At 45.8% G+C, this 144179-nt stretch overlaps 2 protein-coding genes across 5 annotated transcripts; both read right to left on the reverse strand.

The window, feature by feature from the left end:
• Window positions 1–2038: 2038 nt before the first annotated feature.
• Window positions 2039–102772, reverse strand: sgms2a (sphingomyelin synthase 2a). 4 transcript variants are annotated; one of them, XM_070872575.1, is made up of 9 exons: window positions 102634–102772; window positions 101596–101726; window positions 62325–62469; window positions 59302–59382; window positions 42802–43569; window positions 20899–21016; window positions 16222–16375; window positions 7453–7619; window positions 2039–4918 (listed from the first exon to the last, which is right to left on the reverse strand). In XM_070872575.1, exons 5-9 carry the CDS (start codon window positions 43242–43244, stop codon window positions 4739–4741), a joined length of 1062 nt encoding a protein of 353 aa, XP_070728676.1. In that variant the 5' UTR covers window positions 43245–43569; window positions 59302–59382; window positions 62325–62469; window positions 101596–101726; window positions 102634–102772; the 3' UTR covers window positions 2039–4738. The 4 variants fall into 4 exon arrangements, with proteins under 4 accessions (XP_070728676.1, XP_070728674.1, XP_070728675.1 ...); XM_070872573.1 differs by having other exon boundaries at window positions 59222–59382; XM_070872574.1 differs by lacking the exon at window positions 62325–62469 and having other exon boundaries at window positions 59222–59382.
• A 36167-nt stretch (window positions 102773–138939) lies between these two features.
• LOC139231790 (histone H2B 1.2-like) lies at window positions 138940–139314 on the reverse strand. Its single transcript, XM_070862533.1, has one exon. The coding sequence runs from the start codon at window positions 139312–139314 to the stop codon at window positions 138940–138942; it is 375 nt and encodes a 124-aa protein (XP_070718634.1).
• Window positions 139315–144179: the final 4865 nt, after the last annotated feature.

The following is a 144179-nucleotide window of genomic DNA, read 5'->3' on the forward strand; positions in this document are numbered from 1 at the left end:
ACCCCGTGTACTTCAGCATCTGCCTCCTCTCTCTGACGCTCGAAATTGCTTTGAACCACCATGGACCGATCTTCCTCTGTCACGTGGTGGTTAGCAGGTTTTGCAGAGCTTGCAGATGTTCATTGGAGGTGCCCCATTGTTCCACAGCTCTTGCAAACATAGCCTTTGAAGTGACATGAATAGGCTGAATGGAAGCCTCCACAATGCCAACAAGGTGTGAATTGCCTTGCATTCATCCTTTGTTGGGGACTCAGTCATCTGGGTCACCTGAGGCCTGCTGGCAGTTGCACTCGTGGTTTCTGCCCTGTACATTTCTGCTCACAAACACAGTTCCAGTTAATTTATGAACATTGCTAGCACTTGTGTGCTGAGAGATTTGTTTGGGGTTATCACTGGGTGGACAAAAACGCCTGTGCTATCGTAATGGCCTTACTGAGGGTCGGTGTCTCCACAGTTAAAAGTTTTCGTAGGATGGTCTCGTGGCCAATACCCAGTACAAAAAAGTCTCTGAGCATCTGCTCCAGGTAGCCATCAAACTCACATTGTCCTGCAAGTCGCCTTAGCTCGGCGACGTAGCTCGCCACTTCCTGACCTTCAGATCACTGGCACGTGCAGAACTGATACCTCGCCATCAGCACGCTCTCCCTCGGGTTAAGATGCTCCCGAACTAGTGTACACAGCTCCTCATATGACTTATCTGTGGGTTTCACCGGAGCCAAAAGATTCTTCATCAGGCTGTAGGTCGGTGCCCCGCAGACCGTGAGGAGGACCACTCTCCTTTTTGCAGTGCTTCCTTCTCTGTCCAAATCGTTGGCTACAAAGTACTTGTCTAGCCGTTCGACATAGGCTTCCCAGTCCTCACCCTCCAAGAACTTCTCCAGGATGCCCACAGTTTGCTGCATCTTTGCTTTGGATTCGTATTCTCGTCGCCAGTTATTGTGTTCCTAACACAGATGAGACTGCACACAGGGAGGTTAAAGTAAGTGACCTCAGTCTTTATTAAGACACTCCAGAGTGAGGAACAGGCCTTAGGACCCGGTTTATATGCAGTGCTCCCAAGGGATGCTGGGATCCCTTAGGACTTCAGGGGATGCGCTCCCTGGTGGCAGAACATGGGAGTGCATGCTTTACAGATACACAACACATAGGTCAACTGATTATTACTGAAATGACATTTGATAAAGACCAGACTTTTACCTTTCCACCACCAAGTATCTTTGTTGTTAAGTATTGCAGTGTCCCAGTTTAAGCACAACTGCTGTAATAATGTGTTGTATTCTTACTCACTATCTTTTCTTCTCTTCAGGGCATAAGACTAGAGGGCAGATTTACCTTAAAATGTCAGTCTTGGCTCAGTTGGTCGATTCTTGCCTCCGAGTGAAAAGGTTATGGTTTCAAGTCCCACTCCCAGACTTGAGCACATAATCTAGTGGCGTACTGAAGGAGTGCTGCAATGGCCCTGAAATTCCAGTCGGAGGCTTCTTTCAGATGAACGCCTCCGACCAGAGAATTTTTACGAATTTACCAGAGGAGCCTGCGATTCCGGTGGGGAGGCCTTCTCTTCCTGCACTGTGAAGCACGCTCCCGTCTTCGAGGGTTCCCACAGCCAAATCAGGTACAGTTAATCATAGCCATGGTATCAAGCAGCCCTGAGCTAGTGAGTCCCAGGGTTCCACTTCCCAGTGACATTAGGAGGTGTGTGTATATGTTGGTGCTGGGCTGGGACAGCATGGTGATACACACCCCACAGAAAGTAGCCCGCCAACTCTCACTGTCTGAACTCGACACGAGGAAAAGCCAGGCCAGGTACTGGAGAATGACCAGCAAATCTAGTCCAGCAGAAGTCAAAGCCTTCTAGAGAGGAGGGGAGACAACCGAAAAATAAAACTAAGTTGTGATTTATAATGAAATAAATAGGCCACAACTAAAAATGCATTGAGATGAGACAAAATGATTCAATACATTTTTTCAATCAAATATTTTACTGTAAGTGTACACAATCATTACGACATTTTGAGAGACAAACTGTGCCCATAGAAATACATAATAAGTACATATACACAGATTAGGACTAAAATACAAGGTATGAAATTATTTTTAAAATTATTTAAAATATGAAATCAGCATTTTAGAATAATACAAATACCAATGATTGTATCCCCTAGTAAACCCTTGTGATTTTCTTCAACTCTTTCACCAATTTGAATTTAGATTTGAAAACACTTTCTGAACTAGGTAAAGTGATGGCAAGATGCAACCTTCAGGGAGCTCCAAATCAAGTCTTAAAGGCCTCCATAATTATCTGCATTCCTTGAAATGGAAAATATATTCTACTCAATTGTTCCATAATTTTAATTGTTCTGAAGATAGATGTCTGCACTGTTGTGTCTCTCTGTTATGATGTTTTATAGTTTAAACCGGTGAGTTAGAGGTTGCCTGGGAGCAACCGCTTTACATCACAGAGGTATCACAAATAGGAACAGTCAACTGACTCTCCCCTTTCCTGATGTCATGGCAACCGAATGACATGCCACATAAAAGGAAGTTCTATTCAAAACTCCAGCTCCCAGGCTACCTTTGACGAGCAGTTCAACTAAATAATGGTTGACTGAGTTAAGTGTATAGATACCTCCCTTTTCTAACACTGAGCAACTCTAGAGCTATTGAGTGGAACATACCTCCATGGAGGCTAAGTTTTAAGGAGTGACCTGAAGTGTGAGATTGTCTAGCAGGACGTCACCAGAAGTGGAGCAGGGAGGGGAGGTCATTATCAAATGCTGCTCCGATTACTCCTGAGCCAGATCATCATCGACCTGGTACTGGTGTGTGTGTGTGTGTGTGTGTGTGTGTGTGTCCGAGGGAAAGAGAGAGAGACAAGGAAGGACACAGAGTGGGCTCACCCATGTGCTATACTAGCTCCAGTTGCCAGGTGGAGAGTTTTAAACTTGTCTGCCTTTCTTCCTTAGTGCAAACCGACAGGCAGTACGCAGTCACTGAAGGTTTGGGCAGAGACCCAGATGCATTCCTGTTGAACAACCGCAGCCACTCCCTCTCCAGTAACAGGAAATAACCCCATTCACCAACTCCTCTTGCAAAAGACGTGGTGTTGCTCCTGTTCCTGGAGTTGGCAGCAAACTGCTTATTTTAAACTGTGCAAGAATTTGCCATGTAAGCAAGACTGAGAGATTTGGCACAATTGACTTGACATACATAAACTATCCCTTTAAGAAATAACTTTACCTACTCACATCTTGATAACGAGCTGCTTCAGGGAAAAAAAGTCCTATATTGATTCAATATATGTGCAATACTGATCTTTAGAATGCGTCATATCTACATGTTCCCAGATATTGAAAGTGACATGTACAATGGGACATATATATACACAATTTCACTCTGGGCAGTGTTTTGGGTAAAAACAAATTGTAACAAATTACATTTTAGTAAATAAAATAAAATGCACATCTTATTACTGGTGAAAGGAAAACAAAAATATTCAATCCAAATATCTAGTTTGCTCAATTGACTGGAGACATTAAATATTAAATTCTGCTACCAAACTGAATGCAACTGCCATCAGGATTAAACTATTGGGTTGAGCATTGCTGAACTTCGCCTTCATCAGAACACTGATTTGTGAGAAAGTACAGCTTTGAATCACTGCAGAAAATCAGATTTGAATGAGCTAACACTAACCTATCCCATCTTGTACTAGGAACCCTCCCTCCCTCTCGCCTTTCATTTTCTTTCCTCCTGAAAGCTGTGATTCCTTGCTGAGGTATCGTTCAATGGGCAGTCCTCCAGCAGCTCATCCAAGTGGCAACTTTTCCGCTCGAGAGCCCAGCCTGAGAGTGCTGGAAAGCTATCCGATCGCTAAAGGCATCACAATCCAACCCGATTGTGGCCTCACCCGATGTTCACCCATGAACACTTGTACCAGGAGTCACTGGATGGCAATCACTGGATGGGAATGCTGGCCGACATCTCCCCTTACTAGGATCTTTTTTTTACCCCCAGTTACGAGCAGCTCAGTTTTAGCTAATAATTTTCAAAATGACATTAATAATGAATGAGATGTGCCCAGAATGAGACCCTTTCTACTCTTTTTGGTTTGTTTTTTTTGGCATGTGCTACAAGGGTTGAAGCTACTAACCAGTCATCCCAGAATCCCAGTTTCTGTGGAGGCAGGACTCAGGAATGCTGGTTTTAAAAATTCAAAGTTCACAGTTTTAGTTGTAATCTCAAATAATGTGCAAAATAATTTGTTGCATAGATTTGTTAAAAGACACTCAACGAGATAGTTAGTCCTCCTATCTGTGCCTTCCAATTCTTCCTTCAAGTGGAATGTTCAACCATGGTAGGACTGCGTCCTCAGAGAATCTGAGCATATATCCTTGTTACCTTTATCACAGGTGAGACTTAGTCTGAGATCCTTGCTTCTGGTTTATATATTTAACCAACTTCTTCAGGAATGACTCAAGTATAATAGCCATGAGACCTGCATTTAAAATTTAAGATGAACTTAAATACACGTTAAAATTAACCATCTAGACCTGCAAAGCCTCGGTTTCCCACTGTCCCAGATTTCTTCAGCTTACGTTCAAGTCGGCGTCTGGAAAACTGCTTCATTCATTTATTAGACGGACGTGAATGTAAACCACATAAGATAAAAAAATCTTCTTTTGCTGGGCTGCTGCGTAGGAGAAGATGGAGGATCACTTGGGCTTGAGCGAGCTTTTCACAACTTTTGAACCCGAGAGTATCTCCAACACGGCGACTTCAGGCAGCTTGGAGGCCAAGAGAGCGGCCACACGTAGGAGCAGGGAACCGAAGTGTGCACGTTCTTCTCGAGGAAGAGGAAAACCTGGAACCACCAGGCCTGGGAAAATTGATTGGTCTGTGAGGGGGTTTTCAAGGACTGTTGAGAAAAACAAGAACTTATATTAAAAGGTATTATGTTACACATGTACTCGCTCATCAGGTGAAACATCCTACAGTGGCCCAGAGATTTGAAAATTATTTTAAAATAATTCTACTTAAACTACGAGGGATTAGGTCACTAAAAAACCCAAACAGCTAAATCCAAAGACACGGGGGCCGAAATTGACCCCCCCCCTTTAAGGTCCATTACCGCCTCTAATGGGGCGGTAAGGCCGTTCCGACTGTTTCCGCCCCACCCGTATTCCCGCCCTGTCAGGTACTCGCCAACCTCTTAAAGGGGCCACCCTTAAAGGGAAGGCGACTGCCGCAGCCTCCATTTTATTTCAATTGTCGGCTGATTCTGAAGTTAGCCCGACAATGGCGGCCACGGGTTCGGCTGGGCGGCCGACAGGCCAGGCCGAAGCCCTCTCTAATAGCCCAGTGGGTGACACTAAAGTGGCCGCAGAGCCCACAGCGGCCCTCCCCTTTAACTGACGGGGAAAGACATTGCTACTCAGCAGCGTGACACGTCCGCATCGCACGATATCATAAGCGTCGCGCTGACATGCTCAGCGCATGCTGATGATACCGTCCGCCTTCCGCCCAGTTACCGCGCACTACTGCCCCTCAGATGCTCCAAACACCATCCTGACGATTTCTTCATTAAAAAAAGGGAAATTTCGAGCGATTCTCCGCCCCATCGATTCAAGCGGAGAATCTTCACTTAATCCGAATTATCCGCCCCAACCGGGGCGGAGGGCAATTCTGATCCCACAACGTCCTTGTCTTAGCAAATTCTTAATAAATCTCACAGCTTTGCTCACTCATGGACAAATATCTGCTGACATTAATCTGGGCTCATACATGAAAAATGGTCACTTGGATGATAGTTGAATCAAGAAAGGAGATTTTGGGGGGAAAAAGGAAATAAAAGAGCTTTCATATTGGTTTCTTGTTGCACATAGAAACATAGAAAATAGGTGCAGGAGTAGGCCATTCGGCCCTTCGAGCCTGCACCACCATTCAATATGATCATGGCTGATTATGCAACTTCTGTATCCTACTCCTGCCTTCTCTCCATACCCCCTGATCCCTTTAGCCGTAAGGGCCACATCTAACTCACTTTTCAATATATCCAACGAACTGGACTCAACAACTTTTTATGGTAGAGAATTCCATAGGTTCACAATTCTCTGGGTGAAAAAGTTTCTCCTCATCTCGGTCCTAAATGGCTTACCCCTTATCCTTAGCCTGTGACCCCTGGTTCTGGACTTCCCCAACTTCGGGAACATTCTTCCTGCATCTAACCTGTCCAATCCCATCAGAATTTTATATGCTTCTATGAGATCCCCTCTCATTCTTCTAAATTCCAGTGAATATAAGCCTAGTCGATCCAGTCTTTCTTCATATGTCAGTCCTGCCATCCCCGGAATCAGTCTGGTGAACCTTCGCTGCACTCCCTCAATGGCAAGAATGTCCTTCCTCAGATTAGGAGACCAAAACTGCACACAATACACTCAAGGTGTGGTCTCACCAAGGCTCTGTACAAGTGCAGTAAGACCTCCCTGCTCCTATACTCAAATCTTCTCGCTATGAAGCCAACATGCCATTTGCTTTCTTCACTGCCTACTGTACCTGCATGCCAACTTTCAATGACTGATGAACCATGATACCCAGGTCTTGTTGCATCTCCCCTTTTCCTAATCTTTCACCATTCAGATAATATTCTGCCTTCCTGTTTTTGCCACCAAAGTGGATAACCTCACATTTATCTCCATTATACTGCATCTGCCATGCATTTGCCCACTCACCTAACCTGTCCAAGTCACCCTGCAGCCTCTTAGCATCCTCCTCACAGCTCTCACTGCCACCCAGCTTAGTGTCATCTGCAAACTTGGAAATATTACATTCAATTCCTTCGTCTAAATCATTAATATATATTGTAAATAGCTGGGGTCTTAGCACTGAACCTTGCGGTACCCCACTAGTCACTGCCTGCCATTCTGAAAAGGACTCATTTATTCCCACTCTTTGCTTCCTGTCTGCCAACCAGTTCTCTATCCACGTCAATACATTACCCCCAATCCCATGTGCCTTAATTTTGCACATCTGTGTGGGAACTTGTCAAAAGACTTTTGAAAGTCAAAATACACCACATCCACTGGTTCTCCCTTGTCCACTCTACTAGTTACATCCTCAAAAAATTCTAGAAGATTTGTCAAGCATGATTTCCCTTTCATAAATCCACGCTGACTTGGACCGATCCTGTCACTGCTTTCCAAATGCACTGCTGTTACATCTTTATTAACTGATTCCAACATTTTGCCCACTACTGATGTCAGGCTAACCGGTCTATAATTCCCTGTTTTCTCTCTCCCTCCTTTTTAAAAAAAAAAGAGAGGTTACATTAGCTACCCTCCAATCCATAGAAACTGAACCAGAGTCCATGGTCAAAAGTCGTGAAGTAGCTGGCTGTCCCCGAGCGTAACCTTCAAAATGTGTTTCCATCTCCATAATCCACCAAAAACTCACCGGAATATTGGCCATCGTATGGTACCACCAGAAGAGCCTCGTTGTAATGTAATAGGCCACTAAAACATCCACACTGTAATGCTCATGGGCTATGAGGATACACACTATTCCACCTGCACTGAGGAGCCAGCAGATCCAAGGATACCACCAGAACCGACGTGGCGAGTCTGTGGGGGAAAAAGCCACGGGTGTTAAATCCTGCACTGCTGTGCTCAAATGAAGAGAGGCTCATGGGGTTAAAGCTTCATCTTCACTATCTGTCCGGATATTCGCCCTTTATTTAACCCGCCTGATTTTTATGCCATTGTAATTGGGCGGGTCCGATAAATGGTGTGCAATCCAGTCCACCAGATTACCGCCTAGGCAGTGAAGATGAAAATCTACCCTGTGGCATCCTTACAAATGGCTGAAACAGAAATCCAAGAGACAATTGTTTAAAAGAAAACTACTGATATATCTATATTAAAAAGTGCAAGTCTGCACACACACTTCCTTTTGACTTCTGGACACATTGGGGGCAATTTTAACCTCACCCGCCCGTTGGGAAGCTGGTGAGATTGGGTGCAAAGCTGATTTTACATCCTGCCCGATTTTACTCTTTATTTGAAATCAACGGAGCGTAATACAGAGCAGGATGGAAAACCAGCAGTCCACCCAATCCCATGGGTTTCCTGCCGGGCGAGTTATGTTAAAATGAAACCCATTGTGTCAATTTTTCCCATTATTTTATTTCTTGTGTCCACATTTATAATGGGCTATGCCTGTACAAATTATATAGTAAAAATCTTACACATGCAAGCACTTCCTGTCAACACTATTGATAGGAGGGTGTAACTACAGCATGGCAAGTTTATATGGGCAGTTTTCATTGGACAGTAAATTGTGGCCTCCCGGTTGTCTACGATGTGCGCATGAGCCCGAAGAGGCCCCGCAGGTTTAGGAGTGCAAAGCGCTAGCGCCTAAACCCGGCACTTGCGATCTTTTGACAGATCGTGCGCCTCCCCGGGAGAAGGGCCTTCGCGGGAGGAGATTTGGGCTATTTGCCCAACTCCTGCCCAGCAAATGTCCTTTACACTCTTATGCCTGGTGTAAGGCCTGCTTTTATCAGCGTAAGAATGCTAAAAGATAGGCATCCGCCTCCAGCCGCAATTTTTGGCCCAACATATGTACACAGGAATTTATGATGGATGTAAAAATAAGGCCAGAATGCATGACATCATAAATTAGGACTGAACATCATCGGCACACCCTGCTCCAATTATACCTCACCCTCTAACCACCCTTCACCTAAACACTACGTTTGGGCTCTCCTCCCTTCGTGCAATACCACAGATCATCAACTAGTACTACATTAACATAAAAGTTAATCAAATGTAACACGCACAATGTTAACATTGAAAAATAAGCTTGAACATCTCCCTGTCCCTTTGCACGCCTAAGGATCTGCCCATTGTATCACACACCCCAGAGGATCCTAGGTTTGACTCACAGTCCTTACTGAGTGAGGTGATCTCAGCTAGGACAGCAGTTGGGAGTTCCACTGTTGGCCTCCGCTCCCTTGGGCTAGCAAAGAATTAATTTGGTCATGTGTTCTGCTTCCGACAGCTGGCTGGTATCTCCTGATGCAAAGTGCAAATGAATGGATGCCAGTTGAGAACAGGGTCAGGCTTCGCAGTGATACCGTCAGTGGTGGAATATTCTGCTTATCTCATGAATAATTGTCAATCGGGCCATGTATTCGAGCGATGTTGGCAACTGTGCAACCTTACCCCATGTGTCAGCATGTGCAGGGCAGGATGGGAAAATGTGGGAGGGAAGCAATGGGCTCGGAACCCAAGTGTGGTATACTTACTAAAATTAAAAGGTACTTATAACCAGGATCGAAGCCGCTCCAATTGCAATTAATTTTGTTTTTAATTGTGCAGAATCAGTGATAGTAAATAGCTGGAAACGCCTCCATGTATCAAGTCTATCCCAGGAGCAAAGCCAGATGATTTTAGTCATGGGATAAATTATAACATTAATACATGCTGTTTAAACACACACAGATCCAGCTCTTGCTCATCAAGTTAATCACAACTCAGCTGTCTCTGTACGACTGGGTGTGGTGAAATATATATCTTGTGTTTATCATCTGGAAAACATAACAGGCTCGAAAAATACAGCCTGGATAATTCATATAAAATGTCTTGGCATTGCACTGCAGGATTGAATGAAATCCTTTATGGTCACGTAACTGGCTGCAAAAACCCTTTTAACATACACAGCTATGAATTAAAGAAAAACACACACACAACATTGAAATGCCTGTATGCGATTGGATGTGGGAAAAGTCAGTGAAAAAAACAAAGCAGGATGTAGCTTGCTTGCCAGGATTTGGCCAATGCATTGATCCAATCATATCATTCGTTACCACATCTAGGTCACTGTTGTATTTAGGACTTCAGAGAAGAAGAGTAACGGTATGCATGGTCACTTGAACTGTAAGGAACCACCCAACAATATCGTCATGTACTGTTCTATCCTTTCAAATACGGGCGATGTCTAGGGAATCATTCTAAGCTGTATGTTGCATAGGATGGAAGGGTTTCAATTCCTGGCAGATTGCGACCAGCTCTGGAGCACGACTTGTCGATACATGAGCACGGCTGGGACCAATATCCTTGTGAGGAGGTTAACCAGAGCTGTCAAGGAGGCTTTAAACTAAAATGGCTGGGGCAGGGAGAAAGCAAGAGAATAGAGTAGACTGTTAAAAAGGTTTATACAAGTCATAAGGAGGTAAAGAGAGGGTATTAAAACAACATGGAAGTTAAAAAATGGAACTGGGCAGGTAATAAAGGGAATCCAAACTGAATATGTACAGCTATTAATGCACAGAGTACAAGAAACAAAATTGGACAGCCAGAGTCATTAATTAAAATGGAAATTTGTGATATAATAACAGTAACTAAAACATAACTGTAGCTGGGTCAGGATTGGCAATTAAATGTTCTGGGTTTTAAGACTTCCAGCCAGAATAGGGAAGGAAGAAAGAGAGGAGTGCTGCCAGAGACAACGGAGATCATTTTAACCACAAAAAAGATTGGGATCGGATGGGATGTTAAAATTTTAAAAATCTCAAACCCGACCCAATTCCGCCCACTTCCAGTTTTAATGGTGCCTGGACATGGTGGGCAACCAACCCGCTCCCAGGTGGTGAGTTGGCCATTTAAATATTATAATGAGGCTGCGTGCCTCATATTTTAACTTGTCTTCCAGGTTTAATCCTGGCTGGCCGGGTTTCCCAGGCCTCGGGAAACCTGGCAGCTGAAGGGAGGTGAGGACTGCTTCCTAGGAAATGTAAGTGCCTTTACAGCACTGCTTGTGGGCCAGGAGAGGCAGGAGTGCTTCCTCCAAGCCCGTCAAGCGTACCTTCTTCCCTCTGCACCATCCGACTCCCTCCTCCATCAGAACCTCCTCCCCCTCCCCCCCGCAATCTGAAACCCCCCCTCAATTGGAGATTGGATCCCCCTGGATCTGACCCCATTGGGATCGGGGACCTCTCTTTACCTCACCAAGCACCCAATAATGCAGCTGCAGGCTCCTTATTGGTCCTGGGACTGTGGCCTCCTCGAGTGCATTCCTCGCCCAAAAGGGAGCCAAGCCTGTCAATCAGGCTGGATTCCCAGCAGGGAACATGCTAGAGAAAAAATACGCATGCTATAGAGAGAGAAACATTGTTAAAGTTTCATGTTGATGACCTTTCATCGACCTAAAACGATAACTCTGCTATTCTCTCCACAGATGCATTCTGACCTGTTGAGTATTTTTGGTTTATATTTTAGGAGGCAATACTTGACCTGGTTCTGAAAGATTGCAGGAAGATATTGAGAACAAATGTGGGCAGTTCAGTGGCAGATGCAGTTCAATGTAGAAAAAATATAAGTGATATATTTTAGGAGAATTGGAAAAGAAATGGTAAGATACTGGGCTCAATTTTCCCCAGTGATTTGCGCCATTTTTTTGGAGCAGGCTGCTTTCTTTAGCCTAAGTTAAAAATCTACAGTTTTCCCAATCAATTTGCACCAGCGTAACTCAATTAGGTACGATTTTTTTTTTAGGTAAGTTTTTTTTTATCCAAAGGGGGTGTAACCTGCCACCCGCGTCAATTCAGGCCATTTAGAAACATAGAAAATAGGTGCAGGAGTAGGCCATTCGGCCCTTCGAGTATGCACCATCATTCAATGAGATCATGGCTGATCTTTCCTTCAGTATCCCTTTTCTGCTTTCTCTCCATACCCCTTGATCCCCTTAGCCGTAAGGGCCATATCTAACTCCGTCTTGAATATATCCAATGACCTGGCATGAACAACTCTCTGCGGCAGGGAATTCCACAGGTCAACAACTCTGAGTGAAGAAGTTTCTCCTCATCTCAGTCCTAAATGGCCTGCCCCTTATCCTAAGACTATGTCCCGTGGTTCTGGACTTCCCCAACATCGGGAACATTCTTCCCGCATCTAACCTGTCCAGTCCCGTCAGAATCTTATATGTTTCTATGAGATCCCCTCTCATCCTTCTAAACTCCAGTGTATAAAGGCCCAGTTGATCCAGTCTCTCCTCATATTTAGGCAAGTTTGGCCTGCTGAGAGTTACTCCAGTTCTGCTAAGGCCAGCGTATGTGGCCTCTGCAGAAAAACCTTTTGGAGAGTTAAAGAAATCGACGCAGGTAAGTGCAGCAGATGCCCGGACAGCAGCAGCAGGAAATGTAAAAGAGAGGGGGAGAGAGAGGTGGGGGAGGGCGGGGGGGGGGAGAGAGAGAGAGGAGGGGTAGAGAGGGGGTGGGGGGGAAGCCTTTTGGGTGTAGTTAGGTGCGGGGACTGGGAGGGAGGAGGCCATTCAGCCTGGGATAGGGGCGGGGGAGCGGAACGGCAAACCCTTCAGCCTGGGCTAGGAGCAGGGGACCAGGACCGGTCAGACACTCGGGGCCAGGGTTGGGTGGGGCAGCGGACCGGCAAGCCGTTTGGCCAGGGCTAGGAGCAGGGAGCGGGACGGGCAAGGCACTCGAGGCTTGGGAGGGGGGGCGGAGCTGGAGCTGGAGCTGGACCAGCACAGGCAAGGGACTCAGAACGGGCTAGGCAAGCAGATCGGCAAGCCCTTCGGTCAGGGTTAGGGGAGAGGAGCGGGACAGGCTTTCATATTTGGAGGTATATTGCTGCAATATATTTTAATGTGTTTTTAAAGTTGATGCAATGTGTTTTAATATGTTTTTAAGTTGATGCAATGTGTTTTAACGTTGATGTAATATGTTTTAATGTGTTTTTAAGTTGGTGCAATGTGTTTTAATGTGTTGCGAGCTGGCTGTATGTTTCACTTTGCAGCCTCAGCTTGCATTGTGTCCCTGGTTACCATGGCAACCTGATCTTTTTGGCGCAGATCAAAGCTCCACCCCCAAAATTAAAGGACAAGTTAGGCCACGCTAAAATGAAGAGCTCCAACGGGGAAACTTGGAACATTTTTTTTTGCCATACCTGGGCCCCCAAAAAATGGGCGTAACTCTTCAAGTATGCCAAAAAAAAAGCTTTAGGGAAAATTGAACCCATTAAATGGAGTAGAGGAGCAGAGGCACAGATCAACAAAAAAATGGGAAGTACCCCAATCTGCAAATAATGGCTGTGATAAGGTGAATGGCAATTGTATCCACTGGTTGATGTAACAGTAACGAGAGGGCACAAATTTAAAATAGTCACAAAAAGATGAAAGAGGAAGTTAGAAAATATTTCTTTATATAGAGGGTGGTTAGAATTAAGAATTCTCTGTTAGAAACTATTTTTGAAGGGAACTTTAAGAAATTCAGTAGTCGATTAAAAAAGGATATGGGAGTGAGCAGGAGAGTGCGATTAGACCAGGATGTGCATGTGATCGAAAAATACCAGCACAGACTTGTTTCTGTGCTATACGTTCTATGACTTCGAGTGAAATATTAATGGTCATAGTAATATGAGGTAATGAATTATATCAAAAACTACCTGGCAACAATGAGGGTCAACGAGATGAAAGGTTGAATCTAACAATTTCACATCGAGGGTACTGAATGTTTAGAATGGACTCTCCCAAGGAGACGATCAAGGCTGATAATATCAGTAATTTTTTTCAGGTGAGTCACTCACCGCAGAATAACAGAATAACCAGCCTAGAGCAGATCAGAAACTTGACTCCCCAAAGCCTCTCCACCACCTACACCTAGAAGGTGCAAGTCGGGAGTGTGATGGAATACTCTGCACTTTCCTGGATGGGTGTAGCTGTAACAAGCTTCACACCATTCAGGACAAAGCAGACTGCTTAATTGGCATTTAATTCACTGTCTTAAACATCAACCATCTATACCAGCATGACTTGGCTGCAATGTGTATTGTCTCTAGGATGCACTGCAGCATGTCACCACGGTTTCTTTGGCAGCATCTCCCAAACCCGCAACCTCCATCTACTTTTACTGGAGGTGATCCAAAACTCGACTGCCCGTGTCCTAACTCGCACCAAGTCCCGCTCACCCCTATGCTCGCTACATTGGCTTCCAGTTAAGCAATACCTCGATTTCAAAATTCTCATCCTGTCAAAATTCTCATCCTTATTTTTAAATCCCTCTATGGCCTCGCCCCTCCCTATCTCTGTAATCTCCTCCAGCCCCACAACCCCCCCCCCCCCCCGAGATGTCTGCACTCCTCTAATTCTGCCCTCTTGAGTATCCCTGATTATAATCGCTCAACCATTGGTGGCCGTGCCTTCTGTTGCCTCGGCCCCAAGCTCTGGAACTCCCTGACTAAACTTCTCCGCCTCTCTACCTCTCTTTCCTCCTTCAAGACACTCCTTGAAACATACCTCTTTGACCAAGCTTTTGGTCACCTGCCCTAATTTCGCCTTATGCGGCTCGGTGTCAAATTTTTTTAATCTCATAATACTCCTGTGAAGTGCCTTGGGTCGTTTCACTAGGTTAAAGGTGCTATATAGATACAAACTGTTGTTGTTGTAGAAGGACCAGGGTAGCAGGTGCATGGGAACACCATCACCTCCAACTTTCCCTCACACACCATCCTGACTGTTCCTTCACTGTCACTGGGTCAAAATCCTGGAATTGCTTGTGGACCAGCAGCTTTTAGGGTTTATGTTCACCTAACTGTAACCGTTCAAGAAGGCAGCCCACCACCAGCTTCTCGAGGGCAACTAGGGATAGGCAATAAAAGCTGGCCTTGACAGCGGTGTCCATATACAGAGAATGGAAAAAAAGATGAAGGGGGAGTTGGACAGGCATTTCGCGAGGAAGTCCATTGAGGGATGTAGGTAGTGAACTGTCTATTCTGCTTTTGAACTCTGGGGCCGATCAGATGAACCCAAATGGTCCTGTATGTCCCGATGTTCATATGAAGCGATCACAGAAGATAATAGATTATTAGCTTATGTATAATTTTTCCACAGCTTATTGGCATCAATACACTCCGGAGGCCCAGTGCAACATATGGCAGCCAAAGTCTGGATACCCATGCACTAATGGTACATACCAGTATAAATACATACAAGCTCACGTTGATTTTTATCACAAATAACTTCAAATTAAACATTTTCAAATTTAAATTTTGTCCCTAGCCATTTGATGCAAGGCCAGCCAAAATTGTCCAAATTATATAATCTTATTAACTTTCCATTGCATCTTCAATGTACATGAGGTAGACACATTTCTAAAATACCTCGATCACAAGATTGAAATGGATGAGAAAGACCATACAATCCATCCTACCTCACCCATCACAACAAACCTACTGATTGCCCATCACAGTGTTTCTTAAATGAGCCCAGGAGTTTTAGCACCATTACCCTTTCCAGAACATCATTCTTTTATTGATTCAGGATTGTTCTGAATGGATGAGCTAGAATGGGCCAATGATATTTCTTATCCAGATCCAGTTTATGATTGATGCATGTTGTGTAGGTATAGTACCCACCTCAAATATCAGATGCACTCGGTGAAAAGTCAGTCAGATGGCATAATTTCATTCCCTCTGTTGGATGTGCGAGGAACATCCGAACATCACTCCTAACTTTGACCTCCAGTGGCCCCTTGACCTCAAGTAACATTCCATTGCTGGATCCGAACAGAATTCGGAAATGTCCGATAGAGTGAAATGGTACACAAGCCAGCAAAAAGGAACAAATAATCATTTTTATTTTTTAAAGAAGGCTATTTATTTTCTGCCCCTGTAGTGCACACTGCACACTGAATAATCGGCTAGTTATCAGTAAAAGTGACCATGAAGCTGTCGGATCATTAAAACTCAACTGGTTCATTATTGACCTTTAGGGAAGAAAACCTGCAGTCCTGGCCTATAGGTGACTCCAGTCCCACACCAATATAGCTAACTCTTAACTGCTCTCTGAAGTGGATTAGAAAGCCATTAAGGGGCATCGCCTTCTCGGGGCAACTAGGGACGGGCAGTAAATGTCAGCCTTGCCACCGATGCCCACATCCTGAAAAAGAAATTTGAAAAAAAAAATAATGCTGGCAAGTAACCTGATCTCGACCCCTTTAACTGTCCAGGACCTGCAGTGACTCCCCTTTGACCACTACAGGGCAATGCTTGATTTCTGCTGTGACTGATGTCAGAAAGGACCCATGTGGGAAGCCATGCAACCAAAAGCATATCCCACTACACTGTGGCACAGCGTGACAAGAGCGCCAATGCACCTGCCCCCTGGCACCAGCTCGGGCTAAGGCCCTACTAACAGGTAGTAACCACTTACATTCTTTGATAAACAAGTAGGTGATCGTCAGCATGACAGTGTGGCCACTGTAGAGGAAATCTCCGCACATGATGTGTGAGCCAGTAATTGAAAGCCCTCCGCCAGATATCAGCTTTAAGATTCTTTGCAGCTTGGCCTGGGAATCCCCATACAGCTAGAAAAGAGTAAAACAATGATGAGAAATAGTAGGCTGTGTACATCCTGCTCAAATGATGTCAAGCCCAGACGTTCCCCCCGCCGAGGCCAAAAATCAATTTGGAATGTAACGGACTCCAGATATCCTCTCTGTGCCTTGGCCAGCATGCAAAAATAGAGCGTTTGTTTTTATTCAATACTTAAATATCCAAGTAATTTCTTTCAAAAGATCCAATTGAAAAACTGTATAACCAGCTTAAGCTATTATTCAAGACGATCCTTCCCCATGACTCCTTAACATGAACTGTAGAATTGCTTGACCTGTTTTTAAAAATAAACACAGACTTTAAATACATTTGTTATAATGGCTGGATAGATGATTTAATGGATTTAAGACTAGGTCAATGAAACTTTATGAAATATTAATACAAACAACAACTTTTATTTATATAGTGCCTTTAACGTAGTGAAACGTCCCAAGGCGCTTCACATGAGTATCATGCAATAAAAATTTGACATTAAGCCGCATAAAGCACATTTACTACACTTTATGAACACACCCAAGGGGCGTTCCCAGTGCCCTGTGCTCCCGGTCGGGAGTTGGCGTGTGGGGAATACAGGTTGGAGTTGGGCTACAACATGGTAGCTCCATTCCTCTCACCCACTATTTCGGTGAGCAAAACTGCACCCTCGAATGTAGAATCATGAGATTATCCTTCTAATTTGTTGTTCCAGGAATGATTCTGTATTTTTACTAGTGGATCTTCCACGGCATTTCTTGGACGATAGCTTAGACATTTGAGAGAGATGTGATGAGGCAATGAAATAATTGGATCGTGGCCAGGTTTTTTTTTTGTGGTTCAAGAAATCAATCAGGAAAGCGCAAGGCTTTGAGCTACAGCCACATTTTAAATAAGATGTGCACAAGACTTCATATTTATTGTCAAATTTATGTCTATATGTCAAAGCCATGAAGAGAATAATTTTTCATAATTTTATTCATTGATTCAATGTTTCAGTGTCAACCTTTCTTACAAGTTATCTTCTAATTTTATTATTCATGAATCATAACACCCAAAATCTTGGTCACCAATCACGTTCCAGTAAATTGTAATGGTCAATCACAGTCCAGTAAATTGTAATGGCCAATCACAGTCCAGTAAATTGTAATGGCCAATCATATTCCATTGAATCGTAACACCAAATCACAGTTCAGCAAATGGTAATACCAATCATATTCCAGCAAAACAAGTGTTAAATACAGCTGTCGTGACATAATAAACAGATGAAAAATATCAAACTTATCCATTCCATTTTCCAATCAGATTAACAACTCCCTCCTTCCCCCCCCCCCCCCATAGCTTGTCAAGCCTCAACATCCAACCCCGCCCCCGAATCATTCTCCCTCAATATTTCATGGCTCAACCTCCCTTCTAAAGTGAGTTCCACGTTCCAAGCCAAACAGCTGGACAACCCACTTGAGCCACCATGCAGCCCAGCATCCACCACAACACTTGTGTAAGGAGCACAACTGGATTGTGATGCTGATGTGATGCAATCAAATAACCAGATGACAACTCCAGGATTTCACGGTGCAGTTCCTGGACCTGCATTTCCCTCGTTCCTTTCTTCACCACTCCCTCCATTCTCAGCCTTGACATTGATGCTTATGTTTGGGAATGAGCCGTTATAGATGTTCCCTTAACATTAGTCAGTGTAAGTGTTTCAATCTGAATGAAAATTTATAGATGCTGTCTCAATGTTTCATTGACCACAATCAGTTAGAGCCAGACTGAAAACGTTAGTAGGTCTGTGTGATGGAGTTCTCAAAGTAGAAATTGCATTGGTGAACGTAAAGCTGTCTTCAACCATAATACACCTAGATGAAAACTTAAATTTGCCAATACCACCAAATTGGGGAGGTAGTCAACACTGAGGAGGACTGCAACAAATTAGAGGACATTAATAAACTTGCAGAATGGGCAAATAATTAGCAAATGAAGTTCAACATTAATAAATGTGAGGTAGTACATTTTGGTAGGAAGAATAGGGAGATCACTTACTACTTGGAAGGTGCGAGTCTAGATGGAGTAGAGGAACAAAGGGATCTCGGAGTACAAATACACAAATTACTAAAAGTTGCGACACAGGTTAGCAAGGCCATTTAAAAAAGCAAACCAAGCACTAGGGTTCATTTCTAGAGGGATAGAATTGAAAAGTAGGGAAGTTATGCTAAACCTGTATCGAACCTTGGTTAGACCACATTTGGAGCACTGCAAGCAGTTCTGGTCACATATTATAGACAGGATATAGAGGCACTTGAGAGGGTGCAGAGAAGATTTACAAGGATTATACCAGAAATCTGAGGGTAGACATATCAGGAAAGGATGAACAGGCTGGGTCTCTTTTCTCTTGAAAAAAGGCAGCTAAGGGGTGACCTAATAGAGGTCTTTATAATTATGAAAGGTTTTGATAGAGTGGATACAGAGAGAAAGCTTCCACTTGTGGAGAAGAACATAACTAGAGGCCATCAATATAAGATAGTCACCAAGAAATCCAATAGGGAAGTAAGAAACAACTTCTTTAGCCAGAGAGTGGTGAGAATGTGGAACTCGCTACAACAGGAAGTGGTTGAAGCGAATCGTATCGGTGCATTTAAGGGGAGGCTGGACAAGCATATGAGGGAGAAGGGAATCGAGGGTTATACTGATAAATTTAGATGAGGAAAGATGGGAGGGGGCTCGAGTGGAGCATAAACATGTGGGTTGGGCCGAATGGCCTGTTTCTGTACCGAAGATCCTTTGTAATTCTATGTATGTTATTTCTTTACAATTTGATAGTGGATTATTGGGAAACCCAACAACATTACAAGAACAATACAGAGGGTTCCCTTCACTAAGCCACTGGTGAAGACCAGGATAGAATTTCTTCGATGTATTATCAAATCAAAAGCCTTGCTGTGGTCGGGTCCTTTGACCAAGCTAGATTTCTGGAACAGTCTGCTCCAGGTGCAGCTGTGAACAACGCAGGCACTGAAAGAAGGTCAGACTGAAATTATCGCTGCTGCTGAGTGGCAGGTTTCACCTAAAGCTCTTTATTCTGCAATTTGCTCCCCTCTCCCACCCAAAGGTGACGATTCCTTCCTGCAATACAGTACCTCACTAAAACCTAGTCATTTGTCTGGAGTGCACCTCGACAGTATCAGCTTGCTAGTTGACTATGAGGGGCTTCACATCCAAGCCCGTGCCTGTCCTCACCTAATGTGCACATACATACTTCCAGAGGGATCGCAGGCAGGAGGGGGAACCCATGGCTGTTTTTCTCCAGGGATACCAAGGCCAAATTGTAGTCTTTCTATCAACACTTTGGCCAAGATTGGCTAATGTAGCACAGACCAAGAATTACACAGAATATACGGCACAGAAACAGGCCATTCGGCCCAACCAGTCCATGCCGGCATTTATGCCCCACTCGAGCCTCCTCCCATCCTTCCTCATCTATAAGCTTAACCCTCTCTTCCCTTCGCCCCCATATTCTTGCTTGGCCTCCCATTAAATACATCGATACTATTCACCTCAACTACTCCCTGTGGCAGCGAGTTCCACATTCTCGTCATTCCCTGGGTAAAGAATTTTCTGCTGAATTTTGAAAGAAGTAGGGCATTCCTGGTCTCAAGTTCCTCACCGAATCAACCCGGGGACTTCTTTGGTTTTAAATATTTGGTAAAAATGATGAAGAATTAGTTGGCCGCACGAGATGCAGCTGCTAAAGACTGCGTTAGAAAGAACAAGGATTAAATAACGCCACCTCCACCCTCAAATCAATCGGTGTTAAACTTTCAATTTGTTTTATCAGAAGTGTAGAGAAATTATTTTCAAATTTCTTCCTGTGTGGGAAACTTTGCAAATGACGACAGACTCCCGAGGACCTCCTCTCCCCCCTCACAAATATTGTTGTATTTCCTCCCCCCACCCCCATTCAGTATCGAATAACTCCACAAGGCTAAGTACGGTGAGCTAGTTCAGGCATGACCTTACTCCAGTTTATTTATTCTCAAAGTGAGAATTCAACATGGCTGCCAACATTACATACACGGCTTGCAAGTGTCCACCAGTGACCATTAGGACGCCGACAGTTGCGCCATCCGGTGGCAGGTAAAATCCAGTTAACATACATAACACCCCCCCCCCCCCGCCCCCATTCAAATGTCTAAAAGACAGCATCAGCTACCAGAAGGACAACAGTGCCATTATTGCTGTAAGTATTTTTGAATCCGTATACAGCAAGCAATAGAAATGACATCCCAGGGAGGTCACTGGATAGCGAGGAGTGGGAACCCTGATGTTCCTCTCACTGAGCCAGTACACTGAAACCAACTGGAACACAAACCAGGTATTTTGGGTCTGTTTTACCATTGAATTTATCTCTCACAATAAATGCTGGTCCCGCTGCAATATTGAAACCTCTCCAGGCAACTGGAAAACATAAAAGTGAATACAACTGAAAAATGCGGAGAAACTAATTTTGATGGGAGTGTCTTACCTTTGGTGCGCACTGAAAGTGCATGCCAGGCACAGGTAATGTTGTGATGTACATGGTGATACACCTGTACAGGTATAGAGTTCCCATTATGAAGAAAAACCTGCGTCCCACGATCGACCTACAGAAGAAAGAAAAAGTGTGAACTAAGCATTTAGCTGATTACCCACAGAGAACTCACTGCTGGATCTCGGAGGGATGATATTGTAAAAGTAAAACATGCACCGAGTGGTTGGGTCTGGGTTTCCAACTCCAGGAGCTTCTGAGTAAACACCAGTTTAGGGCAAAAGGCAAAGTCAAAATGAATCATCACCAAAACGCATTCTTCCTAATGCCCGCATCCCTGCTCCACCGACCCGCATTGCGGTACGATTCCCATGGCCATTTCCCACATGTGAGCTGAGGCGACAAGTGCCTACCGGCTATTCGAGTCTTGGGGGAAATCGGCAAAGCCGAGCCAAGACCTATTCTCAACCAACATCCACGGATATTCCAGCAGACACTGCTGGATAGCCATCAGGAGCAGTAGAGCTGGTGAAATTCTTCCCAAGCCCACCCTAGCCCAGGACTCTGATGCCAAGAGTACAGACCCACTCAGAGCAGTGACCAAACCTGGAGCCTTTGGAATAAATAGCTCCCACATTGCACAGTGCATGGAATGTTATTTTAAAACTTGCATTTATGGAGCGCCTTTCATGAGCTCAGGACATCCCAAAGTGCTTTTAAAAAAATTTGTTCCTGGGATGTGGGTGTCGTTGGCGAGGCCAGCATTTATTGCCCATCCCTAATTGCCCTTGAGAAGGTGGTGGTGAGCCGCCTTCTTGAACCGCTGCAGTCCGTGTGGTGAAGGTGCTCCCACAGTGCTGTTAGGGAGGGAGTTCCAGGATTTTGAGCCAGCGACGATGAAGGAACAGCGATATATTTCCAAGTTAGGATGGTTGTGTGACTTGAAGGTGGTGGTGTTCCCATGTGCCTGCTACTCTTGTCCTTCTCGGTGGTAGCGGTCGCGGGTTTGGGAGGTGCTGCCGAAGAAGCCTTGGCGAGTTGCTGCAGTGCATCTTGTAGATGGTACACACTGCAGCCACGGTGTGCCGGTGGTGGAGGGAGTGAATGTTGAAGGTGGTGGATGGGGTGCCAATCAAGTGGACTGCTTTGTCCTGGATGGTGTCGAGTATCTTGAGTGTTGGAGCTGCACTCATCCAGGCAAGTGGAGAGTATTCCATCACGCTCCTGATTTGTAGATGGTAGAAGGGGAGACACTCGCCGAGAATACCCATTTATAGCCAATGAAGTACTTTTGAAGTATAGGCACTATTGTAATGTAGGAAAGCTGGCAGGCAATTTGTGCACAGCAAGCTCCCACAAACAGCAATGTGATAATGACCAGATAGTCTGTTTTTTTGTTATGTTGATTGTGGGATAAATATTAGCCAGGACACCGGGGATAATTCCCCTGCTCTTCCTCGAATAGTCTATCTGAGAGGGCAGATGGAACCTTGGTTTAATATCTCATCTAACAAATAGGACTTCTGACAGTGCAGCACTCATTCAGTAGTGCATTGGTGTCAGCCCGGATTATGTGCTCAATTCTCTGGAGTGGGACTCCACTGTGGGTGTGGGTGAGTTTAACCCACAACCTTCTGACTCAGAGGCAAGAGTGGTACCCACTGAGCCAGAGCTGATACCAAGGCTAGTGGTAGAATCTTGTAGTGTGTATGGAAAGCATGGTCGCCTGTTGAAAAACCAGGAAATAATTTCATTTAGCAAATGATGAAAGACATTTAATTGGGGGGAAAAAAAATGATGTCAATTCTTATCTAGCTTTATTTCCCATATATTTACTCTAGCGAAAGATGCCCAGGCTGTACATTCTGGATTCCAATTGATGTAGTTTATAAGTGAATGCAGATAATCCCATTCATTCTGTGACCAACCATAATAACGTAAGAACATAAGAAATAGGAGCAGGAGTAGGCCATACGGCCCCTCGAGCCTGCTCCGCCATTTAATACGATCATGCCTGATCTGATCATGGACTCAGGTCCACTTCCCAGCCTACTCCCCATAACCCCTTATTCCCTTATCGGTTCAGAAACTGTCTATTTCTGCCTTAAATTTATTCAATGTCCCAGACGTGGCCCAGGATACAACCTGAGTTTTGTTTTTTCTTCCTTGCCCTGGGCACTTTGCATCTTGTCAGTAGGGTTGCCAATTCTGGTTGGACGTATTCCAGGAGGTTTCAACACATGACTGCCCACTGTCCTGCCTTCAGGTTCCCACCATTGGTCGGCAGACACACCCATCCTCTTGGTACACCGCCATCCCGCGCCCATTGACTCGTGAACAGACTCTTTGTTAACCGGTTGACTGACAGTTGAAGAATCATCCAAACAGCCTTTTTCCATCTCGGATATTTTTGTAACTACTAAAGAAAAGTGTTCACAGAGAAAGACTTCTGCCCAGAATTTGCGGTCAGCGGTGAAGCGAAGCCGCTCACTGCTGGCCCCAATGCACACTTTGCACAAGGATCGCACGATCCCCCTATGTAGAGAACTTTGGGTTTTCCAACCTTCAATTCAAATCCAAGGAAGTGGGGATTCCCTTATGCGAACTGCTGTAATGTCAACAGGATGTCTAAGCAGCCAATTAAAAGGCAGAATTCTCACAGACAGGAACAAGGCAGTGAGTAAGCTCTTAAAAGTCGAACTTTTTACAAAAAGTTAGAGAGCAAAACAAAGATTGGGGCTCTCACACAGGGAAATGGCAAACCTGAAATAAAGATGGATAAACTTTAAAAAAAATGTTTTTGAAAAGTTAAATTTTTTTTTTAAATGGACAAATTTCTCACTGCATAAAATTAAAATTCATTTTCCAGACCCTTAACATTTGTTCAGCAATAAAAGCATTGTAAAAACCCCAGTTTCACTTGATGCCTCTGGGTCTAACTTTTCATCATCATCATAAGCAGTCCCTCGGAATCGAGGAAGACTTGCTTCCACTCTAAAAATGAGTCCTTAGGTGGCTGAACAGTCCAGTACGAGAACCACAGTCCCTGTCACAGGTGGGACAGGTAGTCATTGAGGGAAAGGGTGGGTGGGATTGGCTTGCCGCATGCTCCTTCTGCTGCCTGCGCTTGATTTCTGCTTGCTCTCAGCGATGAGACTCGAGGTGCTCAGCGCCCTCCCGCATGCAATCCCTCCACTTAGGGTGGTCTTTGGCCAGGGACTCCCAGGTGTCAGTGGGGATGTTGCACTTTATCAGGGAGGCTTTGAGGGTGTCCTTCTAACGTTTCTTCTGCCTACTTTGGGCTCATTTGTCGTGAAGGAGTTCGCTCTAACTTTCAGTGGGGAATTTAACAGCGAAATTACTGCGGAAGGGACGAAGTTTCCGTCAGTTTCAACGATCTGAGTGATTTCACTGGTTGCCGACTGTGTGGGGGGTGGGGCAGGCACAACGCAGTCTATTTCGGAGCGGACAGACCCCAACTTCAGAATTTCCGCATGTGCCAAATCCCGAAGTTACGGTCAGTTTTAAAGGCGGAATGACGGAGAATGCTGCCAGTTTGGCATCATCTGGACCTCAAATTCCAGGCCAAGGTGTTTTTTCTCCTGAAGTTTGCTCGCAGCAGGGGACAAATCTCCAATCCCTGGACCCTTCAGGACAATCCAATAGGGTTTTGGCAACAGGCAACCCTACTCCTGAGTGCAGTACAACAGTCCCGAGTGTGGTACAGGCTCACCCTGGAAATACATCTTTGTTGGGCGAGGGGAGGGGGGCGACACTGGTTAGCTGAGGTTGGAATTAAACTTCGGGTATTCCAATCAGCAGCACAGTGCACGAACCAACATTTCTTAGAAACCAAAAGCCTCTTCCTCAAAACTGCACCTGGTTATATAAAAAAAAACGGTTTAAAATTAAACAAAAAAAAAAGAGGGAAGTGGCACCTTAACCTACTTTGGTCATTTTCACCATGACACATAACTCAAAGCAATAGCTTCAGAATTGGTCAATGTCGAAAAGCAGGCCTGTGCACAAGAAGCAGCCTCTGCAACACAACCCGATGTTTTAGTCTCGAATACTCGAGTCACGAGTGCCCTAAACAAGGTCTTTTGCAACTTTTCAGAGTTGAACCGATGCCAAACCGAATTCCCATGTTCTAAATTTGCTCCAGAACACTTGTAGCATAAAGAAAGCCAGTCATATTTTATCTGGGCCGACAACTCTTTACTGCATCAGCAGACAGCTGACCGGATGAACTCGCAGTCTGATGAAGCGGAGATTGCATCGTTCCAGCTCATTTATATCCGTGCTACTCACGAGATAATATCTTCTCTTGAAAAGCTACTTAACCCTTGTTCACATTGGAAGCTTTCCCCTCCACGCCTTGGGTCTCAACAGGCCATTGAGCTCTTTTCAAGGCGTGAACCTGGTTGTGAAGAGACACGCAACTGCAAGCTTGGGATGGCTCTTTGAATTTTTCTCTCCTCTCTGCAGCAGGGCGATTCCTGGCCTCTGCTTCGTACCTCTCCCCACAACAACACACAGCCGAGACCACCAGATCAACTCAGTGTGAGGGATCTAACCTCTTCCCACATACCATACTGCTGCACCGTGACCGTGGTTGCTCAATGCAACCCGAAGCTCACACTGAAACAGTTCCAAACATATAGCATTTTCCATTTGTTAAGCGATTCCGGAACTACCAGTTTTTAAAAAAACACCCTGGGGCTAGATTTTCAGATGTCTAATGCCTCAGTTAGTGGCCAGAGGGGGCGTTGATGAGAGCACAAGAGGTTACCGATCAGGAGCACAGCTTTTAGTGCCCCGACTGAAAATTCATCATAGGCTCACCAGCGGGTGCAAACCAGTAGCGCCTGGCTGTTGCCGATCAGTGTGATCCTGACGTCAGTCCTGGTGCAAGCCCACGCTTGCACCCCAGTCAGAAATTTAACTGCGGCCACCTCATTGAGCGCCCGCCAAGAACAACATCTGGAAAAACAGTCGGTCCAAGCTTGCAGAGTCATTAACTGGTGGCTACTTAAAGGGACGAGGAAGCGTTTTCCTCGGAGTTCACAGTCAGTGCATCGTTTACACACAGCACGGTGCGTGAAGCTCAGAGTTTACAGCTGCAGACAGACGTAACAGTGCAGCTTGAGAAAAAATGATTTTGAAAACGTTAATGAGCGCATCACTATGCTGTGCCTTTAAGCCTCGGCTTTTCCCGGGATCTGAATCGGAGTTCGGCGCATGCGCAGTGACTCGGTTAAATTTTACGCCGGCATTTTCATTAGCGGCCCCCCCAGCTGTAGTGTGCAACGGCTGATTTATCGCCCCCTGTCAGCTCTTCGACCGATTCGGATGAATTTCTGGGCGGAGAGCGCAAACTTTTTCAAGGCGCTAAAAATTACCGCTCTGTCTGGGTTACAGCCCCAAATGGGGCATGGCTGAATTTCTCCCCCATAGATTGCATGCTGCATTATAATGGACGGCGGACATGTGAACCATGGGTTACAGGCCAGTACGTGTTAAATACAGAACAATGTTTTTCATAGGAAAGGGCCCGTTCAGTCCATTTGCAAAACGTGCATTGAAATTCCAACCCGAGTACATGTGTGGAGACAGACCAGAGCCCCCCCCCCCGCCCCGGTACAATTCATCAGTGTGTGCTCACTTGGTTAATTGCAATTGGAACTGCGGAAGGGAGAGAGAGAAAAATCACACCTCTCGTTTACGATTGCTCGCCGGCGACATCTGTTGCGGGAGCGAGCCTTTGGCCTGGTGGTAGCATTCCTGCCTCGGAGATAAGTGGATCGGTTCGATCCCCACTCCGGACAATCCCGGTGAGCAGAGACCGAAGCTCTGTCTCAGAATTCTAGACTGACATCCAACGAGATACTCGTGTCCAGTGTCCAGTGGGTGGCGGTGAGGATGGTTCCCCCTGCCCCTCCCACTTCAGTGTATGAGTTGTGGGAGCACATTGTAAGGGGATAAAATACAGTCACGAGAGTGGAGACAGAGAGGTGGTCATGAAAGTGGATACTGAAGGTAGTGAACTGATCTGATAAATGGTCTAGATTTTAGGGCTTATCAGTATTAGGAGGTTCTGAGGAATCAGGAGTTCCTCTGTCTTATGGTAGGGATTGTAATATTGACTGAATATGTAAAGCACGCTTATACACTTGCTTACATTGGGTTAAGAAGAGGGAAACAGCAAAGCTTGATAGTTAATGAGCCATCCGTTGTGTTAACCTTAATACAGATTTACATTCTGAATAACATCCACCAAGGGCGGTGGAGAACCAACAGTCTGGAACATAGATTGTAACAGCATCTGAATCTCATGAGAAACTCTTGGGAACAGGATAAGAAAGTAGGTGTTTGGGAACAAGATAGCAAACCCTGGGAAGCAAGGTTACTTCACCGTCATGAGGAACGGAGGCAAAGTTGATACCATTCAATAATACATTCTGGGAGGGTGACGTGATGGGAAATGGACAGGTGAGGTGAACCACTCGCAGCCAGTCTGATGAGAGTCAACAAATCAATGTAACTTCGCTGATAGCAGTAGGCCAATCGGTGGTTTTGTAGGAGGGTCGCACACCTCGAAAAATGTATAACTGTCATTGCAAAGTGTTGTTCTGAACATGCTTTAATAAAAAACAGTTGAACCGAAGCTTTCGTCTGAGTGATTCCGTGGTCATTATACGAGAGGGCGGGTGTCAATTCCTTACATCAGGGAGTCCATCTTGAGGAAGAGAAGTCTTTTTTTACCCCAACAACATAAACCCTTCCCACCGGATAGGACTGCCCGCCCTAGCGGCTGGCCATGGAAGAAGTGGCCTGTCAGACTGTTAATCAAACTACAAATTTCCAAGGGTCTTATCTGTCTTGAATTCTATTTGCTGCCTCTCTGCCAATTGACCCAAAGGTGTCCAGCTCCTTTTGGATTATTGGTCATCTGCAAACTTAGACAATTGGATAGTCTTCTGCTTTCCAATGAGCTTTGAAAGATATTGATGTGGGCTAAGGAATCTCCTCTTCAAACTCCACCAGTATTCGTTGTTGGAAGTTACCGGAGCCCCGTTTATCTTAAACAACTTCAATCTAACTAATATGCCTTTCCTCATGATGCTAAAAGTTTTCCAGTTTGCACTCTTTCCACCCCCCCACCCCTCTAAATCCGGTCTCTCAACTCAGGCATTGCTCCCCCTCATTCAGTAAAAAGATGCAACACATTCCAATGCTTCCCGGTCTTCAGAAAGCACAGGGATTATTTTCAACATTGGCAGGGCCGCAGAATGGACGGTGACGGATTGGCCGCCCGTTATACACCCCGCCCAATTTTCTTTTCTTTTGAAGTCAATGGAACAGACAGTTGGGCAGCAGATGCACTGCAGTCGATTTCCTGACCCAGAAATTGTACATCTCCACTGGTACTGGCAAGCGGCTCATCATAGAAATTTACAGCACGGAAGGAGGCCATTTCGGGCCATCGTCCATGCCAGCCGACCAAGAGCTATCCAGCCTAATCCCACTTCCCAGCTCTTGGCCCGTAGCCCTGTAAGTTACGGCACTTTAAGTACACATCCAAGCACCTTTTAAATGTGGTGAGGGTTCCTGCCTCTACCACCCTTTTAGGCAGTGAATTCCAGACCCCCACAACCCTCCAGGCAAATAAATTTACCCCCATATCCCCTCTAAACCACCTCCAATCACCCTAAATCACCCCCGGCCGTCGACTCCCTCACCAAGGGAAACAGGTCCCACCCATCCATTCTATCCAGGACCCTCATAATCCTCAACCAGGCCTCCCCCCAGCCTCCTCTGCTCCCAAGATCTCTTTACACCCTTCGTACATCCCACATCACAACAGTGACGACACGCCAAGAATACATCATTGGCTGTAAAGCACTTTGAGACGTCCAGTGGTCGTGAAAGGTGCTATATAAATCCAAGTCTTTCTTTCTCTTGCTCCTATTATATTTAAAAGAACACATTTTATGTTTTCGGTGATATTCTACTGAAGCTTCCTCCATAGACCATTCTTTTGCTGCTTCTCTTGGACTCAAAACTTACTTTCCGTGGTCACATCATTTAGTCACACCTTTACTTTCCCCATCAGAAAGTTCATGTCCACATTTCCCATTCAATTTTCCAATATCACCGTTAGTTGATGAAACCAATCGATTCAACCAAAATATCTTTTCAAAACAATTTTAGTCTGCCATTCACCCCCTCAGTATGTGAAATCCGTAAAGGTTTTAAACAAAACAATTCAAAAATAAAATTATACATGTTTCAGAATAACAAGGTGAAATTTAAATCAATTGATATGTTTTTGTGGAGCGGATTTTCTTGACTATTTAATGCCCATTACCCCTAGAGAACACTCATTATTTTTTATTCGTTCATGGGATGTGGGTGTCACTGGCAAGGCCAGCATTTATTGCCCATCCCTCATTGCGCTGGAGAAGGTGCAGGTGAGCCACCTTCTTGAACCGCTGCAGTCCGTGTGCTGTTAGAGAGGGAGAGAGTTGCAGGATTTTGAGCCAGTGACGATGAAGGAATGGCGATAAACTTCCACGTCAGGATGGTGAGTAACTTGGAGGGGAACTTGCAGGTGATGGTGTTCCCATGCGTCTGTTAGCCTAGTCCTTCTAGGTGGGAGAGGTCACAGGTTTGGGAGGTGCTTCCAAAGAAGCCTTGGCAGTGCACAAAGCACAAAGGCCAGGAAGAAGGGGCAGAGACCAGATCCTCAGATTTCGGAAGGGGTGGGGTGGGGGGGGGGGGGGGCCAGAAGGGGGACGCTGGACCTGGGCATAAAGCTAAGATACAAATAGGATGGAACGACGTACTTCGGCCTCCCACCTGATTTTTCTGGGACTTTGCTTGCTGGGTGTTACAGTGCAGCGTCCCCAGTGGATGCCATGATGTCCCCATGATCGATGCAGCCCAGAGGATCTGCCAGAGACATGGAGGCCAGCTAGTGGTGCACTCTTTTTTTTTTTAAATTCACCCCCAACCCCGCCCCAGTAAATTTCTAGCACCTAGTGACTTCTGGTGGCTGATCTCTTCACTACCTCCTGTGAAGCCCGATTCTTTACAATCCTTCAAGAAGGCATTAGATGGATTTTGTGATCGTCACGTTATATAGAAACATAGAAACATAGAAAATAGGTGCAGGAGTAGGCCATTCGGCCCTTCGAGCCTGCACCACCATTCAATGAGTTCATGGCTGAACATGCAACTACAGTACCCCATTCCTGCTTTCTCGCCATACCCCTTGCTCCCCCTAGTAGTAAGGACTTCATCTAACTCCTTTTTGAATATATTTAGTGAATTGGCCGCATTATTCACGAGCCTGCAGCCTCTGGGATTTCGCCGATCATCCACGACACGTTGATAGAGGTGTACCGATGGATGTGGTGTATTTAGATTTCCAAAAGGCATTCGATAAGGTGCCACACAAAAGGTTACTGCAGAAGATAAAGGTACGCGGAGTCAGAGGAAATGTATTAGCATGGATCGAGAATTGGCTGGCTAACAGAAAGCAGAGAGTCGGGTTAAATGGGTCCTTTTCGAGTTGGAAATAGGTGATTAGTGGTGTGCCGCAGGGATCGGTGCTGGGACCACAACTGTTTACAATACACATAGATGACCTGGAAGAGGGGACAGAGTGTAGTGTAACAAAATTTGCAGATGACACAAAGATTAGTGGGAAAGCGGGTTGTGTAGAGGACAGACAGGCTGCAAAGAGATTTAGATAGGTTAAGCGAATGGGCTAAGGTTTGGCAGATGGAATACAATGTCGGAAAATGTGAGGTCATCTACCTTGGAAAAAAAAAACAGTAAAAGGGAATATTATTTGAATGGGGAAAAATTACAACATGCTGCAGTGCAGAGGGACCTGGGGGTCCTTGTGCATGAAACTCTTTTTGGATGCGTCTCACTGTATTGGCCAGGGTGCACTGCAGCATCTATTCACAGGTACGACCCAACTACTGACCAGCACGGGGGCTTTGACCTGCTCCGTTCCAGACTTGGGCCGGTTCACCCCTCTTCATCAGACCTGGTGATCCCAGGTTAACCGAGGACCACCATGTGGATACCGGTCTTAGTGTGGACACCCGATCGGCACAGGCGATAGCAGCCCAGAACTCCTGACCTCGAGCAATCCTGCAGCCTCAGCCTCCCAGCAGCGGGATCACAGGCGCGCGCCACTGCACCCGGCTCCTTGTGCATGAATCTCAAAAAGTTAGTTTGCAGGTGCTGCAGGTAATCAGGAAGGCGAATGGAATGTTGGCCTTCATTGCGAGAGGGATGGAGTACAAAAGCAGGGAGGTCCTTCTGCAACTGTACAGGGTATTGGTAAGGCTGCACCTGGAGTAATGCGTGCAGTTTTGGTCACCTTACTTAAGGAAGGATACACTAGCTTTGGAGGGGGTACAGAGACGATTCACTAGGCTGATTCCGGAGATGAGGGGGTTACTTTATGATGATAGATTGAGTAGACTGGGTCTTTACTCATTGGAGTTCAGAAGGATGAGGGGTGATCTTATAGAAACATTTAAAATAATGAAAGGGATAGACAAGATAGAGGAAGAGAGGTTGTTTCCACTGGTCGGGGAGACTAGAACTAGGGGGCACAGCCTCAAAATACGGGGGAGACAATTTAAAACTGAGTTGAGAAGGAATTTCTTCTCCCAGAAGGTTGTGAATCTGTGGAATTCTCTGCCCTGGGAAGCAGTTGAGGCTAGCTCATTGAATGTATTCAAATCACAGAAGATAGATTTTTAACCAATAAGGGAATTAAGGGTTATGGGGAGCGGGCGGGTAAGTGGAGCCGAGTCCACGGCCAGATCAGCCATGATCTTGTTGAGTGGCGGAGCAGGCTCGAGGGACTAGATGACCTACTCCTGTTCCTAATTCTTATGTTTTGTTCTTATGTTGGAGGGGAAGTTTTGCCAGAGGACTCCTGAATGGGCTACAGGTGCGTTTCTTTCAATGTCACCACACAGTGTCAAGCCGTAGCTCAGTGGGTAGCACACTTGCCTCTGAGTCAGAAGGTTGTGGGTTCAAGTCCCACTCCAGGAACTTAAGCACGTAAATCTAGGCTGACTCAGTGCAGTGCTGAGAGAGCGCTGCACCGTCGGAGGTGCTGTCTTTTGGACGAGACATTAAACCGAGGCCCCGTCTGCTCTCTCAGGTGGATGTAAAAGGTAAAAGATCCCATGGCACTATTTCGAAGAAGAGCAGGGGAATTATCCCTGGTGTCCTGGCCAATATTTATCCTTCAATCAACATAACAAAAACATTATCACATTGCTGTTTGTGGGAGCTTGCTGTGTGCAAATTGGCTGCTGCGTTTCATACATTACAACAGAGGCTACACTTCAAAAGTACTCCATTGGCTATAAAGCACTTTGAGATGTCCGGTAGTTGTGACAGGCGTTATATAAATGCAAGTCTTTCTTTTTTTCTCTCTCCCAGGAGGCTGGGTGGAGGGAGATTGGAATCAGCCAAAGGTAGCAGGGGGAATGTACGTTATGGGCCTGATGGCCGTTTCTCATCCTGGATACGAAAAGGTATATGTTATGTTCAGAATAACTCCACAAGACTGTATACTGTAAGCTCAAACTGTTGTGACCTTGGTCTCTTTAACATAACTCCAGAGTAAGGAAGCAGCAGGGTCGACTGCCTTTTATACCTGCTTGCCGGAGTGTGCAGGCGACCCTTGGATCTCCCACAGATGCGCCCCCTGGTGGCAAGTCTTACACACTAGTAAAGTTTACATACGTAACAGTATGCACACGCTTGCTCTCCAATGATCGTACTCACCAGCAGATGGTTTCAAAGATTCAATGAATTGTTTGGCCAGTTATTGGGGTCGTTGAACACCACTGTTCTCCAAATAATCCCTAAACTACCACAATAGTTTAAACAAGACCATGAAAGCAGTTTACATCAATAGGCATGTCTTTTTTTTGTCCCCTGTGTTCTATGAGCACAACATAATGGTAGACAATCTGTGGCATCACACCACAAAAAGAATATATTAACCATAGAGCAGTTGCAGTGCAGATTCATTAGAATGATCCGGCGCTTAAAGGGTTACTTTTTTTTTTTTTGAGGACACGTTGCATAAACTTGACTTGTATTCCCTTTATAGAATACATGGTATTGGGGGTAATATATTGACGTGGATAGAAAACTGGTTGGCAGACAGGAAACAGAGAGTCGGGATAAACAGGTCCTTTTCAGAATGGCAGGCAGTGACTAATGGGGTGCCGCAGGGCTCAGTGCTGGGACCCCAGCTATTTACAATATACATTAATGATTTAGATGAAGGAATTGAGTGTAATATCTCCAAGTTTGCAGATGACACTAAGCTGGGTGGCGGTGTGAGCTGCGAGGAGGATGCGAAGAGGCTGCAGGGGGACTTGGACAGGTTAGGTGAGTGGGCAAATGCATGGCAGATGCAGTACAATGTGGATAAATGTGAGGTTATCCACTTTGGTGCCAAAAACATGAGGGAAGATTATCATCTGAATGGCGGCAGATTAGGAAAAGGGGTGTCATGGTACATCAGTCATTGAAGATTGGCAGGTGCAGCAGGCAGTGAAGAAGGCAAATGGCATGTTGGCCTTCATAGTGAGAGGATTTGAGTATAGGAGCAGGGAGGTCTTACTGCAGTTGTACAAGGCCTTGGTGAGGCCTCACCTGGAATATTGTGTTCAGCTTTTGGTCTCCTAATCTGAGGAAGGACGTTCTTGCTAGTGAGGGAGTGCAGCAAAGGTACACCAGACTGATGCCTGGGATGGCAGGGCTGACATATGAGGAGAGACTGGATCGACTGGGCCTGTATTCGCTGGAGTTTAGAAGGAAGAGAAGGGATCTCATAGAAACATATAAAATTCTGACGGAACTGAACAGGTTAGATGCAGGAAGAATGTTCCCGATGTTGGGGGAGTCCAGAACCAGGGGTCACATACTAAGGATAAGGGGTAAGCCATTTAGGGCCAAGATAAGGAGAAACTTCTTCACTCAGAGTTGTTAACCTGTGGAATTCTCTTCCGCAGAGAGTTGTTAATGCCAGTTTGTTAGATATATTCAAGAGGGAGTTGGATATTGCCCTTACGGCTAAAGGGATCAAGGGGTATGGAGAGAAAGCAGGAAAGGGGTACTGAGGTGAATGATCAGCCATGATTTTATTGAATGGTGGTGCAGGCTCGACGGGCCAAAAGGCCTGCTCCTGCACCTATTTTCTATGTTTCTAATGTTCTTGTGTTAACATAGAAACAAAGAAATAGGAGCAGGAGTAGGTCTTTTGACCCCTCGAGCCTGCTCCGCCATTCAATAAGATCATGGCTGCTCTGAACATGGGCTCAGTTGCACTTCCCTGCCTGCTCACCATAACCCTTTAGTCCCTTATCGCTCAAAAATCTGTCCATCTCTGCCTTAAATATATTCAATGACCCTAGAAGACTGAGGGCTGATCTAATTGAGGTGTTTAAAATGATAAAGGGATTTGATCGGGTCAGTACAGAGAAAGTACTTCCTCTGGAGAATCCGGAACAAGAGGGCACGTTCTTAACATGAGAGCTAGGCCATTCATGAGTGAAATGAGAAAGCATTTTTTCACGCAAAGGATGATGGAAATCCGGAACTCTCTCCCCAAAAGGTTGTGGATTCTGGGTTAACTGAAATGTTTATGACGGAGATCGATCAATTCTTGCTAGGTTAGGGTATCGAGTGCTATGGAACAAAGGCGGGTAAATTGGAGTTGTGGTACAGATCAGCCGTGATCTTATAAAATGGTGGTTCAGGCTGAAGGGCTTGAATGGCTTAAACCTGTTCCTATAATTATCCAGCAGCTCTTTTCATTTAGGCACTTTACAGCCCTCTGGACTCTACATAGAGTTCAATAATTTCAGACCATAACCTGTGCCCAGATTTGATTTTTTACCTTTTCCTCCTTTTTTACAAAACCCCCCCATCCCTTGTTTCCCTCTTTCCCACGGCAGCTGGTGCTGATTCTGCCATTCCCACCCCATCTAGACTCATCTTTCATTTCCTAACTTGTTCCATTACCAGCTCATTTTTGCCCATCATCCCTTTGGTCTCTCTAATCTCTCCTGCCTTCCACCCTATCACAGACCTTCCCTCCCCTCCCCCTTTCAGTGCCCCTGCCCTTACTGAAGAATGTGCTGCATCTCGAACTTTTCCAGTTGTGTCGAAGGGTCACAGACCCGAAACATTGACTCTGTTTCTCTCCGCAGATGCTGCCTGAACAGCCGAGATATTTTTGTTTTGAATTAAAGCACTTTTCATTTGCTGCCTTTGTAAGTTCAAGCTTGCTGAAAAGTTTCTTAAAATGATTAAGCAGGTTAGGTAATCTCAGGGCTTTAGGACAAGTCAAGAATATAGATACATGCATGAGGCTTAGCTCAGTGGTAGCATTCTTGCCTCGGAGTTAGAAGGGCATGGAACCAGGCTCCAGAGACTTGAGCACCTAATCCAGGTTGCCACTTCAGTGCAGTACTGAGGGAGTATTGAACTATTAGAAGTACCATCCTTTGGATGAGATTTTATGTCCTCTCAGGTGGATGTAAAAGATCCCATCGCACTATTAGAGCAAGGGAGTTCTCACTGTGTCTTGGTCAACACTTATTTCTTTACCATCATCAAAACACAGATTATCTGGCCGGAGAGGAATTTTCCCAGATTTATTTCTACCTAAATTGGCCTGGGTTTTGCCTCTCCCAGATGATCACATGGCTCCGGTTGAGATGGCATGTAGAATGTTTCAGTATAAGGGGTGTCGCAGTTATGTGAGGCGGACTGGTTGGGTTGGGTGTTCTTTGCCTTTCCGCCATTGTTCGTAGGTTTATATGTAACCTTCAGGACTGCTGACCAAGGGCCATGCGGCTCTTTGTCCGCCGGCATGATGGGCCGAAATGGCCTCCTTCTGCGTTGTAAATTTCTATGTTTCTATGTTATCTGATTGCGGTTTGTGGGAGCTTGTTGTGCGCAAATTGGCTGTTCTGTTTTCTACATTGCAACAGTGACTACACTTCAAATGTACTTCATTGGCTGCATAGTGCTTCGGGTCATGAAAGGCGCTATATAAATGCAAGTTCTTCTTTCTGCAAGCTTAGTACTCCTATCCTTTGGCAGCTGACAGTCTGTCAAAAGTTGGTGTAGGATGTGCCAATATTGGCAAGCAGTCCCACGGCCAGTCAGCATTTCAGATATAGTGTCCGCTTGTTTGTATTTTCAGGCAAAAATGTGTGCCGCCCTCTCTTCTCCCCTGCCTGCGATCTGAAGATGCTGCACAGAGGGATCAGAACTCTCCTACACCCAATGGCCAGGAATTCCAAGTTTTGCTAAATCAGGAATTCCTGCCCACACAATCTATAGTATAGCTTCGAACTCCTGGAGCAACAACTTCAGGTGGGGTGGGGGGGGTTAAATAGAATGTGCGGGGCGAGGGGGGCAGATAAGTGCCACTGTGAATTGGGAAGAGATAGATGGTTGAACTGCGGTGGTAAAGAAGCCAACAATTTCTCTGCAAGAAACGAGGGAAAATCCCTCAAATTCTTTTGCCATCATCATCATAGGTAGTTCCTCGAAATCGAGGAAGACTTGCTTCCACTCAAAGTGAGTTCTCAGGTGGCTGTACAGTCCAATACGGGAATTACAGTCTCTGTCACAGGTGGGACAGACAGAGGTTGAAGGAAAGGGTGGGTGGGGAGTCTGGTTTGCCGCACGCTCCTTCCGCTGTCTGTGCTTGATTTCTGCATGCTCTCGGCGACGAGACTCGAGGTGCTCAGCGCCCTCCCCGATGCTCTTCCTCCACTTAGGGCGGTCTTTGGCCAGGGACTCCCAGGTGTTGGTGGGGATGCTGCACTTTATCAAGGAGACTTTGACAGCTCCTTGAAACGTTTCCTCTGCCCACCTCGGGCTCGCCATGTAGGAGTTCCGAGTAGAGCGCTTGCTTTGGGAATCTTGCGTCGGGCAAGTGGACAATGTGGCCCGCCCAACGGAGCTGGTCGAGTGTGGTCAGTGCTTCGATGCTGGGGCATCTTAAGCACTATCCAAATAAAGGATTGTTGGGAAAAATTACGGCTGACATTGCCACACGCCCACTTCAACGCACTCCGTATCATTTCAGGTCAAATGCTTCGGGCTTTTTGAATCATCCAGCCTTTACCAGTTTTTTCTAGCTTGGCAGCCTTTTAGTCCTACCCATCCAAGAGCACTTGACAAGGATGTCCTGGTTTCCCCGTTGCTTGGCGTTCCTGATCAAATTGTTAGCTATGTCGCCTCGAACCAAGACAATTGCAGACACCCAGGCTCACGAACAGTCACCTGGGACAAGTACCGACTGTGCATTCAAACCGTAGCTTCAGAAGGGGAGGGCTGCAGAGAGAGAAAGTTAAAAGGAGAACATTTCACTAAAATAAAAACAAATACTGGATATCTGGCAGAAGTTTCCAGGCAGCGATCAAGTCTCAACAGCCCAGCTAACAAACCACAAGAGGAATGATGCCAATGGTTCGTGCCTCGTCATCCTGACTGTTGGCCAATCAGTTCCTCTTTGCTTGCAGATGTCATCCGCAGATGTGTAGAGTCTGTTGGCTTCTTAACTGCTCCACTGGACGGCATCCAAGAGAATACCTCACACTGATTACAACGCAGGAAATGTCTGAGCTTTGGTCCAAAGCTCTCACTACTGCCTCTTACATCGTGGCACCTTAATGTATTGTAAATACAGAGGTTTTGCCTCTTTTACCCTGTCAATTTTTTTAAAATCTCATAACACTCCAGTGAAGTGCCTTGGGATGTTTCACTATGTTAAAGGCGCTATATAAATACAAGTCGTTGTTGTTGATGGTAAATTATTCCAAACAAGTAAAGAAGTTTTTTTTTTATTTTTCACTATGTCCTCTAGTCCTATATTCAAGTAGAAATTTGGGTTTTTAAATCCCATCTCAGCATTGGTTCAGTGGGCAGTGCTCTTGCCTTGTTGTCAGAAGGTTGTGGGTTCAAGGCCCATTAAATCCAGGCCGACAGTGCGTTGAAGCCGTGAGGGAGTGCTGCACGGTCAGAGGTGCTGTCCTTTGAATGAGATTTTAAACCGAGGCCACGGCCCTATTTGAAGAGGAGCAGAGTTCTCCCGGTGTCCTGGTCAATATTTAACCCTCAACATTTTGAAGGGAGAGCTCCTCAAAATGTTAGTACGTTCTTGGGACTGCGTGCAAATATAACAAATTTGAAAGTGCCAGCTACGCATAAGTGAGCACTAGTAAGGTTGCAACTCATCACCAAAACATTACTTGCTGTGCGCAAATTGGCTGCCATGTTTCCTACTTTACATCAGTGACTACACTTCATAAAGTACTTCACTGGCTGTAAAGGCCTTTGAGACATGAACGGCACTATATAAATGTAAGCTCTTTCTTTCCCAGTTTCTCTTTGGGGGGGGGGGGGGGGAGAGGGGAAAAGAGTTACTGACATTTTTTATATACTCCTGAGCGCCCCGGGGGTGGGGGGGGGAGGGGGGCGGCGGGAGGAGAGTGTTTATGCAGCATGTTTCATGACCTCAGGATGCCCCAAAGTGCTTTACAGCAAATAAAGTATGTTGGAAGTGTAGTCATGGTTTTAATGTAGGAAAACATAGCAGCCAATTTACAGAGCAACGGCCCTTAAACAGCAACAAAATAAATGATGTTTTATTAATAGATACAGGAATAGTGCGAGTACAAGAAAAACAGAAAGCCAGACAGAAAGTGACTTTCGAAAGCCCAGTTTAATGACGTGTACCATTTAAGATTTCATACCTAAATTAAGGCCTATTCCCTTAACCATCTCATTTCTCGACTGTAGATCTTGAACTTCTCACGCTGTCCTCATAATTCATGTTATTTATACTTGCTCTTTTATCCATACTTGTATCGGATCAACTTTGACAGGACTGTGTTTGCAGTGCTTCACCTATTCATTCCAACCCCCATGTGTGGGTCTTTTTCTTACAATAACTGGGATGAGACAGTACAGTTGTTGGACCAGACGTGCTGGTCTGAAGGGCACCAGTACCTGCATGAACTTTACACACCTGGCACCACACCGCCATATTCGGTTTGTTTTGGCAACTAGCATCTCACATTGTGAAGGAGTTCAACAGAATTGGCCACATCATCCCAAAACTGTCATCTAATAGGCTGACATGGGTCATGGGAGTCCTCCTCATAGAATCACAGAAATTTACAGCACGGAAGGAGGCCATGTCGACCCAGTGTGTCCGCGCCGGCCGACCAAGAGCTATCCAGCCTAATCCCACTTTCCAGCTCTTGGTCCATAGCCCTGTAGGTTACGGCACTTTAGGTGCACATCCAAGTATTTTTTTTAAAATGTGGTGAGGGTTTCTGCCTCTACCACCATTTCAGGCAGTGAGTTCCAGACTCCCATCACTCACTGGGTAAAGAAATTTCCCCCCATATCTCCTCTTTTCCTCCCCCCAATTACTTTAAATCTATGCCCCCGGTTGTTGACCCCTCTGCCAAGGGAAACAGGTCTTTCCTGTCCACTCTATCTGATATACAGTATACACTATACAGCACACGAGGCCCATACTTGAGAGAAGGTCACTCTGTGACCAGTTACCTTTATTACCAAGACCTCAAGTGATGAAGGTGGGTGGAGCTTCCCCTTTTATACCTGAAAGTCCAGGTTAGGAGTGTCTCCCACATGTTCACCCCCTTGTGGTCAATGTTCTCAAGGTGTACAACTTAGGTCAACTTATACATGTGTTACAATGATAGTTGAATACATGACACTATCCAGGCCCCCTCAATTTTATACACCTCAATCAAGTCTCCCCTCAGCCTCCTCTGTTCCAAAGAACACAGACCCAAAATCTCCAATCTTTCCTCATAGGCAAAATTCTCCAATCCAGGAATCATTTTTGTAAATCTCCTCTAGACCCTTTCCAGTGCAATCACATCTTTCCTGTAATGTGGTGACCAGAACTGCACGTAATACTCCTGGAAGAGAAGAGAAGTGCCTGGCTGAACTTGTTCACACATTGTACAACTTCTCTTTTAACTCCATTCACTTCCTCCAAATTAAAAGGTGTTGCTATGGGAAACCACATGGGTCCTATCTATACCTGCCTTTTCATAGGATATAGAAACATAGAAAATAGGAGCAGTAGCAGGCCATCCGGCCCTTCGAGTCTGCACCGCCATTCAATATGATCATGGCTGATCCTCTATCTCAGCACCATATTTCCGCTTTTCCCCATACCCCTTGATGCCTTTTGTGTCTAGAAATCTATCTATCCCCCTCTTAAATATATTCAGTGACTTGGCCTCCACAGCCTTCTATGGTAGAGAATTCCACAGGTTCACCACCCTCGGAGTGAAAACATTTCTCCTCATCTCGGTCCTAAATTTCCTACCCCGTATCCTGAGACTGTGACCCCTTGTTCTAGACTTCCCAGCCAGGGGAAACATCCTCCCCGCATCCAGTCTATCCAACCCAGTCAGAATTTTATACGTTTCATTGAAATCCCCTCTCATTCTTCTAAATTGTAGTGAATACAGGCTTAGTCGACCCAATCTCTCCTCATACGACGGGTCCCCTCCCTCACCTCTTTTTCCGGTACAGTGGTGACTATCGGTGCAGTTTCTTGCTCACGTCTGAACTTGAAAACTTCACTCACTTCGCACCCTTCCCTCACCTTCACATGGTCCATCTCCGTCTCCGGGGATAGGCTTTTGATTAGTATCCACTATAAGCCCACTGACTCCTACCTGGACTACACTTCCTCCCACCCCGCATCCTGTAAGGGCTCCATTCCATTCTCCCAGTTTCTCCGTCTCTGTTGCATCTGCTCTGACGACGCCACCTTTCACACTAGTGCCTCTGACATGTCTTCCTTTTTTCTCAACAGAGGATTCCCCTCCGCTGTGGTTAACATGGTCCTCGACCGTGTCCATTCTATTTCCCGCACCTCTGCTCTCACCCCTTCCCCTCCCTCTCAGAACCATGACGGGGTTCCCCTTGTCTTCACCTTTCACCCCACCAGCCTCCACATTCAACGGATCATCCTTCGCCATTTCTTCCACCTCCAGCGTGATCCCACCACCAATCACATCTTCCCCTCCCCTCTCAGCATTCTGAAGGGATCGCTCCCTCCGCGATACCCTGGTCCATTCCGCAGTCACCCCCAGCACCAACTCCCCTTCCCACGGTACCTTCCCGTGCAAGCGCAGGAGATGCAACACCTGCCCTTTTACCTCCTCCCTTCCCACTGTCCAGGGCCCCAACTACTCCTTCCAAGTGAAACAGCGATTTACTTGTACTTCTTTCAATTTAGTGTACAGTATTCGCTGCTCACGATGTGGTCTCCTCTACATTGGGGAGGCCAAGTGTAGATTGGGTGACAGCTTTGCGGAGCACCTCCGTTCAGCAAGTGTGACCCTGAGCTTCCGGTCGCCTGTCACTTTAATTCTCCATTCCCACTCCGACCTCTCTGTCCTCGGTCTCCTACACCGTTCCAACGAAGCTCAATGCAAGCCCCAGGAACAGCATCTCATCTTTTGTTTAGGCACTTCTGGACTCAACATCGAATGGACCACTTTTGCCAACAGCATCAAAAACTCAAGTTAGCTCATCATCATCATAGGCAGTCCCTCAGAATCGAGGAAGACTTGCTTCCACTCTTAAAATGAGTCCTTAGGTGGCTGAATAGTCCAATACGAGAGCGACAATCCCTGTCACATGTGGGACAGATAGTCGTTGAGGGTAAGGGAGGGCGAGACTAGTTTGCCGCACATTCTTTCCGCTGCCTGCGCTTGATTTCTGCATGCTCTCGGCGATGAGACTCGAGGTGCTCAGCTCCCTCCCGATGCACTTCCTCCACTTAGGGCGGTCTTTGGCCAGGGACTCCCAGGTGTCAGTGGGGATGTTGCACTTTATCAGGGAGGCTTTGAGGGTGTCCTCGTAATGTTTCCCCTGCCCACCTTTGGCTCATTTGCCATGAAGGAGTTCCGAATAGATCGCTTGCTTTGGGAGTCTCGTGTCAGGCATGCGAACAATGTGGCTTGCCCAGCGGAGCTGATCAAGTGTGGTCAGTGTTCAATGCTGGGGATGTTGGTCTGTTCGCGGACGCTAATGTTGGTGCGTCTGTCCTCCCAGGGGATTTGTAGGATCTTGCGGAGACATCATTGGTGGTATTTCTCCAGCGACTTGGTGTCTACTCTACATTGTCCATGTGTCTGCCGCCCTCCTGTATGGCTCAGAGACATGGACCAGGTACAGTAGACACCTCAAGTTAGCTACAGCACAGCTAGATGCAAAATTAAACTTTCTGCTCTGATGTACCTTCGGGTCGATTCCAGAGGCAAGCCGCTGGTCATACTCGTGCTCCTTTTTTCCAGTTTACACGCCAGACATCTGAGGCCTCAAAGTGAGATTCCTCAAATTTTTATCTTGGGCGTCTGTGTCAGCTAAAAAATGCATTAGATATCGCAAACACATTGCGCGGAATACCATAACTGTCAGCAAAGATGAGACACTTTTATTCACACAGTCTGGCCTAAATTTAAACTTGATGAAAGGCCAGTTACTAACCAATGCACCCATCACCCTCTAACCCCATCCATTTCCAATCAAATAATCACACTAAGCATTTAAATAGCGTAAATGAGAACTAACTTTCCAGACATTGCCATGAAACAGCTCTAGCTGGCCCTATATCAAAGAACTCTTTCGAACAACATATTTGGTTTCTATACTTGATGGGTCTCAGACTGCGGAAGTGCAAGCAGTTGGACACCTTCATGACTTCTGAAGACGACGCCAACCAGACGATGAAGTACATGCCAATGAGTCACTCACCGGTATCGAAGAAGCAGCCATTGAATTGTCCAGAGGCCAACAAGGATCAAACCATTGACTTCTGAAATTTTGAAAGCCCACTCAATACGGTCCACATAGTCGAAGAAGGTATCGGGCAGTGGAGGGTTCGTTTCTTTGGGAGGGACTCTTTCATGTACAACAGTGATCATAACACTAGTCATAATTAAGTTGAATAGTGCATAAACAAAGGCAATACCAGTCTTCCACCACTCCAGTGGAAATTTACAGCTCGCGTCCGGTAAGGAGATTTGAATATAGTCCTTTGGATTCTTTTGACCTTTTCTGATGCCATTTGGTAAACTACTAGATTCGGTGCCCTCGTTGATGACAGGGAGTAAGGTGGATCTGGCATGTCCACTGGAAGGCATACTCTGCTGACTGCTTGCGTGCTCTTCAAACTGTAATGTTTCAATTATTTCCATCAACAGCCGAACTTTGGCAGTCCAGTAAAAATGGAAGCCACGGAAAGTTACCCTCGCAATTGTTGCAAGCTCTTCAGTTTATTTTTGTTTAAAATGAAGAAAGGGAGAGAGAGAGAGAGATCAGCACAACATCGTAGTGCAGGCACAATTATTTACAGTTGACCAGTCCGTTGATGGGAGAGGATTGCGATGGAGTGCAGGAGTCAGTGTAATCCCCAAAATGGCCAACTGTTCACAAGCAGGATGAGTTCTCGAGTAGAGATTGTCGTTGGCGTATCCAAAGCGAAGCAACACCAGCCTCATTCCACCACCGTTAAAAGCTCACCTGTGGAAAGAAAGCCAGAAATAAGCATCCGTGTTTGAAACAGGATTGGAAAATATCACAGATGTACAGGTGAAAGCACAGGTAAAAACACCACATATATTCTCCCCTCCGCACTGGACACTGACTGATACTTGTAATGTATTTGCTTCATGGGGTCTTTGCTTAAGAATTCATAGCAACACATTGCTATTAAGAACTAGTGGGTTTATTAGCGAAGGTTTAACAATCACACGACATTACCAGTTCATCCACCAGGCTCACATCATGGAGCCCCTAAACACAACTGGCTGGGGTTTTATTGAGTCTTATGATCATCACATGACTGGCTAAGCCCCTAACAATTCAACAGTTCTGCAAACCCATGAGCCTACTCACCAGATACATACATTACAATACTGGAGTGCGGTTTCACGGATGGTGATCACCCTCCAGTAGTTGTCCAATTGAATGTTCTTCTTGTACAAGGCTGGGCAGTGCCCATCGACAGATTGTTGCATTGCGAAGGGGCATCACAACTGATAGCGATCCCCTCCTCCTCCAACACTAAAATTGGCTGTGTGGTTTATAATGGAGGAAAGTCATGGACTGCAGGAGGATATCAATCTACTGATCAGGTGGGCAGAGCAGTGGCAAATGGAATTTATTTCAGAGAAGTGTGAGGTAACGCACTTGGGGAGGGCCAATAAGGAAAGGGTATACACATTAAATGGTCGACCACTTCGAAGTGTAGATGAACAAAGGGACCTTGGAGTGCTTGTCCACGGATCCCTGAAAGTAGCAGGCCAGGTGGATAAGGTGGTTAAGAAGGCATACGGAATGCTTGCCTTTATTGGCCGAGGCATAGAATACAAGAGCAGGGAGGTTATGCTTAAATTGTATAATACTCTGGTTAGGCCACAGCTGGAATACTGCGTGCAGTTTTGGTCACTGTATTATAGGAAGGACGTGATTGCACTGGAGAGGCTGCAGAGGAGATTTACGAGAATGCTGCCTGGAATGGAGAATCTTAGCTATGAGGACAGATTGGATAGGCTGAGTTTTTTCTCCTTGGAACAGAGGAGGCTGAACGGAGACCTCATTGAGGTGTATAAAATTTTGAGGGGCCTGGATGGAGGGGTCAATTCCAAGGGGGCATAGGTTTAAGATGGTTGGTGGCAGGTTTAGAGGGGATTTGAGGGGAAGCAGAGGGTTGTGGGGGGTCTGGAACTCGCTGCCTGGAAGAATGGTGGAGACAGAAACCCTCACCACATTTAAAAGGTGCTTGGTTGTGCACTTGAAGTGCCGTGACCTGCAGGGTTTATGGACCTAGAGCTGGTAAGTGGGATTAGACTGGATAACCTCTTGTTGGCTGGCGCAGACAAGATGGTGAGTACATCATGAAATCTAATACGGCCAGAGTGATCTGGACTAGTTTCGATCACCTGGATGGGTCCAAGAGGAATTTTCCCAGATTTCTTCCCCCAATTGGCCTGGGTTTTTAATCTGGTTTTTGCCTCTCCCAGGAGATCGGATGGGGTGGAGTGTAAAATGTTGTGATACATGGAGTATTGCAGTTGTGTGGGGCGGACTGGTTGGGCTGCATGCTCTTTACCTTTCCGCCATTGTTCATAGGTCTATATGTAACCTTTAGGGCTGCTGACCGAGTGCTGTGCGGCTCTGTGTCGGTCGGCCGGCGCGGACACGATGGGCCGAAATGGCATCCTTCCGTACTGTAAATTTCTATGTTTCTAACACTTCAACAACAGCCACCAGATAGTGATCGCACGCAAGAATCCTAGCTGACCTTTCCCTTCCCAAATCTAGAGCCATTGGGGCCCACCCCACTTTCATTGCCCTGGGGATGAACTAACTTGGCAGTGTGCAGGAATTCAACTTTTCCTGATCTATTTGGCTCAGCCTCACGTTCAACAATACGTTGACTAACTTCACCCTCGTGGGAAGTTCTGTAGATTTGTTCTCAACTATAGTTATACAATTAGCTAGCCAGAAAGTTCATCAAAAAGTATTAGCAGTCAAATAATCAGCAGAATCTCAGCATATAAATGGACAAAAGTACATCAAATGTGTTTGCAATTTGTGCATCAAAGCTTTTACCCTCAATCTAAATCAAAATGTGATTTCTTTAGTATGTAAAACTAGGTTAGCTATTGATTACTATGAGGGTTAAAGAGGTACAGCAGCATGATGCTCTGCTTGCTGTCAGCTTGGCTGAGTGGATAGCACTCTCATGAGTCAGAAAGTTGTAGTTTCAAGCCCCACCCGAGGACTGGAGCACATAATCTAGACCGACACTTCAGTAAGGTACTATTGCAATGCTGCAGTGTTGGAGCTGCAGTCTTTCCGAGGAACAAAACATTGAACAGAGATCCCATTTGCCCTCTCAGATGCAAAAGATCCCACAGCACTATTCAAGGAGCAGGGGAGTTCTCCTGATGTCTTGGCCAACATTTCTCTCTCAACCAATAATAGCACAACTGATGGGTTATCTCATTGCTGTTTATGGAAGCTTGCAGTGTGCCTCATCATCATCATCATCGGCAGTCCCTCAAACGAGGATGACTTGCTTCCACACCAAAAGGGTTGGGTTGAGTTCATGGATGCTTCAATCAAGGACCCGATGTTCCAGCCCTGAACTCCTCCAATTGAGGGGGTGGAAGATGCCTGTGCGTGGATTTTTTTAACTATGTGATAAGTGACTGCACTTCAAAAGTAATTCATTTGATTTAGGATGTCTTGAGGTTGTGAAAAATGCTAGTTGAATGCATTTCTTTCTTCTCATATTTTTGGATCATTTCGGGTTGACCATTCTAATTTTCCCTTTAAAACATCTAGCAGCCGAAGGAAGGAACCACTTCATCTGTTTTTTGGGGGGTGTTGGTTAAATGCTGGCCAACACCCCTGGTGAATTCCCCTGTTCTTCTACAAATAGTGCCAAGGGACCTTTTATTTCCACACGAGACAGAGTCTCAGTCAAGAGTCTCGTCAGAAAGACAGTACCTCTAACAACCCGGCTCTCCCTTTAGTGCTGCACTGGAGGGTCAGCCTAGATTATATGCTCAAGTGCTAGTCAGGCTTGAACCCACAACTTTGTGATTCAAAGATATTTTTGTTTGTGGGACCAGGCACAAATTGGCTGCCGTGTTTCCTACATTACAACACTAACTACACTTCAAAAGTACTTCATTGGCTGTAAAGCGCTTTGAAAAATTGAGGGGGTGAAAGAGGCTATATAAATGCAAGTTCTTTCTTCCTCCTGTCTATAGAAGTCTTCGAGTATAGTTCAGAGAGTGGTCCAATAATTTTGATGGATTGAAGTTCTGCAAACTATAAACTAACCGTTAACTTAGTAACATAGGTTAGAAGAGGTACAAGTATAGTATAACAGTGCAGGTGCCCACATGAAGAACCAGGAATAAAGATAACTACACGCACAACTTGATGTGCACTGGATGTGGTTTCAAGAGCGACTGTTGGGATATAGCTGTTAAATTGCCTCTTGATCAAACTGCTCATATGTCTAAATATATATCATGGATGAAAAAGATAACAAGAACTGTAGAATTATTACCAGTTACATTCCTATCAACAGCAATGGGATCATTTTTGCCAAGGATGTACTGAAACCTCGTTAAAAAACCTTTCCGGTTTTACGTTAAGCTGAGCACAGTTAATGATGTTCGATGGAAGCAAGTGGAATTCAGAAATCAGATTACTGCTCTGGTTCATATGTTGACAGAATGCATTACCTTTGACTGTAGGAGCAATGAAGCAAAGCATTGTTGGTAATGCATCAAATTGTACTCCGTTCAGTCCTGGATATTTCTCGGTCAGAGGGAAGTTAAATGAAGAGAAAGACTTGGATTTATATAGCGCCTTTCATGACCACCGGATGTCTCGAAGCGCTTTACAGTCAATGAAGTACTTTTGGAGTGCAGTCACTGATGTTATGTGGGAAACGGAGCAGCAAATTTGCGCACAGCAAGCTCCCACAAACAGCAATGTGATAACGACCAGATAATCTGTTTTAGTGATGTTGATTGAGGGATAAATATTGGCCAAGACACCGAGGAAAACCCCCCTGCTCTTCTTCGAAATAGTGCCACGGGATCTTTTATTCCACCTGAGGGAGCAGACGGGACCTCGGTTTAACGTTTCATCCAAAAGATGGCACCTCCGACAGTGTGGCACTCCCTTAGCACTGCACTGAAATGTCAGCCTAGACTTATGGGTGCGGGGGCCCTGACTTGCAAGGACCATCAGCAGGTCGAGGCCTTCAAAGGAGCAGCGTGTGGCCCTACCTGGCACACCACTTCAAGGTACAGCGCGTGCTGGAGAGCGACGACTGTGAAGAGAGCGACTGGATTGGACGTCACCAATGTCCAGATCGCTGATTGGATCGTGAGCAGGTACAGCAGGAGCGGCGAGGTCGGGGCGCAGGAGTGGCGAGTGATCGTAGAGCGACGTGATCGGGGCTCAGGAGAGGCGTGAGTTCGTGGCCCAGGGGCAGCACGGGCCCAGCCCACACTGCGATATGTGAGCGCACTAGGTCCGTGCAGCAGAGCTGGTCTCCAGTCGTCTTGGGTAACCCTTGCCACTGGACCAAGACGGCCACCACTTGTTAAAAAAATCCAAGCACAGGCATCTTCCACCCTTCAGGATGTAGTTCGGGACCTGGAATATTAGGGCCCCTATTTTTGCCACAATTGTGCACCGTTTTATGGCGTCCAAACGATTTTTGGTGTGAAATACTTCCTTTCGCCAATGTTTGGACACTGGCGCCGACACTGTGCGAATGTTTTTTTTTAAAAACCAAGGCATTTTTTGGCATCGACCAGAATCAAAACAGGATCGGGCGCCGTTTTTGTGCACTTTAATCTATTTGTTTCAGTGTGGCACACACTGGCCAAAAAGCACCGCAAAAAAAACCATCTACGACTTTAAGGAATTGGCGCGGCACACAAGAGGACAGGAGCGAGGCAATAAGAATACAAAATAAAATACTTTCCCCCCACCCCCGCCATAGGGAAATCTTTTTAGAGCAAAGGAAGAAGATTTCTCAGCCGAAAGGACTGCTCACCCTGCTGCAATCCCGGGCCATGGGACTTTCTCCCCCCACCCCCCCTCCCCACCCGCCACTGGACCCACTGCAATCACAGGCCGAATGGCCCTCCCTCTCAGTCAGTCCCGCTCCCCGAGAGTTGAAGTTGGGAGCGGGAGGGCCGTTCGGCCTGGGATTACAGTAGGTCCAGCAAGGGGGGGGGGGGGGGGGTGGGGGCGGAGGAGGAGGGGAAAGGAGCAGTGGCCATGGATTCAGCAAGGGCAGGAGGGGTGGGGGGGGGGGGGAAAAGAGAGAGAGAGAGGTCCTTTGTGACCCTTTCAGCAATAGTGCGGTAGCAGTCCTTTCGGGGGAGCGGGCTTCAGCAACGCTAGTTGCCCTGGCAACTTCAGCTTTTCACGCATGCCCGGGAGAGTTTTTAAACACAGACTTGAAGCTCCACCCCCTCAGACTAACTGCGGAGAGCGATGTACCAAATTCAAATATTCTTTGGTGAAAGTCCCGATTTTTTTTCCTGGCGTGAACATACACAAAGAAATCGTGTGTTAACATGCGTGGGCGCCAAAAATCCAGCAAGTGGAAAATAGGGAAACACCCTGTGAACCCATCTCTTTTTGGTGTGGAAGCAAGTCATCCTCGACACGAGGGACGACCGATGATGATGTGCTTAAGTTCCTGGAGTAGGACTTGAACCCACAACCTTCTGACTCAGAGGCCTTTAAGTGTTTACTTAGTTTGTGCTGGTTGCCAAGCACTGCTTTATGGTTAAACAAAAAAAATGTCGGTTATGGATGATGACTCAAGGGCTAATGAGGCTTACACAAAACCTTCAGATCAAATCTCAATCCCAATCCATTATTCAGATTGTGCCATTTGTGCCGACCACTGTGATTGACTGCTCCCCCCATACTCCCAGAGATGACAAAAAATCTCACGCTTAAAACGCCTAAAAATCAATTATTAAAGATGTAATAGCAGTGAGGATCGGTCCAAGTCAGCATGGATTTATGAAAGGGAAATCATGCTTGACAAATCTTCACAAATTTTTTGAGGATGTAACGAGTAGAGTGGACAAGGGGGAGCCAGTGGATGAGGTGTATTTAGACTTTCAAAAGGCTTTTGACAATGTCCCACACAAGAGATTAGTGTGCAAAATTAAAGCACATGGTATTGGGGCGAATGTATCGATGTGAATAGAGAACTGGTTGGCAGACAGGAAGCAAAGAGTAGGAATAAACAGGTCCTTTTCAATATGGCAGGCAGTGACTAGCAAGGTTCAGTGTTGGGACCGCAGCTATTTACAATATACATTAATGATTTAGATGCAGGAATTGAATGTAATATCTCCAAGTTTGCAGATGACACTAAGCTGGGTGGCAGTGTGAGCTGTGAGGAGGATGCTAAGAGACTGCAGGAGGACTTGGACAGGTTAGGTGAGTGGGCAAATGCATGGCAGATGCAGTATAAATGTAAATAAATGTGAGGTTATCCACTTTGGTGGCAAAAACAGGAAGGCAGATTATCTGAAGGGTGACAGATTAGGAAAAGGGGAGGTGCAACAAGACCTGGGTGTCATGGTACATCAGTCATTGAAAGTTGGCACGAGGGTACAGCAGATGGTGAAGGCAGCAAATGGTATGTTGGCCTTCATAGCGAGAGGATTTGAGTATAGCAGCAGTTGTACAGGGTCTTGGTGAGGCCACACCTTGAATATTGTGTACAATTTTGGTCTCCTAATCTGAGGAAGGACATTTTTGCTATTGAGGGAGTGCAGCGAAGGCTCACCAGACTGATTCCCAGGATGGCAGGACTGACATATGAAGAAAGACTGGATCAACTAGGCTTATAGTCACTGGAATTTAGAAGAATGAGAGGGGATCTCATAGAAACATCTGATAGGATTGGACAGGTTAGGTGCTGGAAGAATGTTTCCGATGTTGGGGAAGTCCAGAACCAGGGGTCACAGTCTAAGGATAAGGGGTAAGCCATTTAGGACCGAGATGAGAAACTTCTTCACTCAGAGAATTGTAAACCTGTGGAATTCTCTTCCACAGAAAGTTGTTGAGGCCAGTTCGTTAGATATATTCAAAAGGGAGTTAGATGTGGCCCTTATGGCTAAAGGGATCAAGGGTATGGAGAGAAAGCAGAAATGGAGTACTAAAGTTGCATGATCAGCCATGATCATATTGAATGGTGGTGCAGGCTCAAAGGGCCGAATGGCCTACTCCTGCACCTATTTTCCATGTACAAAAATAAGCTGCTCTGCCAGAGGGAACAATGATCTAGGTCATAGGTGCAAGCCAACCCTCTAAACAACAAGTCGAATTTAACCTTCACGAAACGCAAAGTTCACGAGCAAAGCCAAAATACATATCCTCTAATTCTGGTAGAGTATGAACTTTGCAAAGTAACTGCTTTAGGGTTTGATTTTAAAATATACCCAGGTCTCAATAACATTAAACAGAACGATCAGTAGTTCTGGGATAAAAATGCATTTAAAAACGTCAGAATATCTAAGTTTCAAAAGTGTTTTTCAACGTGAAACTGACTTGATGCCAACCTCTGCAAAATGTACTCGGTTCTCATTAACAGTCCTCCTCTCCTGCTGGCACTATCTGTTCCAGCTCCTTAATAGTTAGCTTGTTAAGCCATTTAGTAGCCACACCTTCTCGCAAGATGAACAAACTGAAGGCGATTTAAACTCTGATGTAATTTACTTTTATTAACTCCAGATGCCAATGCAAGAGTGCCAAGTTAGCTAAAGGTTAGTGAAACCCTAGAGTCAAGCCACGATCCCACTTATCTCTGCTTTTCTTGCAAGTTAAATAGCTGATAATGGGAACTCCTTTAAACAAGAGAAAACAACACACCACATTTATATATTATATATATCTCCCAAAGTTGCTGTTAAAAGGGAACTCCAGCCTAAATGGAAATAGAATACTTCAGAAAAATCTATGGTTTGCTTAGGATTTCAAAAATGTGTCACCATTTCTAGGTGAAAGTTGATACGAGATGAGCTTTGTTTTGTGGTTAGTTCTGCACATACTGCCAGCCCGTGAAGTGTCTCGTTCAGTCATGACCATTGATGAGCAGGGCCAGCTGGCTATTCGACCTTGGAAAGCCTCCCCCCCCACCCCCCATCTTTACCAGACATCCATCCATGCAAGGCAGATTTCTGGTGGGAATCACTGGATAACGATCAGGAGCAAGATCCCTGGCTGATTTTCTCCTCACTAATCCACAGTCTGTTCCCCAGAGTTAAGAGTTTCTAAGTTGTAAGGGAGTAGTTATTACAACCCCATGATGATTAAGGCACATTCCTTCTATAGTGTTTATAACAGTACTGCCAGCAGTCAGAAAGAAATGCAGTCATTTACTGAACCAGAAAATTATCCATGACTACAAGGAAATAAATATTCCAAGTTGCACCATTACTCTCCAATGCTTATTTCCTCCTGATCTGCCGGTCTCTCCCTGCTCGTAAACGCGGTGACTCATGCAGCTCACAGCTGCTGGAAACCTTTTGCTATCGCGCCAACTTGACCATTCTTCATGTGTGAGTCAAGCTAGATGGGGAGTGTTAACAAAATATTGGAAGGGGTGGGGGATGTGGGGCAGGGTGGGGCGCATCAAAGTTCAGGATGACCCTTCCCTCACCAGGCTGTCTGTGCATACACGCCACAGGAGTCACTCACTTATTTTGTCCGCTTCCCCTATTGCACAGGGCCACTCCCTGGATGTTACAAATTAAAGCAACATTGTCTTCTGCCAAAAGCATTGATCTTCAAGGCACAAGCATAAAGGGGAAGCAATGAGAATATTTCCCTCGCAATGAAATCCAGACTGCGAACACTCCTAATGAGATTATTTTTTTAAACTTTTACTGTTAATATACACACACACGGTAAATATTTCTAGTGTCATAATGGGGCCAAAATTATTCACAGATACTCTTTAAATAAAAATTGAATAAAAATCATTTGCTTCACTCGGATCGGACTGTACAGCCACCCAGTTATCTCATTGCTGAATCAGAAGAACGTGTTTAGAACAGGGTACTGCATTATGATCTTATGCCATGTAGACTGTTCCACACAATGGCCCCAAGTTTCCACACGTGGCAAAACAGGTGCCCCTCCGAGCTGGGCGCCCGTTTTTTGCGCCGAAAACGGCGCCCGAAAAAAAACGCGCTATTCTCGAGCGCCTTGCAGCTCGATGTCTGCTTGGCGCGGCGCCCAGGGGGCGGAGCCTACCACTCGCGCCGATTTTGTAAGGAGGAGGGGGCGGGTACAATTTAAATGAGTTTTTTTCGTGCCGGCAACCCTGCGCGTGCGCGTTGGAGCGTTCGCGCACGCGCAGTGTGAAGGAAACATTGGCACTCGGCCATTTTAAAAAGTGCTGCAGAAAAAGTGAAAATTTGTTTATTGAACCCTTGCAAAGGCTTGTATTTTAATTTTCTTGATATTTCTGTGTGAGGGTGAGGGAGTGCATTCTGTAATTAAAGATAGACTGTGATAAACGGGACACATGCACTTGTTTGAGACTATTCAAATTCTTTGTAGCTGTTCAATTTTTAAAATGTTTTAATAAAAGCACATTGCCCTTCTATGATCAGCACTGAGGCTTCTTGCAGCTTTCTCCCCCTGCCGTCCGTCGGGCCTGATGGCAAACGGCTGCCTGAAGCAATGAGGCTTCCTGCAGCCTTCCCCCCCCCCACCTCGTTCTGGACGCCCAATTTGTAACCTGCGCCTGATTTTTTAATGTGTAGACAAGGTTTTTTCAAGCCTACAAAAATCTTCACTTGCTCCATTCTAAGTTAGTTTGGAGTACGTTTTCACTGTGGAAACTTTCAAATCAGGAGTCAGTGGCCGGACACGCCCCCTTTTGAAAAAAAAATTCTGTTCAAAAGTGAAACTGTTCTACCTGACTAGAACTGCAGAAAACTTAAATGTGGAGAATTCCAATTTCTAAGATACTCCGTTCTCCACCAGTTGCTCCTAAAAAAATCAGGAGCAAATCATGTGGAAACTTGGGGCCAATGTGTTGTTAAATTGCCTTGGCAACTTGGCTCAATGTGCAAGCTTCGCCACAAGGTAGATCCGTTTACGCTGCTGTACCCCAAGGCATTGAATCTTCCCATCAAGCAGCAATCTAACCAGTACAAAATTAGATTTAATAAAAAGCCGCACAGTGTAGTCACATTCACAAAACAGCTACAGAGCGGGTGCACAGCGATTGGTGACGTTATTCCAACCCCGACCCCCCTTGTGCTTAAATTTAAGGTGGAGATAGACAGATTCTCAGGGAGTCAAGGGTTATGGGGAGTGGGCAGGGAAGTGGAGTTGAAGCCAGGATCAGATCAGCCACGATCTTATTGAATGGCAGAGCAGGCTCGAGGGGCTAGATGGCCTGCTCCGGCTTTTTATGTTCTTATGTTATGTACAGTGGAGGAGAGGTAAATGGTTTGAAATCTTGGTAACGAGAAGCACTCAGACAGCAGCAGATAATTATGGTTGGAGGCTCTTTTTGAAACCAGAAACTAGTTCCATCTGTTTGATGAGCTGAGCTAATGCCATTCGTACCTGACTCATCATCATCATCATCATAGGCGGTCCCTCGAACGAGGATGACTTGCTTCCACAAGAGTTCACAGATGTTTCAATGAAGGACCCGATGTTCCAGTCCTGAACTCCAGTTGAAGGGGTGGAAGATGCCTGTGCGTGGATTTTTTTAATGTCTGGTGACCGTTGCACATCAACCACCACACGGGCTTGACGGAGCTAGGCCTTTATCCAGTGGCAAGGGTTGAATCAGGGATGACTGGAGACCTGCTCTGCTGCACGAACCTCGTGCGCGCACACATATCGCAGTGTGGGCTGGCCCGTGCTGCCCCTGGGCCCTCCGCTCTTCTGGGCCCCGTACCCTCATTCGCCGCACCTCCATCACGATGTTCCAGGGCCCGGCGCTCCAGCTATTTATAGCCCCGACCTGCAGTAGTGTTCTTACACAGGTCAGGGCGGCCCACCTGATTGAGGTGGTGCTGGAGCCCAGCTCAGGCAGATATAAGAGAGATAGTGTCGGAACAGAAAACACAGAGTGGAGGGGGATGATGACGACAAGCGAGCCAGGCAAATTATGTCCCTTGCCCAAGTGCGGATGCAAACAACTTCACACCACAAAACAAAAGGCAAGAGGGGAAAATGAACAATGTATGGCCCCGAGTTTCCTCCTGATTTGTGCCTAGATAATAGCTTAATCTGGATGCAACCCAGTAAAACAGACAGTGTAAAAGATAGTGGAAATCTAGGCTTAAATGAGTCATGACAGTCACGACAATATGGCCCCAGGCATCTGCGATCTTCTAAGTCCGTCTATCGATCCCTTCGCCCGAACCAGTTCCCCTCCACAAAACTGGTCATGCCCACAAGACCAAAACACCAGTTTCCTCTGATTGCGTTTATTCCCGGGGCGGGGGAGGGGGGACAGGGATTTATTTTATCATGTCCAGATTCTCAGGTGTGCAGGCACCCGTGGCGATATCCATAAGGGCAAGCATAGGTTCTCATCATCATCATAGGCAGTCCCTCGGAATCGAGGAAGACTTGCTTCCACTCTAAACATGAGTCCTTAGGTGGCTGAACAGTCCAATTTGAGAACCACAGTCCCTGTCACAGGTGGGACAGATTTGCCGCAGTCTCTTTCCGCTGCCTGCGCTTGATTTCTGCACGCTCTCGGCGATGAGACTCGAGGTGCTCAGCGCCCTCCCGGATGCACTTCCTCCACTTAGGTTAATCTTTGGTCACCGATTCCCAGGTGTCGGTGGGGATGTGCACTTTACCAGGGAGGCTTTGAGGGTGTCCTTGTAACATTTCCTCTGCCCACCTTTGGCTCATTTGCCATGAAGGAGTTCCGAGTAGAGCGCTTGCTTTGGGAGTCTCGTGTCTGGGGCATGCGGAATATGTGGCATGGTTTCACTCCTAAATGGCTTAGTTCTAATTTAATTATTCCCCTCTTGTTTTGGATTCTCCCACTTGAGGGAATAGTTTCTCTGTATAAAAACATAGAAAATAGGTGCAGGAGTAGGCCACTCGGCTCTTCGAGCCTGCACCACCATTCAATATGATCATGGCTGATCATGCAACTTTAGTACCCCACTCCTGCTTTCTCTCCATACTCCTTGATCTCTTCAGCCATAAGGGTCACATCTAACTCCCTTTTGAATATATCTAAAGAACTGGCCTCAATAACTTATCAAATCCCTTTATCGTCTTAAAACACCTGGATTGGATCACCCCTTCAACCTTGTAAACACAGGGAAGTACAAGCCAACCCTAGCACATGCAGTCTGTCTCTCTCTTCCGCGAAGGAGGCACGCCACCCCAGCTGCAACCCGCCAAGCAGCGGCCCAGCTCTGCGGGTAGGTTCAAAAGTTACCCAAGGTAACTTGGGGCAAGGTGAAAATTCAGTTTTCTCATTTAAAACACTGCTCAATGTCCCTTTCGAAACAAAAATGAGAGAGACAGACAAACAAGGAAACACTTTTCTTCTAAAATCAACTATTTTCCATAACTCGGCCCATAATAACGTGGGCGAGAGAAAAATGCACTAATAGCTGTTCTGCGTTCACATATTGCCCTGTTTTGTGTGATAGCTTGGCTGCCGATTTAAAATCTCTGGGGCCTAACCAAGGAGTTGGAACTGCTCTGGTCATCATGTGCAGCAACAATCAGAAACATGTGGCTTTTTGAACGTTACACTATAATGACACTGCACTGCAAATGTTCTGCCCCACGTTTTGTATTAAAAGCAGTAGTGAAGCTCCTCCAACAATGGAGTGCACTTGAACTGGTGGCTCCCGACACTGGTGGACAAGTGACGGGATCTCAGCTTCTGGCAAGATCGGCAGAATTCTGTTCTTTTCTGCTCGTTAACCTATTTATAGAATGGTCACATCACAGAAGGCCATTCGGCCCATCGAGCCCGTGCCAGCTCTCTGCAAGAGCACGTCAGCCAGTCCCACTCCCCCGCCCTTTCCCTGTAGCCCTGCACATTTTTTGCTTTCAATTACTTATCCAACTCCCTTTTGAAAGCCGTGATTGACACGTTACTCCTGTTGCTGTATGTCAATTCAAAAAAACCCAATTCCTGCACATGCTACCCAAACGGACTTTGTCCTTTGGAAGTTAGGCAGGGGCACTCTTTAGGATTGTGACAAGAGTGTGACAATATTTTCAGAAGGTCCACTGGGGCCCATCAATATTTGTAGGGGCCCCTGATGCAGAAGAGAGTTTGGGACCACGGACTTATTAAATGTACAGTAAGAGATATTTTTTTTTTTACCTATTTGATTTAGAAGGGTTTATAGGTTTTATTTATATTTTGATGTTTGATGCAACACTCAAGGGGCAACTCCCAGAGAGACACAAGCTATCTCAGATATGGCTTAGAACAAATGAGTCAAACTCTCAGATGAATCAGCCACCTCAGAATTAGATATTCTTGCATACTATATCATTTTGAGATAAGAGTGGTCCAGCACATACTATAGATGCTCGTGCCTTTAATATTAGAGGCAGCCAGCAGAGGGCTTAGGTAAACAAACAATGTAGTTGCCATGGTTTCTGCACCAAAGCGGGAGCTTTGATTGGCCGCTCTGAACTAATCATCGGAAAAGAGCTGAAGGTTGGGTCAGAGGTTAAACATCTCTCTCTCGGGAAAGAGAAGTCAATTTGGAGTTTGGAACAGTCAGAGGGAAACATGTAGATATTGCTTTCTAAGGATATTGCCAGTCAGTTCAAAGACAGATGACTTAAAAAGGGCAAAGTTGGACAGGTTTATTATTTTGATGGTACAAGGAGTGATAGAAACTCAACTGAGTCTTATTGAAAACTCTATTCTGTTCATTCACTTACTACTTGTAAAATAAACCAGTTTCTTTACATCTTACTAGAGTGCTCATCAATCCGCTTTCCAAGAGACAAGAGAATGCATCTGTCAGCATGTACAAGATCCACGTATAGAGCGCTCAGTACCAGAGGTCTTATTGCTTTGGAAACACCATCATTTAACTAGATATTGGGCAATAAGGGTACACTCCGGTTTGTAGGGGATACGGGGTCCATTTACGGGAATGACTCATGATGCTGAACACAAGTGAATATTTAGTCCTGACCCAAAATTTGTGACACGTATCACTGGCACGATACTAGGCAATAAGTCAGAACACTTGACTGGGGTTCTTGCCCTGATCACTATGCCGTGCCCCTGCTGGAAATGTGTGCACGGATGTTGGGTGAGGATTGATCAGCTTGGCTGTGAAGCCCTCTGATGCCCGTTTAATTAAATAGCCCGTCAACATTGACTGTCCTTGCTCACATATCAAGAATGACCACTTGGGCAAATAATCGAGGACATCCATGATTAGAAGAGAAAGAGAGAGAAAAGGGAAAGATATTGGAAGGCAAAAAAAAAAGCTGCAATACACGATTATCTTATAATAGAGCCAGTTATTGTCGGTCAACAAAAGGTTTAAGCAGTACCTGAATGAACTTTTGTTACAAAGGAAAAAGATCTTTGGGATCCCTACTCCCATTTTTTCAACACAATTCCTGGAACAGTTTCATTGTGCTGCCATTCTATAATATCCACCAATGAAGACAGCCGCATAAAAATATTCACAATTATGAAAACAATCACTCTTCCATTTCAAAAAAGGAGGGACTTGCATTACTTCTGTGATGATGTACATAAAACCAGTTACCATACAGTTATGTTGGCTAAAAGGAATTCATAGGAACGTAGGAAATAGGAATGTGAGTAAGCCATTTGGCCCCTTGAGCCTGCTCCGCCATTCAATAAGATCACGGCTGATCTGATCTTGGACTCAGCTCCACTTCCCCGCCCACTCCCCATAATCCATCACTCCCATATCTTTCAAAAATCTGTCTGTCTCCACCTTAAATATATTCAATGACCCAGCATCCACAGCTCTCTGGGGCAGAGAATTCCACAGATTCATGACTCAGAGAAGAAATTCCTCCTCAACAGTTCTAAATGGGCAACCCCTTATTCTTAAACTATGCCCCCTCGTTCCAGATTCCCCCACGAGGGGAAACATCCTCTCTGTATCTACCTTGCCGAGCCATCTCAGTATCTTTCTTGTACGTTTCAATAAGATCACCTCTCATTCTTCTAAACTCAAATGAGTATAGGCCCAACCTACTCAACCTTTCTTCATAAGTCAACCCCCTCACTTCAGGATTCAACCGAGTGAACCTTCACTGAACCACCTCCAATGCAAGTATATCCCTCCTTAAAGGAGGAGACCAAAACTGTATGCAATACTCCAGGTGTGGTCTCACCAATACCCTGTACAGTTGTTGAGTTGTTAACAGAACCCGTTAAATCTTCATCATCTCCAGGCCACATCCAAGCCCGTCCCAACCTCTGTCGTCGACCTACAGTACGCAGACGACGCTTGCGTCTGCGCATATTCAGAGGCTGAACTCCAAGTCATTGTCAACATCTTCACTGAGGCATACGAAAACATGGGCCTTACACTAAACATCAGTAAGACAAAGGTCCTCCACCAACCTGTCCCCGTCACGCAGCACTGTCCCCCAGTCATCAAGATCCATGGCGCGACCTTGGACAATGTGGACCATTTCCCATACCTCGGGAGCCTCTTAACAAGGGCAGACATTGACGACGAGATCCAACACCACCTCCAGTGCACCAGTGCAGCCTTCAGCCACCTGAGGAAAAAGAGTGTTCGAAGATCAGGCCCTCAAATCTGCCACCAAGCTCATGATCTACAGGGCTGTAGTAATACCCGCCCTCCTGTATGGCTCAGTGACATTGACCATATACAGTAGACACCTCAAATCGCTGGAGAAATACCACCAACGATGTCTCCGCAAGATCCTGCAAATCCCCTGGGAGGACAGTCGCACCAAGGTTCGCGTCCTCGACCAGGCCAACATCCACAGCATCGAAGCACTGACCACACTCGATCAGCTCCACTGGGCAGGCCACATTGTTCGCATGCCTGACACAAGACTCCCAAATGCTTGACAAATCTTCTGGAATTTTTTGAGGATGTTTCCAGTAGAGTGGACAAGGGAGAACCAGTTGATGTGGTATATTTGGACTTTCAGAAAGCTTTCGACAAGGTCCCACACAAGAGATTAATGTGCAAAGTTAAAGCACATGGGATTGGGGGTAGTGTGCTGACATGGATTGAGAACTGGTTGCCAGACAGGAAGCAAAGAGTAGGAGTAAATGGGGACTTTTCAGAATGGCAGGCAGTGACTAGTGGGGTACCGCAAGGTTCTGTGCTGGGGCCCCAGCTGTTTACACTGTACATTAATGATTTAGACGAGGGGATTAAATGTAGTATCTCCAAATTTGCGGATCACACTAAGTTGGGTGGCAGTGTGAGCTGCAAGGAGGATGCTATGAGGCTGCAGTGCGACTTGGATAGGTTAGGTGAGTGGGCAAATGCATGGCAGATGAAGTATAATGTGGATAAATGTGAGGTTATCCACTTTGGTGGTAAAAACAGAGAGACAGACTATTATCTGAATGGTGACAGATTAGGAAAAGGGAAGGTGCAGCGAGACTTGGGTGTCATGGTACATCAGTCATTGAAGGTTGGCATGCAGGTACAGCAGGCGGTTAAGAAAGCAAATGGCATGTTGGCCTTCATAGCGAGGGGATTTGAGTACAGGGGCAGGGAGGTGTTGCTACAATTGTACAGGGCCTTGGTGATGCCACTCCTGGAGTATTGTGCACAGTTTTGGTCTCCTAACCTGAGGAAGGACATTCTTGCTATTGAGGGAGTGCAGCGTAGGTTCACCAGACTGATTCCCGGGATGGCGGGACTGACCTATCAAGAAAGACTGGATCAACTGGGCTTGTATTCACTGGAGTTCAGAAGAATGAGAGGGGACCTCATAGAAACGTTTAAAATTCTGACGGGGTTAGACAGGTTAGATGCAGGAAGAATGTTCCCAATGTTGGGGAAGTCCAGAACCAGGGGACACAGTCTAAGGATAAGGGGGAAGCCATTTAGGACCGAGATGAGGAGGAATTTCTTCACCCAGAGAGTGGTGAACCTGTGGAATTCTCTACCACAGAAAGTTGTTGAGGCCAATTCACTAAATATATTCAAAAAGGAGTTAGATGAAGTCCTTACTACTAGGGGAATCAAGGGGTATGGTGAGAAAGCAGGAATGGGGTACTGAAGTTGCATGTTCAGCCATGAACTCATTGAATGGCGGTGCAGGCTAGAAGGGCCGAATGGCCTACTCCTGCACCTATTTTCTATGTTTCTAAAGCAAGCGCTCTACTCGGAACTCCTTCACGGCAAACGAGCCAAAAGTGGGCAGAGGAAACGTTTCAAGGACAGCCTCAAAGCCTCCTTGATAAAATGCAACATCCCCACCAATACCTGGGAGTCCCTGGCCAAAGACTGCCATAGGTGGAGGAAGTGCATCCGGGAGGGCGCTGAGCACCTCGAGTCTCGTCGCCGAGAGCGTGCAGAAATCAAGCGCAGCAGTGTGCAGAAAACCTGTCCCACCCACCCCTTCCCTCAACCACTGTCTGTCCCACCTGTGACAGGGACTGTGGTTCTCGTATTGGACTGTTCAGCCACCTAAGGATTCATTTTTAGAGTGGAAGCAAGTCTTCCTCGATTCTAAGAGACTGCGTATGATGATGATAAGTTTTGGCAGGACTTCTCTGCTTTTATACTCTATCCCCCTTACAATAAAAGGCCAACATTCCATTTGCCTTCCTGATTACTTGTTGTACCTGCATACTAACTTTGTGTTTCATGCACAAGGTCCCTCTCTACTGCAGCATTTTGTAAACTCTCTCCATTTAAATAATAAGTTGCTTTTTTATTTTTCCTGCCAAAGTGGATAACCACACTTTCCCACATTATATTCCATCTGCCAAAGGTTTGCCCACTCACTGAGTCTGTCTACATCAGTTGGCAGATAGAAGGACACAAGTCACTGTAGCATGCTCCACCTCCAGTGAAACACAAACCAATGGGATGAGAACAATCCCAACAGTCAATCAAAACATTGTGCAACTTTAAGCAGGTGACGTCTACATTTACATAAAATCGTTCATGTCCGCAGCACATCTCAAAGCACTTCACAGCCAATTAATTACTCGTAAAATGTAATTACTGTGGTTATGCAAACAAATGTGGCAACCGGGTTACTCTCAGCAAGGTCCCACAAACAGCAGAATGATCAGTTCATCTGTTTTAGTGATCTTGTTTGAGAGCTGAATGCTGCCAGAACACTAAGAACTCCACTGCTTCGAAGTGCTATGGGATGCTATGAGAGAGCAGACAAGGCCTCGGTTCAATGTCTTATCCGAAAGACGGCACCTCCGACAATGTACCACTTCTTCAGTGGAACATCAGCATAGATAATACGCTCAAGTCCTGGAGTGGGGCTCGAACCCACATCCTTCCGTCTCAGCAGGAGCGAGCACCAACACTGAGCTAAGCTGCTATTATTTATGCAAATTTAAAAAAAAAATAGAAACCAGTCAAGTATTCACCGATAGCATTATTACGTGGACATAAAAGATCCCATGACATTATTCGAAGAGGCGTTTCTCCTAATGTCTTGGTCAATATTTATCCTTCCACCAGCATTGCTTTAAACAGACTAACCTGGTCGTTTATCTCATTGCTTTGTGTGGGAGCTTGCTGTGCACAAATCGCCTGATGCGTTTCCCACAGTACAACAGTGACGACACTTCAAAAGTACTTAATTGGCTGTGAAGCGCTTTGCAATGTCCCGAGGATGCGAAAGGCGCTAAATAAATGAACATAAGAACATAAGAATTAGGAACAGGAGTAGGCCATCTAGCCCCTCGAGCCTGCTCCGCCATTCAAAAAGATCATGGCTGATCTGGCTGTGGACTCAGCTCCACTTACCCGCCCGCTCCCCGTAACCCTTAATTCCCTTATTGGTTAAAAATCTATCTGTGACTTGAATACATTCAATGAGCGAGCCTCAACTGCTTCCTTGGGCAGAGAATTCCACAGATTCACAACCCTCTGGAAGAAATTCCTTCTCAACTCGGTTTTAAATTGTCTCCCCCGTATTTTGAGGCTGTGCCCCCTAGTTCCAGTCTCCCCAACCAATGGAAACAACCTCTCTGCCTCTATCTTGTCTATCCCTTTCATTACTTTAAATGTTTCTATAAGATCACCCCTCATCCTTCTGAACTCCAACGAGTAAAGACCCAGTCTACTCAATCTATCATCGTAAAAATAAAAAAGGAAAGGTGGTTCAACCGTGGCTATCAAGGGAAATCAGGGATAGTATTAAAGCCAAGGAAGTGGCATACAAATTGGCCAGAAATAGCAGTGAACCCAGGGACTGGGAGAAATTTAGAACTCAGCAGAGGAGGAGAAAGGGTTTGATTAGGGCAGGGAAAATGGAGTACGAGAAGAAGCTTGCAGGGAACATTAAGACGGACTGCAAAAGTTTCTATAGATATGTAAAGAGAAAAAGGTTAGTAAAGACAAATGTAGGTCCCCTGCAGTCAGAATCAGGGGAAGTCATAACGGGGAACAAAGAAATGGCAGACCAATTGAACAAGTACTTTGGTTCGGTATTCACTAAGGAGGACACAAACAACCTTCCGGATGTAAAAGGGGTCAGAGGGTCTAGTAAGAAGGAGGAACTGAGGGAAATCCTTATTAGTCGGGAAATTGTGTTGGGGAAATTGATGGGATTGAAGGCCGATAAATCCCCAAGGCCTGATGGACTGCATCCCAGAGTACTTAAGGAGGTGGCCTTGGAAATAGCGAATGCATTGACTGTCATTTTCCAACATTCCATAGACTCTGGATCAGTTCCTATGGAGTGGAGGGTAGCCAATGTAACCCCACTTCTTAAAAAAGGAGGGAAGAGAGAAAACAGGGAATTACAGACCGGTCAGCCTGACATCGGTAGTGGGTAAAATGATGGAATCAATTATTAAGGATGTCATAGCAGCGCATTTGGAAAGAGGTGACATGATAGGTCCAAGTCAGCATGGATTTGTGAAAGGGAAATCATGCTTGACAAATCTTCTGGAATTTTTGAGGATGTTTCCAGTAGAGTGGACAAGGGAGAACCAGTTGATGTGGTGTATTTGGACTTTCAGAAGGCTTTCGACAAGGTCCCACACAAGAGATTAATGTGCAAAGTTAAAGCACATGGATTGGGGTTAGTGGATTGAGAACTGGTTGGCAGACAGGAATCAAAGAGTAGGAGTAAATGGGTACTTTTCGGAATGGCAGGCAGTGACTAGTGGGGTACCGCAAGGTTCTGTGCTGGTGCCCCAGCTGTTTACATTGTACATTAATGATTTAGACGAGGGGATTAAATGTAGTATCTCCAAATTTGCGGATGACACTAAGTTGGGTGGCAGTGTGAGCTGCGAGGAGGATGCTATGAGGCTGCAGAATGACTTGGATAGGTTAGGTGAGTGGGCAAATGTATGGCAGATGAAGTTTTGATCCCAAGTTTCCACATGATTTGCGCCTGATTTTTTTAGGAGCAACTGGTGGAGAACGGACTATCTTAGAAATCACAATTCTCCATTTTTTTTTCTGCAGTTCTAGTCAGGCAGAACAGTTCTACTTTGGAACAGAATTTTTTCTTCAAAAGGGGGCGTGTCCGGCCACTGACGCCTGATTTGAAAGTTTCCACAGTGAAAACGTACTCCAAACTAAAGTAGAATGGAGCAAGTGAAGATTTTTGTAGAACTGGAAAAACCTGTTCTACACATTAAAAAATCAGGCGCAGGTTACAAATTAGGCGTCCAGAACGAGGTGGGGGGGGGGGGGGGGGAAGGGAAGTCATTAAATTCTATAATAAATCCTTATTTATACTTCTACAAATATTATACAAATAAATCCAACCCGAATAAACATTTATAAGCAAAGAAAAGATTAAATAAACCATCTTCCTACCTGTGTGAAAGTGCTTCAGACAGGCCTTTCGGGACCGAAGGCTGAACGGGCCGGCCCGAGACTTCGGGCAGGGCCCGTCCCCAGCACCAGATTTACAGGTAGGTGGCGTTGGGTTGGGTCGGGGAGGTTCGGTTCGGGTCGGGGGGGTGGGGGGAGGGAGAGGGAGAGGGAGAGGGAGAGGGAGAGGGAGAGGGAGAGGGAGAGGGAGAGGGAGAGGGAGAGGGAGAGGGAGAGGGAGAGGGAGAGGGAGAGGGAGAGGGAGAGGGAGAGGGAGAGGGAGAGGGAGAGGGAGAGATGAGAGATGAGAGATGAGAGATGAGAGATGAGAGATGAGAGAGGAGAGATGAGAGAGGAGAGAGGAGAGATGAGAGAGGAGAGATGAGAGATGAGAGAGGAGAGAGGAGGAGGGGGGGGGGGGGGGGGGGAAGGTCAGGTCAGATCCAGTCCGGAAGCGGGAGTCAGGTCGGGTCCAGTGGGAGTCGGGTCGGGTCCAGTGGGAGGGGGGGGGCGGGAGCGCGGGTTGGGTCGGGTCCAGTCGGTGGGGCGGGGAGCGGGAACAGGAGCGCGGGTCGAGTCGGGGAGGCGGGGAGCGGGAACAGGAGCTCGGGTCGGGTCAGTCGGGGGGGGGGGGGGTGGGGGGGGTGTCGGGTCTGGTCTGGAGGCAGGGGAGTTGGGGGAGGAGAGCGGGTGTCGGGTCTGGTCCGGAGGCAGGGGGGGGGGGCGGCGGCGGGGAGCGAGTGTCGGGTCTGGTCGGGGGAGGGGGGGGGGGGGGGGGGAGCAGGAACTGGCCGTGGGAGGAGCCTTATTCACGCAGCCCCAGTGAGGCCATTCAGCCAGGGCTAGGGGCTGCGTGCTTCGGGCCCCTCCCACACAGTTTGGTGCCTGGAGCGACTGCACTGTAGCGCGCATGTGCAGAGGTCCCGGCACTGTTTTCAGCGCAGGGACCTGGCTCCGCCCCCCCACAGTTCGTGCTGGCTGCGCCGAGGGCCAGAGGACCTCAAGTAGGTGGAGAATACCGAGGATTTTTTTAGGCACACTTTGTGGCGCGAAAAACAGGCGTCCAGGTCGGGACTGCGCCGTTCTAGGCGCGTGTGGAAACTTGGGCCCATAATGTGGATAAATGTGAGGTTATCTACTTTGGTTGTAAAAAGAGAGAGACAGACTATTATCTGAATGGTGACAGATTAGGAAAAAGGGAGGTGCAATGTGACCTGGGTGTCATGGTACATCAGTCATTGAAGGTTGGCATGCAGGTACAGCAGGCGGTTAAGAAAGCAAATGGCATGTTGGCCTTCATAGCGAGGGGATTTGAGTTCAGGGGCAGGGAGGTGTTACTACAGTTGTACAGAGCCTTGGTGAGGCCACACCTGGAGTATTGTGTACAGTTTTGGTCTCCTAACTTGAGGAAGGACATTCTTGCTATTGAGGGAGTGCAGCGAAGGTTCACCAGACTGATTCTCAGGATGGCGGGACTGACATATCAAGAAAGACTGGATCAACCGGAGTTCAGAAGAATGAGAGGGGATCTCATAGAAACGTTTAAAATTCTGATGGATTTGGACAGGTTAGATGCAGGAAGAATGTTCCCAATGTTGAGGAAGTCCAGAACCAGGGGTCACAGTCTAAGGATAAGGGGATAGGACCGAGATGAGGAGAAACTTCTTCTCCCAGAGAGTGGTGAACCTGTGGAATTCTCTACAACAGAAAGTTGTTGAGACCAATTCACTAAATATATTCAAAAAGGAGTTAGATGTAGTCCTTACTACAAGGGGGATCAAGGGGTATTGCGAGAAAGCAGGAATGGGGTACTGAAGTTGCATGTTCAGCCATGAACTCATTGAATGGCGGTGCAGGCTCGAAGTGCCGAATGGCCTACTCCTGCACTTATTTTCTATGTTTCTATAAGGTAAACCCTCATCTCCGGAATCAGCCTAGTGAATCGTCTCTGTACCCGCTCCAAGGCTAGTATATCCTTCCTTAAGTAAGGTGACCAAAACTGCATGCAGTACTCCAGGTGCGGCCTTACCAATACCCTGTACAGTTGCAGCAGGACCTCCCTGCTTTTGTACTCCATCCCTCTCGCAATGAAGGCCAACATTCAATTCGTCTTCCTGATTACCTGCTACACCTGCAAACTAACTTTTTGGGATTCATGCACAAAGAACCCCCAGGTCCCTCTGCACCGCAGCATGTTGTAATTTCTCCCCATTCAAATAATATTCCCTTTTACTGTTTCCCCCCCCCCCCCCCCCCCCAAGGTGGATGACCTCACATTTTCCGACATTGTATTCCATCTGCCAAACCTTAGCCCATTCGCTTAACCTATCTAAATCTCTGCAGCCTTTGTGTGTCCTCTACACAACCCGCTTTCCCACTAATCTTTGTGTCATCTGCAAATTTTGTTACACTACACTCTGTCCCCTCTTCCAGGTCATCTATGTATATTGTAAACAGTTGTGCTCCCAGCACCGATCCCTGTGGCACACTACTAACCACCGATTCCCAACCCGAAAAGGACCCATTTATACCGACTGTCTGCTTTCTGTTCGCCAGCCAATTCTCGATCCATGCTAATACATTTCCTCTGACTCCATGTACCTTTATCTTCTGCAGTAACCTTTTGTGTGGCACCTTATCGAATGCCTTTTATAAATCTAAATATACCAGATCCATCGGTACACCTCTATCCACCATGCTCGTTATATCCTCAAAGAATTCCAGTAAATTAGTTAAACATAATTTTCCCTTCATGAATCCATGTTGCGTCTGCTTGATTGCACTATTCCTATCTAGTGCAATCTAGTTCTTTTTTTTTCTCCTCTCCCTCTAACATCGGACTGCTTCAAGCAAGGGTTAATCATGGTACTGTTGTGACATTGCTAAGGGGACCAGAAACAAAGAGCAGCTACAAAGCAGAGGAAGAATGGCCTGAATGCCTTTGCCCATGGGTTATTACCTTCCCTCACCTGTAGCTGGCAATACCAAGCCAAATCATTCACTGCCAATTCTCATAACTAATCCTGCAAAGCAGGATAAATAAAAACGCAGCATTATCCTGACCCTTTCAACTCATTGCCTCATTGGTGAACATTTCAGCAATGTTGGCCCAGAGCAAGGAACTAAAAGAGACACCTTACCTAGATTGCCACTCGAGATTTTATTCAAAGCGATGTGACGAATGCGAAGGGGTGTAGCAAACTGGTTGGAGTTTGCAATCAGACGAGTTTGCACAGCTCCTGACCGGCATCTCTGACACACCCATGACAGGACAATTACATCAAGAGCTGAGGTAAACGCACACAGCTGTGACTGAGAAAAGTACAGGTGAAAGATAAGTGAAGATTTCTTAAAGGGGCACCGTCTTCATAAAATGGTATCGGTCTTTCACCCAAAAGTGCCTTGTATATGCCAATATCATGCTCAAGCAAAGTGAGACACTAACATAAACCCTGTCAAAACTTGCCACGACATCCTATCCATAGACAAATGAGGTACTGGGTGAGCGTTTTTACTCCAGAGCTTTCAAAATTGTGAATAGGATTTGGCTTCAAATTCTTTTTAGACTCATACGAACAGCTGTCGGCCATTCAGCCCCTCGAGCCTGCTCTGCCATTCAGTTAGCACATGGCTGATCTGAACCTCAATTCCATTCACCCATCTTTGCTCCATATCCCTCGATACTCTTATCTAACAAAATATCTATCGATCTCAGTCTTGAGAGCTCCAATTGACCCAACATCCGGAGGCTTTGGAGGAAGAGAATTCTAATTTTCTACTAACGCGCGTGTGGAAAAAGTGCTTCCTAAATGGCCTGGCTTTAATTTTAAGATTTATGTCCCCTCATTGTTGATTTCCCCCAAGGAAGGAATTTGTTTCTGTGTCTACCGAATCAAATTCCTTTAACATTTTAAACACCTCAATCAGATCACCCCTCAATCTTCTATACTCAAGGGAATACCACCATCATAGGCAGTCTCTCGGAATCGAGGAAGACTTGCTTCCACTCCCAAAGCGAGTTCTCGGATGGCTGAACAGTCCAATGCGAGAGCCACAGACCCTGTTACAGGTGGGACAGAGGGAAGGGGTGGGTGGGGCTGGTTTGCCGCGCGCTCCTTCCGTTGTCTGCGCTTGACTTCTTCACGCTCTGAGTTGAGACTCGAAGAGCTCAACGCTCTCCCGAATGCACTTTCTCCACCTCGGGCGGTCTTCGGCCAGGGTCTTCCAGGTGTCAGAGGTGATGTCGCACTTTACCAGGGAGGTTTCAAGGGTGTCCTTGTAACGTTTCCACTGCCCACCTTTGACTCGTTTACCGTGACGGAGCTCCGCATAAAGCATTTGCTTAGGGAGTCTCGTATCTGGCATGCAAACTATGCGGCCTGCCCAGCGAAGCTGATCGAGTGTGGTCAGTGCTTCAATACTGGGGATGTTAGCCTGGTCAAGGACACTGATGTTGGTGCGCCTGTCCTCCCAGGGGATTTGCAGGATCTTGCGGAGACATCGTTGGTGATATATCTCCAACGACTTGAGATGCCTTCTCTACATTGTCCATGACTCTGATCCATACAGGAGGGTGGGTATTACTGCAGCTCTGTAGACCATGAGCTTGGTGGTAGATTTGAGGGCCTGGTCTTCAAACACTCTTTTCCTCAGAAGGTCAAAGGCTGCACTAGTACACTGGAGGCGATAAAGGGAATAGAAAGCCAAGCTTTACAACCAATAACGCAGCCAATTAAAATGCTTTGTAACAGTTGTGCTATAGTCTTTTAATAATGAGGCAGCTTTTGATTGAATGTAAAGCTACCATTGTTCAGCGTCAGAAATACTATGGTCAGTTTAATTAGAGTTCAAGCGAGAGTGCAGGTGAAACATTTGTTAAGGCTCATAGTTGTGGTAGAAACCAATTAATCATACCGGGAGGGAGCAGTCAATGGAATGCTAAATATTCCTCCTGCAGTTTCAGCCATAATGGACCGGAATTTGCGCAAGGATAAAGGTGAGGCGAACAGTCATTAAAACGTGAATCGGACAGCAGCTTCCGGTGACCACACATGCGCAGTTAAACTCGGTAATCTGGAAGTTGCAGTCCCGAGTTGCCTTGCTCCCCCAGAAGCCGCGCTATAACGGTATCTTGCCGAGAGACCCAGCAATCAAATACATGCAATGGTTTGAAGTTGCTGTACTTACGTGATAGATGCCCTCTAAACTCGCCAGAAAAAGTTAGGGCTGGTCCATTCCAGTGTCAGTAAATTTTTTTATGAGGTGATAAATCTTAATTACTGCAAGCAACCTCTCTGGCACTGAAAATTAACTTTTACAGGTGTGGAGTCTCATTCCTTCAGAGTTTTAATTATTGCTGGACATTTAAATGTGAGCAATTATTTTGACTTTTTCTTTCGGTCTCTTAATCCCATCTCTATATTTCACTTTCTGTACATGATTTGGCATTGAATGAAATATTCGAACTGACCCTTCCTGGTTCAGATGTGGCACGGTAACAATTCTTCAATTTGATTGGTTATGGAAATGCATGGTTGTTTGCCCTGTTGACACAGGCCCGTGTTGAGCCCGTGTGGTGGCTGATGTGCAACGGTCACCACACGTTAAAAAAAAAATCCACGCACAGGCATCTTCCACCCCTGGAGTTCAGGTCCTTCATTGAAACATCTGCGAACTCATCCCTTTTGGTGTGGAAGCAAGTCATCCTCATTCGAGGGACCGCCTATGATAATGACGACGACACAGGTCCTAGATCCCCTGTAGAGGGCGCTGCACCAAAATGGCTTTATCACCACAGCAAGTTCCAGTTCAAAACCCCATGGAACGTCTGTAGCGGGTTCCACAACGTAACCACTCTGTCTAAATACGTTCCTCCAGAGTTCCTTATTGGATTTATTAGTGACCATCATATATTTATGACACCTAGTTTTGGGCTCTCTCCCATGCACTCAGCCCCCTAAAGTGGAAACATCGTATCCAAGTCTACCCTATCAAACCTCATCATAACTTTTAAAGTCCTCTTGTAAGGTGTGGATTCAAGTCTCACTCCAGAGACTTGAGCACATCAACTAGGGTGACACTTCAGTGCAATACTGAGGGAGTGCTTCGCTGCCAGAGCTACCGACTTTTCAAATGAGACATTAAACCGAGATCCTGTCCGTCCTCTGGTAGCTCTATTCGAAGAAGAGCAGGCGAGTTTTCCTGCTGTCCTGACCAATATTTATTGTTCCAACTAAAATTACAAAAAACATAAATTGATTATCTGGTCATTATCTTATTGCTGTTTGTGGGAGCTTGCTGTGCGCAAATTGGCTGCTGCATTTCCCACATTACAAGTGACTGCACTCCAAAAGTACTTCATTGTCTGCAAAGTGCTTTGAGACCTCCTGGTTCAAACGGTGCTACATAAATGCAAGTCCTTCCTCCCGCTCATTAAATTACTTTTGTCTTTCGTTATGAACCTTCCTCATTCACCGAGACCATAGACCACATCCTATATGTTATTCTCTCAGTTTCAGTCATTCATTCAGACAGGATTACGTGCGAAATGATGGGGCGTTCCCCAAACTATAAGAAGCTTTCAAAATCATCAGTGGATAAGCCGCTACTGGCAAAACAAATTTGTTCTGCTGAAACTACACCTCCCTTTGCTGGAAGTATAGCGTTGATGGCAGTTGATAAGATAGAAAGGGACAATATAAGGATGGCACAGGTTTGGGAATGCTGCTAATGAAAACCTTAACGAAAGTACAGATACAACTTGTATTTCTATAAATCTGAAATGTTCCAAGGCGCTTCACAGGAGCATTAGGAGACAAAAAATTTGACACCAAGCCAAATACGGAGAAATTAGGGCAGATGACCAGAAGCTTGGTCAAAGAGGTAGGTTTTAAGGAGCATCTTGAAGAAGGAAAGAGAGGTAGAGATGCGGAGAGGTTTAGGCAGGGAGTTCCTGGTGGAGATGAGAGAGATAGGGAAAGATAGACTTGCATTTATATAGCGCCTTTTACGACCACCGGACATTTCCAAACGCTTTACAGCCAATAAAGTATTTTTTGGTGTAGCCACTGTTGTAATGTGGGAAACATGGCAGCCAATTTGCGCACAGCAAGCTCCCACAAACAGCAACGTGATAATGACAGATAATCTGGTTTTGTTGTGTTAATTAGGGGATAAATGTTGGCCAGGGAGGGGGGGGGTGAGCCCATGGAGGGATTTGAAAACAAGAATGAGAATTTTGAAATCGAGGCGTTGCTTAACCAGGAGCCAATGTAGGTCAGCGAGCACACGGGTGATGGGTGAGCGGGACTTGGTGCGAGTTCGGACTTAGAAGTGGGGGAAAAAAGGTGACAACCCTTCTATCTTTTCCATTCAAGCTTACGTTCTATAACTGTTTGAAACAGTCTGCTTAAAAAAAAACTGAACTGGTGACAGCCCTAATTCAAAGCCAAGGAGATTCACTTCGAGTGCATATAGTTTCTCGGTAGATCTGTACATTATCCACCAATCGGCTGAGGTTTTATCCCAGCATGGCAGATTGACAATTTGAACTTAGTTTAAAAAGCCAGTATCAGTATAAGTGGCCATGAAACAGTTTGTAAAAACCCAAATGTCCTTCAGGGACTCCAGGTACTTGAGCACAAAAATCTCAGCTGTACTCCAGTGCAGTGCTGAGGGAGCGCTGCACTGTCGGAGGTGCCGTCTTTTGGACAAGTTAAACTAAGTCTGCTCTCTCAGGTGGACATAAAAAAATCCCACTCTTTCGAAGAGGAGGAGCAGGGGAGTTATCCCCGGTGTCCTGGCCAAAATTTATCCCTTGATCAACATCACAAACAGATTATTTGCTCATTATCACATTGCTATTAGTGGGAGCATGCTGTGTACAAATTGGCTGCTGCATTTCCTGCATTACATCGGTGACTACACTCCAAAAGTACTTCGTCAGCTGTAAAGCACGTTAGGATGGTGTGAGGACATGAAAGGCGCTACATAAATGCAAGTCTTTCTTTTATGGTTACGCTTACCCACAGAGTTTTGTTTGCATGTGGCTTCAGTGTACATTTCAGCTGTTCACTCTGAAAATATTCTACCAAGTGATGGCTGACTTGATACAAGTCTTGTAGGTTATCAAAGTCACCATCACTCATAACAAATGCATGCTGAGGGGATAGGCCTGATAAGAGTAACTGCACCCCAAGGGGGAATGCCATTGGACTGAATGTTCCCATTCAAGTTACATTTTTACAGTAGGTACTTTTCAAGTCATTCAAGCACATCAACCCAAATAACAAAAGTTTTTCTGCTGCAAATAGGGGAAAAGAAGTCACATTGCTGTTTTTACAGGAAAACATCAGGCAGTGGCAGATGTTGACCTCCTGTGGATACGATCGTTAAATTCTGTTCTCAGGAGATGTCTGAAGGACAAACAGATTTTTCAATCAGCCACAGCAAGAAGCAGGTCTGTAATAGCTTAGGGAAGAGCATGCAAGCACAGCTAACTGAAGGCCACATTCAGGGCTTCAGCTCCAGTCCCTGGACCTTGCCAGATACTCGGGGCAGGTCCGTATAGACCAGCTGCTGGGCAACCATGTTACTAGCCTGCACAGATTAGAAACATAAAAAATAGGTGCAGGAGTAGGTCATTTGGCCCTTCGAGCCTGTACCACCATTCAATAAGATCATGGCTGATTCTCTATCTCAACACCATATTCCCGTTTTCTCCCTATATCCCTTGATGCCTTTTGTGTTTAGAAATCTATATCTCCTTCTTAAATATATTTAGTGACTTGGCCTCCACAGCCTTCTGTGGTAGAATTCCACAGGTTCACCACCCTCGGAGTGAAAACATTTCACCTCAGCTCAGACCTAAATTTCCTACCCCATATCCTGAGACTGTGACCCCTTGTTCCAGACTTCCCAGCCAGGGAAACATCCTCCCCGCATCCAGTCTGTCCAACCCCGGCAGAATTTTATACAATTGGCTGATTGCATTGCCCACTTGTAACAAATAAAATAGGCAACAGGTAAAAAAGGCAGCAGCCACGGTTACATGGCTGTGTCGGGTTCTTCAGAGGCGGCATGGAGTTCTGGGATTGTTTTCCTTAGAGCACGGAAGGTGAAGGGGAAATTTAATAGAGGTTCAAAATCATTAAAGGGTTTTGATAGATTAATTAAGGAGAAACTGGTTTTCACTGGCAGAAGGGACGGTAACCAGAGGACACCGATTTAAGGGAATTGGCAAACGAACCAGAGACGCGATGAGGATTTAAAAAAATATATAAACACAGCAAGTGGTAAGATCTGGAATGCGCTGCCTGAAAGGGTGGTGAAAGCAGATTCAATAATAAATTTCAAAAGGGAATTGGATTATAAACTTGAAGGGGGAAAGAATTGCAGGGCTATGGAGAAAGAGCGGGAGAGTGGGACTAATTGGATAGGTCTTTCACAGCGCTGGCACAGGCCTCCTTCTGTGCTGTAATCATTCGCTCATTCTATTGATCAGGACCGTTACTGCTGACACGGCAATAGGATAACTCCTCTTCCCAGGCAGGCAGATTAATTTCTGCTGGCACGGAGCAAGCGGCTGCCAAAGATGTGCCCAAAGTGCGAACTGCACCAAGCAATTAAGGTGAGCCAACAACTCTGGTGAATATATTTAAGGCGGAGACAAATTTTTGAGCGATAAGGGAATCAAGGGTTATGGGGAGCTGAGTCCATGATCAGATCAGCCATGATCTTATTGAATGGCGCAGCAGGCATGAGGGGCCAGATGGCCTACTCCTGCTCCTATTTCTTATGGTCTTATGATGTAATCTCCCCCATGGAATCTCAGTGGCATGACAGCGACCATCCAGATTTAGTTAACCCACCCCCACCACAAACCCAGGGGTATTCATGAGCAACACCTTTGGGGTATGGCACGCCAAGAAAGGGGTTCAGGGTTCTCGGTCATTTTTGCAGTTTATGGTGGAACTAGACTCTGACTCATGCTTTGCCCCCTGGATGCTTCACTCTCAGGTTTCTGGTGACGTGAACTGTACAAACACATTGCATAGAACGGCACAGAAATGACAACAAGGAAACAGGTTGTTCCACCCACCCAGCCCGTGTTGGTAGTTACCCTCCACACGGGCAAGCAACCCTAATCCCATGTGCCCACTCTGTACCCCTATCCCTTTATTTCTCCTCCTTTCATTCAATGATCCATTTAATATTGGAGGGCAGGATAGTTGCTAAATTTATAGATATAATAAATGATGGTTTCCTTACACAACAGGTTAATGAGGGAGCGAAGGGCATTTGGGTACTAGATTTAGTTTTTAAGTCATGGCCCAGATGCAGTACCATGTGGGTGAATACCCAGGCAACATTACAGTCAACTTCAGCAGTCAAACCAACCAAAGTTACTGAAATTGTAATGCTAGTCCCAGATTCCAAGGGAGCTACATTTGCAAAGAAGGCAGAGGTATGGAACCAGGTCGACTGGACTACCTTACTAGGCAGGGACATTGCCAACACACAGGTAAAATGCAATAATTCCAAAGCCACCCCAATGCCAAAGGAAGGTGCATAATCGTGTCTCTACAGGTGGCAAAGCAAAGCCAAATTGGCCAATGGGTCATGTTCAATGACAAATCAGACTCGAGCAAAAAGATACTTTTACATGCTTAAAAGAAAAAAAAGACTTGCATTTATATAGCGCCTTTCACGACCACCGGACGTCTCAAAGCTCTTTACAGCCAATGAAGTACTTTTGGAGTGTAGTCACTGTTGTAATGTGGGAAACACGGCAGCTGATTTGCGCACAGCAAGCTCCCACAAACAGCAAGTGATAATGACCAGATAATATGTTTTTGTTATGTTGATTGAGAGATAAATATTAGCCAGAACACTGGGGATAACTCCCCTGCTCTTCGAAATAGTGCCCTAGGATCTTTTATGTCCACCTGAGAACGCAGGCGGGGCCTCGGTTTAACGTTTCATCATCACATTGTTGTTTGAGAGAGAGTTTGCTGTGCGCAAGTTGGCTGCCGTGTTTCACACATTACAACAGTGACTACACTCCAAAAGTACTCCATCGGCTGTAAAGCACTTTGAGATGTCCGGTGGTCATGAAAGGTGCTATATTAGTGCAAGTCTTTCTTTTAGAACAAATAGGTCTCAGGTGAACAGAGATAGTAGCTTTTGTTGAACTCTCTGGCTATCAGAACAGCCAAAGGATGCTGGAGAAGATGATAGTGGCTAGCTGTGGTGGCAACAAGGTCTTTTGTCAGCTGTTAGGAATCAAATGAGATTACAAATGAAATTGGTACTGCAGGCAATACCACAAATTGAGAACTAGATTAAAAGGAGCCATTAAGAACTGTATATGGCCACTGAAGGATTCTTCAGGGTAGATTCAGGTTGACTCCCAGGATAGGGCAGAGATTCTAAATGGTTATTCGTTAAGTCTTCACTATAGCAGACAATGCTGAGTTAACAATGTTAATGTGACAGCTTGCAAGGGTCTAGAATTGTTCCCATGGACTGGAGAGAGGGTCATAGGAACACACACAGCATTAGGCGATCCAGCCCCTCGAGCCTGTTCCAACATTCAATTAGATCACGGCGGAACTATAACTTAACTCCATCTACCCACCTTGGTTCCGTAACCCTCAATACCCTTGCCTCCCATGGCACTATTTCGAAGAGCAGCGGAGTTATCCACGGTGCCCTGGCCAATATTTATCCTTCAAATCAACATCTAAAACTTATCTGGTCATTATCACTTGCTGTTTGTGGATGCAATTGAGCCAGCATCCACAGCTTTTTTGGGGAAAAGAGTGTTCCAGAGTTCCACTACTCTGTGTAAAGATGATCACGTGATGCCAATGTTCTAAAAGGGTAAGTAGCCTGATCGACAACAGGTATCTTGATTTTTTTTTAAGCCTCTGAAAAGGTGCCGCGCAATAAGTCACTTAATCAGATTGAGTTCTGTGGGATTGGAGAGCAGATTTGGAGGTGCAGAAGGAATGAGTGGCCCTCTCATTGGCAGAAGGCTGTTATCAATGTTAGCGACTCCGTGTGGAGATCATGCCCTAGGAATCCACCAGGGATTGGAGCTCTTCACCATCTACAAGTGGTCTACAAATTTGTGGACGATACAAAGATTGGTGCGGGTGTAAAGACCATAGATAAGAGAGAGAGATTACAGCAGATGTACATGCAATTGGGGCAAGGTTCTGTGTCTGACAGAGGTCGTTTAATACAGATAAATGCAGTGCTGTGCACGTGGGTTGGGCTAAAGCCAAGCATATGTACAACAGGATTGTGAACGTAAGGCTATTGTGTTATAACACACAAGTTTACATCACCAGTGTTGCAAAACAAACTTGAGTATATGGAAAAGTGCCATCTGTGCGTTACTCCTCCAATGCAGGAATACATTTTATTTACACCAGGTGCAAACCAATGCAAAATTAATTCCAGTTTTTTTTCTAAATGAAGAAAAATTAAATTCCAATAGATCTATGAGTCACAATTTACTGCATCTAAACCCACGCAGATTGATTCTTGTGTTGTGTGTGTTCCTTAGTCCTCTTTCGGATGAGACGTTAAACCGAGGCCCGTCTGCACTCGCAGGTGGATGTAAAAGATCCCAGGGCACTATTTCGAAGAGCAGGGAGTTATCCCCGGTGCCCTGGCCAATAATTATCCTTTAATCAACATCTAAAACTTATCTGGTCATTATCACTTGCTGTTTGTGGGAGCTTGCTGTGCACAAATTGGCTGCTGCGTTTCCCACATTACAACAGTGACTACACTCCAAAAATACTTCATTGGCTGTAAAGCACTTTGAGTTAGCCGGTAGTCGTAAAAGGCACTATATAAATGAAAGTAATTCTTTCTTTAGATAAATATTGATGTACACCATAAGATGCTGTTCACCAATTTCCCTATGGGTGCTAGGCCAATTGGCCTATATATCAGGATTAATATTCCCTAACATTCATTGCTCGGGCATGGTCCAGTATTTATGGAGTTTCTGGAACAAATGGCCAGAGTCTCACCTAGTTGCTTGCTGCTTTCTAACCAGGTCCCATCTGCCCGCTCAAGTAGATGTCGAAGATCCCATGGCACTATTCAAAGAAAGAGCGGGAACATTCTCCCAGTTTTCTGGCCAACAGCTTTCTCTCCACCAACTCTGCCAAAAACAGATTATCTTGTCATTTCTCCCATTTCTGCTTGTGGGAGCTTGCTGTGTGCAAATTAGCTGCCATGTTTTTCTACAACAGGGACTACCCTTCAAAAATACTTCAGTGGCGGTGACCTCCCGAGGTCATGAAAGGTGTTGTATAATTGCAAGTTTTTTTCTTTTAAATGTATCTGACCAATATGCCCTGCTGTTTCTTCACAACATATTCTTGCTCACCAATTTCTATTTCTGGATTTTACTAAAATAATTCGGATTAACCGCCAAGTTATTTTTGGCCTCCTCTTTCAGTCTTGCTCTTTCCTCAGAGGGAATGGACTTTCTTTCAACACTAGATCTTTTTAAAAACTCATTTTATTACCTTGTTATGGTTGGAATGTGGTCCAGCATCTTGGGGGGGGGGGCGGGGCGCGGTGGACAGGAACAAAGAGCAGGAACAAAGTGAGGAGAGGGAGAGAGAAACTTGTAACCAAAAAATAAAGTTAAACCCATCGTGCTCCAATGGTTACATTTGGGGAAACTTATATAAAAGAACATAAGAAATAGGAGCAGTAGGCCATTTGGCCCCTCGAGCCTGCTCCGCCATTCAATACGATCATGGCCGATCTGATCAGGTCCACTTCCCCACCCACTCCCCATAACCCTTCGCTCCCTTATCAGTTAAGAAACTGTCTATCTCTGTCTTAAATTTATTCAATGTCCCAGCTTCCACAGCTCTCTGAGGCAGCAAATTCCACAGATTTACAACCCTCAGAAGAAATTTCTCCTCATCTCTATTTTAAATGGGCAGCCCCTTATTCTAAGATCATGCCCTCTAGTTCTAGTCTCCCCCATCAGTGGAAATATCCTCTCCGTATCCACCTTGTCGAGCCCTCTCAGTATCTTATATGTTTCGATAAGATCATCTCTCATTCTTCTGAACTCCAATGAATATAGGCCCAACCTACTCAACCCATCTTCATAAGTCAACCCCCTCATCTCCGGAATCAACCGAGTGAACCTTCTCTGAACAGCCTCCAATGCAAATATATCCTTTCTTAAATACAGAGGCCAAAACTGTACGCAGTACTTCAGGTGTGGCCTTACCAATACCCTGTACAGTTGTAGCAGGACTTCTCTGCTTTTATTCTCTAGCCCTCTTGCAATAAAGGCCAACATGCCATTTGCCTTCCTGATTACTTGCTGTATCTTCATACTGCCGCAGTTGCCCTCAGGACCATCCTCAATGCTTGAACCAATACGGTGAGTCTCGGGAGAATGAGCAACCACAGCTGAAGCAGAGTCTGCCCTTGCCCGATGACCACTGCCCCTCCCCCCTCCAAAGCATCACTTCCCAGAAGGATCATTGAATAGCCCTCAGATGCATCAAAGCGAGTTGATTTTTTTTCTATCCCAGGGGCAGCGTTTAACAGCATGGCGTATCGGCTAACTCAGCACAGACAGGTATAGAACCTGGAACATGCTGTTTCACCAACTGAGCCATCAGGAGAACTTCCTTGCAGTTGTTTTTAAAAAGGGTCCCCGTTTACCCAAGAGTTCACTTCTGCAATCACCCTGAAAACATTTCCTGGTAGGGTAATGCAAATGGCATGTGCTAAATTGTCTTTATCCCTGTCTGTGCAGAAGGACTTGGCTTTCATCCAAGTACTGACTGTTCCATGACATAGTGACATGGAACATCACCTACTTCCGTGGCCAGGTTACGTCTTACTGGTTTGATTCCTCACTCTTGTGGAAGCATCAGAATAAGTGAAAAAGATTCACAATATAATAACTAGATGCTGCTGTCCATGCCCACATGAAGCAAGACCTGGACAACATCCAGGCTTGGGCTGATGTGTGGGACAAATGTTACTGCCCACTTAAGTGCCAGGCAATGACTATCTCCAACAAGAGAGAGTGAAACCACCTCCCCACGACATTTAATAGCGCTATCACAGAAGCTCCCACCATCAACATTCTCGCCATTGACCACAAACTCAACTGGACCAACCACATAAATGCGGTGTCTGCTAGAGAAGGTCAGAGGCAGAGTATTCTACAGCGAGTGTCTTACTTCCTGACTCCCCAATGCCTCTCCATCATCTACAAGGTACAAGTCAAGTCAAGAGTGTGATGGACTATACTCTGATTATCTGGATGAGTGCAGCACCAACACTTCAAGAAGCTCGACACCATCCAGGATAAAGCAGTCCGCTTGATCGGCACCCCATCCAGTAGTTTAAAACATCCACTCCCTCCACCACCGGCACACCGTGCCTGCAGTGTGTGCTATCCAGCGAGTTGCATTGCAGCAACTCACCAACAGGTTTTTTGGCAGCACTTCCCAAACCCATGACCTCCACCACCCAGAAGGACAAGGGCATCAGGTGCATGGGAACACCACCACCTCCAAGTCACAAAGCATCCTGACTTGGACATATATCACCACCCCTTCATCGTTGCTGGGTCAAAATTCTGGAATTCCCTACCCATCATCATTGTGGGAGCACCTTCACCGCACGGGCTGCAGCGGTTCAAGAAGAAAGCCCACCACCACCTTAAGGGCACTTGGGGACGGGCAATAAATACTGGCCTTGCCAGCGACACCCATAACAGAGAATAGCCCAACGGGCATGCATACTGCATTGTGTAAAACTGAACCATATCGGCCAAGCTGATGTCCAGGGACTGTTGTTGGAAAGTGTGTGGCAGTAAATGGGAACATGTTCAGGCCTGGCTGTGATGCTTCCAGAGGATGAATAGCCAACCAAAATTCATGGTGCAAGCTCACATGAAAGATACGGTCATTTGGATAAAGAATTTGGGGGGGGGCGGGGGAGGCGTGGAGTAGAAAAGAGAGGACGGCAGGGGAAGGGACAACTTTTGCCCATGGAACTGTATCTCAGCACGAGTGATGCCCTTCTGACAATAATGTAAGGAGGCTAATCAATGGAAGAATGACAAGTCAACTTGTGGTTAATAAACAAGATATCCTGCGAGTATAATTTAACATATCTTTTTTTCTTTTGATGAACTCCATTTGAACCTGCAACATGAAAGAAGTGTGCTTGTTCTCAGTGCTCCTAAATCTATTAACCCTTAATTTTAGAGTACACTAAGAAAGTTAGAAAGAGTTGCATTTATATAGCGCCTTTCACGACCACCGGACGTTTCAAAGCGCTTTACAGTCAATGAATTACTTTTGGAGCGTAATCATTGTTGTACTGTGGGAAACGCAGCAGCCAATTTGCGCACAGCAAGCTCCCACAGGGAAAATATTGGCCAGGATACCGGGGATAACTCCTCTGCTCTTCTTCGAAATAGTGCCGTGGGATCATTTATGCCCACTTGAGAGAGCAGACAGGACATCGGTTTAACATCTCATCCGAAAGACGGCACCTCCGACAGAGCAGCACTCCCTCAGCACTATACTGGAGTGTCAGCCCAGATTTTTTTTGGTGCTCAAGTCCCTGGAGTGGGACTCGAACCCACAACCTTCTGACACAGAGGTGAGAGTGGTACCCACTGACATTATAACTATCACTTTGGGACATTATAAGTGGCCTCTCGATCATGGAGCGGTTTGTGAAAAAGAATAATCAGCTAAATCACTGATGCTTAAAAGAAATAGTTGGGAATTACTGCAATAAAGGGTTAACGCATTAGAGCGCGTGGGAACGAGATACAAATACATATTCATCTGCTGGCCGAAGGTGGACAGGAAGACTGTAAGTAGCGCAATCTTTATTGTTTCGATCATACTGTGGGCACCAACTGAAATCTGGACAAATCTTGAAAGAGATTTAAAAAACAGCACCGAAAGACCCTCATCCCAACCGTCCGGGGATTTGTGGCGATACTACTGCTCACCGCAGCAGCTAAGCTCTCTGACCAACGTCCGCAGTGAGGTAAAGACAGAAGACAAAGGGCTGGAAGAAAAGGAAAGCAGAATATAGAGGCGCTAACGTACGAGCCGAGGATTAAAGCAGAGACGGGGCTTCACTGGCAGTCTGTGCAACAGACACAGTTTTGTCACTTTTAACCAGCGAGACAAGTGGAGGCGAGAGTTCGGGGATTCGAACAGGTTGACATCCAGCGGGGTACTTGCAGCCGATGGGAGTGAAGTGGTTCCCCCCCCTCCCCCTCACCCAGCAGGGGATCAGAGCTCCAGTGTCTAAATACGCAGATGATGTCCAGTGGGATATCAGCCTGATGGAAGGGCTACCCCATCTTAATCCAATGAGTGCAGACTAGGGTTCTGGTCTCTAAATACTCCAACAAAACTTGTATTTATATAGCGCCTTTAACGTAGTGAAACGTCCCAAGACGCTTCGCAGGAGCATTAGGAAATAAAAACTTGACACTGAGCTGCATAAGTAGAATGTAGCGCAGGTGACCAAAAGCTTGGTTGAAGAGGTAGGTTTTAAAGGAGCGTCTTGAAGGAGGAAATAGAGGTAGCAAGGCGGAGAGGTTTAGGCAGGGTGTTACAGAGCTTAGGGCCCAGGCAACAGAAGGCACGGCCACCAATGGTTGAGCGATTAGAATCAGGGATGCTCAGGAGGGCAGAATTAGAGGAGCGCAGACATCTCGGGAGGTCGTGGAGCTGGAGATTAGAGAGATGGGGAGGGGGCGAGTGTCATGTATGTATGCTTGGGGTTACTAGCCACCAGGTGGCGCCACTGTCGGAGGTCATTGGGCTGTACGCATGTATGCGTGGCCCAGGTATAAAAGGCAAGCCATCAGGTAATGCAATCACTTTGGGCCCTAATAAAGCAGAGCCATGTTTGTACCTGTGTTGGTCTACAGTATTCAGTCTATCAAGTTTAGATACATAACATTTGGCGACGAGGTAATTTAAGAACCTTTGCATGCAAAAATGAGCACAATTGGAATTCTGGAGATTCGTGGAGGGAGGGGACTGGGCAAATTTTGTAGCTTGCCTGGACCAGTACTTCGTGGCCAACAAAATGGAGGAACTCACTGATGCAGTTAGGCGCAGGACGGTCTTCCTCACGGTTTGTGGTCCAAAAATCTATGGACTCAAAGAATCTTTTCTCGCCTGCAAGTCCAACAGACAAGGACTATGAGGAATTGTGTGCTCTGGTACGTGACCATCTCAACCCAGAGGAAGGCATCATCATCTCACGATATCGATTCTACACGCACGTTCGTTCTGAGGGCCAGGATATGTCGGAATTTGTTGCCGACCCAAGACGTCTAGCTGGACCGTGTAAGTTCGAAAACGCATTGGGAGACATGCTGCGGGACTTCTTTGTAATTGGCATCAACCAAGAGGTGATCGTGCGTAAGCTACTGGCGACGGAGACGCTGGATTTGAACAAGGCCATCACGATTGCCCAGGCATACATGGCGATGGACAAAAACTTAAAGCAGATATCATCAAAAAATTGGAACTCGGCAAGTACTGTAAACAAGATTGTATCGTCGTTTGGCAGAGCTGCATATGGCAGGGCCTACTCGACTGCATGCAAAATCTGTGGCTGCCCAAAGTCCGCCAAAGGGAATGAATCCGATTTCACAGTGTTGGTGTTGTGGGGGCAATCATCGGCCTCATCAGTGTTGGTTTAAACAGTACATTTGTAAAGGCCATTCGAGACTGGGGCATCTCCAGCGCATGTGTCTGCAACTGAGCAAACGTGCTGCAACACATTACGTGGAGGATGATGACCAGTAGAGCACGGATCCGGATATGCAATCCGAGATACCAGAGGAGGAAGTGTATTGATTGTATTCGATCCTAACAAAAGAGCCCACCGATAATGATTAATGTGCAACTTAATGGTGTGCCGATACCGATGGAATTGGACACGGGTGCGAGTCAATCAATAATGAGCCGGAGGACATTCGACAAGCTGTGGGATACTAAGGCTGTGAGGCCTAAGCCGAGTCCAGTCAATGCCAAGTTGCGTATGTACACTAAAGAACTCAAAACGGTGATTGGCAGTGCAGCAGTCAAGGTGTTGTACGATGGTGCGGTTCATGATTTACCATTACGGATTGTTCCAGGCAATGGTCCAACACTGTTCAGCAGGAATTGGAACGATATCAAAGCGTTGTCGTCAGAGGATGATACTCCATGTGCTCAAGTGCTGAGCAAGTTCCCCTTGCTGTTTGAACCAGGCATCGGCAAGTTCACAGGAGCCAAGGTATAGATCCAGGTGGACTCGGATGCAAGACCTGTCCATCATAAAGCTCAGGCGGTTCCGTACATGATGAGGGAGAAGATCAAAATCGAACTGGACAGACTCCAGTGTGAAGGGGTCATATCAACGGTCGAATTTAATGAATGGGCCAGCCCCATTGTTCCTGTGTTGAAGAGTGATGGCATTGTCAGGATTTGTGGAAACTACAAGGTCACGATCAACCGAGTTTCGAAACAGGATCAATACCAGTTACCAAAGGCTGATGGCCTGTTTGCAACACTAGCCGGGGGGTGGGGGGGGGGGGGGGGGATGGGCGGCGGGGAAATCGTTCACTAAACTGGATCCGACGTCGGCCTACATGACACAGGAGCTGGTCGAGACGTCGAAGAAACTTACGTGCATCAGCACTCAAAGGACTGTTCATCTACAACAGGTGTCCTTTCGGACTTCGCTCAGCTGCAGCCATATTTCAGAGGAACATGGGAGAGTCTACTGAAGTCCGTCCATAGAACCGTCGTGTTCCAAGATGACATCCTGGTCACAGATCGTGACACCGCTGGACATCTGAACAACCTGGAAGAGGTTCTACATCGTCTAGACAAAGTGTGACTCAGACTGAAACGTTCTAAGTGCGTCTTCATGACTCTGGAAGTTGAATTCCTAGGGAGGAAAATTGCTGCTGACGGCATCAGGCCTACGGACTCGAAAACCAAGGCCATCAAAAATGCACCCATGCCTCAATGTGATGGAACTGCGTTCATTCCTTGATCTACTCAACTACTTCGGTAATTTCCTATCTAGATTGAGCACTTCATTAGAGCCACTGCACATGCTAAGAAAAGGCGACAACTGGGTTTGGAGTGTGTCTCAAGATAGAGCTTTTGAGAAAGCTCCTAATCTGCTTTGCTCTAAAGAGCTGCCGGTACATTATGATCCATGTAAGCATCTAGTATTGGCCTGTGATACTTCGTCAAATGGAGTTGGTTGCATGCTCCAACAAGCTAATGAGTCGGGTAAACTACAACCTGTTGCGTATGCTTCTAAAAGTTTGTCTAAGGCAGAAAGAGCCTCCAGCATGGTAGAAAAAGCAGCATTAGCCTGTGTGTATGGGGTTAAAAAGATGCATCAGTACCTGTTTGGTCTTCGGTTTGAATTGGAAACAGATCACAAGCCACTCATTTCATTGTTTGCGGAAAACAAAGGCATCAATACCAATGCATCGTCCCGCACCCAGAGGTGGGCGCTGACATTATCTGCCTATGATTATGTCATTCGCCATAGACCTGGCACCGAGAATTGTGCCGATGCACTGAGCCGTCTGCCGTTGCCCACACCGGAGGTGGAGATGCCACAACCTGCAGACCTACTGTTAGTTATGGATGCTTTTGAAAGTGAAGAAACCCGTGTCATGGCTCAACAAGTTAAGACCTGGACCAGCCAGGACCCGATATTATCGGTTGTGAAACGTTGTGTCCTTAGTGGTGATTGGTCTGCCATACCCAAGCAAATGGGTAATGAGACCAAATCTTACAACATCACAAAGATGAACTATCCATTCAGTTAGATTGTTTATTGTGAGGTAATCGTGTTGTTATGCCTGAGAAAGGCAGAGAGAAATTTGTACATGATCTACATAGCACTCATCCCGGTATTGTCATGATGAAAGCCATTGCCAGGTCTCATGTATGGTGGCCTGGAATTGACTCTGATCTGGAATCGTGTGCATCAGTGCAACACTTGCATGTAGCTAAGTAAAACACCAGCGGAATCGCCGCTGAGTCTGTGGTCGTGGCCATCTAAACCGTGGTCCAGGATCCACATCGACTTTGCAGGTCCCTTCCTGGGAAAGATGTTTTTAGTTGTGGTGGATGCTTATTCCAAGTGGATAGCGTATATAATCATGTCATGTAGTACATCCACAGCTACCATTGAGAGCCTTCGTGTCATGTTTGCCACTCATGGTCTGCCCGACATCGGACCTCGATTCACTAGTCTGGAGTTTCAAGATTCCATGAAACTCAATGGTATCAAACATGAGGTCAGCACCATTCAAACCCGCATCTAATGGTCAAGCAGAGCGTGCTGTCCAAACCATCAAGCAGAGTATGAAACGTGTAACTCAAGGTTCACTGCAGACTCGCTTGTCATGCATATTGCTTAGTTACAGGAAAAGACCCCACACGCTTACCGGGGTCCCCGCTGCTGAACTATTGATGGAGATGTCTCAAGACTAAGCTCTCTCTTGTCCACCCTGACTTGAACGATCATGTTGAATACAGACGTCAAAGTAGCAATGGTATCATTATCATGCTGCTGTGTCACAAGACATTTCGGTTAACGATCCTGTGTATGTACTAAATAATGGTCAAGGTCCCAAGTGGATCGCCGGTACTGTTACGGCCAAGGAGGGTGTTATGTATTAATATGCTTGGGGATCATCAGACACCAGAGGGCACCGCGGTCGGAGGTCATCGGGCTGTATGCATGTGGCATGTGTGCTTGGTCACCTGTGTATAAGCTGGGTGTCTTTGTCACGCTGGCACTCTTGGGTTGGAATAAAGATGGACCAGGTTTGCACCCGAGTGAGTTTACAGTAACCAGACTCTTGAGTCATTACAGAGGGTAACAGAGGGTTTATCGTCAAGCTCAAGAATGGGCAAACATGCAGGAAACATGTCGATCAGATAAAGCTGCGGCACACGGATGAACGGATGTCTGAGGAAGACACAATCAGTGACCAACCAACCTACCCTCAGTCAATGAATCTGGACTTTCAATCCCTGACATGGTCATTGCCACTCCCATCAGATCGGCTACCCAGCCCCCAGTCATAACAGACTCAGAACGCTTGCCCAAGGCTGGAGTTGAACTGAAACGATCAACTCGGGAGCGGAAAGGCCCAGACCATCTCAATTTGTAAAAAGACTGTTACTAATATCTTAAAGGGAGATATTGTCATGTATGTATGCTTGGGGTTACTTGCCACCAGGCGGCGCCACTGTCGGAGGTTGTTGGGCTGTACGCGCGTGTGTGCGGCCCAGGTATAAAAGGCAAGCCAGCATGTAATGCAATCACTTTGGGCCCTAATAAAGCAGAGTCAGGTTTGTACCTGTGTTATTTTACAGTATTCAGTCTATCGAGTTATTACATACATAACAGCGAGGACAGGGAGGGATTTGAAAACAAGGATGAGAATTTTGAAATCGAGGCGTTACTTAACTGGAAGCCAATGTAGGTCAGGGACAGGGTTGATGGGTGAGCGGGACTTGGTGCGAGTTAGGACATGTGCAGCCGAGTTTTGGATCATCTCTAGTTTACATAAGAGTAGAATGTAGGAGCACCGGACATCCCAAAGCGCTTTACAGCCAATGAAGTACTTTTGCAGTGTAGTCACTGTTGTAATGTGGGGAACGCGACAGCCAACTTGCTCACAGCAAGCTCCCACAAACAACAATGTGATAATGAGCACATCATCTGTTTTTGTTATGTTGATTGAGGGATAAATACTGGCCAGGACACCGGGGATAACTCCCCTGCTCTTCTTTGAAATAGTGCCATGGGATCTTTTACGTGCACTTGAGAGAGCAGATGGGGCCTCGGTTTAACGTCTCATCTGAAAGACGGCACCTCCGACAGTGCTGTACTGGTGTGTCAGCCTCGATTAAATGCTCAAGTCCTTGGAGTGAGACTCGAACCCTCGACCTTCTGACTCAGAGGCGAGTGCCAGACAATGACACCAGGGCATGGTTGGCTTCTGACAAAATCTTGTCGCGGATGTGGTGAATTTACCAGCTCTTGCAGAACACAGCTGTGGAACTGCCAAGTAGCAATAATTCCGATAAACCTCAAAAGACACAATACATTAAAGAACAAAGGTTGCGACTAGATTGCATCCCGACAGGCCTTGTTTGGGAGAGAGGGGTTGCAAAGAGGAAGTAAGAGGCCGTCTCCGCCCCCACCCCACCCCTCCCCTCCCTCTGAAGGAACTATTTGTAGTAATTGGACTAACCACACGATCCTGGGCAGCTCCACTCGATATAGTTATCAGAACTGCCAAAAGAAACGTATAAATCACATCTGTGTCCTCCAGGCAAGATCAACCCACAATCCAGAAGCGATTAGTTCAATGAATTATATTTTATACAGTGGCTGAGCTGTACACTCCCACATCCCAAGTAACAACGTTTGGGCCCCACCCCACTGCTCAAGACTGGCACTTGATTTTAACCTCGGCGTCCAGGGCTGGATTAAGGGCCTGATGAGCCTGAGGCAAACTGATCCAAATGGACCTAGAGTTATGTTTGTTCATGTGGACTTACACTATAATATATAATATATTAAATATATTATATTAATATATTACATATTAACATTTAAAATATAACAGTTAAATAATAACAAAGATAAATAGTAATGGTCTTGTCTCTGCAAATATCAGAATTTACACATTAGGCCAATAAACAGTATTTTTCTCAGTCTTGTTTTTCCTCTCATTGTCTATTCTATTCAGCCTTATTTGGGAGGCCTTATATTTATTTTGTGGGTCTATGTTCGTTGGTGGGCCTGGGGCTACCCCATCTGCCCCATGGTTAATCCGCCCCATGGTTAATCCGCCCTTGGAGGTGCCTTTCTGCAGTGGATCTTGCTCTTTTATCGGGGTTTCATAACAGGAGTGGTAATCATCTCGGATTAAAGGCTTACATTACGAGGACAGGCTGCATCAACTTGGTTTTTATTCACTTCAGTTTAGTCGGTGGAGGGATGATCTAAAGCAGCATTTGTTAACAAGGTTTTGATGAGAGAATCTAGCACAAAGGGGGCACAATCTTAAAAATGAGAACAGAAGCATTGAGGAGTTAATTCAGGGAGGACTTTTTCCACACACAAAGGGTGGTGGAAATGAGAGATAGGCTCCCCCAAAAATCTGTGGATACTGGTTTAATTGAAATTTTCAAGATAGAGTTCGATAGTTTCTTTACTGGGTAAACAAGAGACACGGAGCAAAGGCAGGTTAAATGGAGTTGAGATACAAATTAGCTCTTATCTGATTGAATGGCGGAACGGGCTCAATAGCCTACACCTGTTTTTAAGTGGCTATGTTCCGGTGTCAAGACGGAACTGAACATTGAATGATAACCCCTCTCACCAATAGCATGCCAGATTAAGAACATAAGAAACAGGAACAGAAATAGGCCCTCGGGCCCATCGAGCCTGCTCTGCCATTCAATAAGATCATGGCTAAACTTCCACATCAACTCTACTTTCCCACCCTATCCCCATGTCTAAAAATCTATTAATCTCTGTCTTGAATACACTCAAACAACTGAGCATCCACAATGCTCTGGGGTAGAGAATTCCAAAGATTCACCACCCTCCGAGTGAAGAAATGTCTCATCTCGGTCCTAAATGGCCAGCCCCTTATCCCGAGACTGTGACTCCTAGTTCTCGACTGTCCAGCAGGGGAAACAGCCTCTCAGCATCTACCCTGTCAAGCCCTTAAATAATGTTATACCTTTCAATGAGATCACCTTTCATTCTTCTAAAAGCCAGAGATCATAGGCCCATTCTACTCAATCTCTCATCTCCCTTTCATCCCAGGAATCAATCTAATTTAACCTACACACACACCACTCAAATCTGCAGAACACACAACAGCACCGACTCACACAACTAGCCACACTATAATTGTTGTCTTCAGTTAAATGCAGTCCTACCTAAATGCACAGACCAAGAAAGCCAAAAGCCCATTGATTCAATCCCTGCTTTAGGAAGAGGACAGTGTGCGTGAGACGAATTCAGCCAGAATGGTTGCCCTGATCGATATGGACTTAAATATCTATCTATGGGAGATACATGGTGATAGGTGTGTGTGTTGGGGAGAACAGGATTGGTCTGTTGTGCGATGCTCTCCGTAGTTCAATAGCTCAACACCGCTCCCTTGTCTGGACTTACATAGTGGGTATGTGGGTAAGGTATCCTCAAGGCAGGACTCAACGTATTCAGAAGAGGGGAGAAAATGTGCAGACAAAACAAACTCGTGTCTATTCTTGAGCAATTTTTTCATTCCAGTGGAATTATTTAAAAGGTGGCCGTGCCTTCAGCTGCCTGGGCCCCAAGCTCTGGAACTTCCTCCCTAAACCTCTCTACCTCTTTTTCCTCCTTTAAGACGCTGCTTTAAACCTATCGCTTTGACCAAGCTTTTGGTCGCCTGCACTAATTCCTCTTTATGTGGCTCAGTGTCAAATTTATTTGTTTTGTCTTATAACACTGCTGTGAAGCGCCTTGGGATGTTTTACTACATTAAAGGCACTATATAAATAAAAGTTGTTGTTGTTGCATCAAGAAGTTACTCATGTGCAGGAAGAGGTCTCGGAGAACTCAACGATTAGGAGGAAAGGGATACGGTTGAAGAAAAATGGAGGGGCTAGGATTGGGAACTGAAGGCACAGTCGGAGAGGAGGACTTTTGGAAGTGTGAAGGGAGAGGAACTTTCAACGGGCAGGAGCGTTGTGGCTGACGGAACAAGCGGCTGAGCAGAGTTCAGTGTAAGAAGAGCAGAGGAAAGTTGTCTGTGCCACAAGAGAACGCCCTTGTTCTACTTCGCATAATACCATGGGATTGTTTATAGACACGGACACGTTTTAACAGCTCATCCAAACAAACGGCATATCTGACAATGCAGCACTCCCTCCGTAACGCACTGAATTGTCAGCTGAGATGGTGCGCTCAAATCCTGGCCTTCTGACCCAGAGGCAAGACTGCTCCCAACGGAGTAAAACTCTAGGGGGAAGAAATTCGGTCGCCGAGGAGCCGCTAAACGTCTCCCGCCCGAGCGCCGCGCTGTTAGCTCCTGCCACGAACTTCAGTGAAGGTTTAGCGGCGGTGCTGACAGTTTGCGCTGTGCTCGCTAGCCCCGCCCACTCGGTGACATCACCCGAGTGAGCAACGCCCCCATAGCCCTGCTTTTGTAAAATTTACTCTCGCCTGCGGTAGCTCCGGACGCCGAGACCGGCCAGGGAAAGCAGTTGGTCCAGCGACGATCCCAGAGCAATGTTGTCCGGAGTGTAAGGCAAGGGCTGCAATTTCAGTTTTTAAAATTTATTTGTTGCAGTAGTGGGGAAGTGTGGGTGAAAGATTTTTTGAAATTTTCACCACGATTTCTTTTTTCATCTTCAGGCACGAGGATGCCGGCAACCTAGCGGCAAGATATTGAGTCGGCTTCCTGAGCTATCGCTCCGTTAGCACCCGAGGAATGTGGAACGCTTCTCTTAGCGCTCTCTCTCCTCTTGGGGCGATACAACTGAATATCGCACTTTGAAGCGGTAGACATCGCCTGCCGCTAAAGGTAGCGTCCCATCACCGCCTCACAGCGGGCCATACCAAATTTCTAGCCCTAGATATTTATGCATCTCGTGTTAAGCACCGACACACTGAATATTTGATCATCTCATTCCGGAATTACTCCCATGAACCTTCAACCTCATTCCCAACCAGAAACTGGTCAAGTTCTGATGAAAGGTCGTCAATCTGAAACATTAATGCCACCTTTCAGATTTCCAGCACCTGATGTATTTTGCTTATCAGAGAGTCGTTCACCTCCATTCCATCAATGCAGTTTTCAAATATGGAACCACAGTTCTGGAGTAGGTGTGAGGAAGGAGGGGAGGAAGGATCGGGGGTTAATGTTTCTTCGAATCTCGAGTGCAAAATTACGTACTTTTCTGTTGCTGAATGAAAATGGAGACCTTGTATCGAACATTTACCTACCATTTGACAAAACTTGCTTAAGATGCTTGCTTAAGTTCCCCAACATTACCTCTTGTTTCCATTACATTGTTTCCTTTTGCTGCTCTATTCCCTACGGTGGATTTGCAATATCTTAGATCAAGGCAAATAGCCGCCTTCCATTTCCATCAGCTACACCTCAACACTTTAAACGGCCCAGATCAGATCACATTCAGGAGCTGAAATCTTCGGGAGAAGCGTGGAGAATAATGGAAAAAACCAAGCAGCACGTTGTGAAAGTGGAGAGCGGGAGAGGGTTAGATGAAGTAGGGCGAGAGGAGGCCTGTGTGGATCATAAATCACTTGGGCTATGGGCTGTTTCTGTGATATTCAGTTAGCGTATTCTGAGCGATACATTTCAGCAGTCGGAGGTGCCATCTTTCGGATAGGACGTGAAACCCAGTTCTCGCCTGCAGGATCAGGCTACTAGTTTTCTTTTAAAAAGAAATACACTTTGAATGCAATGCTACGTTTACCAAACAAAATACAATGATGGAACAATTTTTTTTTAATAAAAAGAGCTGGCAGGAGACAGCCACAGGGGTCGATACAATCAAATTCTCCTGTCTTGCTATTGCACCCATCTGTGATGATTTACATTAAGCACATAAGAAATAGGAGCAAGAGTAGGCCACTTGGCCCCTTGAGCCTGCTCCGCCAATCAATAAGATCATCGCTGGCCCCAAATCTACTATCCTGCCCACTCTCCATAACCCTTGACTCCCTTATCGCTCAAAAATCTGTCTATCTCTGCCTTAAATATATTCAATGACCCAGCCCCCAGAGCTCTCTGGGGTAGAGAATTCCAAAGATTCACAACCCTTAGAGAAGAAATTCCTCTTTATCTCAGTTCTAAATGGGTGACCCCTTATTCTGAAACTATGCCCCCTAGTTCTAGATTCCCCTACAAGGAAAAACATCATCCCTGAATCTACCTGGTCAAGCCCCCTCAGAATCTTACATGTTCCAATAAGATCGCTTCATTTTTCTAATTACCAATGAGTATAGGTCCAACCTTTCTTCACAAGACAACCCCTTCATCTCAGGAATCAACCTCTCTGAACTGCCTCCAAGGCAAGTATATCGCTCCTTAAATACGGAAACCAAAACTGTAGGCAGTACTCCAGGTGTGGTCTCATCAATACCCTGTACAGTTGTAGCAAGACTTCCCTACTTTTATACTCTATCCCCCTTGCAATAAAGGCCAACATTCCATTTGCCTTGCTAATTACTTGCTGTACCTGCGTACTAACATTGTGTTTCATGCACAAGAACCCCCAGATCCCTCTGTATCGCAGCGTTTTGTAGGCTCTCTCCATTTAAGTAATAATTTGCTTTTTTAATTCTTCCGACCAAAGTGGATAACCTCAAATTTTCCCACATTATATTCCATCTGCCAAATCTTTGCCCACTCACAACCTATCTATATCCCTTTGCAGATTCTTTGGGGCCAAAATTCAAACCCGCTGGAAAGCTGGCGCACCTACCTTTTGTTTAAACAAAAAGGGAAATTCAGCTTTTTTTTTTCAATTGGCCAGGAAGTTGGTCATAATGGGGGCGGAAATGCGGCGGTAAGTGCTGGTGAGGGGTGGACGGATTCTCCGCCGCTGTCAGTCAGCAACAGAGCTGTGGTGACATCATTGCACGTCTGCGTCATCACGTATATTCCCTCCGTTAAAGGGGAGAGAATCGGCCATCGGACACTGGACCAGCAGGGAGGGTTTTGGCCGGGCCAGCAGCCTGGCCGAACCATTGGGCACAATAGTTGGGCCGACATGGAAGTCGGCCGGCAAAAAAAATAAAATGGCGGCCGCAGCATTGGGCCCGCGCCTTTAATGGCCGCTGCAGAGTCAGGGCAGAGAGAGAGCGTACAAGGTGCACTAATAAAAAAAGCTGTCGGGGGCACTGCTGGGCGACAAGAAGATATTGCTCGCTAAATTTTGCGGAGTTGGCAGGGTCGCGCACTGAGGACGCACGCACGGCCAGGAGAGGCGGAAGTAGGGACCCCCCCCTCCCCCAGCTGAATTTAACCAGAGATCGGCGGCCGCTCAACTCCGCCACAAACGGGCGATAACACGCCTTATTGGGGAGCTGAATTTCAGCCCCTTTTGTGTCCTCTTCACAACTTGCTTGCCCACCAATCTTTGTACCATCAGCAAATTTGGTTACATTATACTCGGTCCCTTCATCCAAATCATTAATATAGATTGTAAGTAGTTGAGGCCCCAGCACCGATCCCTGCGGCACCCCACTAGTTACAGTTTGCCAACCGGAGAATGACCCATTTATCCTGACTCTCTGTTTCCTGTTAGTTAGACAATCCTCTATCCATGCTAATATATTACCCCCAACCCAGTGAGCTCTTATCTTGTGCAGTAACCTTTTATGTGGCACCTTATCAAATACTGGTTCCCCTTTGTCTACCCTGCTCATTACATCCTCAAAGAACTCCAATAAATGTGTCAAACACGATTTCCCTTTCATAATACAATCAGGCAGAGTCAACATGGTTTTATGATTTTCTAAATGTCCTGCTACTGTTTCCTTAATAATGGATTATCCCCAGCCACATGAGCTTTTATCTTGTGCAGTAATCTTTTATGTGGCACCTTGTCGAATGCCTTCTGGAAATCCAGTCCATTGCCGATTGCACCAGTAAAGTGTATTTAAATCGTCGCGTAATCTCATTCAACGGGTGATCTGGCAGGTTTTTCAGTGCTTGGCAGATCAGGCCGATAGATACGACTGGCCAGGATCCATTTACACCCAGACCTGGCAACAGTTACAACATGACCAAAACCAGATTGATGACACAGTTGGCATAATTGCGGCAACATCCAATGCTTCGCGCCAACAGCAGATTATGCAGTTCAATGCTATCCATCTCCCAGAATTACAAATGCTTCTATAGGTAGGGTGCAGTCCTGCACTGTGTGTAGCTGTGCAGGTTTAGAAACAGAAAATAGGAGCAGTAGTAGGCCATTCAATATGATCATGGCTGATCCTCTGTCTCAACACCATATTCCCGCTTTTTCCCCATATCCCTTGGTGCCTTTTGTGTCTAGAAATCGATCTATCTCCCTCTTAAATATATTCAGTGACTTGGCCTCCACAGCCTTCTGTGGTAGAGAATTCCACAGGTTCCCCACCCCGAGTGAAAAAATTTCTCCTCATCTTGGTCCTAAATTTCCTACCCCATATCCTGAGACTGTGACCCCTTGTTATTGACTTCCCAGCCAGAGGAAACATCCTCCCCACATCCGTTCTATCCAACTCAGTCAGAATTTTATACGTTTCAATGAGATTCCCCCTCATTCTTCTAAACTCTAGTGAATACAGGCTTAGTCGACCCCTATACGACAGTCCTGCCATCCAGGAATCAGTCTGGTGAACCTTCGCTGCACTCCCTCTACGGCAAGTATATCCTTTCTTAGGTAAGGAGACCAAAACTGCACACAATACTCCAGGTGCGGTCTCACCAAAGCCCTGTATAACTGTAGCAAGACATCTTTGTTTAAAAAAAATATATATAGCTTTTCAGAAAGAAAATCAGGGACCCATTGGATTCTAGTGTCAGCCGTGGTTCAGTAGGTGGCACTCTCGCCTTGGAGTCAGGAGGTCGTGGGTTCAAGTCCCACTTCAGGGACAGGGCACATAAACCTAGGCTGACATTCCAGTGCAGTGCCGAGGAATAATCACATACAAACCTGATTGATCATAATCAGGGGCATACTTGGGCTTATTTGACTCTGGGTCAGCAGGTCATGGGTTCCCACTCCACTCCACTCCACTCCACGAACTTGAGCACAATTATCACGTCTCGCACTCCAGTGCAGTGCTGAGGAAGTGCTGCATTGCTGGAGATGCCATCTTTCGGATGAGACATTAAACTGAGGTCCTGTCTGCTCTCTTGGATGGATGTAAAAAATCCCATGGCACTATTTCGAAAAGCAGGGGAGTTATCCCTGGTGTCCTGGCCAATATTTATCCCTCAATAAACATCACTAAAATCAGATTATTTGGTCATTATCATATTGCTGTTTGTGGGAGCTTGCTGTGCGTAAATTGGCTGCCGCGTTTCCCACATTACAACAGTGACTACACTTCAAAAAGTACTTCATTGGCTGTAAAGCGCTTTGAGACATCCGGTGGTTGTGAAGGGTGCTATATATATGCAAGTCTTTCTTTCTAATGATGAAGTAAACCCGACTGTCCCGCCTGTTCTTTTCACTCACTCACTCATTAGCAAGGATGTGCTTGAATGTTGCCTTCCAAATCCGTGCTCATCTCTCCCGGAACTCCATGTTTGTATCCCTCCAATCAGGTTTCCGCCCCTGGCACAGTACTGAAACGGCTTAGTCACAAATTACATAGTGTTAACTATCCCTCCTCATCCTTATCCTCGTGAGCATCCCCGATTTTTATCACTTTACCATTGCTGCCATGCCTTCAGCTGCCAAGGCCCTAAACTCTGGAACTTCCTGCCTAAACCTCTCCACTTCACTACCTCTCTTTCCTCCTTTAAGACGCTCCTTAACATCTATCTCTTTGACCAAGGTTTTGTTCATCTGCCGTAATTTGTTCCTATGTGGCTCCATGTCAAATTTTGTTTGATAACCCTCCTGTGAAGCACCTTGCAACGTATTACTACGTTAAAGGCACTATATAAATGCAAGTTGCTGTTGTTGCTTACAAAGTCCCAGCCAGCAAATCAAATGCACCTCAATTAAGTCACTTACAAATCTAAATGTTCATCAATAGTGCACCCCTCACATGGAGCAGAACCTCTTTCCCATTACCCAAGGAAAGAAAGCATTTGAATTTACACAGCACCTTTCAGACCTCAGGATATCATAAGAACACAAGAACTCAAGAGCATATGAATTAGGAGCAGCAGCAGGTCATTCAATAAGATCATGGCTGATCTTCTACCTCAACTCCACTTTCCTGCACTATCCCATATCCCTGGATTCCCTCAATATTCAAAACTCTATTGACCTCGGTCTTGAATATACTCAATGACTGAGCTTCCACAGCCCTATGGGGCAGAGAATTCCAAAGATTCACCACCCTCCGAGTGAAGAAGTTTCTCCTCATCTCAGTCCTAAATGGCCGACCCCTTATTCTGAGACTGTGACCCCTGGTTCTAGACTCCCCAGCCAGGGAAAACACCCTCCCTGCATCTACCCTGTCAAGCCCTGTAAGAATGTAGACATCCTTAGTGCTTCACAGTCAATTAAGTACTTTTGAAGTGTAATCATTGCTGTAATGTGGGAAACGCGGCAGCCAACTTGCACACAGAAATCGCACAAACAGCAATGAGATAATGACCAGATAATCTGTTTTTTTAAGTTGTTGATTCAGGGATAAATGTTGGGCAGGACACTGAGAGAACTCCCTGCTCTTCTTCCAATAGTGCCATGGAATCTTTTACATCCGAGAGTACGAGCGGTTTAATGTCTCGTCTGAAAGACCGCACCTTCGACAGTGCAGCACTCCCCCAGTATGGCACTGGAGTGTCAGCCTAGATTACATGCTCAAGTGTTGAGTGGGGCTTGAACCCATGACTTTGACATGGATGCACAGTTGACACTTTAAAAAAGTGAGAGCAGGGAAGTTCTCTGTGTCCTAGTCAACATTTCTTTCAAACGAGTCTCCTGTCCGATTTCAGACAGGAAGGGAGGAAAAAGTGAGCAGCAATTAAGAGAAGGAATTACCTGAAAAATATAATTGCAACTAAATCAACTGGTTTCATAAAACATTATCATTTCCTCATTCAACAACAAAGCCACTCTACACCATCAACCATTAAGACCCAAGTCATTTGCCGATACAGATTCAGCATGATATGCATGTTTAGTTAGCTAATAGTTCCGGGGGGAAAAGAGCACCAGCCAGTTTACAGATAACCTGTAGACCTCCAAATTGATTCAGAACATTCCTTTGACAACCAGTAATAATTAAAGTCGGTTTGCTCCAATTCGTCGTATACCTGCGTAAATCGGTCAGGGAAATTTTAGTATTGAATACTTGCGGAACTGCAGGCATCAATGATAGTGTGTGTTTGCAATAGCTGCAAAGCTAAATTCTTGAACAAGGCACCATGTGTCTGCGGGACTCAGTTGGTTGCAATCTTGCCTGTAAGTGGTCGTGGGTTCAAGCCCTGCTCCAGAGACTTGAGCAAATCATCTTGGCTGACACTTCAGCGCAGTAGTGAGGGTGTTGAGAGAGGTGCCGTCTTTCAAATGCAATGTTAAACAGAGATCCCGTCTGCCTGTATATAAAAGTTCCCACAACGCTATGCTAAGAGGGGTGGGAGAATTCTCCCATTGTCTCGACCTTAGCCAACTCCATGCAAATTAGATATAACATCCCAAGTCGCTTCATAGGAGTAATTTGACACTGAGCCACATAAGGAGATATTAGCACAGGTAACTAAAAGCTTGGCCAAATAAATAAGTTTTAAGGAGCGTCTTACAGGAAGAGAGGGAGGGAGCGAGGGAGAGGGTTATAATGCTTAAGGCCTCGGTAGCTGAAAGCACGGCCACCATTGGTGGAGCATAACTGGTTATTATTCTCGCTTATATAATCTTATACATCTCAAACTTTTCCAGTTCTGACGAAGGGTCACAGATCCGAAACGCTAACTCTGTCTCTCTCCACAGATGCTGCCTGACCCGCTGAGAGTTCCAGCATTTTATGTTTTTATTTCAGATTCCAGCATCCGCAGTATTTTGCTTTTGTGTGAATTCTCTCTAGCTGTTTGTGCGACTTGGCTACGTGCTTATTGGCTGCTGCCTTCACCCATGACTAACATTCAGAGGTAACTCAGTGGCTGTGAGGAACGTTGGGACATCTCGAGGATATGATCAGATACTACATCATATCCTCAATTCTTCCTTAAAATCAAGCGTGGTTTCTAAAGTGCCAATGTTATCTGTAAATCACAACTGTGACAGACAAATTCTGCAAACCAAGCTGCACAGGGTTGAGGAACAGATCCACTTACAATATCTGCATCATCACACTTATCCGAATTAGGCAGCCAGTCAGACAGAAATAGGTCATTGTATATTTCAACAACGCCTAATAAGCTAGAGGGATGAAGAAACAAAAGACAAAGTGTATGACTGATAAGAGATCAGCCTATAGTATTTCATGAACTACCCTGGCTCACTAACATTTGGAACAACTCCAGCCATTGATGATACATTCAGCAAAGGATCACTTAGAGAAAGGGAGTTTTCTAGCTCCCACTCCCCCCTCCCCAGGTCACTGGTACAGTCAGCAGCTAAGCCCACCTGTACAAACCAGTGAGGCAGCTTTCCAGTCATACAGTCTCTGACCATTGGGGGAGGGGAAGGTACCACAACCAGAAATAGAATCACAAAACAAAACGTTAAGAGCAACAACCCACACAGACCAACATTGAAGCACTGACCACACTCGACCAGCTCCGCTGGGCAGGCCACATTGTTCGCATGCCTGACAGGACTCCTAAAGCAAGCGCTCTACTCGGAACTCCTACACGGTAAGTGAGCCCAAGGTGGGCAGAGGAAACATTTCAATACAACATCCCCACCAACACCTGGGAGTCCCTGGCCAAAGACCGCCCTAAGTGGAGGAAGTGCATCTGGGAGGGCGCTGAGCACCTCGTGTCTCGTCGCCGAGAGCATGCAGAAACAGAAGGAGCGTGCGGAAAACCAGTCCCAACCACCCTTTCCTTCAAACACTGTCTGTCCCACCTGTGAGAGACTGTAATTCCCATCCTGGACTGTTCAGTCACCTAAGAACTCACTTTTAGAGTGGAAGCAAGTCTTCCTCGATTTCGAGAGATTGCCTGTGATGAGGAAACAGGCCAGTTCTTCTGTTGTTCCAGTCTTGTGGAATTCAAGCCACAATTTTAAGTAGGCTATGTATCTTCCAGATTGAGCTTGGAAGGAGCTCTGCAATACAACTATTAGATCGTTCATCCATCCCCTGACTTTGTGTACATAACCCAAAAATGATCAACGCAGAACACCCAAAGTTTTGAGACATTTGCTCAGGTGCCTGTTTTCCACAATAAAGCTTTTGCAATCCTACTCATGTTTTCTACCAAAACTCCATCACAGACAAGTTACTCGTTGCCTCCTCATAACCTCGACCCCCTTTGTTTATAAGCTGTTTTGGGGAGCCGTAACTTTGAGAGAGAAGAATCTACATTCATACAGCACCTTTTGTGACCTCGACACTTCACAGCTAATGAAGTACTTGTGAAGGTGTAGTCACTGTTGTCATGATCACGCTCAATCAGCCCCAACGGGCGGGCCACATAGTCCACATGAATGATGCAAGTCTCCCGAAACTCCATCACAGCAAGCGAGCATCAGGAGGGCAGGGAAAATGCTTCAAGGATACCCTCAAAGCCGCCCTGAAAAAATTTGATATCCCCACCAACTCTTGGGAATCCCCAGCCCAAGGCTGCTCAAAATGGAGAAGCAGCATTCAGGAAGGCACTGAACACTTTGAATCTCTTCGTCGGGAGCAAGCGGAAGTCAAGTACAAACAGCGGAAGGAGCGTACGACAAACCAAGCACACCACCCACCCGTCCCTTCAACCACCGTCTGCTCCACCTGTGACAAGTCTGTCGATCCCACATTGGACTCATCAGTCACCTGAGAACTCATGTTAGTGTGGAAGCAAGTCATCCTCGACTCAGAGGGACTGCCTAGGAGAAAAATGGAGGCAAATGTGTGCACAGCAAGCTCCCACAAACAGTAATGGGATAATGACCAGATAATTTGCTTTTAGTGATGTCAGTTGAGGGATAAATATTTGCCAGGCCACCGGGGAGAATGCCTCTGCTCTTCTTTCATTCAGATTTTTCACACACACTGGAGAGGGCAGACAGAGTCTCAGTCTAACATCTCATCAAAAAGACAGCACCTCGGACAGAGCTGCAGTCCCTTAGTACTGCACTGGAGTACAAGACTAGATAATTGTGCTCAAGTCTCTGGAGCAGAGCTGCAACCCAAGACCTTCTGACCCAGAGTCAAATAAACCCAAGTATGCCTCTGATTATGAATTATGTGATTATCCTTATTTTGCATATAATTTAAAACTTAATTTTTAATCTCTATTTGCCAATACACATTCTTTGAATTATAAAGGACTTCTTAACCTCTGGATGTGTTCCTAGCACCACATACAGATACCGTATCTAATCTGCAGGCTGCAGAGCTAGCTATTTGGACCTGCCCATTCCAACAATGCACTTTGTACCGAGAAAGAAAAAAGAAAGACTTGCATTTATATAGCGCCTACCACAACCACCGGAAGTCCCAAAGTGCTTTACAGTCAATGAAGTACTTTTTGAAGTGTAGTCACTGTTGCAATGTGAGAAACGCGGCAGCAAATTTGTGCGCATCAAGCTCCCACAAACAGCAATGTGACAATGACCAGATAATCTGTTTTTTGTTATGTTGATTGAGGGATGAATATTGGCCAGGTCACCGGGGATAATTCTTCGAAATGGTGCCATGGGGAACTTTTACGTCCACTTGAGGGAGCAGACAAGGCCTCAGTTTAACGTTTCATCCGAAAGACGGCACCTCCGACAGTGCAGCGCTCCCTCAGTAGTGAGACTTGAACCCACAACCTTCTGACTCAGAGGCGAGTGTGCTACTCACTAAGACCAGATAATCTGTTTCATATGTTGACTGAGGGATACATATTGATCATGGCAAACGTGATGATCAGAAGCCAATGGAAAATGGTATATAATGGGAAGCCAGGATGATTTACACGTCAGCAAGAACCCAACCAATTGTAGAGGATAAGCAGCAGGAATAAGAAAGGCTCTCTGCTTACCAGCTTGTACTGTGTCCTCGGGCACGGTGCCTTTACCTTTAACCCAAGTATCAGGTTACCTACAAGTGACTAAGTTTGGTGTTGGAAGGTAGGTCGCCACGTCACTGTCATTCACGAATTATGGAGCGAGCCTTAGAAACCAGAAATAAAACACAGCGTTAGTGACTCACAACACACCGACATCCAGGAATAGCGGAGGATAATCTGCAACATGGAAAATAAATACACTGCCAGCACTGAATGGGAAGCCGCCAAAATACAAGCACTGGGGACAAACTCTCCACAGGAGAATCACTCGCCGCCTACATTTACCAGAGAGCTTCACTTAGTTATATAAACCTCCCCCCACCGAAAATAAATACGCGTTTACCTCGAGAACTTCTCGATACGCTTCGAGAGCTTTACATACGAGTCGAGTGCAACCACACAGCTCGGAGCTAACTGAAGACTATCCCCTCCCACTTCATACTTTTTACATTTAATTCACCACTGCTTCATGACACAGCTGTACAATACGGGGCAGCGAGCCCTTTAGACTGTCTCCTTAACTCTGAACACCTTAAAAATGTCTCTTTAAATCTGAACCCCTTTAAAATCTCCTTAAATCTGAACCCCTTTAAATCGGTACTCCTTTAACTTGTACTATTAAATCTTCAATCTGTACCCCTTTAAACTGTCCCATTAAATCTGATCCCCTTTAAACTTTATTAAATCTGAACCCCTTTAATCTGTACTATTTAAACTGCACTATTAAATGTGAACCCCTTTAATCTGTACTATTAAATCTGTACCCCATTAAACTGTATTAAATCTGAACCTCTAATCTGTACCTCTTTAAACCGCCCCATTAAAACTGAAGCCCTTTTAAACAGGTCCCACTAAATTTGATGCGAGGGTGTGGGACCCCGTGCCCTTTTAAACAAGATAGCCCTCCCCCGGCTGGAGAATCCTTCAGGTGCCGCTGACACTTTCACAAACTCCTAAAGCGCAGAGAAGAAAAGGCAAACATAGAGTGAGGAACTTTGCCCAGCCTCTTACCGCAGCCCGGACCGCTCCTGTCCTGTCCTCCCAACCCCTCCTGCAGTCTGCTGGACTGGGACGAGCTGCAGTCGTATCCCGGCCAGAGCAGGACGGCTCTGAGTGATCCACTGCCCCAATCCCAGTCCCAATTCCGGTCTGTCTCCACCCTCCGCCCGCTCTGCGCATGAACGTGCCCTCAATTTACACACATCCCACATGCCTCTCCTTAGTGTATAAAAACTCGACTTCTCTTCTGTTTCGTTTTCCCTTTCGGCCTCACAAACACCACGCTAAATATATATATCTTTTTTTAATAAAGCACTAACTTATAAATGTTAAAAAAAAACTTTTATTTCCCCACAACTTGAAGCAGATGCGAGATTCAGTCTAGAATATCTGACTACCAGCTTTCTGCAGCATCTGTGGAATGGAATGGTATGTTTAGGTGATTGCAAGGTGTGATCATGTGACCAGACCATGCATCGCGGGGTCAGATCATGTGACCAGACTGCGCGGCGAGGTTAGATCATGTGACCAGACCACGCGGCGGGGTCAGATCATGTGACCAGACTGCCACTGCGGGGTCAGATCATGTGACCAGACCGCGCACCACGGGGTCAGATCATGTGATCAGACTGCATGGCGAAGTCAGATCATGTGACCAGACCGCCCGCCACAGGGTCAGATCATGTGACCAGACCGCGCGGCAAGGTCAGATCATCTGACCAGCACCGTGAGGTCAGATTGATCACTGTACCATGATGTGAGGAGTTGTAACTCAATTCTTTTTCCTGAAATATAAAATTTAGGTTTAAAGTTTTCGTCTCCCTTTCTCCCTTTCCATCATGAAGGTGGGACTAGATGGAATCAATCTATCGCTGTTAAGGTTATCACAAGATAGTCACAGATGAGGAAGGCCATTCAGCCCATTTTAATTCATCAACCGACAATGCACCCAAGTCCCCTCCCCCCATTTCAGCATGCAATGGTTTCTTAAATAATTCCGGGGTTTTTATTTCCATTAAAAAAAAGAAAGAACTTGCATTTATGTAGTGCCTTCCACTACCTCAGGACGCCTCAAAGCACTTTACGGCCAATGGAGTAATTTTGAAATGAGTTACTGTTGCAGAACTATTCTGCCTCTATGTCTGTTCCACACATTGAACGCACTTTGTGTGAAGAAGACATTCCTAATAGCAATCTTCAAATTAACTTTTGGAGCTGTCCCTTTTTTCTAACCACTCAACCTGATTTAACAGTAATATTCTGAACTTACCTTTTCCAGTCCCTTAACTATCATATACACTTCCAGAAGAACACCTCCCAGATGCCTTCCTCGCAGGTTGAAAAGCAGGAGACTCACCAGTTATGCTGGAAGTAAAACAAAATCCTTACAACTGACTTGAAAAGTTGACCGATGTTAAGCTTCCTAAAGTATCATTTTATTAACTTTCAAATATTTCCTCATCTGCCAAAGGCACTAATATATGCTGCTGTATGGCTACCTCACTAAAATGCCCACACTGCACATCTGGGAGGCTGGCCTTGAGCTGACAATAGGAAGCATCATAGCCAAGTCTCATTGTGTCCTTAGCCCACTGGTTACTGGACAGCAGGCAGGGGCAGGAGCTGGTTTGAACCCTCCCAAATCCCATGGCTGCTAGGGCTATTTACTGCTGCTGTAGCCAAACTCAGATAATTCAGCAAATATGAGGAATTTAACCCAGGGTCTTTTATTCCTGAATGGCTCAGTGCATTCAACAACTGAGAACTCTTGGTGCAACTTGATCGGCATCTACTGTGGCTCAGTAGGTAGCACTCGCGCCTTTGAGTCAGAGCTGCATGTGGGTCAAGTCCCACTCCAGAGACTTGAGCACATAATTCAGGCTGACACTCCCAGTGCAGTAACGGGGGGGGGGCGCTGAACTGTCGGAGTTGCCGTCTTTCGGAAGAGACGTTAAACTGAGGCCCCATCTGCTCTCTCAGGTGGACGTAAAAGATCCCGTGGCACTATTCGAAGAAGAGTGAGGGAATTCTCCCCCGTATCCTGGCCAATGTTTATTTCTCACTAAAACACAGGTTATCTGGTCGTTTATTCCATTGCTGTTTGTGAGATCTTGCTGTGCACAAATTGGCTGCCGCGTTTCCTACATTACAACATTAACTTCACTTCAAAAGAACTTTGTTGGTTGTAAAGTGCTTTGGGTTGACCTGATGTTCTGAAAGGCACTACAATAAATGCAAGTTCTTTCTTGATAACCCCAATGACTGTGCGCAATTGTTTATGACGGGTTTTTTCCAGATGTCATTAAAATCGAAAGAGACGGAAAATCTATTAGGAACTGCCTTCCGCTATGGTCACTTGGATAGCAATGTATGCTCACCCCATTGTCCCTGATGAGTACCTGTGAATGCAACATCTGGGAAGGCCCTTGCGCACATAGCACCAGATGTGTACACAGAGTTTGGGAATGGCAAATTTCTGGTGAAGAGAAGCAACAAGTTCATCTTGGTCAAACTGCTGATGACTGGATGTGAAGTTAGAAAAACAAATAGAAACGAGCAAATAACAGACAGATTTTTGTATCACCTAGATTGAAGACACCAAGGCCCTGAAACTTCTAGGGTCCCCCCCCAACCTCTGCCCTTGCAAATGCAGTGAAAGTGGACCCAATGTTTACTTGTAACTGAAGCTAAGATTGCGGGAATGGGATCATTTAAATGACTGAGGGATGGGGCGGGGCGCACATTGCACCAGCAGGCACAAATTAACAGCGTCCCCTCCGATCCACTAGCTGATGTCCAAGTGGCTCCCAGCCTGGGCTCAAGAAACCTCCATGATCGATTACCATTCTTGACAGTACAAATCAAAATAAATGGATATGATCTGATAACCATTGCAGAGACGTGGTTGCAAGGTGACCAAGGCTGAGAACTGAATATGGGGTATTTGACATTTTGGAAGGATAGGCAGAAAGTAAAAAGGAGGTGGGTAGCTCTGTTAATAAAGGATGCGATCAATGCAGTAGTGAGAAATGATCTTGATCAGAAAATCAAGCTGTAGAATCAGTTTGGGTGGAGATAAGAAATAGTAAGGGAAAGATCACTGGTGGGAGTAGTCTTTAGGCTCCCTAACAGTAGCTACACTGTAGGACAGCGTATAAATCAAGAAATAATGGGGGCTGTAAGAAACATACTGTAATAATCATGGGCGATTTAAAATTTCATATATATTGGACAAATCAAATTGACAAAGGTCATCATCATAGGTGGTCCCTGGAAACGAGGATGACTTGCTTCCATGCCAAAAAAGGATGAGTTCACATGAAGGAACCGAACTACATCCTCAAGGGTGGAAGATGCCTGTGCGTGGATTTTCTTTAACATGGGGTGGCCATTGCACACCAGCCACCACACAGGATTGACAGAGCTAGGTCTTGGTCCAGTGGCAAGGATTACCCAAGACGACTGGAGACCAGCTCTGCTGCACGGACCTGGTGCGCACACATATCGCAGTGTGGGCTGGCCCGTGCTGCCCCTGTGCCCCTGGCCCCGAACTCATGCCTCCCCTGGGCCCCGATCATGTCCCTCTACAGTCTCTTGCTGCTCCTTCACCCCGACCTCGCCGCTCCTGCTGTATCTGCCCACGCTCCAATCACCGACCTGGACCTTGATGACGACAAAAGTATCCTTGAGGACGAGTTCATAGAGTGTATTCGGGATGGTTTCTTAGAACAATACGTTGTGGAATCAACCAGGGAGCAGGCTATTTTATATCTGATAATGTGTACTGAGATAGGATTAATTAATGATCTCATAGTAAAGGATCCTCTAGGCAAGAGCGATCATAGCATGTTAGAATTTCAAATTCAGTTCGAGGGTGAGAAACCTGGGTCTGAAACTAGTGTCCTAAACTTAAATAAAGGCAATTACAAAGATATGAAGATGAAGTTGGCTAAATGGACTGGGCAAATAGCCTAAAGTATAAGATGGTAGATAAGCTGTGGCAAACATTTAAGGGGATATTTCATAACACTCGGCAAATAAATATTCCAGTGAGAAAGAAAGACTCTACAAGAAGAATGAACCATCCATGGCTAATTAAGGAAGTTAAGGATGGTATCAAATTGAAAGAAAAGGCATACAATGTTGCAAAGACTAGTGGTAGGCCAGATTTTTAGAAACCAGGGGTCACAGTCTAAAGATAAGGGATAAGCCATTTAGGACCAAGATGAGGAGAAACTTCTTCACCCAGAGAGTGGTGAACCTGTGGAATTCTCTACCACAGAAAGTTGTTGAGACCAATTCACTAAATATATTCAAAAAGGAGTTAGATGTAGTCCTTACTACTAGGGGGATCAAGGGGTATGGCGAGAAAGCAGGAATGGGGTACTGAAGTTGCATGTTCAGCCATGAACTCATTGAATGGCGATGCAGGCTCGAAGGGCCGAATGTTTCTATTTTCTATGTTTCTATGTTTCTAAACCAGCAAAGGATGTCTAAAAAAAAATAAAGAGGGAGACGATAGATTATGAGAGTAAACTAGCAAATAAGCTAAAAAGGAAGGGAGTAGCTAAAGTAAACGTTGGTCCCTTAGAGGATGAGACTGGGGAATTAATAATGGGAAACAGGGAAATGACAGACTTGAACAAATATTTTGTATCAGTCTTCACGGTAGAAGACACCAAAAGCATCCCAATAATAATAGATAATCAAGGGTCTATAGGAAGAGAGTAACTTAAAACAACCTCTTGAGAAAAAGTACAAGGCAAACTAATGGGATTAAAGGCGAACAAGTCCCATGCACCTGATGGCTTGCATCCCAGGGTCTTAAAAGAAGTGGCTGCAGCGATTGTGGATACATTGGTTGTAATCTACCAAAATTCCTTTGCTTCTGGAGAGGCCCCAGCAGATTGGAAAACCACTATTATTATTAACCACTATTATTAAATGCCCCTATTCAAGAAAGGAGGGAGACAGAAAGCATGAAACTATAGACCAGTTAGCCTAACATCTGTCATTGGGAAAATGCTGGAATCCATTATTAAGGAAGTAGTAATATGACATTTAGAAAATCATAATACAATCAAGCAGAGTCAACATGGTTTTATGACAGGGAAATCGTGTTTGACAAATTTACCACCAAAGTTCTTTGAATGTAACAAATAGGGTGGATAAAGGGGAACCAGTAGATGTAGTGTATTTGGATTTCCAGAAGGCATTTGATAAGGTGCCGCATAAAAGGTTACTGCACAAGATAAGAGATCCCTATTCAAGAAAGGAGGGAGACAGGGGTTGGGGGCAATCATCCATCATAGGCAGTCCCTCAAAATCGAGGAAGATTTGCTTCTACTCTAAAAGTGAGTTCTTAGGTGATTGAACAGTCCAATATGGGAATTACAGTCTGTCACAGGTGGGACAGATAGTGGTTGAAGGAAAGGATGGGTGGGACTGGTTTGCCGCACGCTCCTTCGGCTGCCTGCGCTTGTTTTCTGCATGCTCTCGGCAACGAGACTCGAGGTGCTCAGTGCCCTCCCGGATGCACTTCCTCCACTTAGGGTGGTCTTTGGCCAGGAACTCCCAGGTGTCGGTGGGGATGTTGCATTTTATCAAGGAGCTTTTGAGGCTGGATAGAGGATTGGCTAGCTAACTAATAGAAAACAGGGAGTCGGGATAAATGGGTAATTTTCAGGTTGGTAAACTAGTGATGTGCCACAGGGATCAGTGCTGGGGCCTCAACTATTTACAATCTATATAAAAAAATTGGATGAAAGGAGCGAGTGTGCTGTCGCCAAATTTGCTGATGATTCAAAGATAGGTGGGAAAGCAAGTTGTGAGGAGGACATAAAGAATCTGCAAAGGGATAAATTTGGCAGATGGAGTATAATGTGGTAAAATGTGAGGTTATCCACTTTGGTATGAAGAATAAAAAAGCCAATTATTATTTAAATGGAGAGAGACGACAAAACGTTGCGGTACAGAGAGACCTGGGGATCCTTGTGCATGAAACACATAATGTTAGTATGCAGGTACAGCAAGTAATTAGGAAGGCAAATGGAATGCTGGCCTTTATTACAAAGGGGATAGAGTATAAAAGTAAGGAAGGCTTGCTACAACTGTACAGGGCATTGGTGAGACCACTCCTGGTGTACTGCGTGCAGTTTTGGTCTCCTTATTTAAGGAAGGATATACTTGCATTGGAGGCAGTTCAGAGAAGGTTCACTAGGTTGATTCCTGAGATAACATAAGAACATAAGAACATAAGAATTAGGAACAGGAGTAGGCCATCTAGCCCCTCGAGCCTGCTCCGCCATTCAACAAGATCATGGCTGATCTGGCCGTGGACTCAGCTCCACTTACCCACCCGCTCCCCATAACCCTTAATTCCCTTATTGGTTAAAAATCTATCTATCTGTGATTTGAATACATTCAATGAGCTAGCCTCAACTGCTTCCTTGGGCAGAGAATTCCACAGATTCACAACCCTCTGGGGGAAGGAATTCTTTCGCAACTCGATTTTAAATTGGCTCCCCCGTATTTTGAGGCTGTGCCCCCTAGTTCTAGTCTCCCCGACCAGTGGAAACAACCTCTCTGCCTCTATCTTGTCTATCCCTTTCATTATTTTAAATGTTTCGATAAGATCACCCCTCATCCTTCTAAACTCCAACGAGTAAAGACCTTGTCTACTCAATCTATCATCATAAGGTAACCTCCTCATCTCCAGTATCACCCGAGTGAATCGTCTCTGTACCCCCTCCAAAGCTAGTATATGAAGAGGTTGTCTTATGAAGAAAGGTTGAGCAGGTTGGGCCTATACTCATTGGAATTTAGAAGAACGAGAGGTGATATTATTGAAACATATAAAATTCTGAGGGGGCTTGACAGGGCAGATGCAGGTGGGGGAATCTAGAACTAGGGGGTATAGTTTGAGAATAAGGGGTCACCCACTTAAATCGGTGACGAGGAGGAATTTCTTCTCTCAAGGGGTCGTGAATCTTTAGAATTCTCTACCCCAGACAGCTGTGGAGAGTGGGTCATTGAATATATTTAAGATGGAGATAGACAGATTTTTGAACGACAGGGGAGTCAAGGATAATGGGGCGTAGGCTGGAAAGTGGAGTTGAGGCCTAGATCAGAACAGCCATAATCTTATTGAATGGCGGAGCAGGCTTGAGCGGCCAAATGGCCGACTCCTGCTCCTATTTCTTATGTTCTTATGTTCTCCTTCTCTCGGGTGCTTCTGATACTTCACCCGGTGCCTCAGTTGCGGTGAGATCCACTGAGACCTGTTAAGCGTGGAATTCCCCAGGTCAGGACCCCTTGACGTGAGGGGAGCAGGGGGTCGGTTAGCAGAGCTGCCCGTGAGATTTAAAGGGCCACTGTAAATGGGGCAGAATCCAGCATAATCTAGTTCTGTCCCAAATTCCTGGCCTTCCTGGGCAGAGTCTTGTTTTCTGCCCTCCCAGAGCCCAGGAATTTCAAGTGTCTGCTTGGCCCAGCTGATAGAACAGGTCTCTCTGCATTGTACTTCACGGGTGAATCTTGATTAAAATAAACAGGCTCATGCAGGGAGAAATTTGATATATATGTTATGTTACAGTGTGGAACTTATATTACATTGTATTTGGATTTCCAGAAGGCATTTGATAAGGTGCCACATAAAAGGTTACTGTACAAGATAAGTACTCCCTACTCAAGAAAGGAGGGAGACAGGGGTTGGGGTCTATAGAGGATTGGCTAACTCACTAACAGAAAACAGAGAGTTGGGATAAATGGAAGTTATATAAAACTCTGGTTAGATCTCATTTAGAGTACTGAGTTCAGTTCTGGGCACTGCATCTGTTGGCCTTGAAGGGGGTACAGTGCAGATTCATCAGAGTGATACCGGGGCTAAGAGGGTTAAATTATGAAGACAGGTTGCATAGACTAGGCTTGTATTCTCTTGAATATCGAAGATTGGATGATCTAATTGAGGTGTTTATGGTGGGCCGCCCCGACCTGTGTGAGACCACCACCGCAGGTCGGGGCTATACATAGAGCTGGAGCGCCGGGCCCTTGAACATCACGGGTGAATGAGGGTACGGGGCCCAGAAGAGCTGAGGGCCCAGGGGCAGCACGGGCCAGCCCACACTGCGATATGTGTGCGCACTAGGTCCGTGCAGCATGCAGGTATCCAGTCGTCCTGGTTAATCCTTGCCACTGGATAAAGGCCTAGCTCTGTCGAGCCCGTGTGGTGGCTGATGCGTAACGGTCACCATACGTTAAAAAAATCCACGCACAGGCATCTTCCACCCCCTCAACTGGAGTTCAGGACTGGAACATCGGGTCCTTCATCGAAACATCTGTGGACTCTTGTGGAAGCAAGTCATCCTCGTTCGAGGAACCGCCTATGATGATGATTATGATGATTAAACCAGTTGACGGGGTCAATAAGGAGAAACTATTTCCTCTGATGGGAGGTGTCCGGACGAAGGGATATAAAATTAGAGCGAGGCCGTTCAGGGGCGATGTCAGGAAGCGTTTTTTCACACAAAAGGTGGTAGAAATCTGAAACTCTGTCCCCCAACAAGCTGTGGAGGCGAAGGGGTTTATTGAAAATTTCAAAACTGAGACGGTTAATTTTTTGTTAGGCAAGGGTATTAAGGGTTACAGAACTAAAGCGGGTAGATGGAGTTAAGATACAGATCAGCATTGATATATTTGAATGGCGGAACAGGCTCGAGGGGCTGAATGGCCTACTCCTGTTGCTATGTTCGTATGATATGATTATTTAAAGAATTTGTGTGATAACATTGCCAGTGCTTAATTTTTACCCTTCACTCTATTCAATGTGACAGAATGATGAGGCACAGCGCCAAACATCCCCCCCATTTTTGGACACCAAACTGATGAAGTCACCATGACTGATTTGTTTTTAGCCGAATAATTTAAAGGGAAGATCGCTTCAGGCAATGTGAAACAAGCGCCTACTGGAACAAACAGCAGCTATTCATTCTACTCTCAATAAGTAGAACTTCAAAATAAAATACAGTTTAAACAGCAGTGAGCTGGGATTCCCATGATAGTTTGGTGTTCAGGTTTATCGTGCGGTGTCATAAAAGAAACATGGAAACATAGAAACATAGAAAATAGGTGCAGGAGTAGGCCATTCGGCCCTTCGAGCCTGCACCACCATTCAATAAGATCATGGCTGATCATTCCCTTAGTACCCCTTTCCTGCGTTCTCTCCATACCCCTTGATCCCCTTAGCCGTAAGGGCCATATCTAACTCCCTCTTGAATATATCCAATGAACTGGCATCAACAACTCTTTACGGCAGGGAATTCCATAGGTTAACAACTCTCTGAGTAAAGAAGTTTCTCCTCATCTCAGTCCTAAATGGCCGACCCCTTATCCTAAGACTGTGTCCCCTGGTTCTGGACTTCCCCATCATCGGGAACATTCTTCCCGCATCTAACCTGTCCAGTCCCGTCAGAATCTTGTAAGTTTCGATGAGATCCCCTCTCATCCTTCTAAACTCCAGTGTATAAAGACCCAGTTGAGCCAGTCTCTCCTCATATGTCAGTCCCGCCATCCCGGGAATCAGTCTGGTGAACCTTCGCTGCACTCCCTCAATAGCAAGAATGTCCTTCCTCAGATTAGGAGACCAAAACTGAACACAATATTCCAGGTGAGGCCTCACCAAGGCCCTGTACAACTGCAGTAAGACTTCCCTACTTCTATACTCAAATCCTCTAATTATGAAGGCCAACATACCATTTTCCTTCTTCACCGCCTGCTGTACCTGCATGCCAACTTTTAATGATGAACCATGACACCCAGGTTGCACCTCCTCCTTTCCTAATCTGCCGCCATTCAGATAATAGTCTGCCTTCGTGTTTTTGCCCCCAAAGTGGATAACCTCACATTTATCCACATTATACTGCATCTGCCATGCATTTGCCCACTCACCTAACCTGTCCAAGTCACCCTGCAGCCTTTTAGCGTCCTCCTCACAGCTCACACCACCACCCAGCTTAGTGTCATCTGCAAACTTGGAGATATTACACTCAATTCCCTCATCTAAATCATTAATGTATATTGTAAAGAGCTGGGGTCCCAGCACTGAGCCCTGCGGCACCCCACTAGTTACTGCCTGCCATTCTGAAAAGGACCCGTTTATCCTGACTGCTTCCTGTCTGCCAACCAGTTCTCTATCCACGTCAGTACATTACCCCCAATACCATGTGCTTTAATTTTGCACACCAATCTCTTGTGTGGGACCTTGACAAAAGCCTTTTGAAAGTCCAAATACACCACATCCACTGGTTCTCCCTTGTCCACTCTACTAGTTACATCCTCAAAAAATTCTAGAAGATTTGTCAAGCATGATTTCCCTTTCACAAATCCATGCTGACTTGGACTGATCCTGTCACTGCTTTCCAAATGTGCTGCTATTTCATCTTTAACAATTGATTCCAACATCTTCCCCACTACTGATGTCAGGCTAACCAGTCTATAATTAACCATTTTCTCTCTCCCTCTTTTTTTAAACAGTGGTGTTACATTAGCTACCCACCAATCCATAGGAACTGATCCAGAGTCGATAGACTATTGGAAAATGATCACCAATGCATCCACTATTTCTATGGCCACTTCTTTAAGTACTCTGGGATGCAGACTATCGGCCTTCAATCCCATCAATTTCCCTAACACAATTTCCCGCCTAATAAGGATATCCTTCAGTTCCTCCTTCTCACTAGAACCTCGGTCCCCTAGTATTTCCTTCGTGAAAACAGAACCAAAGTATTTGTTTAACTGGTCCGCCATTTCTTTGTTCTCCATTATAAATTCACCTGAATCTAACTGCAAGGGATCTATGTTTGTTTTCACTAATCTTTTTCTCTTCATATATCTATAGAAGCTTTTGCAGTCAGTTTTTATGTTTCCAGCAAGCTTCCTCTCATACTCTATTTTCCCGCTCCTAATTAAACCCTTTGTCCTCCTCTGCTGTATTGCAAAATTCTCCCAGTCCTCAAGTTTGCTGCTTTTTCTGGCCAACTTATATGCCTCTTCCTTGGATTTAACACTCTCCCTAATTTCCCTTGTTAGCCACGGTTGAGCCACCTTCCTCGTTTTATTTTTACTCCAGACAGGGATGTACAATTGTTGAAGTTCATCCATGTGATCTTTAAATGTTTGCCATTGCCTATCCACTGTCAACCCTTTAAGTATCACTCGCCAGTCTATTCTGGCCAATTCACATCTCATACCATCGAAGTTACCTTTCCCCAAGTTCAGGACCCTAGTCTCTGAATTAACTGTGTCACTCTCCATCTTAATAAAGAATTCTACCATATTATGGTCACTCTTCCCCAAGGGGCCTCGCACAACAAGATTGTTAATTAGTCCTGTCTCATTACACATCACCCAGTCTAGGATGGCCAGCTCTCTAGTTGGTTCCTCGAAATATTGGTCTAGAAAACCATCCCTAATACACTCCAGGAAATCCTCCTCCACCGCATTGCTACCAGTTTGGTTAGCCCAGTCAATATGTAGATTGACGTCGTCCATGATAACTGCTGTACCTTTATTGCACGCATCCCTAATTTCTTGTTTGATGCTGTCCCCATCCTCATTACTACTATTTGGTGGTCTGTACACAACTCCCACTAGCGTTTTCTGCCCTTTGGTATTCCGTAGCTCCACCCATACAGATTCCACATCATCCAGGCTAATGTCCTTCCTTACTATTGCATTAATTTCCTCTTTAACCCGCGACGCTACCCCACCTCCTTTTCCTTTCTGTCTATCCTTTCTAAATGTTGAATACACCTGGATGAGCCCACAAAGTGTTTTCAAATCCCTGCATGGTCTCGCCCCTCTCTGTCTCTGTAACCTCTCCAGCCCTCTGAGATCTCCAATACTGGCCTCTTAAGTTTCCCCAATTTTCTTTGTTCCACCATTGGTGGCCATTCCTTCAGCTGGCTTGGCCCTCAGCACTGAAATTCCTTCCACAAACCTCTCCACCTCTCTAAATCTCTCTCCTCCTTTAAGACTCTGACCAAGCTTTTGATCATCCTTCCTTGTGATACTTCCAGAGAGCACACAGCACACACAGCCTTTAAGATGGCAGAAGAACATAAGAACATAAGAACATAAGAATTAGGAACAGGAGTAGGCCATCTAGCCCCTCGAGCCTGCTCCGCCATTCAACAAGATCATGGCTGATCTGGCCGTGGACTCAGCTCCACTTACCCACCCACTCCCCATAACCCTTAATTCCCTTATTGGTTAAAAATCTATCTATCTATGATTTGAATACATTCAATGAGCTAGCCTCAACTGCTTCCTTGGGCAGAGAATTCCATAGATTCACAACCCTCTGGGAGAAGAAATTCCTTCTCAACTCAGTTTTAAATTGGCCCCCCCATATTTTGAGGCTGTGCCCCCTAGTTCTAGTCTCCCCGACCAGTGGAAACAACCTCTCTGCCTCTATCTCATCTATCCCTTTCATTATTTTAAATGTTTCTATAAGATCACCCCGCATCCTTCTGAACTCCAACGAGTAAAGACCCAGTCTACTCAATCTATCATCATAAGGTAACCCCCTCTTCTCCGGAATCAACCTAGTGAATCATCTCTGTACCCCTCCAAAGCTAGTATATCCTTCCTTAAGTAAGGTGACCAAAACTGCACGCAGTACTCCAGGTGTGGCCTCACCAATACCCTATACAATTGCAGCAGGACTTCCCTGCTTTTGTACACCATCCCTCTCGCAATGAAGGCTGATAGAGAATTCAAGCTCTGCAGCCTGGCTGCAGTTTTGAGAAAACACAGACCACATTGCATTAAGTCATCAATCAACTTGACATTAGGACCTTGGGTAGCGAGCCAATTAAAAGTTAACAGACTATCAATTGATCCAATAAGGTCAAAGAAGGCGAGTTCTTTTCTGTAAATCGAACCAGGTATAAGTACAGCCATTTTGGCCATGTGGTCTCAGAAGGACAAAGGCCTGGCTTAAAGCCAAGAGCTTGTTGCTGCTGTCAGAATAAAGTTACATTAAAACTACAATCGGAGTTCGTATTTCATTGGAAATGAAGAGATCTAACAATTTTGGCGTCACGAACACGACCGCTGAGGAAAGAAACTGAATTTTGGACATCGGACCAACATACTGAGGTAAGGACTTCTCTTTATAAAAGTCCTCAGTCAAAAGTCTAAATTCGCCTCTCCTTTTACGCGATTCCAAAAGCCTCCGGTTTGCGAACCCTCCGGTTGGTAGTCGGCTCGAGGTCCCATAGACCTCTAACTTCGGCGGTGTGTTAGTTAATTAATCACCGACCCACTGATCGGCTGGAAAGCCTACGACTCGAGACCTCAGTAAAAAAATCAGTATTATGGCAGCAGGAGATAAGAGCAAAGAATTGCCTACAACTGTTAAAGGCGGGCGGGCACCACCTGAGGTTTCGATCGATGAAATCCTCCAACAGTTGAAAGAATACATAGAGCAACAATTCAACTTATCTAAAACCTGCATTAAGATCGAACAAAAGTACGGAACCTCCAAAGGACAATGGTCCTTGGCCGAGATTAAAAGGGTCTGGGGAAAAATGACCCGTATGAAAAACAAAGAGCGAACTAGATGGTCCCTAGCCATTATGGGACAGATCCGAAAGTGGAATGAAATTATAATGCGTTCCCAACATGATCAAGAACTGACCAGTACAAAGGACCAATTGCAAGCTGTTTGTGTACATCTGCGCCAGAAATTACTTGAACTTGAAAAGTCGGAAATGGAAGTTAAAGATCTTAAAGGTGAAATTAAAGAATGGAAAAAATCATTAGGTCAAGAGGCAGTAATTGGAAAAGGAAAATGTATCGGTCAATTCCCAGGGCACCCATGTTTGGATAAATTAAAAGCACAAACCTGAGGACACGACCGAGGAATAGATACGGATTCTGAATCCTCTGACGATACAGGGTCGGAGGATGAAGAATTCGGGGTGCGCTTTGCCCCGTTTAAAAAAAGACGAGTTGTAGTCAAATCAGAAGAGACTGCAGATGAGGGCGGAACCAAAAAAACGAGGAATAGGGTGTATGCAGAATAGTTAGTTCATGATCTGGCAGACCCAGAGAAAATTGATAAATGGTCCAAGAAATTGCCCAATCCAAAGAAAGGGGGAGTAAAAATGTGGGACCAATTGGACCGCTTAAGAAATATATATCAACTTCATCCCTGGGACGGAGTGCAAATTTTGACCATAATGGTGCCAAAAACACAAGGAAGAAAATTGCATGACAAGGTAGAAGAAGCTTTGGGGCAGGATGAGCAAGAATTAAATGCAGGATGGGAGGCGATTAAACACTGGCTGCAAGCCTTCAGTCCAGCTAAGACAGACTGGGGAAAAATTGCAGCCTGCCACCAGAAAGGAACAGAGGAGGTCCTGGAGTATGACGAGCGGTTTAGATGCACGTGGCTAGAACATTCGGGTATGAATAATACGGATGAGGAAATGGATGAACAAGTATTTGGACCCCTGAAAGCAGTTTTCGTGGCAGGTCTAAAGCCAGAACTGTCCAAAATGCTTAAGGTAATGTTACCGGACTGGGAAGGTAGAGGAACTACCTTTGCAGCATTGGTGGATCGATGTAACCAATTAGACAGGGATATGGGAGCTAAAGTCCGAGCTGTACAGGCTATGGGATGGAAATCCCAGGATTCCGATAAACAGTCATTCGGAAAATTACCCGGAAAATGTCTTTATTGTGGGAAAGAAGGTCACTGGGCCAAGACGTGCCGGGCAAAACAGCAAGGTCGTGGCTGGGGAAGAGGACGCAGCCAGGGATACAATTCAGCCAACAAACCAGGCTTGTCACAAGATAATGACCTCATCGAAGCATTTAAGCGACTGACAAACAATAACAGAAGGAGTTACTTGGGATAGCAAAAAACGATTAGAGCCCACTCTGGCCCCCCTCCTCGCACTAATACAACAAAGGGGAGATGGGCTATATATAACTGTGAGGGTGGGCGATAAGGATGTGGACTGTCTTTTAGACACAGGGGTGGAATTAATATGCTTACCCCTACAATATGGAGACTTTTTGCCGTTGGATGGTAGGGCATGTACATCCTATGGAGTTGGGGGCCATAAAATGGAAATTAAAAGGACAACACCGGTACTTATAGGGCTGGGTCCACATGAACTAACCACGCCGATCTGGATAGGCCCAGTAGATCAACCCCTTTTGGGAATGGACGTTTTAATCCAAGTAGATTCATCATTGCATTTCGAGGATGGTCGGGTGACATGGTCAATTAGAACTTTGAAGAAAGAAGAATTGAAGGAACACCCGATATGGGCTGAAGATAAGAACGATTGTGGCCTACTCCAGATGAAGCCTGCGTCATTTACCGGGACCAAGCCTCCATGCACTAAACAGTATCCCATCAGTCCAACTGCCATCACAGGAATCTTACCGGTTATTCAGCAATTGGAGAAACAAGGGGTGCTTATTAAAACGCATAGCTCCTCCAATAGCCCCGTGTGGCCGGTACAGAAATCTAATGAGGCTTGGCGTTTGATTGTCGATTATAGGAAAGCTAACCAGTGTATTGATCAAAAAGCTCCTTTGGTTGCAGATCCCTCCACCATTTTTAATGCCCTCAAACCAGAACATAAATATTTCTCGGTTATAGATATGGCTAACGGATATTGGTCGGTGCCTCTGGCACCGGAGGTTCGACAGTGGTTTGCTTTCACTGTCCAAGGACAACAGTATACTTGGACCCGGTTACCGCAGGGTTTCCACAACAGCCCTACGGTATTCCACATGGCTTTACAAAGCCATTTGCGAGAATTACCTCCCCTGTCATCCACAGTCATCCAATATGTAGACGATATCCTGCTAGCTTCAAACACGGAAGAACAGCATGAACAAGATTTATGAGCTTTGCTGGACCACCTTTGGCTGAAAGGACATAAAGCCAGCATCGACAAAGCACAAATGTCCCAAGAAAAGGTTGTATACCTGGGACAAAAGATTTCACAAGGAAAGAGAGAACTTACGCAGGATAGAACTGCAGCCATTCGGGCTTCTAAAAAACCCACCACTATTCAGGAACTAAGGTCTTTTTTGGGATTGTGTAACTTTAACAGAAATTGAATTGACTCCTTCACACAGTTTGCTCAGCCATTGAATGATATTTTAAAGGGGAAACGTGCCTCTAAAGAAGCCATCACCCTCACTAAGGAACAGCAAGAGGCCTTCCTGAGTTTGAAAAAGGCTTTGAAACACAGAAACATAGAAAATAGGTGCAGGAGCAGGCCATTCAGCCCTTCTAACCTGCACCGCCATTCAATGAGTTCATGGCTGAACATGAAACTTCAGTACCCCTTTCCTGCTTTCTCGCCATACCTCTTGATCCCCCGAGTAGTAAGGACTTCATCTAACTCCCTTTTGAATATATTTAGTGAATTGGCCTCAACTACTTTCTGTGGTAGAGAATTCCACAGGTTCACCACTCTCTGGGTGAAGAAGTTTCTCCTCATCTCGGTCCTAAATGGCTTACCCCTTATCCTTAGACTGTGACCCCTGGTTCTGGACTTCCCCAACATTGGGAACATTCTTCCTGCATCCAACCTGTCCAAACCCGTCAGAATTTTAAACGTTTCTATGAGGTCCCCTCTCTTCTGAACTCCAGTGAACACAAGCCCAGTTGATCCAGTCTTTCTTGATAGGTCAGTCCCACCATCCCGGGAATCAGTCTGGTGAATCTTCGCTGCACTCCCTCAATAGCAAGAATGTCCTTCCTCAAGTTAGGAGACCAAAACTGTACACAATACTCCAGGTGTGGCCTCACCAAGGCCCTGTACAACTGTAGCAACACCTCCCTGCCCCTGCACTCAAATCCCCTCGCTATGAAGGCCAACATGCCATTTGCTTTCTTAACCGCCTGCTGTACCTGCATGCCAACCTTCAGTGACTGATGTACCATGACACCCAGGTCTCATTGCACCTCCCCTTTTCCTAATCTGTCACCATTCAGATAATAGTCTGTCTCTCTGTTTTTACCACCAAAGTGGATAACCTCACATTTATCCACATTATACTTCATCTGCCACGCATTTGCCCACTCACCTAACCTATCCAAGTCACTCTGCAACCTCATAGCATCCTCCTCGCAACTCACACTGCCACCCAACTTAGTGTCATCCGCAAATTTGGAGATACTACATTTAATCCCCTCGTCTAAATCATTAATGTACAATGTAAACAGCTGGGGCCCCAGCACAGAACCCTGCGGTACCCCACTAGTCACTGCCTGCCATTCTGAAAAGTACCCATTTACTCCTACTCTTTGCTTCCTGTCTGACAACCAGTTCTCAATCCACATCAGCACACTACCCCCAATCCCATGTGCTCTAACTTTGCACATTAATCTCCTGTGTGAGACCTTGTCGAAAGCCTTCTGAAAGTCCAAATATACCACATCAACTGGTTCTCCTTTGTCCACTTTACTGGAAACATCCTCAAAAAATTCCAGAAGATTTGTCAAGCATAATTTCCCTTTCACAAATCCATGCTGACTTGGACGTATCATGTCACCATTTTCCAAATGCGCTGCTATGACATCCTTAATAATTGATTCCATCATTTTACCCACTACTGAGGTCAGGCTGACCGGTCTATAATTCCCTGCTTTCTCTCTCCCTCCTTTTTTAAAAAGTGGGGTTACATTGGCTACCCTCCACTCGATAGGAACTGATCCAGAGTCAATGGAATGTTGGAAAATGACTGTCAATGCATCCGCTATTTCCAAGGCCACCTCCTTAAGTACTCTGGGATGCAGTCCATCAGGCCCTGGGGATTTATCGGCCTTCAATCCCATCAATTTCCCCAACACAATTTCCCGACTAATAAAGATTTCCCTCAGTTCCTCCTCCTTACTAGACCCTCTGACCCCTTTTATATCCGGAAGGTTGTTTGTGTCCTCCTTAGTGAATACTGAACCAAAGTACTTGTTCAATTGGTCTGCCATTTCTTTGTTCCCTGTTATGACTTCCCCTGATTCTGACTGCAGGGGACCTGCGTTTGTCTTTACTAACCTTTTTCTCTTTACATACCTATAGAAACTTTTGCAATCCGCCTTAATGTTCCCTGCAAGCTTCTTCTCGTACTCCATTTTCCCTGCCCTACTCAAACCCTTTGTCCTCCTCTGCTGAGTTCTAAATTTCTCCCAGTCCCCAGGTTCGCTGCTATTTCTGGCCAATTTGTATGCTACTTCCTTGGCTTTAATACTATCCCTGATTTCCCTGGATAGCCACAGTTGAGCCACCTTCCCTTTTTTATTTTTACGACGGACAGGAATGTACAATTGTTGTAATTCATCCATGCAGTCTCTAAATGTCTGCCATTGCCCATCCACAGTCAACCCCTTAAGTATCATTCGCCAATCTATCCTAGCCAATTCACGCCTCATACCTTCAAAGTTACCCTTCTTTAAGTTCTGGACCATGGTCTCTGAATTAACTGTTTCATTCTCCATCCTAATGCAGAATTCCACCATATTATGGTCACTCTTCCCCAAGGTGCCTCGCACAATGAGATTGCTAATTAATCCTCTCTCATTACACAACACCCAGTCTAAGATGGCCTCCCCCCTAGTTGGTTCCTCGACATATTGGTCTAGAAAACCATCCCTTATGCACTCCAGGAAATCCTCCTCCACCGTATTGCTTCCAGTTTGGCTAGCCCAATCTATGTGCATATTAAAGTCACCCATTATAACTGCTGCACCTTTATTGCATGCACTCCTAATTTCCTGTTTGATGCCCTCCCCAACATCACTACTACTGTTTGGAGGTCTGTACACAACTCCCACTAATGTTTTTTGCCCTTTAGTGCTCTGCAGCTCTACCCATATAGATTCCACATCATCCAAGCTAATGTCTTTCCTAACTATTGCATTAATCTCCTCTTTAACCAGCAATGCTACCCCACCTCCTTTTTCTTTTATTCTATCCTTCCTGAATGTTGAATACCCCTGGATGTTGAGTTCCCAGCCCTGATCATCCTGGAGCCACGTCTCCATAATCCCAACCACATCATATTTGTTAACATCTATTTGCACAGTTAATTCATCCACCTTATTGCGGATACTCCTTGCATTAAGACACAAAGCCTTCAGGCTTGTTTTTTTAACACCCTTTGTCCTTTTAGAATTTTGCTGTACAGTGGCCCTTTTTGTTCTTTGCCTTGGGTTTCTCTGCCCTCCACTTTTCTTCATCTCCTTTCTGTCTTTTGCTTTTGCCTCCTTTTTGTCTCCCTCTGTCTCCCTGCATAGGTTCCCATCCCCCTGCCATATTAGCTTAACTCCTCCCCAACAGCACTAGCAAACACTCCCCCTAGGACATTGGTTCCGGTCCTGCCCAGGTGCAGACCGTCCGGTTTGTACTGGTCCCACCTTCCCCAGAACCGGTTCCAATGCCCCAAGAATTTGAATCCCTCCCTGCTGCACCACTGCTCAAGCCACGTATTCATCTGCGCGATCCTGCGATTCCTACTCTGACCAGCATGTGGCACTGGTAGCAATCCCGAGATTACTACTTTTGAGGTCCTACTTTTTAATTTAGCTCCTAGCTCCTTAAATTCTTTTCGTAGGACCTCATCCCTTTTTTTACCTATGTCGTTGGTACCAATGTGCACCACGACAACTGGCTGTTCTCCCTCCCATTTCAGAATGTCTTGCACCCGCTCCGAGACATCCTTGACCCTTGCACCAGGGAGGCAACATACCATCCTGGAGTCTCGGTTGCGGCTGCAGAAACGCCTATCTATTCCTCTCACCATCGAATCCCCTATCACTATCGCGCTCCCTATTTTTTTTTTCCTGCCCTCCTGTGCAGCAGAGCCAGCCACGGTGCCATGAACTTGGCTGCTGCTGCCCTCCCCTGATGAGTCATCCCCCCCAACAGTACTCAAAGCGGTGTATCTGTTTTGCAGGGGGATGACCACAGGGGATCCCTGCACTATCTTTCTTGCACTGCTCTTCCTGCTGGTCTTCCATTACCTATCTGGCTGTGGACCCTTCTCCTGCGGTAGGACCAACTCACTACACGTGATACTCACGTCATTCTCAGCATCGTGGATGCTCCAGAGTGAATCCACCCTCAGCTCCAATTCCGCAACGCGGACCGTCAAGAGCTCGAGGCGGATACACTTCCCACACATGTAGCCCCCAGGGACTACATGTGTTCGGCACCGGCTCTGGGAATATCCGACAGTGGTAAGCCATTTACCCTGCTTGTCCATGAGAAAGAAGGATATATGACAGCTATACTGACACAAGAACATGGGGATCGGCAAAGACCTATTGGTTATTATTCGCCAAAACTGGATGCAGTAGCCCTCGGATGAGGAAGTTGCCTAAGGGCCATGGAAGCTACATGTCGAGCGGTAATGACCCCTGGGGATCTAGTCCTCGACCAAAAGCTGATTGTCAAGTGTCTCCACACCGTACATGCTTTGCTGTCTATGAATAGAATGTCTCAGGTGACGGCAGCTAGATGGACCCGCTGGACAGCAGTTTTGGAAGCTCCTAATCTCCATATCGACCGGGCCAGCCCGGTTAATACCGCAATTATGCTCCCGATGTCAGAATCAAGGGAGCAAGAGGGGGGGAAAATATGAAGAACATGACTGCGTGGAGATTTTTAAAGAAACAGAAGAAGCAGCCTTAGCAGCAGAGGAGCCTCTGCACAACCCAGACCTCATCCTGTTTACAGGTGGTTCCTCCTTTGTTGACAATGGTACCAGAAAAGCAGGATGGGCAGTTACAACATTATATGAGGTAGTGGCAAAAGGATGTTTACCCTCAGGAACGTCAGCACAACAGGCCGAGTTACGGGCCCTGTCAGAAGCATGTCGAATAGCAGAAGGACAGACAGCTAATGTCTGCACAGATTCGCGTTATGCTTTTGGAGTCGCTCACGACTTTGGTCTGTTATGGCGGAAAAGGGGATTCCTCACTGCTGCTGGTACACCTATCCGAAATGGAAAAGAAGTCCGAGACTTACTGGAGGCCATACAATTACCTCAGGAAGTGTCCATCCTGAAGTGTAAGGCCCATACCAAGGAAAATACCACAGAAGCACAGGGAAATGCCCTAACCGACCAGGCAGGTAAAGATGCCGCCTCACAGGGCGTTCCTCCAGAAGAACCAACACAGATGTGCAGATTGAAAGCACTCAGGACTCTGACACGAGACCTTCAAACAATGCAAGGCGAGTGCTCCCGAGAGGAAAAATGGACATGGATTGACGCAGGAATTAAGCGAAGATGGTGTCTGGAGACAAAGAGTTGTCGACAAGCCAGTCACGCCACAAGCGCTTATGCCTTTTTTAGCCCAACAGATCCACTCGTGGGGACACTTGGCCTCACAACAGATGACGGCACGGTTCCAGAAAAGCTGGTGGGGTCGGGGATTTAAAAAACATGCCCAGCTGGTAGCTGTGTGGTCTGCCAGAAAAATAATTCTGAACCCATCACGGTAATGCCCCAACTGAGGCCCCCTGCCCCTGTCGGACCATTCCAGCATCTGCAGGTTGATTATATATCTCTTCCTTCATGCCAAGGATACACTAACATTCTTGTCATGGTCGACAGATTTTCTAGATGGGTAGAAGCTGTCCCAACTAAAAGAGTCACAGCCAATCACACTGCAAAGGTCTTGTGTAAGGATTACATTCCCTGATGGGGAGTCCCGAGTAGCATTGACTCAGATCAGGGAACACATTTCACAGGTGCTGTCTGCCAAGAAGTCTGTAGGTTACTGAACATTACGTGGGATTTACACTGTCCTTATCATCCACAATCATCAGGACAAGTAGAGCGAATGAATCGAACTCTGAAACAACGGCTTGCCAAATATCACCAAGAAGGAACACCATGGCCCCAGGCACTACCAATAGTGCTATGTAGTATTAGGGCAACCCCGAACAGAACTACAGGTTTAAGCCCATTTGAAATTATAACAGGAAGACCCATGTCGCTGCCAGGAACTATCGATTTAAGGAAAGCTGATGTTCACTTAATGAGTGACACTTTGTTATCATACTGTCAGAACCTAACCAATGCTATTAGTTCTGTTTCCCGACAGGTATCGGCAGCTTGGGGTAATCCACCCGAAAGAGGACACGACATCATCCCGGGAGTCTGGGTGTATGTGAAAAAGTTGCATAAAGAACCTTTGGGTGCCAAGTGGGAGGGACCTTATCAAGTGTTATTGACCACCCAGGCAGCTGTTAAAGTCCAAGGAAAGAAAGCCTGGATCCACGCTTCACACGTTAAACGAGCACCCATAACTGAAGCTGAAATCTAATAAGGACAATTACTTTTTGCCAAAATGTATAAATTTACTGTATTACTGATTGTAGGTATTCTAGGCATTTGCCTACTTCTTACTAGCCGACCCTCTGCACCAAAGGGAAATAGTAGAGTACCAAGGGAATTACATGTAAATACCTTTTTATATATGTCATACATTTATGCCAAACAAGGTAACATTTCTAGTTGTTGGGTGTGTGCGCATATTCCTATTCACTCAAAGGGAGGGATTCCCTTGAGGCCAGTTCCCCTGAATATCTCGGAAATGGCTGAGTGGATAATTAATCAAAACAAAACAGGCAATGCGTTTCAGGATACGGAAAACTGGGCACGTAAATGGAAGTCAGCAGGTTACAATCTGACTACCTTTGAAGGGGGATACCAACCATGCTACAATAATTCCAAACGGCCCCCATTTTTTGTTATCACTAATACAACGGGAATAGGAAGACTGGGGGAATCGGTCTGTCTGATTAGAAACACCAAAGGAGGCCAAAATATGGGGTATAGTAAGTGCTCCCGGAATTATAATATAATCAAGCCACGGAATCGTCCAAACTGGGCCGATGTGGGAATTTTTAGCGTAACGAGGATTCTGAATAAAACAGATGGAAAAGCCTGGATAGGCCCGGAGTGTTGCTGACAAAGAAACAGCTAACATTCATTGCCTATAATGGCACCTATTGGGTGTGTGGCCACAAGGCCTACCCTTGGCTGCCCCAGAATTGGACGGGATCCTGCTATTTAGCCTACATTGTGCCTTATATGTATCATATAAAGTCACTGTCGGAACATTTACACCGTCCTAAGAGAGCTATCACAGAAACAGAGAGGTTCTTTGCCAGTCTGATCCCCAGGTATGGGACCGCCAGACTGGCAAGGGAATCCATTAATATGGCATCCGTTGTGGAACGGGTAGCCAATGATACTTCAGAGGCCCTAGTTAAAATCAATGCAGAAATGGTAGCAATCCACACAGTAGCCCTACAGAATAGACTGGCCCTTGATTACATTCTGGCTGAAAAGGGAGGTACTTGTGCCCTACTCGGAACTGAGTGTTGCACATATATCCCAGATAGCTCCGAAGAAATTACCCACTTAGCGGAGCATATCCAAAAGGAGGTAGAAAAACTTAAGCAACCCCCATCATTCACTTTGTGGAGCGGAGCCACTGAATGGCTAGGTTCAATAGGAACTTCATTGGTGGAAGGTTTAATTCTATTTGTTGTAATTGTTTTACTTTTATATTGTTCGTTTATGTTGATTAAATGTTGTTGCGACCAGGCGGCTGTAGCTGCTGTCCCGCAGGTGAGACACCTTGCAGGTCCCAGCAGACTGTCTGTACGTGGCAGAGGGGTATGTTATGCTTAAGGAAAGGTGGTTTACTGGTTGAATTAAGATATTGATTTGGATTAAATTGGAATAAGGTTAATTAACCTACTAAAACCAGACTTCCATTGTGGCCAAGATGGAACTCGGGTTGGTGTATATTTGTGTGGAAGCTACTAGTCCGGACATGTGGCAAAACACATCAACAAATTTTAGAAGGAAACTATATTAACATGTATGAAATTATTTTGGAGAATGTTTAACCAGTGATAGCTTTATGATAGTTTTATGATTCAGTTTGTGAAAGAATCAAAGGGGGGATTGATAGAGAATTCAAGCTCTGCAGCTTGGCTGCAGCTTTGAGAAAACACAGACCTCATTGCATTAAGTCATCAATCAACTTGACATTTTAGGACCTTGGGTAGCGAGCCAATTAAAGGTTAATAGACTATCAATTGAGCCAATAAGGTCAAAGAAGATGAGTTCTTTTCTGTAAATTGAACCAGGTATAAGTACAGCCATTTTGGCCATGTGGTCTCAGAAGGACAAAGGCCTGGCTTAAAGCCAGAAGCTTGTTGCTGCTGCCAGAATAAAGTTACATTAAAATTACAATCGGAGTTCGTATTTCATTGGAAATTAAGAGATCTAACAAAGGCCAACATTCCATTCGCCTTCCTGATTACCTGCTGCACCTGCAAACTAACCTTTTGGGATTCATGCACAAGGACCCCCAGGTCCCTCTGCACCGCAGCATGTTGTAATTTCTCCCCATTCAAATAATATTCCCTTTTACTGTTTTTTTTCCCAAGGTGGATGATCTCACATTTTCCGACATTGTATTCCATCTGCCAAACCTTAGCCCATTCACTTAACCTATCTAAATCTCTTTGCTGCCTCTCTGTGTCCTCTACACAACCCGCTTTCCCACTAATCTTTGTGTATCTGCAAATCTTGTTACACTACACTCTGTCCCCTCTTCCAGGTCATCTATGTATATTGTAAACAGTTGTGGTCCCAGCACAGATCCCTGTGGCACACCACTAACCACTGATTTCCAACCCGAAAAGGACCCATTTATCTCGACTCTTTGCTTTCTGTTAGCCAGCCAATTCTCGATCCATGCTAATACATTTCCTCTGACTCCGCGTACCTTTATCTTCTGCAGTAACCTTTTGTGTGGCACCTTATCGAATGCCCTTTGGAAATCTAAATACACCACATTCATCGGTACACCTCTATCCACCATGCTCGTTATATTCTCAAAGAATTCCCGTAAATTAGTTAAACATGATTTCCCCTTCATGAATCCATGTTGCGTCTGCTTGATTGCACTATTCCGATCTAGATGTCCCGCTATTTCTTCCTTAATGATAGCTTCAAGCATTTTCCCCACTACAGATGTTAAACTAACTGGCCTATAGTTACATGCCTTTTGTCTGCCCCCTTTTTTAAACAGAGGCGTTACATTAGCTGCTTTCCAATCCGCTGGTACCTCCCCAGAGTCCAGAGAATTTTGGTAGATTATAACGAATGCATCTGCTATAATTTCCGCCATCTCTTTTAATACCCTGGGATGCATTTCATCAGGACCAGGGGACTGGTCTACCTTGAGCCCCATTAGCCTGTCCAGCACTACCCCCCTAGTGATAGTGATTGTCTCAAGGTACTCCCTTCCCACATTCCTGTGACCAGCAATTTTTGGCTTGGTTTTTGTGTCTTCCATTGTGAAGACCGAAGCAAAATAATTGTTTAAGGTCTCAGCCATTTCCACATTTCCCATTATTAAATTCCCCTTCTCATCTTCTAAGGGACCAACATTTACTTTAGTCACTCTTTTCTGTTTTATATAGCTGTAAAAGCTTTTACTATCTGTTTTTATGTTTTGCGCAAGTTTACTTTCATAATCTATCTTTCCTTTCTTTATTGCTTTCTTAGTCATTCTTTGCTGTCGTTTAAAATTTTCCCAATCTTCTAGTTTCCCACTAACCTTGGCCACCTTATACGCATTGGTTTTTAATTTGATACTCTCCTTTATTTCCTTGGTTATCCACGGCTGGTTATCCCTTTTCTTACCGTCCTTCTTTTTCACTGGAATATATTTTTGTTGCGCACTATGAAAGAGCTCCTTAAAAGTTCTCCACTGTTCCTCAATTGTGCCACCATTTAGTCTGTGTTCCCAGTCTACTTTAGCCAACTCTGCCCTCATCGCACTGTAGTTCCCTTTGTTTAAGCATAGTACGCTTATTTGAGACACTACTTCCTCACCCTCAATCTGTATTACAAATTCAACCATACTGTGATCACTCATTCCGAGAGGATCTTTTACTAGGAGATCGTTTATTATTCCTGTCTCATTACACAGGACCAGATCTAAGATCGCTTGCTCCCTTGTAGGTTCTGTGACATACTGTTCTAAGAAACAATCCCGTATGCATTCTATGAATTCCTCCTCAAGGCTACCCCGTGTGATTTGATTTGACCAATCGATATGCAGGTTAAAATCCCCCATGATTACTGCCGTTCCTTTTTCACATGCCTCCATTATTCCCTTGATTGTTGCCCGCCCCACTGTGAAGTTATTATTTGGGGGCCTATAAACTACGCCCACCAGTGACTTTTTCCCCTTACTATCTCTAATCTCCACCCACAATGATTCAACATTTTGTTCATTAGAGCCAATATCATCTCTCACAACTGCCCAGAAGTCTCCTTATCAGGTGACCTGGTCTCTTTGTTATAAACAGTACTGGCTGCAGTAAGACAGGAGTCCACAGTGTGGAGCTACAGACATTACACTTCTCCCTCCTTAATGAAGAAGTTATTATAACAAACAATCATCACACTTAACTTGCATGGTTATACATAACAAAAGATATGGACTTATTTTGCCATATTTACAAATCAAGCTTAACCACTTGTTTTCTGTTTCGAAGAGGATACCTTCACTCTCGAACAGAACCTTCTAATCATGGTGTCGAATTTAAACTCATTCCAGGCTGATCCTGAGGCATAAATTCTGACTTTCTCTTGGATTTGTTTTCAGTACATTGGATATAGGATATGCTGCTGGTGTATCAAAACTATCTGATGAGTCAGAAATAATTGAATCATTCCCAGCTTCAACTACCTTCATGTCTGTAGGTAAAATATGATCAATGTGAACAAACCTAAACTGTCCATGATGAAACATCTTGACCAAATACGTGCGAGGACCACATATCTTCACCACTCTTCCTAGTAACCACCTTAACCATTTATGGTGATGGTTCTTCACTCTCACATTCTGATTTAATTTCACACTTCTCTCTTTTACTCTACCTCTATCATGATTCTCTTTCTTTCTTAATTGTGTCTCTTCTGCGGACTGTGCAAAGTTTGGTTTTAACAACGAGAATCTGGTTTGTGGCTGTTGTTTGAGAAACAACTCTGCTGGTGTTCTACCAGTAGTTGTGTGAGGAGTATTACAATATGTAATTGGAAAATTAGCCACTTTGTGGTCCAATGACAACTGTCATTTTTTTGGATTTGGATCCAACATCTGATTGATGAGGGCACGTTTTACAATTTGTACAGTGCGCTCTGCTGCACTATTCAAAGCAGGGTGGTACATTGGAACCTTGGTATGTTTTGCACTATTTTTGCTGTGAGCTGTGCAAATTCTTCTGAACGCAATTGTGGTCCATTATCAGAAACAATTTCTTCTGGGAGGCCAAATGAAGAAAATAATCTTCGTGAAATGTTTAATGTTTTAATTGTTATTATTTTCCACATTGGAAACACCTCAACCCACTTTGAATGGCTATCAATCACAATGAACAATTGTTGTCCTTCTAGCTCAGCAAAATCGATATGTAGCCTTTGCCACACTCTGGGAGGCCATTTCCATGGCTGTAATGGTACTGATGGTGGTTGCTTGCTTACCGATTGACATGTCGTACACTGACTGACGATGTACTCTATATCTTTATCAAGACTTGGCCACCATAAGTAACTGTGTTTTGGTCAAGCACATTCTCAGGTGCTGGTCATGGAGGTCTCCTAATAATTTGGACCTGAATTTATTTGGTATAACCACTCTTGCACCTTACATGATACAATCTTTATCGACTGATAATTCATTCCTACGAATGGAGAATGGATGAATATTTTTATCTGTTATCCGGTTTGGCCATCCATTTGCAATATAATCATACACCTTTGACATAACTGGGTCACGTTTGGTTGCTCTACCAATCTCCTCAGCTGTGATTGTCAGTTCATCAATATATTGTTCATCAATGTTCAGCCATGAACTCATTGAATGGCGGTGCAGGCTAGAAGGGCTGAATGGCCTGCTCCTGCACCTATTTTCTATGTTTCTATATGAAAAATAAAACACTTTTTCCTTATTGGGTGTAACTTGTGATGGGGAAGGCAATCTAGACATAGCATCAGCATTACTGTGATCAGCTGATCGTCTGTATTCAATATCATATGTATATGCTGACAAAATCAAAGCCCATTTCTGCATTCGGGCTGCAACTAATGTTGGAACTGGGGACTTTGGATGGAGGATTGCTGTCAGAGGCTTTTGGTTTGTAACAATGGTAAACTTACGACCATACAAGTATTTGTCGAACTTCTTGACCCCAAAAATTAATGCCAAATCTTCCCTTTTGATTTGCGCATAATTACGCTCACTGGCACTGAGAGTGTGTGAAGCAAAAGCAATTAGTCTCTCCTCCCCACTACAAAATACATGCGAGATCACTGCACCAAATCCATATGGAGAGGCATCACATGCTAGCTTGATCTCCTTAGCTACGTCATAGTGAGCTAACATGGTGCTCTCTACCAATTTGCTTTTACGCTCCTTGAATGCTGTATCGCATTATTCTGACCACTTCCAATGGACCTGTTTTTTCAATAGTTCATTCAGTGGATGTAAAGCTGTAGCCAAATTTGATAGGAACTTCCCATAATAGTTCAAAAGACCCAAAAATAATCAAAGTTCAGTGACATTCTTGGGAGTGGGTGCATTTCTGATTGCATCCAGCTTTCCCTTGTTTGGATGTAAACCATCTTTGTCTACTCTATACCCTAAGTACTCCACACTGAGTTTTGAAATAACTCACACTTGTGAGCAGACACTCGTACTCTGTGCCTCCCTCACCATTTGAGGACTTCATTCAATGTGTTATTATGAATTTGCCTATTTGGTGCTGAAATTAGTATGTTATCTAAATAACATACTACCCCTTTAATACCTTGCAAAATCTGGTTCATCACCCCTTGGAATATGGCAGGGGACGAAGACACTCCAAATGGTAGCCTATTAAATTGATATAGGCCGAGTATTTATAGTCAAGCATGACTTGGACTCCTCATCTAGTTCAAGCTGTAAGTAGGCATTCATAAGATCCAACTTTGAGAAGATCTGACCACCTGTCAGTGTTGTGAACAAATCTTCTACATTTGGCAATATATTGGGGAGATTACCCTCTAGAACTTGGTTTATGGTTACTTTATAATCATCACACAACCTTATCTTACCATTGGATTTAGGTACAACAACAATAGGTGTAGCCCAATTACATCGATCTATCTTACAAATAATGTTCTCTAGTCTTTTAAGTTCTTGCTCAACTTTCTCCTTGAGTGCAAATGGTACAGAACATTGCTTGCAGTAAACCAATCTAGCGACCTTCTGTACCCTGACACTCGTCTTGAAGCCTTGGATTGGACTGCCTGTTTTGCAGAACACCTTCGAATAATTCTTGATGACATCATACTTTGATGCAAATCTCGTTTCAACACGAAAAATCTCACTCCAATCCAGCTTCAGTGATCTCAACCAATTTCTTCCTAGTAAGGCAGGCTTGCCTCTTGCCACTACTATTAGAGGCAAGCTCTGAAATTGATCCTTGTATTTCACCGGTACGGTGATACGACCTATCACAGGAATGTTCTCTCCCGAGTAGCCTCGCAGCTCTATCTTGGATTTCTCTAGTGGGAAATCACGCAATTTGTCGAGGTATAGCGACTGTGGTACTACACTCACGGATGCACCAATGTCGATATCCATGGGTATCTTGATTCCTGCAACCTCTATGTGGATTATGTTACTTTTTGAATCGCTGTCCGTTAACCTCGTGCTCCTGATGATGTTTAGCTCTAATATCTCCTCGTCCTGTGTTTTTCTTCCATGCTATGTAGTCTCTGGGGATTTCTACTCATAGCTTTGAAAGCTGGTTTACCCTTCAGTCGACGTGCCTTTGCAAGGTGCCCAGTTTTCCTGCAGAAGAAACACTCTGCCTTCACATATGGACAACTTTGAGCAATGTGTTGTCCCAGGCACCGATAGCAGGACTTCAATGCTCTGTTACCATTTCTAGTTTCTGAGACTTTGGGGCCCAACTGCCTTTTACTTTGAACCTGCAGGCGATTCACCTCGGTTGTTTGATGACTGAAAATAGTATTAAATTCTCGGGAATATTGGTCGGCCATGCTCATTGACACAGCTGTCTGACAAGCTAAATCAAAAGTCAAGTTAGGCATTGTCAATAACTTTCTTCTGATCGCATCATTTTTCATCCCTTAAACAAAGCGGTCATGCAATGCTCGGTCCTGAAAGTTCACAAATTACAGTGAATAGATAGCTTTTTTAATGCTACAATGTACTCACTGATATTTTTTTTGGCCTTCTGATTTCGTATTCTGAAATGATAACTTTCAGCAATTTCCAAGGGCACGGGGCTGTAGTGCTGATCTGCTTAAGAGTTGTGGCCTTTGGCTTGTCAGGCACAAGCAAAGTTATCAGGGTTTCATACACCTCGGGCCCTGCTTCAGTTAAGAAAATAGCCCTTTTTCATTCCAACACCACCCGGTTATTGTTTTCATCATCGGGGACTTTGATAATATTATTTGCAGTGAAAAACATTTCTAGCCGATTCACATATGCTCTGAAACTTTCACGGTCGCATTGAAACTCCCCCAAATGTCCTATTACCCCCATAGGCATGGCCATCTGGACTCTGGCAGTTCAAACAAGTGTGCTTGTAATTTACTTCAGATTTGTAGCTGTTAATCAAAACAGAGAAGCTCTCAAAATCTCTCTGTCGGCTGGCTTAATCCTTTACCCACAAAATTTGCAGCTTTGTTTTATCCGCTCAATCTCATCGTCGTCTCCATTGTGATATTTCCAGAGAGCACACAGCACACACAGCCTTTAAGATGGCAGAAGCTTCCAGAAGTCTCCTTGTCAGGTGACCTGGTCTCTTTATTCTAAACAGCACTGGCAGCAGTAACACAGGAGTTCTCAGTGTGGAGCAACAGACATTACAGTTCTGATATCTCCTTATGTGGCTCGGTGTTTGATAATGCTCCTGTGAAGCACCTTGGCATGTTTTACTATGTTAAGGGCGCTATATAAATGCAGATTGCTGTTGGAGGAAGTCCCACTTTCAGCTTCTGCTCAGTACTGAGTCAGCTGTTCCCAGTTGGCTAAGAATGCGAAAGCTGCCATTAACATCAGCCTTCCTGGAATGAAGAATGGAAAATAAAATCACTTCAGGATTCATTAGCTTTCAGATGGAAATTTGCATGGATTGAATGTTGAGGATGGAATATAAACAGGCTTGACTGTAATGCTGCAGAATCTACTAACCCGATAGCACAGTCTAGCTTAGAGTAGCCAGCCCTCTCGGATTGTCCCGGAGTCACCAGGAATTAAAGATTAATCTACTGGACACTGCAGCAAGCAACCCGGGGGAAAAATACTGGGGAAGGGCGAAGAATAGGTGTCTTTGACTGACATCCAATCGCAAAAAAAGAACGAAAGACTTACATTTACATAGCGCCTATCGCGGCCACTGGATATCTCAAAGCGCTTTACAGCCAATGAACTACTTTTGGAGTGTAGTCACTGTTGTAATGTGGAAAACGTAGCAGCCAATTTTCGCACAGCAAGATCCCACAAACAGCAAAGTGATAATGACCAGACAATTTGTTTTTGTTATGTTGATGGAGGGATAAATATTGGCCCCAGGACACCAGGGATAACTCCCCTGCTCTTCTTCGAAATAGTGCCACGGGATCTTTTACATCCACCTGAGAGAGCAGACGGGGCCTGGGTTTAACGTCTCATCCGAAAGGAACAGGTGGTGAAGGTGATGAACAGAGGGTTGATGAAGGTGATGCAATAATTGTTATATATATGGGGCCCGAGTTTGGTCAAGCTTCCGGCCACTACCGCCCACAGCCACCGAGATACCGCCCGAAAAATACGTTTTTGAGAAAAATCCTCCGGGACCGCCGACTTACCGCCCAACTACCGCCCGGCAGGAGTTTCATCGGAGAAGGACTGCCGGCAGTAGTGCATACTGCCCGCCCTTGCAGAAGTCGGCAAAAATGCAAGTTTGGTGGTTAGGATCCTGTAAGATTCTGTTACCGTCCACCAGAAAGACGGTTGGGGAAAAGGTGATCTTACCCGGCTGTAAATCGGACGGTAGGGACAATGGCACAGAGTGGGCCAGAGCTGCACAGCCCGGGTCAGATATAAACGTTGCAGCAATATTAGACCCTCAGAAAGAGTTCACACATTGAGGGAAAACTGTTCCGTTGAAGGGCAGGTGTGGGGTAGAATGCGGAAATCAGCTGCGAAATACAGTAAAGGCTCCATGGACTTGTGCAATAAGGGTCTTGACACCATTGCAGACAGAACAGTTTTAGGGACACAATGTGAGTCTACAGATGTAATGAGCTCATGTCAAAGTATATCAGCAATAATAAAATCCTGTAAGTTTCCCTTTGGTTCCAGGATATGATCCTGAGAACAATATGAGCTCAACTACAGAAGATGCCAGTATATATATATAATCGACTGGTATAATGTGACTGAATAACATGTAATGTCAGGGGTGGGTGTCGGCGATCTGTCACCTAACAAACTGTACACTCAAATGCCAACCATAATGTCTGGCCTCCAGGTTCTGCAACTATCTGTCATTCAAAGCCACCCGTCCTGGATTGGTGACCCTTACATGTCATAATTAAATAACGTGATGTCAGGACCCATTAAAGAGTCGCACCATATCTGTACGGCAAGATATTGCTCAGACGGCACCACATTTTGAGGGCATTTGTATGTTTCTCAGCACGTACCCCTCATTATCCAAAAGTTACACACTGACCAAGAATTGTTCAGAAATGTTTCTGTATTGAATTGTACAGCATTCAAAGTGACAGAACATTCCAACATGTGAAGCAAAATATTTTACATTATTTCAAATAACAGTAAATTTAGCATCAAAAGGAAACATCTGAAACACCAACAACAACATTAACAGGATGTACCAACATCACCAAGACCAACACCCAACCCTCTTCCCACTCCCACCACCTCTCCCTCCCCCCCTCCAAGTGAGGCCCGTTGTCCTCAAGATGGGTTGGCCATCTCCACGCCGACCCGCACCCCCACCCCTCACCCCGTCGGTGCCAGCACTTGGTGGAGGAGGGCACCCGGAGCGTTGCCCCTCACCCCTTCGGTACCAGTACATAGTGCAGGAGGGCACCTGGAGCGTTGCCCCTCACCCCGTCGGTGCCAGCACGTGGTGCAGGAGTGCCCCCGGAGCATTGCCCCTCACCCCTTCGGTGCCAGCACGTGGTGCAGGAGGGCACCCGGAGCGTTGCCCCTCACCCCTTCGGTGCCAGCACGTGGTGCAGGAGGGCACCTGGAGCGTTGCCCCTCACCCCGTCGGTGGCAGCACGTGTTGCAGGAGGGCACCCGGAGCGCTGCTGCCATGTTCGTCGTGGAGAGAATGGAGGCAGTGAGATGGAAGACGCTGGCATCTCCGGACCCTCTGGTTCTGTCGGCCTGGCTGCTATGGCATCGGTGGGGGGGGGGTTCCATGCCATGGCCCGAGACCATCGATTGCCGCATGGCATCTACAGAGTCGCCGGTTCGCTGCACCGCGGTGATCAGCTGCGACATACTGTTGGTAAGCTGCTCTGCAGACACGGCGATGTTGGCAGCTATTCCGGCCATGGCCTGGAGCAGCTCTCGACCTAGGTCAACGCTCGTCCTCAACAGCTGCACCATTTCCTGCATTGCTGCCACCCGTCTTGCATCATCATCTCCGTGCTGCATCGTCCTGGGTGGAGGCAGCTTGGTGGCTTTACTGGCACGGGTGCAGCGCTAACAACGCTTGGTCCCACTTCCTCCGACTCGAAGTCCAAAAACTCGGACCCCGAGACCGATGTTGGGCGCACAGGTGGCACACATGTCAAGAGGGTGGAGTCCTCCTCTTCCACCTCCTCGAGCTCATGTGGGACAAGCACTGGGGCTTCTCCCTGTTCTTCCTCCTGGTCTTTGTCTCTGTGGGTGGCGGAGGTGGATGCGGGGGCTATGGGGGATGTTGAGTGCGGGGGGTGGGGGGGGGGGGATGGAAGGAGCTGCTGTGGTGGGCTTCTGATGAGGTCAAGGTGGACGGTGTTGGTGTTCGACATTGTCTTTACATGCCTAGGTCGGGGTGCTCTCCGATTCATCATCTGCAAGTACAAGACAACATTTCACTGTTTAACAGCCGGTGGGGGTGGGAGCGGGGGGGCGGGGTGGGGGGGGGGGGGGGCAGAGGTTGGTAATGCTGACATGAGCACCGTGACGTTTCACATTCCTATTGCAAGGACTACCCTCGCTACATCACCACACCCTAAATGGCTGAAAACACAATACATTAAAATGCATTTTACATCACATCACATGACCTTGCATGACATGAGCGTAACACAGAGACCGGAGAATTGTATAAACTTACCATGCTGTAGCACGGGATCGGCACCACCATGTGTGGTCACCCACCAACGCCAAGGTACGCTCCTCGATGTCACTCACTTCGATGACCTCTGGTGGGCCCCCTCCCGGGCCACACGGCTTTGAGGCATTGGCTGTTCTTTTCTTCTGCAGCAATAAAAGTTGCAAGTTTTAACCAGTGTGCACATGCAACACACACACACACACACAACGGCCACATATACTTTTTGAGTAGTACGGGAGTGCAACAATAAGATCTTTACTTACCCTTGCTGCCGCTACCACATCGTTCCATCTCTTCCTGCACTGGTCTCCATCACGAACCATGGTGCCCTCTGCAGACACGGCCTCCCCAATCTCCCGCCAAATGCGTTTATATTGGGGTGGGGTTGGCTTGCCATGACCACCCCGGGTGAGCTCTCTGTAACGGCGCTCCACCTCAGAGCTATGTGCCTCCAGCTCACCATCTGTAAACCAGGGAGCTCTGAGCCGCCCTCCATTGGACTTCCTGGCAACTTTTCTGCCACACGAGAGGTTTGCAAGGTGGATGGCCGATGGATCTGTCGACGCTCTCTCTCTAAATTACTGCCCTCTGATACCGTCAGGTGCAAGTCAGTAAGGAGCTTTAATGCGCATGCGTAGGTGAGCCCTCAGCCCCAATCGCGGGAAAAGTGATGTCACCGGGCCAAAGAAACCACAGAAAAAAATTCCAAATCTCGCTCATGCGCGGTGCACGGCCTCCGATGTTTCCCGAGTCGAGAGGCCTGCACCAACCGCCGACTCCCGCTGCCTGCCGCTACCGCCGATAAAATCGGGATGAAACTCGCGCCCAGTCGGTCCCAGCGGTAGCAGGCGGTAAAACATGACGCACCGCCCGGGGAGCGCCGGAAAACGGGTGGACCTGAGGTTTGACCAAACTCGGGCCCATGGACTTTCAAAGGCCTTTGATAAAGTAATAAGAGACTTATTCGGGAAATAAAAGATCATGGTATTAAAGGGGTGATGGTAACTTGGGTATAGAATTGGCTAAGGGATAGGAGGCAGAGAGTAGTGGTGAACAGATGTTTTTTCTGACGTATGCAGTGGGTCCCCCCCAGGGGTCAGTATTAAGGACCATTGCTTCTCTTGTTATATATAAATGCCCTGGACTTGGATATAGATGTACAATTTCAAAGTTTATGGATGATACAAAACTTATAACAAATCGTATAACAAAGTCTCTGTTCGCTTTGTAATTGGCGTGGGAAGGCGGTGCAAGGCAAGGCTGGACGAGTCGGGCGACAAACGACCTGGGCGCAGGGTAGGCCGACAATGGGAGGTCATGTGACGAAACCTCCCCGGAATATGTTCAACCAGAATCGTCAACCCGAGTCGAGGCTTAGGTGTGCAGTCTGGCAACTTAGCAATGGCACTGGAGGGTAGTCATCAGCAGTGGAACTATATAAGAACAGAAGAATTCAGAGCAGGAGTAGGCCATATGGCCGCCTGAGCCTGCTCGGCCATTTAGTAAGATCATGGCTAATCTTCGACCTCAACTCCAATTTCTCACCCGACCTCCATATCCGTTAATTGCGCTAGGTTCCAAAAATCTAGCGATCTCAGCCTTGAATATACTCAACGATTCAGCATCCACAGCCCTTTGCGGTCGAGGATTCTGAAGATATCCTAGCATAAATCACAGCCGTCACAACAAGGGCGGAAATTTGGAAGGGGGAGGGAAGTGAGAGTGCCCACCGATTCCCGAGTTTCAGTAAAATAGTTTGGGCAGCTGAAGAAAATTTGCCTCAGCAACGTTCCAACTTCTCTTTGTTCTTTCAGGACAGCCTGCAGTTTTACTTGGAGCTGGTGTGCTTGGTCACCACCTTTGTCCCTTCCGACACGGCGTGCTTGGCCAGCTCCCTGGGCAGCAGCAGGCGCACGGCGGTCTGGATCTCCCGAGAGCTGATGGTACGGCGCTTGTTGTAATGGGCTAGGTGGGAAGCCTCACCTGCGATGCGCTCGAAAATATCGTTCACAAACGAGTTCCTGATGCCCATGGCCTTGGAGGAGATGCCGGTGTCGGGGTGAACCTGCTTCATCACTTTGTAGATGTAGATGGAGTAACTCTCCTTCCTCGACTTTCTGCGCTTCTTGCCGCTCTTCAGAGGAGCTTTCGTGACGGTTTTCTTGGCGCCTTTCTTGGCGGTCCCCGTTTTCTTTTTTGTCATCCATCGTCTCGCTCATTTAAAACACCCCCAAATAGCTGAATGAATGTTCAAGACAGCGATCATTTGCCAACCACTGGCTGGTTGACTGAGCCTTGGAGTGGGTACATGGGGCATTCATCGGTTCACTCAAAGCCCTCTCCGAGCGGGTGGCAGCACAAGACGTTGCCTGTCACGTTAGTGTTGGGATTACTATTTAACGCATGCACCCATTTTTTAGTTGACTGAGTCACTTGCTTCATTGTAGTGGTGACCTCCTCCTGCAGGAGACACTCACAACGTCGTTTCTTCTGATGTAATTGGGCAAAAAATAGGGCCAGCAGTCGTTTAATATGGCTGCAGAGAGCCAATGGTGCTCTCCCAAGGCTGAGACTGAATTAAGGGCGGAAGACCTCACATAAATGATCTAATTAAAGAAAAAAAGAAAGTGGCATTTATATAGCGCCTTTCATGACCTCAGGTCATCCATAAGTGCTTTACAGCCAATGAAGCACTTTTGGAGTGTAGTCACTGTTGTAATGTAGGAAACACAGCAGCCAATTTGTGCACAGCAAGCTCCTACATACAGCAATGTGATAATGACCAGATAATCTGTTTCAGTGATGTTGGTTGGGGGATAAATATTGGTCAGGAAACCGGGGATAACTCAACCACAACAACAACTTGTATTTATATAGCGCCTTTAACATAGTAAAACATCCCAAGGTGCTTCACAGGAGTGTTATAAGACAAAAATTTGACACCGAGCCAAGTAAGAAGAAATTACGGCAGATGACCAAAGAGGTAGGTTTTAAGGAGCGTCTTAAAGGAGGAAAGAGAGACAGAGAGGCGGAGAGGTTTAGGGTGGGAGTTCCAGAGCTTGGGGCCTAGGCAGCTGAAGGCACGGCCACCAATGGTTGAGCGATTATAACCAGGGACGCTCGAGAGGGCAGAATTTGAGGAGCGTAGATATCTCCTACTCCCCTGCTCTTCTTCCAAATAGTGCCATGGGATCTTTTACGTCCACCTGAGAGAACAGACGGGGCCTCGGTTTAACATTTCATCCAAAAGGTGGCACGTACGACAGTGCAGCACTGTCTCGATTTTTGTGCTCAAGTCTCTGGAGTGAATCCACAACCTTCTGACTCAGAGGCGAGGGTGCTACCCACCGAGCCACGACTGACACTTATTATACCCAGTAAAGAATTCCTTTCATAACTCAGTGACTACCCTTAAATGAAACCACTTTATTGGCTGTGAAGAATTTTGTTACACCCTGAGGATATGAAAGGTGCTGTATAAATGGTTCCTTCTTTCCTTCTCTCCTTCTTTCCATTCATTCTTTCCACCAGCACACATAAATATCCACTCCCCACATACTCCCCTCGCACTCTTCCATTACGTACTAGCTCTCTCCATGTCCCGAGCAAACTGAAGGCCTTCACGGCCAACAACACGCATCACTTCCATCCAACCTGTAGTGTCCCTGCACCTTGCTACAAACTCACACGAGGCATAGATATATCAGACACGGTCACTCTGTGACCTTCACCTTTATTGCCAGGACCAAGGAGTGCTGACCCTGGGTGGGACCTCCCCTTTTACACCTGGAAACCCAGGTGAGGAGTGTCTCCCACAAGTTCACCCCCTGTGGTGAGGGTGTGTATTTCTAGGGTACAGGTACAGTGTACATGAGTTACAGTTACATGACTATGTCATTGCAAGATGGTTAAATACATGACACAACCAGCTCCAGCATTGTCGGTGCGCAGAGTAACCGAATCGGCTCCTCGCTATCCACCAATTTGTGAGGTTGCACAGTCTCCGGTTGGGAGCGAGCCTTTGGTGTGGTGATAGCATCCTGCCCCTGGGCCAGAAGGTGTCGGGAGTCTGAGCTCTGTCTCTGAATTCTGGGTTGACATCCAGCGGGATACTCTTGCCCGGTGGGTGTGGGTGGCCCACCCCCTCATCGTATGTGTTGTGGGAGCCCATAAAACCCTCCCGGCGTACAGGACTAACCACCCCATCGGCTGATATAAAGATGGTTACGGGCCATGGAAGGAGTGTTAACACGACCAGTCTGACTGTTAGTCAGCCTGCGAATCCTTCCATAAGAATATAAGAACATAAGAAATAGGAGCAGGAGTAGGCCATACGGCCTCTCGAGCCTGCTCCGCCATTTAATAAGATCATGGCTGATCTGATCATTGACTCAGCTCCACTTCCCCGCCCGCTCCCCATAACCCTTTATTCCCTTCTCGTTTAAGAAACTGTCTTAAATTTATTCAATGTCCCTGCTTCCACAGCTCTCTAAGGCAGCGAATTCCACAGATTTACAACATTCTGAGAGAAGAAGTTTCTCCTCATCTCAGTTTTAAATGGGCGGCCCCTTATTCGAAGATCATGCCCTCTGCGGCTCAGTGGGTAGCACACTTGCCTCTGAGTCAGAAGGTTATGAGTTCAAGTCCCACTCCAGGTAGTTGAACACATAAATCTAGGCTGATACTCCAGTGCAGTGCTGAGGGAGCGCTGCACTGTCGGAGGTGCTGTCTTTCAGATGAAACATAGAAACATAGAAAATAGGTGCAGGAGTAGGCCATTCAGCCTTTCAAGCCTGCACCACCATTCAATAAGATCATGGCTGATCATTCACCTCAGTACCCCTTTCCCGCTTTCTCTCCATACCCCTTGATCCCTTCAGCCGTAAGGGCTATATCTAACTCCCTCTTAAATATATCCAATGAACTGGCATCAACGACTCTCTGCGGTAGGGAATTCCACAGGTTAACAACTCTCTGAGTGAAGAAGTTCTTCCTCATCTCAGTCCTAAATGGCCTACCCCTTATCCTAAGACTGTGTCCCCTGGTTCTGGACTTCCCCAACATCGAGAACATTCTTCCCGCATCTAACCTGTCCCGTCCCGTCAGATTCTTATACGTTTCTATGAGATCCCCTCTCATCCTTCTAAACTCCAGTGTATAAAGGCCCAGTCTCCTCATATGTTAGTCCAGCCATCCCTGGAATCAGTCTGGTGAACCTTCGCTGCGCTCCCTCAATAGCAAGAACATCCTTCCTCAGATTAGGAGACCAAAACTGAACACAATATTCCAGGTGAGGCCTCACCAAGGCCCTGTACAACTGCAGTAAGACCTCCCTGCTCCTATACTCAAATCCCCTAGCTATGAAGGCCAACGTACCATTTGCCTTCTTCACCGCCTGCTGCACCTGCATGCCAACTTTCAATGACTGATGAACCATGACACCCAGGTCTCGTTGCACCTCCCCTTTTCCTAATCCACCACCATTCAGATAATACTCTGCCCACGTGTTTCTGCCACCAAAGTGGATAACCTCACATTTATCCACATTATACTGGATCTGCCATGCATTTGTCCATTCACCCAACCTGTCCAAATCACCCTGCAGCCTCTTAGCATCCTCCTCACAGCTCATACCACCACCCAGTTTAGTGTCATCTGCAAACTTGGAGATATTACACTCAATTTCTTCATCCAAATCATTAATGTATAATGTAAAGAGCTGGGGTCCCAGCACTGAGCCCTGTGGCACTCCACTAGTCACTGCCTGCCATTCTGAAAAGGACCCATTTATCCCGACTCTCTGCTTCCTATATGCCAACCAATTCTCTATCCACGCCAGTACATTACCCCCAATACAATGTGCTTTGATTTTGCACACCAATCTCTTATGTGGCACCTTGTCAAAAGCCTTTTGAAAGTCCAAATACACCACATCCACTGGTTCTCCCTTGACAACTCTACTAGTTACATCCTCAAAAAATTCCAGAAGATTTGTCAATCATGATTTCCCTTTCACAAATCCATGCTGACTTGGACCGATCCTGTCACTGCTCTCCAAATGCGTTGCTATTTCATCCTTAATAATTGACTCCAACATTTTCCCCACTACTGATGTCAGACTATAATTACCCGTTTTCTCTCTCCCTCCTTTTTTAAAAAGTAGTGTTACATTAGCTACCCTCCAGTCCATAGGAACTGATCCAGAGTCGATAGACTGTTGGAAAATGATCACCAATGCATCCACTATTTCTAGGGCCACCTCCTTAAGTACTCTGGGATGCAGACTATCAGGCCCCGGGGATTTATCGGCCTTCAATCCCATCAATTTTCCCAACACAATTTCCCGCCTAATAAGGATATCCATCAGTTCCTCCTTCTCACTAGACCCTCGGTCCCCTAGTACATCCGGAAGGTCATTTGTGTTTTCCTTCGTGAAGACAGAACCAAAGTATTTGTTCAATTGGTCTGCCATTTCTTTGTTCCCCATTATAAATTCACCTGAGTCCGACTGCAAGGGACCTACGTTCGTCTTCACTAATCTTTTTCTCTTCAATATCTATAGAAGCTTTTGCAGTCAGTTTTTATGTTCCCTGCAAGCTTCCTCTCATACTCTATTTCCCCACGTTAAACCAAGGTCCTGTCTGCTCTCTCAGGTGGATGTAAAAGATCCCATGGAACTATTTTGAAGAAGAGCAGGGAAGTTATCCCCCGTGTCCTGGCCAATATTTATCCCTCAATCAACACAACAAAAAAACAGATTATCTGGTCATTATCATTAGCATTTCTGTTTGTGGGAGCTTGCTGTGTGCAAATTGGCTGCCACGTTTCCCACATTACAACAGTGACTGCATTCCAAAAAGTATTTCATTGGCTGTAAAATGCTTTGAGGCGTCCGGTGCTCGTGAAATACGCTATATAAATGCCAGTCTGATTATTATTATTCACACTGATTCCCAAAGGGAACAGCAAGAAGACACGAAAAGAAACCGTCTCCGATTTGGTTAAATGTTGATTGATGTGGAACATTTTCAGTAAACTCAGATCAGCTAACTCAGTTGAGAACAGGCT

The sequence above is a fragment of the Pristiophorus japonicus genome, chromosome 2 (assembly GCF_044704955.1).
Source record: "Pristiophorus japonicus isolate sPriJap1 chromosome 2, sPriJap1.hap1, whole genome shotgun sequence".
Lineage (NCBI taxonomy): Eukaryota > Metazoa > Chordata > Chondrichthyes > Pristiophoridae > Pristiophorus > Pristiophorus japonicus.

What these genes read in the sequence shown, in the direction of transcription:
- sgms2a (XM_070872578.1), bottom strand. Translation starts at nt 43,244, where the DNA reads ATGGAAATAATTGAAACATTACAGTTTGAAGAGCACGCAAGCAGTCAG. An exon ending in TGGCTGCTTCTTCGATACCG is followed by an intron (nt 21,017 to 42,801) that starts GTGAGTGACTCA and finishes TTTCTTCTGTAG; the next exon opens with GTCGATCGTGGGACGCAGGT. An exon ending in ATACGATGGCCAATATTCCG is followed by an intron (nt 4,919 to 7,452) that starts GTGAGTTTTTGG and finishes TTTTCTCAACAG; the next exon opens with TCCTTGAAAACCCCCTCACA.
- LOC139231790 (XM_070862533.1), bottom strand. Translation starts at nt 139,314, where the DNA reads ATGACAAAAAAGAAAACGGGGACCGCCAAGAAAGGCGCCAAGAAAACC.